This window comes from Hippocampus zosterae, chromosome 20 (assembly GCF_025434085.1).
Source record: "Hippocampus zosterae strain Florida chromosome 20, ASM2543408v3, whole genome shotgun sequence".
In the NCBI taxonomy this organism is placed as follows: domain Eukaryota; kingdom Metazoa; phylum Chordata; class Actinopteri; order Syngnathiformes; family Syngnathidae; genus Hippocampus; species Hippocampus zosterae.
Window position 1 is genome coordinate 5,715,595 of NC_067470.1, and position 141,502 is coordinate 5,857,096.

At 43.9% G+C, this 141,502-nt stretch overlaps 7 protein-coding genes across 16 annotated transcripts; 4 read left to right on the top strand and 3 right to left on the bottom strand.

The window, feature by feature from the left end:
• Positions 1-1,250: 1,250 nt before the first annotated feature.
• mtpap (mitochondrial poly(A) polymerase) lies at positions 1,251-7,619 on the bottom strand. Its single transcript, XM_052054869.1, has 9 exons — positions 7,433-7,619; positions 6,628-6,794; positions 6,315-6,542; positions 5,992-6,216; positions 5,361-5,572; positions 4,337-4,563; positions 3,680-3,772; positions 3,501-3,574; positions 1,251-1,673 (listed from the first exon to the last, which is right to left on the bottom strand). The coding sequence occupies exons 1-9, from the start codon at positions 7,602-7,604 to the stop codon at positions 1,347-1,349; spliced, it is 1,725 nt and encodes a 574-aa protein (XP_051910829.1). The 5' UTR covers positions 7,605-7,619; the 3' UTR covers positions 1,251-1,346.
• A 240-nt stretch (positions 7,620-7,859) lies between these two features.
• map3k8 (mitogen-activated protein kinase kinase kinase 8) lies at positions 7,860-12,798 on the top strand. The gene is made up of 8 exons (XM_052054871.1): positions 7,860-8,085; positions 8,472-8,840; positions 8,956-9,126; positions 9,712-9,973; positions 10,255-10,361; positions 10,828-10,980; positions 11,345-11,591; positions 11,745-12,798. The coding sequence occupies exons 2-8, from the start codon at positions 8,499-8,501 to the stop codon at positions 11,867-11,869; spliced, it is 1,407 nt and encodes a 468-aa protein (XP_051910831.1). The 5' UTR covers positions 7,860-8,085; positions 8,472-8,498; the 3' UTR covers positions 11,870-12,798.
• Positions 12,799-13,994: 1,196 nt separating this feature from the next.
• On the top strand, positions 13,995-36,553 carry LOC127593421 (rho GTPase-activating protein 29-like). Of its 3 annotated transcripts, none has more exons than XM_052054867.1 (23): positions 13,995-14,126; positions 15,081-15,461; positions 25,182-25,325; positions 27,015-27,111; positions 27,196-27,268; positions 27,654-27,714; positions 28,106-28,264; positions 29,116-29,180; positions 29,263-29,373; positions 29,473-29,553; positions 29,720-29,902; positions 29,997-30,134; positions 30,242-30,417; positions 30,819-30,988; positions 31,126-31,239; positions 31,477-31,569; positions 31,654-31,817; positions 32,715-32,903; positions 33,046-33,183; positions 33,314-33,549; positions 33,843-34,158; positions 34,351-34,462; positions 34,842-36,553. In XM_052054867.1, exons 2-23 carry the CDS (start codon positions 15,173-15,175, stop codon positions 35,765-35,767), a joined length of 4,035 nt encoding a protein of 1,344 aa, XP_051910827.1. In that variant the 5' UTR covers positions 13,995-14,126; positions 15,081-15,172; the 3' UTR covers positions 35,768-36,553. The 3 variants fall into 3 exon arrangements, with proteins under 3 accessions (XP_051910827.1, XP_051910826.1, XP_051910828.1); XM_052054866.1 differs by having other exon boundaries at positions 14,010-14,280; XM_052054868.1 differs by lacking the exons at positions 13,995-14,126; positions 15,081-15,461; positions 25,182-25,325 and adding an exon at positions 25,807-26,315.
• Positions 36,554-36,973: 420 nt separating this feature from the next.
• Positions 36,974-59,427, top strand: LOC127593419 (retinal-specific phospholipid-transporting ATPase ABCA4-like). Of its 4 annotated transcripts, XM_052054864.1 has the most exons (51): positions 36,990-37,112; positions 37,371-37,484; positions 38,054-38,147; positions 38,841-38,982; positions 39,133-39,272; positions 40,206-40,333; positions 40,469-40,666; positions 41,646-41,735; positions 42,185-42,419; positions 42,864-43,003; positions 44,668-44,784; positions 45,398-45,595; positions 46,905-47,110; positions 47,193-47,369; positions 47,467-47,689; positions 48,364-48,585; positions 48,665-48,869; positions 48,965-49,042; positions 49,135-49,302; positions 49,549-49,726; positions 49,832-49,963; positions 50,157-50,296; positions 50,382-50,519; positions 50,680-50,876; positions 50,969-51,071; positions 51,175-51,380; positions 51,766-51,820; positions 51,951-52,031; positions 52,410-52,576; positions 52,708-52,832; positions 52,999-53,097; positions 53,310-53,499; positions 53,579-53,673; positions 53,758-53,790; positions 53,957-54,062; positions 54,201-54,275; positions 54,348-54,517; positions 54,610-54,787; positions 54,882-54,997; positions 55,286-55,433; positions 55,513-55,636; positions 55,745-55,874; positions 56,021-56,141; positions 56,271-56,333; positions 56,416-56,522; positions 56,741-56,882; positions 57,341-57,475; positions 57,568-57,671; positions 57,743-57,835; positions 58,088-58,337; positions 58,625-59,427. In XM_052054864.1, the coding sequence occupies exons 2-51, from the start codon at positions 37,419-37,421 to the stop codon at positions 58,742-58,744; spliced, it is 6,948 nt and encodes a 2,315-aa protein (XP_051910824.1). In that variant the 5' UTR covers positions 36,990-37,112; positions 37,371-37,418; the 3' UTR covers positions 58,745-59,427. The 4 variants fall into 4 exon arrangements, with proteins under 4 accessions (XP_051910825.1, XP_051910822.1, XP_051910824.1 ...); XM_052054862.1 differs by having other exon boundaries at positions 36,989-37,484; XM_052054863.1 differs by lacking the exon at positions 51,951-52,031 and having other exon boundaries at positions 36,990-37,484.
• A 7,253-nt stretch (positions 59,428-66,680) lies between these two features.
• Positions 66,681-74,062, bottom strand: olfm3a (olfactomedin 3a). The gene is made up of 6 exons (XM_052053889.1): positions 73,811-74,062; positions 69,156-69,299; positions 68,924-69,079; positions 68,596-68,815; positions 68,051-68,157; positions 66,681-67,365 (listed from the first exon to the last, which is right to left on the bottom strand). Exons 1-6 carry the CDS (start codon positions 73,877-73,879, stop codon positions 66,682-66,684), a joined length of 1,380 nt encoding a protein of 459 aa, XP_051909849.1. The 5' UTR covers positions 73,880-74,062; the 3' UTR covers position 66,681.
• Positions 74,063-78,241: 4,179 nt separating this feature from the next.
• On the bottom strand, positions 78,242-120,727 carry col11a1a (collagen, type XI, alpha 1a). 4 transcript variants are annotated; one of them, XM_052053679.1, is made up of 67 exons: positions 120,338-120,727; positions 116,246-116,410; positions 115,761-115,974; positions 113,945-114,107; positions 106,196-106,321; positions 105,314-105,409; positions 103,945-104,043; positions 102,641-102,928; positions 101,648-101,713; positions 101,436-101,477; positions 101,306-101,368; positions 100,395-100,469; positions 100,183-100,266; positions 99,770-99,826; positions 98,841-98,894; positions 98,696-98,749; positions 98,102-98,155; positions 97,930-97,983; positions 97,687-97,740; positions 97,412-97,456; positions 97,147-97,200; positions 96,985-97,029; positions 96,326-96,379; positions 95,736-95,780; positions 95,538-95,591; positions 94,918-94,962; positions 94,358-94,411; positions 94,235-94,279; positions 93,497-93,550; positions 93,303-93,410; positions 93,173-93,226; positions 92,612-92,665; positions 92,452-92,496; positions 92,252-92,305; positions 92,059-92,103; positions 91,138-91,191; positions 90,746-90,799; positions 89,264-89,317; positions 89,017-89,124; positions 88,127-88,216; positions 87,891-87,944; positions 87,640-87,747; positions 87,449-87,556; positions 87,246-87,299; positions 87,081-87,134; positions 86,868-86,975; positions 86,115-86,168; positions 85,983-86,036; positions 85,790-85,843; positions 85,667-85,720; positions 85,221-85,328; positions 84,952-85,005; positions 84,749-84,802; positions 84,534-84,587; positions 82,725-82,778; positions 82,502-82,609; positions 81,887-81,940; positions 81,673-81,726; positions 81,094-81,201; positions 80,806-80,859; positions 80,696-80,731; positions 80,540-80,593; positions 80,213-80,459; positions 79,875-79,987; positions 79,584-79,652; positions 78,577-78,810; positions 78,242-78,404 (listed from the first exon to the last, which is right to left on the bottom strand). In XM_052053679.1, exons 1-67 carry the CDS (start codon positions 120,450-120,452, stop codon positions 78,258-78,260), a joined length of 5,442 nt encoding a protein of 1,813 aa, XP_051909639.1. In that variant the 5' UTR covers positions 120,453-120,727; the 3' UTR covers positions 78,242-78,257. The 4 variants fall into 4 exon arrangements, with proteins under 4 accessions (XP_051909639.1, XP_051909640.1, XP_051909641.1 ...); XM_052053680.1 differs by lacking the exons at positions 102,641-102,928; positions 103,945-104,043 and adding an exon at positions 104,268-104,453; XM_052053681.1 differs by lacking the exons at positions 102,641-102,928; positions 103,945-104,043 and having other exon boundaries at positions 120,338-120,726.
• A 5,838-nt stretch (positions 120,728-126,565) lies between these two features.
• On the top strand, positions 126,566-134,248 carry rnpc3 (RNA-binding region (RNP1, RRM) containing 3). Of its 2 annotated transcripts, none has more exons than XM_052054975.1 (16): positions 126,566-126,808; positions 127,274-127,430; positions 127,605-127,652; positions 127,744-127,853; positions 127,956-128,045; positions 128,500-128,611; positions 129,195-129,263; positions 129,390-129,532; positions 129,777-129,902; positions 130,241-130,371; positions 131,797-131,976; positions 132,051-132,145; positions 132,281-132,339; positions 133,096-133,228; positions 133,414-133,491; positions 133,920-134,248. In XM_052054975.1, exons 2-15 carry the CDS (start codon positions 127,278-127,280, stop codon positions 133,480-133,482), a joined length of 1,518 nt encoding a protein of 505 aa, XP_051910935.1. In that variant the 5' UTR covers positions 126,566-126,808; positions 127,274-127,277; the 3' UTR covers positions 133,483-133,491; positions 133,920-134,248. The 2 variants fall into 2 exon arrangements, with proteins under 2 accessions (XP_051910935.1, XP_051910936.1); XM_052054976.1 differs by having other exon boundaries at positions 134,193-134,248.
• Positions 134,249-141,502: the final 7,254 nt, after the last annotated feature.

Sequence of the window (141,502 nt, forward strand, 5' to 3'; positions counted from 1 at the left end):
AGCAGTGCCATTTCATCAAATACTCCCGAGGTGTTGATTCTCCACATGCAATGCTTCACTAACCGCGGCATTTCATAATTGCTCTGCTGCTCTACCAGCGCCGGGCCCATCAGTCAGAAAGTCACTCATCGAAATATACAAACTCTGCAAACATCAAAGAATATTCAGAGAGGAGCGAGATGACGGAGACAGATAGCGAGGCAGACTACTTGACTCAACCCCCCCCAAGAAAAAACGAGGTATTGGGACAGTGAGACGAGTTCAAAGCTGGGGGGGGGGGTGTATGGGGGTGGCACGAATGGGCTCCGTCGACCCGAGGGACATTGTCTGCCATCTGTGCTGTGGCCCTGCGGTGCTGTATGGCAAAGGCTGTACGGGTGGTATAGGAGGTTGTTAAAAGTCGATCCCATCGCCCTGTGACCTTGCACAGCAATGAGTGGAAAAACAGCTGTTGTCTGCATGCACAACGCCGTGCCATGGGCCTCAAACATTCACGGGACGCATCCCCGCACTCTTCGGGGCCTTTTCGCTTTCCACTCATATTTCAAGGTTATGCAACCCAAACAATGGATATTCACATCCACTTTGGAATGTGTTCCGTTTTTTTTTTTTTTTTTTTACTATCAAATTTGGGAGTGTCACATTTCAAGCATTTTTTTTAAATTGATGTACTGCAAGAAGAACCAAAAAAAAGATACCAACCCCCCCCCACGGGACAGAAATAATAGTTTAGCCATTCTCGCAACATCACCAGATCACTAACTGATGCAACCAAAACAATTTTGCTAGCATCATTATGTCACTGCATTAGGTCATTTGCTCTTACATAATTCAACTCCAATATAACATTTTCAGCAACTGCAGTCATGTGTTTTTCGTATTATGATGCTTGTTTAAAGGGAGCCCGAGGCCCAAACAGGGTCAACTTGTATCTCTGCTAATAATGAAGGACAGAATAAAATTGGATTTAGAAAAACCTGTTAACGAGCACTATATTAAGTATTACAATTACCGTACATCTTTTTCCGCAGACCTTAGTGCAAAAAAAAATTGCCCTTTAGTCCATTAATTAACTGCAGAGCACCATCTGCAATAGAATTACTGAAAGCAAAAGGAGACGATGCAATGGCCATGAATCAAACCCAGGTCAACTGTTTGGAAGGCAGCTATGCTTTGCTCACGGTTGCAGGACTTGGACTTTCAAGTCTCAGTAGCACCCACCAGTGCTCTTGTAAAGAATTACATCCACATCAAGGTGTCTCTTAGTTTATTGTGGCATAATGGTGTCCTTGAGTCAGACTAATTAAGATAACATGAAGTTCTTTTTCCGGGGATATCAAGAGTCTTTAGCTCTTTGGCTGATTTTTATTTTTCAGGGATTCTAGCAAGCCCTTGATCCGCTCGCTAGCAGGCTCTCTTTTCCTCTTCTTTCGACTTTTGACCCCCGCAACCTGCAAAGGCAAAAGGAGGGTCGCGAGTCCCCAGGGTGTGGGCGTGCGGCCGCCTTTGGGTACGGTGTTGTCGGTCTGCTGGAGGAGCCAGGCGCTCTCCTGACACAAAGCCACAAATCGTTCCAGTTGTGTGCCATTTACGTTCTTGCTGACATTCAGGGCCGTTTCAAACGGGTTCTGGATGTGCAGCGGGGCCACCTCGGGTTTGTTCTGCTCTTTGCCCTGGAGAGAGGGAAAGAGGAAAGGCTGGCGGGTTCAAATATGCCGGTGATCAGTGCTGCATGTACTGTAAGCAACGGTCCATCTATCTTGTTGGTCATGCTTTTTGCCTCCTTGCACCAGTATCCGGGGCACGTAGGGGCCAAATGGACCAAGTCTCCCCAGGATAGCAAAAGGAAGAAATAAATATGGATGAGGCCTCGGAGGACACTCGGACATCCAGATGGAAATAGAAAATTCTCACATCATGTGGTAGAAAACCGATTCAAGCATGGGCTGAGGCTCTCGTCTATAGGTCCTGCCCATCAAACAAATCATCCATATGAGGTTAGGGGGAAGTCAGACAGGCAAAGCCACTTGTCAAAGCACTGGAGTCAACCAGAAAATTGTGGCACGGTAAAGCTGATTTACAGCTGTTCCTCCAGCAGCCAAAGCCGACGGGCTTGGGTCATGGCCACCTTTTACCTGCTAAACTTCCTCCTTTGTGTCAAGACTCATATAATGAATGGACCACGGGGTCTATCTTTCCCGACATGATCAATTCATGAAAACAACAAGCACAAGTGTGTCTTGGCCAGCGTGTGTGGGAGGGGGCCAAACGGGTAAACGGATAACAAATGAATGACCCGGGACAGGAATACAGGAACAAGTCAACGGTGATCATTTTTCATGTCGTGTCAATTGGAAACAGATTCCCAAAGCTTTTGGATTTCATGACAAAACGCACCATTATTAGTTTTCTTGTAGTTGTTGGTTTTGAATTAGCATCGATGACAGCACTGGCTTGTTTACCACTTGGCGATTTACGACACTTCAAAAAAGCAGGGGTTGTCGCAGTGTGACCCCGTTGACAGACAAGGCGATACATCAATGCCAGTAAAAAAATAAAAAAAACACACCCTCCTTGGTCGAGGTAAATAATGCTTTGCAGCCTGATGGAGTTCCTAAATTTGATCTCGGCTCAAGGGCATCGGATCTGACTGGGCCAGCATCAATCAGCCAAGAAAGGTCAACTGTCATCTATCTGCGTGGGCTGACAGCCTCCATGCAAGCGGGCTGCCTTCACTATCATCCCATCTCCTGATAGAACTGAGCACAGAGGATGTAATGAAGGGATGCCGAGAGAAGATTTCTGGGTTGCGGTGGATGCTCACCTCCAGGCAAAAATCTGACCATTCCATCCTACGCTTGGTGAACTTATCATATGTTGTTATTGAATTTAAAAATGTGGTGAGAATTAGAAGATACGAATAACTATTTCCATATTAACTCATTCACTCCCAAAGACGTTTTTAAACGTCTTTTCAGACTTGGTCCAGAATTGGCTGGTACTGAATGAGTTGAGTGGCCTGGTTGTTGATTTCCTCAGCAGAGAGCACAAAGCGTCTACTCAGGAGAAAGGAACTTATATATATATATATATATATTTTTTTTTTTACACATACATGATGATGCAGCAGCACCGTGGTGTAACGGTTACAATATCCGCCGCACAGTCAAGCAGTACTGGATTTGAATCTGGGCCCTTGATAGTCTCCGGGTACTCCTGCTTATTCGAATATTCCACAAACGCGCGTGTGACGTTAATTGAGGTTTGTATGTAAAAATGTGAGTGAACTAATGATGCTCAATCAATGTAACAAAGGAAGTGAAGTCAACCCTTGCATATTTATGTTCCTGCATTTGCAGGTTTAGAGCAGTACTAATTTGGAGCCGTCTGGTGCCAAAGAGCGGCTGAAGTGAGTTGACGGACCTTCGTTTAGTCCTTCACACTTAGATGATGAAGACTCTTTTGTCAAGATTTGGTGACAGCACAGCAGTCATTCTTACCTTTCGGATATTTATGGACTTCTTACTGAATGCAAATGTGGCGTAGAACTCAAAGAATTCACAAAGCAGTTTCTCTGCGACAACAAAAAGTAATATCATGTTAGCGTCAGGGTGGATTAGGGAAAACAACGGCATTCAACTGGATCCACGCAAGCCGGCCTTTGTGCTCACGCTCTCACCGAGTGTTTCTGTGTTGTTCTGGAGCTGGATTCTGTCAAAGTCACTGACAAATGTGCAGTCGTTCCCCTCGATCACGCTCTTGTCCGCGGGACCTTGTGGGATGAAAGCGGGGAGGCAAGGTAAATGGCGGTCTTTAAACATCTATGATGGTTATAAATAAGGGACTGAAGGATGGTGTTTGCGAGGAAAAGAAGTGACAGGAAGGAAAAGTGGCGGGAAAAAAAAACAGAAGAGAGCATGGATCATGTCGTTTCTGGTGATGCCCTTGTTAGCAGTCACCTTCATGAAGCCGATGCTGCGTCGGTGCCGTGTTCATGCAAGTGTATCCTAAGGAGGCCGGGTCATCGACCTTAACCAGAGTGATGGGCCGTTTATTGTCCTGTAAGCACTCTGTGTGATACAGACTCTGCTAAAGGGAGTAAAGGCAGTGAAGCAGGTGGTGGTGGTGCCGGCAAATGTGGGGGAAGTGGGAGAGGGGAGTGAGGGGGCGGGGGGTTGATCTGATTGCTTTTGGAGGGCAATTATCGAGCAGCCAAGGTGAAAGCGAGGGAGAAATATGAAGGAGGTTCAGTTCACTTGCGGCAGTCTGCTATGGTGGCGCTTGGCTATGTTAGCAAAAGATAACTCTGGATGCGGACAAGAATGACGTTTGGTACCTGCAAGGTCTCGTAGGTGGTCCAGAGTGGGGATGATAGAGGGCTGTCTCCCCTGCAGGAAGAACAGCACCATGACGGTGAGAGAGAAGTTGGTGATCCAGGCCCCGGGGATACTGCTGGTCAACCCGTGTGCTCGGGCCCAGCATCGCACGGTAAACACAAGGTGACGCACCCTTGGATCCAGTTGGCCATAAAGATAAAGAAGCTCTGAGCTCTTCATCGCCACCCTGTGGACAACAGGCTGGATGACTACTGTTTTCTGATGATTTGATGCAAGAAAATAATAATTTGTCTTTAACCAATCAAAAACAAAAATCATTTTTACACCTCCAAAATTGGCTGGTGTATGACTATAATTGGATTGCCTGGACCATAAAGTGACCATAGGTATTACATTTTCATCGAAAGACTGATATCCCATCGAATGTACGAATGTAAATATTACGAGAATATTATCAACGTTCCTCTAATTACTCTTATTTTTGTTGTGTATGGATACTGCGATTACAATTTTCACCAACCATTTTAGTGACTGTCACTCTTTTCTTCTTGTTGACACATTTACTTGCACAAGCATAGCCACCGCAGCGCAGACAGGAAGTTGTAATGGCCAAAAGATATCGAAGCAAGAGTTGAGAAAAGTCCCCCCTACACTCTACCCGCGCAAAAAAAAAAAAAAAAAAAAAAAAAAACATGAATCCACCCACAACAGGCACCCTGCAACTATTTCCAGAGTGGTTTCTCTATTAGCTAGCTGGTTGGTTGTGTGGGTACTAAACGTGTAATGTAAGAACAGGATGTCAAAATTCTGAAGTGTAAACGGAAAATAAAAACACAAGCGTAGTTTCAGTTACGCAAGCACTGGACTGAATCACCACCGCCTACCTGCTGTTTTCAGGAGTTTTACTACACCAGTTGCGGTTAGAAGATCACAAGAAAGAATGCGCTTTGACATTTTGAGGCCTGAAGTAGAAATGTGAAAGCTGCCTCTGAAAATGTGCGGAAGAGGGAAGGGGGGGAAGACCTGTTGTTGGCTGTGAGGTCACACTGAAAACCAGACGGCTGGTGGGCAAAACGGACGAGGGGGCATCGGGCGTTCAGGATCTTCTGCACACCAACGCAGCCAGGCCCAAATTGGTCCACGCATTCACCAATGACAGTCAGGATGCTCTGTGTGACACCACGCTCTGAAGTGGCCCGCTTCATCTGGTACTCCAAGGTCAAACCAGATTTTGGCTGCACAATGAAAGAGATTTTGCAAATTTATTTTTCACAGATTAAAAAAAAAACATTTAAAAACTCTTTGAATGTTCTGAACTCCTGTTTCTACTCCTGTATATTTAGTCGAATAATGCTACCTGAAGGAGTTGCCATGGTTACCCTGGTCTACATGGATGCAGCTCAACTTCCCATAGCTGACATTTTTGAAACATGCTGATTCTATCAAAAGCTTCTCTACTGGTTACATTGACTTATCCATTCTTTCATAAAATATTTCAATAACTAAATATAAATGACCCTTTTAACTGCTGATAAAGACCAACATTATCTGCAATTATATGATATGTGATGTAGAAATCATTCAACCAATAAAATTCAGGTGCTGTTCGCGATTATGATGAGTGCATTGTGATCATTGCCCTATTTGTCTTCACCATTTTTAAATTCCTTCCACTGATGCCGTCCAGGTCCAGAAACATGTCCAAATCACAGCCCAGCTTTCCAAAGCCATTCACTGACGATCCAAATGGTTTAATGGAGCATTCTGGAAAATAAGCAGCGGCAATGTCTTTGAGCAGAGAGCAGACGAGGAAACGCAGTCGGCTGTTTTCCTCAGTTAGCTGGTAGGCTTCTGTCAAGGAGATTATTTGTTGGTCTATCTGAGGGGAAAAGAAGAGATGTACCATAGTAAACATTTTTTTAAAAATTAAAGTTACAGATATTACAAACGTAATCACACAAATGGACAGGTACTAACACTCTCCTCTTGAGAAAGTCTCTGAATAAGCTCGTTAATGGGAATAGTGGTTTGTGGGTGGCTCAGTTTATTGGACTGCTGGTTGGTTACTTCCGTTAGACCTCGCAGAGTCATTAGTCTTGATTTATAAGGAACCATAGATTCATGGTTGTTGCTGGGGATGCCGGCCCCATCGAGTAACGACGACACGCTGTCTTGCGAAGCAAACTCAACCACTGCATGCATGCCCTGGGAAAGAATCACACAACAATCAATCTTGGACATCAGTTAGTAGCGCATACTGTATTTTCATAGCATTTAGGAGTTTACTTACATAGCTTTCATAAGTGAAGCACTTGTTAATATCACCATGTGTTGATAAAAACTTGAGAATCTTTTTCTCACTGGTTTTGTGTGGGCAGTTGATGAGAACGGATCTTTCGGCCTGCTCTTGTCTTTGGACTTGGACAGCATAAAAAGACAGACATCCATCCTTTTCATCTGCCAAGAACAGAAGGAACAATTTACCAACTACTTTGCACCAAAATGCATTCTCTTGTTTATTACTGTACTAGGTTTAGACTTTCTATTCTTTTCAGCGACAACAAGGACTTTTGTTGTTTTTGTTGTTTGAAAAGGTGCATATTCATAGGCCCAGTGGTCGACGAGTTAGCATGTCGGCCTCACAGTGCAGAGGTGCAGGGTTCGAGTCCAGCTCCTGTGTGGAGTTTTGCATGTTCGCCCCGTACCTGCGTGGGTTTCCTCCCACATTCAAAAGACATGCGCGGCAGGTTAATGGAAAATTGTCCCTGTGAGCACGGCTTCTATGTGTGCCCTGCGATTGGCTGGCAACCAGTTCAGGGTGTACCCCGAAAACAGCTGAGAAAGGCTCCAGCACGCCTCTGACCATTGTAAGGACAAGCGGATCGGAAAAGAGATGGATGGATATTTCACGAGATGCCGTAAATGGTCACAGCTGCATTCACACAACTTCGCGTGTTCGATTGCTTTTGAAAAATTGACAAGTTAACCGCGGGGGTTACCACGGGCGCGCTAAAATAATTTGAACACCGTTCTACCAAACTCAACCTTTGACGAAAGCTGGCTTATCTGATTGAATGAACTTTAAATTTACTGACTGGTTTCGTCCTTTGTTGGTATGTCGACATGGGCTGGAACAGCTGTAGTTCCGACACCTCTGTGAAAAAAACTGTCCACCTTTTGGAGATATTTCACGAATTTGCTCTTTCCACTCATATGTAACCTGTGCGCAGCAATGGAGGACGCCATTGTTGTTGACCGATGACGCATGCGCAGCTTCCGGCGTTGCCCTTCCTACGGCAAAGGAGAGACACCAAATTTAGGTTTATAGCTATAAAATTTGTACACAACACTTATTAGGTAACGGAGATGAAATACGATATTTGCTTCATAGTTGAGACGTAATTATGTTTTTTAATTGGTATTGTGAAGCAAGTTGTTGACAAAATAATTTTAATTTTTTGAGTAATGCTCATCGTTTAACTGTTTTGCTTGTTTCAATTAGTTAACAAGTAACAATATATCGAAATGCTCGCTGTGAGTGTCAAAAACAAATAAATAAATTTAAAAAACCGAAAGAAGGAAAACGAAAGCCCTCAATGTCACGTCAAAGGCTGAAGCATGCGCAATGACACATTTTCAATTTTCCACTGTGCAGTTCCTCTCAGCAGAAGATTAGTAAACAGAAGCCATTCTCTGAAGCGGACGCAAGTGACGCACTTATGGAGAGAAGTCGCTCTTGATACCAACGGTAATTACAATCTCTCTTATTATCATGATGTTGTTTTTTTTCACTTTGTGTGTAATCTAACGTTATAATAATGTGCTCTCAGCAAATTTTACTAAATAATGGGGGGCGGGAGGGTTTCGTTTGTTTGTTTGTTTGTTTGTTTTTTAACCGAAAGCTTACATTCCATTCAAGCGGACCTCTAACGTCACTTGGTATTTTTGTAGCTGATATATCGGGATTTGCTGTGCGTTATCACATGTTTTGAGGCAGTGATTCGTTGCCATTTTGTTGCCATTTTATTTTTCCATTTGTTTAAAGCAGGGTTAATGCTTGTGTCATTCACATTACTAGTGTACTTATTAACCTATCTACAGTATTTGACACATACTTTTGTTTTTATGTTACAGCGAGCGGGACAATTCCATGCCACCAAAATGGAGTATAACTATGATAACCACATAAAACTGCTGTTGGCACATATGAATATTGAGGACATCATTGACGCTGCAGAGACTCTCTACCAGCTTGAGGAAGCAGAAGAGGAGGAAAGCAGCTTGTTGTCCGAAGGGGAAAGTTTGTCTCCTGTTGCAATGGATGGGAATGAAGAGATTGAAAACTTTGTGAGTCAAGAGTCGCAGGAGGGTTACACAGGTGGGGCAGGTAGTGTCCGGCACGGGACAGTGACAGACCTTCTGTCCTTTGTCAACTTGCTCTCTCACATGCAAGCAGCAGCACTTCAGCACCTGCCTGAGGAGATGGGAGTACTGTTAAATAAAGTGAGTATACTTCTGTCTCTATATCAAGATGATATGGATATTGCAGTTAGTTGTATGAGGGACCAGACCCTTTACCGTTCTTTTTAAATGCCATATGATGTGATTTTATTTGCAGAATGATATGGTTGTAAAGAATGGCCGCTATAAGATCAACAAGGATGTGCTCCTGTTTCCCTGGCAATTGACCTACAAGAATCGTGGCTCTGACCTCGTACCTAAAGGCTCCTTCGGGAAAGTTCACTTAGCTCAGGACATCACGACTCGGAAGAGAATGGCATGCAAACTGGTACGTCCGGCTGGGAGGTATTTGCAAGTATTGTGACCCCTCCCACCCTAAACTAGTGTCAACACATTTTTCTTAAAGCAAAAGAGGAACAGAGTTCTTTGAAAAACCTGCGGTATCACAAAATGAGCAATGGAAATTGCATGAATGGAAATATTGGAACCAATCACACAACTGCACAACTGTGAAACAAAATCTATTTGTTTAACTTTTATTGTAGCACACACACGTGAGCACGTGTATATTCAGTCATCTCACATGGGAAATATTTACAACCTGGGCTTTCCCAGTTAGATAAAGCTATTGACTTGGTACACACACACAGCCAATACGGTGACAACAGCTTATTGGCACCGGTGTGTATTTTAACACTGATATCCCAGCTATCAGCTGACGGTGTTTTGTAATACTGTCATCATTTCAATATGATCTGACGACTGCCATGCTGGTAGTCAACAATATGAAACCTCATGCTTTATGTTGTAATCGGGTAGTTACACTCACGCACACACACTACGGGTGGTGGTGATTTTTAAAACAAAATGTAACATTCCAAATTGAAGGAAATCAACATATTGTGTTTTACAGATTCCCATGGAGAACTTTAGAGGGGCCGAAATCGAGTTCCAGGCTCGCTTTTGCCACGAGAACATTGCTAAACTCTATGGGGCTCTGCTGTGGGAACAGAACGTGCATCTCTTCATGGAGGCTGGCGAGGGCGGGTCAGTCCTGGAGAAGATCGACAGCTGTGGGCCAATGAGAGAGTTTGAGATTATCTGGGTGACCAAGCATATCCTTCGTGCCTTGGAGTACCTACACTCACACAATGTCATCCATCATGACATCAAACGTAAGTGCAAAAATGACTGACCTGTTCACATTTTGAGAAATGTATCATGGTTCTAGAACGCATGAAATGCAAGGTGGTATTTTGTGTTTGTGTTCTTTATTGTTGGCATATGATTATTTATTAAAACAAAATGGCTTTTTTTTGGGGGGGGGTAGCCACTTTTTGTGTCATCTTCATTTAATTACCCAATAACACTACATAGGAACAAGACTGCGGAACGCATTGGTAATAATCCCCTTGAGCACCCCATGTCATATACCTTTGTTTTCTCCTCTCTTTAGCTAGTAACATTGTTCTGATGTCAGACAAGGCTGTTCTAGTGGACTTTGGCCTGACTGTGCAAATGACAGACGACCTCTATATTCCAAGAGACCTGAGAGGAACTGAGGTAAGAAAACAAACCGGTGTGCAATAGAATCCTGTGACTACAGTCCCAGTTTACATTCTGTTTCCCCTTTGCTTGACCCATGTGTGATTCCATGGAAAGGTCCTGTAGTCCATGCACATTTCTTGGTGGAAAGTCCCAAAGCGAGCTCCCAGTAGAAATACAATGAGACAGCATGCTTACAGTCACATTTTTCTGTTCAAGTCAAAATTACACAGCAGGCTGGAATTTCCAACACAGAAAGCGAATCTGCTACCGTGTTTACTTTCCACGCACGATTGCTTTGATGCAGCTTGTGTGGGTCCAAAGGTGCATTCATCTTTTGTCACGGGAAAATACTCACTTTGCACCGCAAGCACGTGTTTTCCTGTTTGCTGTTTAGATTTGAAGACAAATCTTTCACGTTCTTCTGCAGCACGATTCCTGTTCTGGTGTCCTTTACATAAAGCTCCCCTTATTTTTTTTTCAGATGTACATGAGTCCAGAACTGGTTTTGTGTCGTGGACATGACACCAAAACAGATATTTACAGCCTGGGAACAACCATCATTCACATGCAGACTGCAAACCCCCCCTGGGTTCGAAGATATCCACGCACTGCCTACCCATCGTACCTTTACATTGTAGGTATTTTTATTTTATTTCACGATACCACAATGCTAGCCACAAGGAATGTCTTCATGTCACCGTATGTGGGCCGACATCTGTTTTCCATTCCTCACGGTCGGTTTCAAAGAAGATTATCAGATCTTTTGAATGCGACTCGGTTACTCACTTCCTCTTGAAACTGGTGACAGAGAACAAGGAAGCCGTGTGATTCATTGAATTCATTTCATCTCGCTTTTCATCAAGTTTAATAAGTTAAAGGTTAGGGCATCATTGAGAAAACAAAATCTGCGTCACTGCTTTGTTGTATTTTTTTTTTTTTTTTGGTGGGGGGGATTATCATCAGCCTCGAATGTCTTCACTACATATCCCCTCCCCTAGATCCACAAGCAAGCACCCCCCCTGGAGGACATATCAGACGACTGCAGCCTAGCCATGCGGTCTTTCCTGGAACGAGCTCTGGAGAAGAACCCGACACTCAGGAGCTCTGCATCGGAGCTGCTGAAGGATGAGGCCATCAACCCGCCCAAAGAGGACCAGCCCAGATGCTGGAGTCTCGAATCAGCCCTGGAGGAGGCCAACCACGCGATGCTTTACCAGCAAAACCAGCAGGATGACACCGCACAAGGTACTCGGCCACTGAATGGTATCTTGTGACTCTGTTCGGCAAGCAATGTAAATATCACTTGATACCAAGAGCTAAATCCTGATTATTTTTTCCCCGGTTGATCAATTTCTGTACAAATTAATTGGATATGTTTTTTTCACGTTTTCCTTGCAGACTTTTCACTCGATGCTGAAGTCTCTGGCCCCCTGAAAAGGAATGGCTCCTTATACCTCGACCTAGGGGCCTTGACTAGCTATTGCCCGCTAGTGACAGGACCCCCTACTTCAGAATATGGCTAACATTTCCACCATGTCTTTATGTATATGGGCAAGCATTGGTTTAGGCCAGCTAATAATATACGAAAAAATCTTCAATTGTCCATTTTCACTGTTGCGGACCAGTGCCTACTGTCAGAGCAATGGACTGCTCCAGGGGACACCGCTCACTGATGAACTGTTTACGATATTCACAATGGCTTGTCCTTCAAGACGGAGTTGACACATGTGACTCACAACACTGCAGGACAGTTAGATGAGACACATTGATATCTATTTGTGCGTAAATTGTTGCTATCATTTAGGAAGTTTTAGAGGCTTTTATAAGGGTCATGTCTTTAAATATCTTTGCCTGGTCGTCTCTCTGTTGTATTTTTTTCTGTGTGTGCACTCTGGAGTCATGACTCATTTAGTTCTTCATGGACTTCCTCATTTTAATTCCTGTGGAATATCAACAACATCATCATGTGATACCCAATTTGTGTATTGTACATCCTGTGAGATGAGCACTTTTGTGCTTTTTATTACATTCAAGTATTCAAAACAAATGTTTAGTTTTTGTTGCTTCACAATCAGATGGAGATTGTTTTGTGAAGGAGGTTAATTTTACCCTGCACTGGTTGCCAGCCAGTCGCAGGGCACGGACGAACAACCATTCCCGACGTTATTTATAAGGCGTATTTCATACACAAAGTAAGTCAATGTGTATTCCGGTTAATGTATCAGGACCAAAACCATTCAGCAATTTATGGACCAGTAGCAGAATGTCAAAATCTTATCTCCAGCTAATTGGGACCCAGCGTGGAGACTTTAGGAATGGAGTCGTATGTTTTGATCTCTTTTTTTTCTGATCGGAACCCGAGCTGCAACGTTCTGAATGAGTTATCCTTTTTTTTCGCAATTGAGGTATTTTATAACAAGAATCATTAAAAAAAAATCCAAGATGTAAGATACTCTCCCTTGCAAAGTTTGGCTGACTCATCGCTGTGCAGTTTTGTTGAAACTGGAATCAAAAGTTGAGATTCAGCTATAGAGAGCTTTTCAGCTCAACGCACTTAATTCAATCAACGTGTTCAGGCTAGTAAGAACAAATTACAATGTCATAAGAAGGTTCTTTTTATTTTCAAATGCTCAGTTCGTAAGGTGAAACTCATCAGTACAACACAACAAAATACATCTTGAAAACGAATACACAAATTCATTAAACATATTGGGAATGAGAATACAACTCAACTCAACCCTACGGAAAATACTACAGGAAAATACTATTCAGAAGCCCAATTCCTACTTTTATTTTTTCAAGTAAGTACCAAAACCTTTTATAATAGCTTATGAAATTGTTTGTTTGTTTATTGAACATAAAACATATACAGTAATAATTTGACAGAAAATAAGGTAGATAAAAATTAGACGTTTTATGAGGGGGGGGGGATAAATAAAAGCATTGCCTTGTTTTTGATGAAAACGTGTTCCTACGTCCACGTTGATTTATTGTAATGTTGGTCATGATGTTGATATTTGGAGAGCTAATTGTGCTTTGAACTGGAATTTGATGTGTCAGCTTGAGACTGTTCTAATGTATTGAGACGTGTCAGCAAATCAGTGACACGAGGAACCGAAATCCGAACCAAAATCATGCAAATCTTGTCTTGTCCTACATTTACCGTTAGATGGCATGCAAGCGTTGTGGCAAATGGCAAAGCGTTACTGTACTGCGTTTTACCACCTGAACGTTTACGCTGTACTGTACATTTTAAAATTCAAGCTTTTAAAATTTCCATTCTCTGTGTCCAGGAGCAGCGCAGTGCCAAGCTTGGGGACAAGGACACATTTATTTCCAATGTTTGAGTAAGAGAATTTGAACAATGATGTATCCCTAAAAATAAAAAAACTGAAGTAAACGCCCCCCCCCCCTTTCGACACACGCATGCACACGCACACTTATGAATAAATATAAACAATACTTTTACACGGAGACTTCGAATATCCTTCAATATAACTAACGAAAGGAGTAATAAGCATTTCAGGGTCCACACTATGAAAAACAATTCCGACGGATAGTCTTGCAGAGAGGAAAAATATACAGTACAGGACGAGACAGTAGGGACATAGCTGACGGATATATTGTGAAAATCATCACCGGATGTTGTTATTATTTTACGATTGGCTTGACTAGTCATACACGGAGTACCTGTTGTTATTGAAGAAGCACGCGCTCACGTAAACACAGTCACACACATTGACGGTAAAGATAACGTCACTCGTAAAAGGGGAGGCAAAGGCAAGTGCCCTCTGTTTAGACTCGAACAAGGACCGGACTGGGATATGTTCGAATTGCTTAGCTTCCTGTGGACTATGTTTTGTTTCATTCATTACTAACCTTGGACCCTCTTTTCGCGTTTTGGAACTTGCAATGTTTCCGGACTGTGCATCGGGTTCGTATGTGCTCATATGATAAACTTCTAGTACTTCATCCATAAACGCTAAGGAATGTTTTCCAAATGTATCAAGCTCATTTGTTTTTGTATGCGCTATGCACACAAGAGAATCACATACTGTAACACTTTTTTTGTTGCTTTAATTGATAGAATAGTGTGTAACATTGTTGTGACCCCGCGACATTTTGCACGGACGTATAAAAGGATTCAGAATGCAATTCTCTATTTGTACGAACAATTCTCATCGTTCATGCCAAAATGTGACGAACTCTCGTGCAGCATCGACCACCAATACACGGACTAACACGAGACACAGAAGATTCAGGCATTCGCTTTCGCGTTGTTGACAAGCGTATACCTTTATTGGCCAACGCCTCAGCAAATCTTAATTGATCGTTTAAACGTGCTCTGATTTATTTCGTGGTGTCAGACAGTATTCAGCAATGTGTTTTAATGATACATATTTTCCCTAAGGTGTATCAGAAACACGACTGGCAGCAATTTAATCACAGCTTTTAAACCGAATCTAAAAATAACACTACAATACTATGCCTGAAAGCCATTAAATCCAGGTTTTGGCATTGATTTGGAAATGTGTTACATCAGTAACATCACCTCACCCCTCCTAACCTTCATAAGCAGCACTTGTGAACTATTGCAGATGACATTGTTGCTGATAAAAACAATGTGACACCATGCAGGTTCTTTGTTCTGTTATTATACTGGACTTCTTTTGTAAAAACATGCTCCCCCATGGACTATTATAACACTCAGTCTTGTTCACTCTTGCTTTGCAGAACCCTGGATCCTTATGGTACGCCTGTGTTCAGTTTGATTCCTGAGTAGAACCACGGGGGCACAAGCTTAAAGGCCTAAGGGCCAAGAAAGCATGCTTGGGGCCATGCTGCGCCAGAGTAGCGGCGGAGGATCCGGAGGGGGTGGTGGCAGCGGAGGAGGAACCAAACTCCCTCTGGGCATCTCTCGATTTTCCAGCTCCAGTTCGAACACTGTCACTTTGGGCTCCTATGTGTCGGACAAGATGTCCACGGGCCGCCCCATGCATTCGCCCAATCTCGAAAGCTTCACCTCATACTCGAACTACATCATGCAGACGGTCAGCGATGTACGCAAATTTTCTGATGGGTTGATCCAGTTCAGAGGTGTTTTAACCTCCAGAGGTATGTTCGGAAATGATGTCTTTACGAAATGTCTTTGCTTTTGTGTGTTCTTTTTTTTAGTAAATGTTACTATATGCACTTTAAAAGTAAATACAGTGTCAGGCCATAGCCTTGTCTATTATAAAAGTCAAATTTGCCGCCATCTTTTGGCGTAATTATCAACCCAATTATGCAAATGTGTGCGTGGGGGTGGTGGTACATTGACACCTCTCAATGTAGAGAGACTTGGTCAAACAAAACACAACTGCTTAAGCTGACAAATGTGACAAACCCTCTTAGCTTGACAGAAAGAAACCGGTTCATGATCGTTGCTTTGCTCGCTCCAAAATATAATTGCTGTGAAGTAGGAGTGGTAGAAAAAAAGATTGTTTCCCCTCTTAAGCAGTTTGTATAAGTAGGCAGTTCTTAAATGCTGGAAGAAAGAAAAAAGTAACCGGGATGTGTAATGGTCACCTTTAATTTGGTGCACATGCAACACATAACAGAGCACCTTAGTGCGAGTAAGCAATGTTCTACATTCCATGATCATCGCGGCATTTTTTTTTTTCACGCCATACAAGAATGTCTTAAGTATTTGGACGCAAATGAGAATGCATATGGACACACACAAGGGTCTATCACTCATGCACAGCAATCATGCCACAGCGTCTCGAGAGTAGAGCAACGGGAGGAAAAATTGTGACTTAATGCTGCAAAATCTTTTTTTTTTTTTTTTTTTTTTGGCTAAAAGCAGGGAATTCACCTGTCAAGCTTCAAATTGAAATGTCTCGGTTATATAAGGGAACTTGTTCCGTAAACATGGGCTCAGTGACGCAGAGGCGGACACTTATAGTAGATGCCAACATGTGACCGAGTATTCCCGTTAGGGCGTGTTTTAGCTAAATACAGGAAAAGACAAATTTGACGAGCCTGATTTGGGTTTGGTTGTTTTTTTGGGGGTGGGGGGGGGGGTATGTGGCAATATGCCTTGATAATATGACAAAAGTCTCGAAAAAAAAAAGTAAACCAAGAATGCTCATTCTCTAGGCACGGGTATGATATTTGCATAGCGGATTTATTGATTTTTGTTGAGTAATTATCGATGAATCCTGTCTTGAATCAAATCGGGAATGCACTACAGGGTCTGCAAGCATCAGAGGCACTGTTGATTCAGTGCCGTCTGAAGAAGGCCATCAAAAAGTCAGCGACTCTAAAATCAGCTCCATCCGAGCGGATCACGGCAACGGCAGCGTTATTCCGGTCCGTGCGCCACTGGTGTTGAAGCAGGACTTGACACATAAATTGTGCCGCAAGCTAAATGCAGTTGTCAAGGTTTATCACCTTGTCCAAAATAGCATATGGCGTGGCTGTTTAATTGTATTTTGTTTTAGCTGCAGTCATGGAGGAGCAACGTTTCATTTAGTTCTCATTTCAGTGGGAAGACGTACACAATGCGTCATTGTTTAGGTTTAGTATGGATACTCGCAGACAGCTAACAGATCGCTGGGAGTCACTGACTTGCATTGTGATGGAAGTGATTTAAAGCCCTCTTTAATTTATGGCCATATTGTCCGCAGGCCGCATCACTAAAGTTCAAACCTTTCATTGCTGCGGGCACTCACTAAAAGTGAACAAAAAAATCCCTCCCCTTCCTCCTCCATTTACCAATACGTGACGTGAGTTTGACACCCGTTGTCCCCGGTGACATCCCCACACTCGTGCTCTCCTGCAAAGCAGCGGCATTTTGCGCAAAGTGATCCTTTCCCAAGTCCAGAATAGCTGCGGCCTGTTCGAATGATCCCCAAAGGGGTTTCCTCAGCCAAGTTCTCCAAATAAGACATTCGGACTTTGTTTTGATTAGTGGTGCATCCTTAGATGGTTATTACTGCATGCTGGAGCGTGTGGCCACAGCCGGTGACGCACGCATGACTTCTTTCTGTCTTCAGAAGTTGTTTATGTGACTCAACTGGTGTCAGGTCGGAGTCAAAGACTCGCCCTCCACCGTCCGCAACGGGCAGCTGCCGCTGCGTTGTGGATATTTTCATTCTTTTGCAAGGTTGACCTCGTCCGCTGCACACTTGTGAAGGACGTGTCTGTAATTGGAGGAGATTATTATTTCGAGGTTGGTCCTCACCGGGGCTCACTGAGGACATCATGAGACCATATGAGCAGTGGAGGTGGTCTCTCTGGTCCTTTTGTATGTCATGGTGAATAGACACTCGAAAGCACTTTGTCATACTAGAGGAGCAAACCTTTGACCGCAGCTGGGCGTTACCCAACCCAAAGGATATTTATATTTCTTTCAAATCCAGTGCAGATTTGCTGTTGAGGGTGTCAGCCAGGGCGTGTTGACTCCAAGGCTGCTTGTTTTAGTAAGACAGGTGTGTCTTCTGCATTTGCAGCATCGAGCTCTGCCAAGCAGAATGATGGCCAGTTTTTGTGTCAACCGCACAGGCATAAAAAGTGAACCAGCCAGCACTGACAATGGAAAGTAAAGAGCAGGGTGTTGTTTTCAAGTACTTTTCCTCCCCGTTTATCAAACAACAGGCAAATGTGACACAAATCTTTTTTTTTTTTGCTCAAATGTGACCTGTATTATGTATTATTTCCCCAAAAATGACAGTCTGAGCGGCCCAATTGCATTTTTTCCCCCTCCCAAATTCAACCGAGGTCACTTTCATCTCTCGTCCCAGATTGGATACGTGTCAGATATTTCACAAATAGATCCAAGTCAAAATGTTGCTTGAGTGCGTTATAAATGAAGCCTTAAAAAATGTATGCCATTTAAATGCAGTGCATTCATATTGAGCTGAACCTGGATAAGGTTAATTGTTCTTCTCCAGAGGAATCCTGTCAGTGGCACATCAAGTTTTGAATGCTGTGATCAGCTGAGTGTTCTTTAAAAAAATGAACCTTTGATCATGTTGAATGCCATCATTTGTCAAAGTTTCATATGTCAGTGTACAGTATGTGCATGACTCACCCCTTCCCCTATGTCAACTCAACTATTTGCTCGGAGTCATGAGGAATCTTTAGTTAATAATTATCATACTCAGGTGTTGCATCATGAACATGGGAACACACCATAGCTGCATTGTGAGTACCGGTAATAGTTTAGCTAGGTTTGAATTGTCTGGAATACCTTTTGCGTAGTCTTTTTTTGTTTGTATCTTGCAGTTTTTTTGGGGGTGGGGGGGGGGGGGGACGGACTCTGTAATTACAGTTAAGCATTCTGGCAAACTCTGGCGTCGGTCCTCAGCGAAAGCCTAAAAATGTTTTCAGTGATTTGCTTGCAAATTTAGCCCTACTTGGACGTTTCAGCAACCATTCCAGACTTTCTTTAAAGGCTCTAACTCTCCTCTGTTTAGACAGACTATCCCGCTGGGCTTTCTGGGATCAGCTGTAAAGTCCTCCAAGCAGCTTCTTGCCTCCAAAAAGTTCCTTTTATGGTTCTAACGTGCTTGTATTTAAAACCCAGTGTAAACCATCTAAATTGTCCTTTCTTTCCAATGTGGTAAAAAAAATATATATAATAAAAATTATACAGTATATATCATCTCTTATGCATCAAGATACTTGGATTCTCTTGGATGCTCAAAGAATATCGTCTCTATTTAATCATAGTGAATACGAATCTTGCTCACTAAGCTGCCTAAAAGGATTTATTACATTACCTTAATTGCTTCTTGTTTGAATCCACTGCTCGTTATAAACCGATGCTGTGATAGAATTGGATCTCAAGGGGGTGGGTATGGGGCGGGTGGGGGGGGGGGGGATTAATGTCCAATGTTGTGAGACATCTGGCAGTCCTCTTATCCTTTTTGTCTTTTTAAAATGAAACCTGCACGAAGCATCACAGGCTTCAACTCACAATTATTGTGCAATGCACAAGGTGCACAATGGTGGCACCTTGTATTCAGGTGGCAAAGAAATGCTCACTTGTCAAGTTTAATAGCCCTGAAGTGCACCGCACCTGCTTTGTTAGCTGTTTTCAGTTGGGAATCCGACCATCCAGTCCGTGGATTACGTACGTTAACAATTCCTCATTGTGGGTCACTTTGGGCAATGCCTTTTCAAAATAGAAAACTGATAACTAATAAGTCTGCTTCTTGTGCCGCAGGGCAGCCGTAAACAACACCTCCGACCTCGTTGAATTAATTGGACTCACGGTTGGCTGACTCCCAATTCCCGATTAGCTCATGAAGTCATTCACCTCAGGGGTCACATACTTACTTTTTCCACCTTGCACAGTATACGTGTCCAATTAAAACATGACCTCTGATGGCTGTTTGTGCGGCGTTAGTAATGGCAGACTGTATTTGTCATTTGTTGTGAGTAATAGCAGACTGTAATTGTCTATTGTTGTCAGATGGAGCTCATATCAGCATCATGTAAAAATCAAGGTGATCCCACATAATTGACATACGTTTTCTTGCTACTTTATAGAAATATGTAAGCGAATAATTGAACCTTTTTCCCTGTCAGATGATATTCACGGGCATGTTTGCATGTTGCAAGGGCAGCCCGACACTGGTTATGAGATATGAAAAGCCAGTCGACTCGATAGGGAAGGCGAGGAGGGAAGGACAACTGGACACACTCGTCCAGCGCTACTTTGAATTTGTTCAGGAACGTTGTTGTTGTTGTACTACTCTGGGAAGAAGAGAGCCTGGCCAACTGGAGTCCATCATGTCTTGTGAGAGTCAAATGAGGTCTCACTGGACTGTGGAAAGGCAACAGAGGAAATTGGGTCCATTGATGTGTGAATGAACATGCCAAGCCATGCGGCCTGGGAGCAACAATGCCCGCAATCACTCTTGATTTTCTCCGAGGCTTCATGCATTCTTCAGAAAAAGAAGACTCTCAATGAGTAACATTTTACTCCGTAGGTATCTGAGGTTAGAAGGTAGGCTTTCAAGTTCACAAAGCCCATTTACTCATGGTCAGGATGACAGTAAAGCCAAATAGCCTCCCTTTGTGTTGAGATTCAACCCCTCACTTCCTTCTCATGCCCATTGACAGGTGCACTAAAAAAGGGGGCCGTCTTCGCCTCCTGTCCCGCTGATGTTCCTTTGCGTACAATACACATTGTGGAGAACAAACGTAGGCTTTTAGCGCCAACGCTTGACCAGTTTGGCTGGCAGATCAAGGTTCCGCAGTAGGGGGAGGGGGGTGGGGGTGGAGGTGGGGGAGTCTGTGTTTTTCTCTTCAAGAAAAGTGAGAGCGTAGTTGGAATGCCAGCTTTCATGGCTTTGCATCAACAGTTGGTGAGGTGGTAATGTGGGGGAATGTAAAAGCCATATCTGTCCTTCCTCACGGCCCGTGGGCAAAACGGTGCTGTGGGGCAGGGGGGGGGGGGGACATTCTTCACTTGAAACCGAGTGTTACATTTCGATGCGAGCAACGCGAGATGCAAAACAAGAACTACAAACATCAACAAACCGATCCTGGGAGATTAACATCCTTTGGTCACTCTTGGGTGATGTCATATCATTTGCTTTGCTGCTCTAAAAGCCAACAAACTTGAAAATGGGAGTCACCAGCTAAATCTGACTCCTCCGTGTAGGTCGCTGCAGCGCCCTTTAAAAACACTTTTAATTATTGCAAAAGCAAAACAAAACCAAAAAAGTGAAGCAATGAAGTCACAGTCTTTATGTGTGTGATCTACCGACTAGTTTGCAGACAAGAGGAAGAACAGTTAGAGTTACAGATGCACTGGCGGTGACCTTACCTTTGTGTTAAAGGTGAAGTGGCCCTTTTTGAAACACCTCCTTGATAAATATCTCATAATTAGCAAGGATATCCTTTTCTTTCTTCCTGGGTAATTTTTTTGGGGGGGATGTGGTTGTATGTTGAGGCAAATTGCAAAATAACCTATCCATATAGCAAATGGTTTCAAATGTTTGAGTCTTTTGACTTAGGTTCAGCATTGTAATTCGTTATGAGTCCACCTATGCCGCGGTGACACGATAAGTGATTTGACACTGTCTCTGTGGCCAGAAGCACCATGGCCCACTCTCTGTTAGGGTTTGGATGTTTGGACCCCAATAGCACAACAACAGGCAGGTATCGTTGAAGCCAACACTTGGCGTAGTTTATTGAAGAGTCTTTGCAAAGTCCCTCAGGGGGAAGCACGAGGAGTCCACAGGGAAATGTCCACACAAGGAACAAGAAGCTGCAGGACATGGCAACAGAGTCCACTGGCGTGGTGACGGCACAAACTTGCACCGAGGAATGGTCTGTGAGTCAACGTGTACCAGTCCAAATGAGCAGATAGGCAACAGGTGGGTGATGAGCTGACGCGTCTCAGATGTGAGGTGCAGAGCACCCTGGCTGAGGAGGCTGCCTGACTGGCCCCACCCTAACACTCTCAAGTGTCTTGAACCATCAAGAATGCGACTCGTGATTTGCAGTGCAGAATTGAGCAGTGCTCGGGTCTCAACGAATGGAATGTTGCCAAGTCATATTGTCTCAGGCACTCCCGGCTCAATGATGCAGCGTCCCTAATTAGTAATTGCTCGGCTTCTTCATGTGGTTGTGCATTCTACTGTGATTCCCCTGCCATCTTCTTGTGTGGTGGAATGCATGAGACAATGCAGAGAATATTTAGTGAGATGGAGTCATCGACTGCAAAGATCATTTTCGAGTGATCAGATATCAGATATGGCTGATATCTGGAGATGACGGCTTGGTCAAGTATGAGGTTTTGGGAGAGGTTTGACAACTCTTACCATTCCGTGTTTTAAAGCGTACCGCATAATTCCCGACTTTCTATATTTTTTTTTGAGAAAGCCGGCCGGGAAGAGCTTTCGGAATGTTTTATTATTAAGGTGTCGTTTTGATGGTGAATGATCTGAGAATGTTTTCATTATGGCTCCCCGCCCCCCTTGCTGCCACTGCCATCCCCACGACCAAACAAGAGGCTGGAATGTTGGGTTTCCATGACGCTAATGAAGTAAAAGCCTGGCAATGTGTTTCTGGCAGCCTGCGAGGAGCTCCTGATCCGCGGCCTCCTTCTCATCAGGCTCAAGGTCTGATCCCTCTATCGCTTTCATTCACCAGGCCTTATTATGCCCTGGAATGTCTCTCACTCCTTCTCTCATAGCGGGGATATGCTGTGCAGGGGTAGAGTTGGGACACATCCCAATGGAAGAGAACTACCCCAAATCACGTACAACCCCCTTCTCCTTTCATATTTTCCCTCCCGTGCTCTCTACCACTCCTCCCCTGTCATGGCTTACTATCCTCCCATCAAAAACCATCAGACCGTGAACAAAGACATACTGTATATGCATCTAATTTATTGTTCCATAAATGCTTCATGTGGTCAGGTCCATGGGGTGACCTGTCTGACTGTTTGCTATTGGCCCCAGGGACAATACAGTTTTGTTTTGTTTTCTGCTCTCAAACAAGTCTGTTCTTCAAACTCTGGTTTTCCCTGTCGACTGTGGACAGAAGTTTTTTTTCCCCAGAATCTTCTCTTAAAACTGAACGTCCTGTCTTTAAAACAAGAACGCCGCTGCCGAATCTCAATTTGTGTTTATCAGATATGCCTTGAACAGACCCTTCCTGGTGGGAACAGGCTGTCTCCGCATTGTGAGAAGCAGCACTGGGGTTAAATAATCGTTCTTTTTACTCGATGCCGTGCCTCGCTGTGCCGGTCCACACGGCCATAATGTCGTGCTAATTAGCCTCAATTTGGGACGGTCCAGTAGGCTGACACATCTGCTATTGTCGTTTGCAGTGCATGGGACCCTTTTAAAGGATACCTCTCTGTCCTGTGGGCATTCATGGCTGAGGGTCGTCCATAATCAACCTCAAACTTTATGCCTCCTTTCCTGGGGATGCAGTTCAATGAATGAATGGATTCGAAAGCCTGTGCCAAGATGGCGCGAGCTACTTGGTCATTTTTAACCAGAACGTCCGTCTATCTGAACTGACTACAAACAATAAAGGGCACAGAGGTTGAAGCGGCTTGTCAAAGACTTTGAAACGTTGAGCCTACGCACTTTATTTGAATGCGAGGTTGATGCCTAAATAAACGGAACTGGTCTTTTGCCAAAGAATGTTCTAAAAGGTTTCTGTTATTTTAACTAGGCAAATTTTAATGCTAAAATATAAACCTCACCCATTGTGTTTTATGAAGTCCCTCCCCAAGCACCCGGATTGAGAAATGGCTACTGAAATGGTGAGAAACAGTTCTTATAGTGGATCCCCACAACTCAGTCTTTGCAAGTTTTCAGCAATTACCTTCAAATGTACGTGTGATGTACTGTATTTTAGAAAAAAAAACTGCGTGAATTCACTTTGCAGGATCTTTGAATGATGTCTTTAATGCTTTACTTGTTTTTTTTTGGGGTTGCAGCAGCCATCTCTGTGTCGTTTTTCCTGTAAACCTGGGATACCTTGTGGTGGGAACTTGGCACATACTGTCTAGTTGGCTTGATTTTTCGGATCGCCACAGAAAGCATTGTCAATATGTCCACGCCGCCCCAGCTGTATTAGCCCCGCTGGTTGCACTATTTGTCCCACTCCAAAAAGAGAGCTAATGAATAAAAGGAAAAATGGGCGACGGCTAAAGTCTTTCTGATCCCCATCTCCATGAGGAGATAATCCCGGGGTGATCATCAGCGCAAATGTGGCTTTGGGCTGTCAGTGGGATGTGGTTTTGTTGGAGGGGGGGGCAGAAAAGTGGACTGTAAGCAACCCGCCCGTGGTTGTGTAACACCAATGTTGTGGCATTTTAAAAAATATCAAGAAATGCATATCAGTAAACTGCATTTTTTTTGTCCAAACATATATTTTAGAGGAACTCCATTTTGTAGAGTACACGACAGAACAGTACAAAGCTGCCAGTTGTGCCTTTTATACACAGACATGAGCTTTGTTCTTTGAGCTTGCCGACTTGATGGCAGAACATCAATTCCCACGCTTCTCACAGGCTGTGTTTTTGAACTTTCTTACCTCATCATTTCTGTTTAAAAAGGGGCTCCTGATTAACAGACTTGCAAACTTCTGTAGTGTAGTACGATCACAGTAGATTGTGGCTGTTTATGCGCTTGGCTTTCAGGTATGAGTTCGCTTTGTAAATTACCGAGCGGAGTTCAATCCCACTGCCAGCCTTGCTTTATGTCCTTGTTGCCTAGACAGGCCATTGACTGCTTTAGTGTTGACCACAACCGCTGTGAACGGACGGTCGTTGTCTGACGTGGCTGCCATGGCCACCCTTTAAACCAGCAAAGGCGGAATGTTATGTAGTGACAGTTGGCAGTAGGATTTGTTTGTCGGAGGGCTGATTCGTAATTTTCTGTACTCTTGATCAATTTCTCAGAGGAAATCCCCAATCGTCACTGTCTTGTCATAAGATAAGATAAGATATCCTTTATTTGTCCCACAATGGGGAAATTTACAATACTTCCTAGTTAAGATTTTTTTTTTGTCCAGGCTTTTGCCGAGCAACATTTAATTTGTTTTATGACTGCCAGAGTGGCCCCTAGCCAGTGTACCCGCATATTACGTTCAACCCTGTATAATAAATCCATCGTACTTTTACTTCAAAAAGGGATGAATGTTGACTCATGAGTCAAATCGTGCTGTCTTTCAATTGCTCTTCACATTTCCTACACCACGGTCAAGATATTCAGGTCACACGTAGGACTAGTTGGTCAGATGAATTCAAGCGGTCAGCCTGCAGGATCACCAGAAAGCTTCTTGAACCCTCCCAACTTTGTGACCTCACAGAGCACCAAGCTTGCCTGCACAAAGCGATCCACGAACGTCTCGGGGAGATGCTGGCATCCCTGATGACTTTCATCAGCAAACACCAGACCCTCAACTCGGTTGATATTCTCAATTCAGTTGGGACTGTCATCACTTCAGTGAAAGGTGAGATGTGATGTCTTGGTAACCCCACCAAGTCTTTTTAACAATCCAAACCAGAAATGTTGTTGTTTTTTCTATGTTGGTAATTGTATTTCTTAATTCATTAAAGAAGAAAATGTTCTGCCATTTTGCTTATTTGCAATGTGATACTGGTCTGCATGCATATATTCTGCCACTAGGGGGCTGAGATAGTTTACTTATCTCTGAAAAGAAATGAAATGCCAACTAAAAAGAACATACAGACGCAAATCCAATCACGCAAAAAGTTGTTGAAGGGTATGATCACCCTTATGTTCTTGAGAATAGGCTAGATATAAGTCATGTGCCGTTTGATAATAATCCTCAATTTCCAAATACATTTAACATTTTTTAATCACCTCAAGGTACAGAGCAATTTGGCATATTTGTTGCAATTTGTGGTACCCGATAGAGAAACAACAAGGCATTATTTGGTTGCCTCCCCTTTCATGTTTTTGGTCAAAATCCTACCCAGATACCCGAATTCAATCTGAGTTGTGTGTGCGAGAGTGTTGTGCTTTTCCACTCAAACAATACCATTTTTTCTCAATGATGTAACTTCCGCATTTGGACCACTGGTTTGGGCCTATGCGAGCCCTGGCATTGTATTCCAACAAGGCTCAGGATGTCCTGTTGAGGGGTTAGGGGTTGGACAGAAGCAGAGACGATGCGAGCGACTTAGTGAGTTGCGTGCGTTCACTGGTGACGACAACACGGCTCATAGGACATTCCAAGAGAATTGTTGGACGAATCTACAAGGCAGACCAAACTTTCTGGCCCTTTTATTTATTTTTATTTTTTGATACTCTACACAATTTTTCTTGCTGCGGATTATACGACCAGAACCATTTTGGAGGAATGTATAAGTGATCGAATTCAGTGATCGTCATAATATATCAAAATAGGATTGTCCGTTGAACAGGGCCAAGATTTAGGCGGGTGGGGGCAAAAAAAAAAAAAAATACTACATTCCAGGTATGTATAGCTTTTCAGGGCACAGATGTCTTTGACATCTATTTGTTCCAAAACGTGTCTTGGCATTTGGTGCGATCGATAGATGTCATGGTGTCTGAAGCTTCCTTCACAGGTTACAGAAAAGCATTTGGTTTTCGTTTGTCACCAAACTAGCATCGTTTTCCTGCTTTCTTGGAGCAAATTTCAGGAGAAATGGGTTAGTTTGAGTTTTGAACTCTAGAAATATCCACTGTTCCAAAGGAAGGAAAGACGAGTTTCCTCAAGCAAGTGGTGGAACAGCCAGTTACATCACTGATTTATTAGGCTTGCATTCTGAGCATCTAGTTTTGTTTTTTTTCCTGCACGGTCAGGACAGGAAGGTTATTGTGAAGACTGATTACCACCATATTTACATTGGTGTTTTTCCCCCATTCTGTCTTCAGTCATCACCGTGTTTTGACTTGCTGCAGGAAACTACTGGATTTCCAGATTACAGCCCATTTATATACACTTGCAATCTCGGTTTACCCTTTCTGTGCCGACACACAAAGTTGCCTGTGGCGGACTTTGCAGCGAGTTTTATGTTTACGCGGTTCTGTTATTTTGAGACAGCAACGTTCAGCGTAGTCTATTTTGTGCACGCAAAAACGGTGATTCTTCATTGAATTTGCTGAATGTATGTTACGGCCGGTAGCTTGACTTCTCATTTCCATTTGACAGGAGTGAATTTTGAGCAGGTGAACGAAGAGAACAAGCAGAGTCTTTTGAGAGACATCTACTCTGCAATCGACAAATTGGCATTCACGGTTGGCGATGTGTAGGTATCATGATGATGAGTCCACATTACGAGACGATGTAGATGATTGTAATCTTAAGATGTACCATTTTTTTTTCTTTCCAGAGTGTCTGACGTCCTTATGGGAGATGTAGAGAATGGATCAGTGTTAGGGCTCCCCCTAACTAAGACGCGCGGGGTAAGTGGTGTACAGATTGACATGGTTAGCAGTGAACGTCACCCGCAATAAGATGCTTGGAATTACTTCTGCACAATAGGCATCAAAGGGGACGAGTGAAATTAGATTGGGTTATTTGCACAAAGTTCATGCATCCACAGGCCCATTAAAACCAGGATGTGCCCTACTGGCCTGAATTGTCAAGCTCAATGGTCTGAAGAATCGGGGGCAGAGTTGAGTTCATTGGGGTCGCATAAGTAACTTGGATGTTGTTCTCGACAAGGCAAAATTATATATCGATAGCATGTTTCCTTGCAACCCCGCTGTGCCTACGTACAACTGGTGCCATTTGGTTGGCCATTATGTTGTTATTGTCTTTTTATTTTTCATTTTCATCTGGTTTCAGTCTTTTGACAACCTGCCTGTGGAATCTGGAGGATCCGGCTCTGAGAAAGATGATCCGCCAGGTAAGATAGCGCTCCTCACAGAATGCATTTTGCTTTTGCACGAAAACAAGCGGGTATCCGAGAATATCTCATGTTCGTCGGAGGGGGGCGGGGGGTGATTATTATGATTGGGCAGAGTAATTCTCGCTGATCAGATTTTCTACTTAATATCCATCTGAGTGGCTTCGCCTCTTGAGTTTTGGATGACCACTTCTTAATCCATGCATCACTCAGTTGGCCGTAATTATTTTCCAATGGCATTAGCCTGTATCGCTCTCACTCACGGTCACTGTGGGCTCCGTACGTTGCTTCACAGGCACAGATATCGGCAAACACATGTCATGCGCCGAAGCGTTGAGAGAAATCTTGCCATCCATGCCTCAGTCCATATTTGACAATCTCCCTCTTTCAGTTCCCGTGCTTGTAACAGGACCGCCATTTCGGGTCGAAGAAGTGGATAGGACGCTGCAGCAGCACGTCAACGGGGTGGAGTCGGCACTTGGCTACGCCAAAGCTTGGTCCAAATACACCAAAGAAGTGCTGGGGTGGGTGGAGAAACGTCTTAATATGGGTGAGTCAAGGAAGGCTTGTGGCTTGGACGGGTAATTGTGAGTGTTTCATGTTGCCGCCGTGCCACAGAAGCCCAAATGTGCCGCTATTATCGTAGGAGGTGGCATGATAGGCGCTGAACATAGCTGGCCGAGTTGGACTCTCGATCTATCATTTTTTTCCTTACCTTCTTAAGTTCCTATTCTGCAAATTGTATGTCCTCAAATGCAATATTAGCTCAAAGTGCAAGTTCTAAAAATAATCACCGGTGCTTATTACAGCTTAATTTCTTCAGTAATAAATCTTGCATATTCTTAAAAACAAAATTGATAAGTAGATGCATTATACTTTTTAATTCCCCATAAGGAAATTACTTTTTTTTTTAAAGCCCTATTTGTAAATTGGAAGAGGAATTTGAGGTCAATTTGTTGGTATGTTTTTCCATTGTGGCCTCGCCTAAGCTGTGCTCAAAAGTGTTGCATGTTCAAGGCTGAGAATGCAGCGTGTGACTTTTATTTTGCGGGGTGGTAAATGAATGGTTTCTCTGTCACACCTTGTCATTATTCCAGTCAGCACGGTGACACAGGGCCCTCTGTAAAGTGGTACAATGTACGCATTATCCGGCACACCGACAAAGTGTTTATTTTACGCATCCTCTGTGGCTAATGATTTATTAGACGATGAATGACTCAAGGTCATTGCTTGACTTTATTTCAAGTAAATAAATGCCTCTGTGGGCTTTCCTGTTATTCTTTGCAATTTAAAAAAAAAAAAAACATGTTTTAATTTTACAATCAAGCCCAATGAAGGGCAAGTTGTTCTCTCTATATTGCCACATTATGTTAATACGCAGCATATCGGATGTATTTGCAGATATCGAGTTGGCCAAGAGCTATAACAAAATGGCTGAATCGGCAAAGACCCTTGCAAGTCAGCAGGTGAGTCAAGAACGTGCAGTTTATATTCAGACGCACCATGTTTGTTTTGACCATCTCCTGTTATCCGGTCTTTCCGGTCAAGGATTTCATGCCTTTCCGTGACATCTACATGGCTGCTTTCAAAAATGACGTTGAATACAGCAAGCTCATACTGAACACCACGACGGTGCTCCAAAGCAACAAATTTATGCAGGTAATTGCACAAAGCCCATTGCCTTCTCAGACTTTTGGTGACTAATGGACGCAACCGCGCTAATGTGGTCTAAGTTGTTTTTTTTTTTCTCTGATCTAGCCGCTGATGACACGAAAAAATGAATTGGACAAATTACGAAAAGAGATGAAGGAGCAGTGGCAGAGACAGCAAAAGAAAATGGTAATTTATCAACGGTGTGTCCAAAAAAATTTTACAACGGTTGTTTGGTCCTTTGGAAATTGTGAAAATATCTGCAGCCGTTAAACAAACACACATTACGGTGCACTTTGTGCTGGTACAGTTTTCGCTCATTCCGCTTTGCGCCAAATGTCCTTTGCGTTGCAAGCACGAGGCCGACAGCGCTCTGAAAAAGGCCCGGATGCTGCAGGATCAGCGTCAAGAGGAGTATGAAAAGGCCAAGGTATCTACCAGCCGCTTGGAAGGGGAGCAGCTGGGAGGAGTCGGAGGAGCAACGGCTGTCAAACAACTAGAAAAGCGGCGCCGGTTGGAAGAAGAGGCCTTGCAGAAGGTTGGTTGACCACACGAACGTGTCAACACACGATGAGCAGCACGGCATTATTTTGAGGCCGACTCGAGAATCCTTCGTCTTACTTGCGCTTCAGGCTGACGAAGCGAGGGCACACCGCGAAGCTTGTCAGAATGACGTGGTGGAAAAAAGAGTCGATCTGGCTAACACCAAGAGTAACATCATCACTCAGCTCCGAAAGATGGTCTTCCAATGCGACCTCACCCTGAAAGCGGTACGTCCAAATTATTTGTTGGGTCAAGTTCATCTTGAAGTGTTGGTAACGTCCGGCACGTGACGTCCGTCGTATGCGGAATATGATACGATCGTTGTCTGTTCAAGGTCACGGTCAATTGGTTCCAGCTCCAGCAGGCCCAGCTTGTGTCACTTCCTGCCAGGCACCAGAGTCTTTGTGAAAATGCCAAACTGTACGAGCCTGGGCATCGCTATGTTGAGTTCGTCCGGAGGTTGCCCGCCGAGTCCCACTTTTTGGATTCCTCTTTTTCATCAAGCACAGGGTGAGACATTGCATGCATCACGTCGTCCGTTGCTAGAGCTCTCTTGTGTCGGGCCCAAACCCGAATCATTTGTAAGACTGAGCCAGGAAAGGACATCTGGCCTACAAACTGTCAAAACAAATGGTGTGAATGACTTATGTATGACTTATGAATGGCTTATATGTCACTTGAAAGCTGCACTATTTGACAATCAGCGAAAGTTTGGACCGCTCACAAAAGTAATTTATCGGTTGGGGTGAAGTCCCTTTATTGTGAAAAGTCATAAAATATGAGAAGCCCTTCTTTATACTTCCCCGGTACTGCCTGAGCATCTTCTTTTTTTTTGGAACGAAACATATTCTTCTTGCTCCTTTCGTATGAGAGACATGGTATCATTTTCAATGCGTCATCTCCTCTGCCAGAATGCCTCTCAGCCAGCACACAATAAGCGGCAGTCACTCGTCCCACATCAACCTGTCACAAGGATCCGTGACATCCGACCTCCTTGGCAAAGACGATCATGACGGGTCCAACAGCACCCAGCAAGCCAAGATTGCGGAGCGGCGCTCCAACAGCACGACTGACATCCAAGGTATTTCCGATCCTGTTGATTAGGTTTTATTGTGATTTTGGGTTGAGTGAGAAAAAACAAAACAAAAACACGACACTGCCATTGACCACTGATCACTGATGTCGGAATGATCTTTTTTTTTTTTTTTTGATGACCAGCACTTCGGATTCGTACCTGGAATTCCAGTCAGGGTGGAGGAATGTGTAGCGACTCTGAAAGTGTAGGAGGTAGCAGCGAGTCCCGATCTATGGACTCACCCACTGCGAGCCCAGGTGAAGACATGCCGGCATCTCCGTCGTCATCAAAAGATAGCAAATACTCATTTTGGAATAGACAGCCTTCATTTCACTTGGCAACCTCCGTTTGAAGTTCGACCGCAGCGTGACTTGAATGACGCCTGTTGGATGTCATTCGTTGTTGTATGGAAGTGCCAAAGAAAGTTGGCTTGAATCGGCTTAAATTGACTGCAGAAATGTGGACTGACTGCTGTGTCCTGTCACACTGTTCAGGAGACTTTAAGAGGAGATTACCCAGGTCCCCCTCGACCGGCACCATGTCGTCTGCTGATGACCTGGATGAGCCCAACTCTCCTTCCGACAACGGTGCGGTAAAGCTAAACAGTCGCAAATGTCGATTGAGCATTTTGAACATGCACAGTACTCAGTTGTATGTTGCACACGTTTCAGGTTTAGGTGATCTTTTAATCGAGACGGCCAGCTCGCCGCGTCCTTTTAGAAACACGCAGATGTCCAAAGCTGCTCAAACGCACAAGCTGAGAAAACTTCGAGCGTTCTCCAAGTGTCGAGAATGTGATGGGCTGGTCGTGTTTCAAGGAGCAGAGTGTGAGGAGGTAACCATGGTTTTCTTTTATGTATTGATTTTTATTTACACCCTCCACCAATTGAATTTGGTGCAAAAGGAAATCCAATCACGAGTGGCTTTGGGACTCTTTGAGTATGAAGAATGTTTCAGATGACCATTGCCAAAGCTTCACAATCACTCCTTTTCACTTTTGATGACCCACAAAAAAAAAAGAGAGAATGACCACCCCTGCACTCATCAGAATATCCCAAAAGGGAAAAGTTGAAACGTGCCACACATTCCCCTTTGGGTTTGAATAAACCAACTTGACTTTGTCAGGGGAAAAAGCCAATGGAAACTAAAGACCTTTTGTCCAACTTAAAAAGAGCTCATCACCCCCGTGTGGCCCCCCTCCCCCCCACCCTGGTGCTTTTTTTCGGTCAAGTTTCTTTCCATATTTATAAGATACTGTATACAAACAAAGGGGAACGAAAAGGATTAACGGATTTTTTTTCTCCCCTGAAATGTGGGTTATGTTGCTTGGGTGTGTTGACAAGTGAGTGATTCAAGAAGGCAAGCGCTTCAGTTCTTTGAAAGGCTCCATGAAATGCGTTCAAGATGTGAGGAAACGGGAAGCCCTTTTTTTTTTTTTTTTTTTTAAATTCAAGAATGACCAGAAAAGGTTGCTGGGCGGGGTGGATATTTTGTCGTGCAAGCTGGAACCGGCTACATTTAATGATTTGAATTAATTTAGCTTGTAGAAATGTAAAACGGTGGGTTGCATGTTTATAAAGTATATGGGCTTTAATAAGCTTATGAAATGAATTGACGTGTGTGTGTGTTTGGCTTGTCTTCCTGTCCCATGTTGTGTGGATCTGCGCTTTATTCTCGATAACTACAGTATACTGTTGCAATAATGACGTGAAACGTCTCAATGCGTCTGCAGTGCTCATTAGCCTGCCATAAGAAGTGCCTGGAGAGTTTGGCCATCCAGTGTGGCCATAAGAAGCTCCAGAGGAAGCTTCACCTCTTCGGCGTGGACTTCATGCAGACCGCCAAGAACAGCCAGGACGGCATCCCGTTCATCATCCGCAAATGTACGTCGGAGATCGAGACCAGGGCGCTTAACGTGAAGGTATTTACAGATTTTGTGCATTTGAACCTTTGCTAGTTTTTTCGGTTCTATTTTTTTGGACAACGCTCTCTGTATGATTCAAAAGAATGCGTTGCGTGTGAACTGCATTTCATTTGACTTAAACTGGTTTTGGACCGCGAAGGGTATCTACCGCCTGAACGGTGCCAAGTCACGCGTTGAAAAACTGTGCCAAGCATTTGAGAATGGCAAGGACTTGGTTGAGATGTCTGACCTTTACCCCCACGACATCAGCAACGTGCTCAAACTTTACCTGAGACAGGTAGGCCTGCCTTGACCATCTATTATACTTTGACGTATCATTTGCAAATCTCTCTGAATAAGCTCTGTAACACAAAGGTTGTTTTTACATTGACCTTCTCGTTTACTTGTGATCCTTTGCCCATTTTCAGCTTCCAGAGCCACTCATCCTTTTCCGCTACTACAATGAGCTGATCGGTTTGGCCAAAGAAAGCCAAAGTGGAATTGTGGAGGATTTGGAGGCGTTTCGCCTCAGCTCCTCCCCAGTGCCGCCGGCTCAGGTCGGCGTGGAGCTCAACCGCATCCTCTTCAAGCTCAAGGACCTCCTGAGGCAACTGCCGCTCGCTCACTACAAGACACTACAGTTCCTCATACAGCATCTTCACCGGTAGGCTGCTCCCAGCTGAAAAATGTTTTGCTGCTCAATAAATAATGATCATATTGGTCAGCATAACAAAGGAGATATATATATAACATTTATATAACACTTTATAACATATAAGGATATAAAGAAAAATTACTTTTTGACTGGTTACTGAGGACACAAGACCATTTGATCAGGAAAAGTGTCTTTTTTTTTAACTCATTCAGTACCAGCCAATTCTAGACCAAGTCTGAAAACACGTTTAAACACGTCTTTGGGAGTGAATGAGTTAAATGAGTTGTATACCTTTCCATCAGGGTTACGGAACGATCTGAGGAAAACAAGATGCCTGCAAGAAACCTCGGGATCATTTTTGGCCCAACGCTCATCAAGCCGAGGGAGACAGATGCCGAAGTGTCCCTTTCCTCGATTGTGGATTACCCCTATCAGGCGCTCATCGTAGAGCTCCTCATCAGACACTACCAGATGATCTTCGACACCCCTCTCAGTCCACTAGCGGACAACTCAGCCACAGAGGTCGGGGCTCGACCCTTACTCGACGTGGGCCCCCCTGACCTGGAAAAGGAGCAGGTTCTTAGCAGGCACTCAAAGTCCGTGGGCGACATCCAGGAGGTAAAGCCGGAGTTCTGAATACAAATCAATTATTGATGTGTGTTTCCAAGTCTCCCTGTTGCAACACACCTGATTCAAAGCCTGACATTGCATCCGTTCATTTGAATCAGGTGTGTTGCGACAGGGAGACTTGGAAAACATGCAGCGCATGCGGTGCATTGATGCTCTGTATTTTCTACTACCCCATTACAGTTGAGCTCCGGGGATTTTAAGAGACATTCCTCCACTCCTCTGTATAACTTGATGCACGAGTACTCAGTACCGCTTGCTTCAACTGGCCGCGAAGGAAAAGAATTTGAACCCGGTTCGTATTTTTATGTTTCTCATCTGTTTCTCTGCAAGTGCATCTCATTGAATTTGAATTTCATTGGAAAGTAGCTCAAGTTGGAACGAGAAACTCCTCCGTATGTTGATTTAAAAATAAGGGAAAATAAACAGTGCTGGCCATTATGTACTCCACAACATTCAAATGTATTCACGATATAGAGAGACACACAGCTGCATTTTGAGCGTTATTGTATATGATAGGCAGTGTTTTATATTTGATATATTTTTGTCATTTGAGCCGCCTCGCTAATTATGTTGGCTGCAAAAGTTAAGGAAAAGGATTCTGCCAAATCTGCGGGTTGATTTGGATGCATCGTTCATTTTGTTGAGCATACTTTGTCCATCTCTTTTTGAAGGCGACCAAGTGGATTCAAAGTCCTGCAACGGTGTCATCGAGGTCCCGAAACCAAGCGAACGAAGCCTCATCCGCTCTCCACACGTCACACCCACGACCAGGGTGCATCTACGACCGCACCGGAACAAAGCCCCCTCCCGGCCGGCTAGCATGCCGGTCGAACGGAACCACGGCCGGGAAAAAGCCGACGAGAATCCCAGATGGACGAGCTTGCATGAAGATGACAGAAAAGGAGACCGCGGCATCCAGTCCATCGAAGAGGTGGATGAAACCGACATGACCAAATTGCGAGCCGCCACGCACTACCGGCGCACGTGCATCGACACCCAGACCTTGCGCAGGACTTGGGACAAACAATACAAGCACCATGATGTTGCTTCGAGAACGGCCAAAAATGTTTTCAGTACGGACAGTTCAGCGGATGATGCCAGCGGGATTCCCCCGTCTGTGTCAGTATCATCCTCGAGCTTGTCCCTCGAAGACTCCAACAAGAGCACTGTTAGCACCTACTCGAATGGACCTTACAGCATGTCAACGCAATCGTCTTTGCGACCGGAGAGGACATTAAGAAGGGAGGAAAATGTAACCAAGTACAACATAGTGGCAATGGGTTTCCGGCCCTCCAGGACCCTCCAACCGCCACCCGGAACTTTCTATAAGCCTCCGTCGGGGAGTCAAGCTAAATCGCTCCACGCATCAGCTAACAGTGCCGAAAACGAACGGGGGGAGGATGAGGACGAAGAGGAGCTCGAGGTCTCTGTGGATGAGCCTCTTGCCGAGGATGCGGAGGCAGAGCAGGAAACCGCCTCGCCGTCCCACAGTCCAAGTCTAGAGGACGGGGGCCTAAACCAGGCGAGATCATTGTACCAGAGACTGAGATCCAGGCACCTTCAAGAGGTGGAACATCGAGAAGCTCATTTTGTATGATACTGAGGCCGCCAGATCACAGCGCGTTGAGACACACCTGCTTTGACTCGACACTATAAAAGACAAATGGACGGTCGTGTGTGGACAAGGAAAAGCCGTTGCATCCCCCAAATGCATACGGAACGCACTCAAAAGTGTGCATATTTTTAGAGACAAAGTCACCAATGGATTACTCCGCGAGCGCTACACTGGCGCCGGGACTATTTATAATCCTCCTTTAACTGTGCAATTGCATTTTTTATGTGGACATTTTTGCAATCTTCTTCCAGATTCCACGTTTGTGTACCAAAAAGTATGTATTTGACTTGTTAAAATCGACCATGCAGCCACCACAAACAAAATGGTGCACCGCATCAGTGCAGGAGTCAGGAAGATGTGTTCCCGTCATTTGTTTAGACTGTTACACAGAGAAAAAAAGAAACTTAAGCTTTCTCTTCCAAGCATTAAAAATATACTTGCTCTGTCTGGCAACTGTATATTGGGAATGTCATGAACAAACACCGTCTTATACAGGTGAACGTGTGATCCTAAGAATCTTTTCCAAACAAAAATCTTGATTTTTATCACTGAAATCAGTCTAAACCTTACTGTTTTGGGGCAGGGGGGGGGGGAGTAATTAACAGGATCCATGACAACTGTTGAAATCCTAAATGTTTTTTTTTTTTTTTTTTTTTTTTATGGTGACTTGCAAATTTGGTGCAATCTTGAAATGGTTCCTTGTAAAAAGACAGGTACATCCGGACAGCATACTTTGTAAGTTATTAAAATATATCTCACAACTTTCAACCTCAATGGTTTTGTGCCTTTTTTTTTGTTCGTTTGTTTTTTGGATCAAAACGTGCTCTTCATTCGCTCTTTGTTAAAAATTCTCAGAGCTCATTTCCATTTAGTATTCCCTATCACCGGGCAGCTGCTGATTTCTCAATGGTGCGTCATATAGCCCGATTATGGCTAGGCACTGATACGGATATAAATGTTTTCATTTAAGAACCACCATTGAACACACCCGACACAAACGCGGTGTGATTAAAAACTTCCAATGTGAACATATTGCATTATTTGACATGACATATCTCACCCTGCACTGCACATCATTTGTCCCAAGTAGGCTCGTAACAGTGGCAGGATTAGCGAGCCAGGTGGTTGGGTCATGACGGCATCCACACATGGATGTGAGGTGATGGCCGTCTCCCTGCGCCTCGAAAGGAGATTAAATCAATCTGCTTAACGATTCACAAGGTCTGCAAATTAGCTGCGTGAGCAATCCCGCAGCCCCTCCGGCGGAATATGTGGTGTTCTGCTGCATTCATGAGATATCAATCACCGGGGCAAGTGTTCGGCTGAGGTAGGTGTTTGAATTTGATTTGTACCCATGATTATTTTAGCGTGACATGGCGGTGTGGTTTGATGTACTTGACATGAAGCGTGACCGTTCAATGGCAGCGCTGAGAACCAAGATCGATGATTTATTCAACTGGCCCACTCACCATAAGTGCTTGGGGATCATTAACTCTTGATGTCGATAGATGGAGTGTCAGTTTGACATTTTTTTTTGTATTTGATGATATGTGCGATGCAATGGCGTACGTTTGATTGGATGCAGGCCTGTGTGCATTTGTCCGAGCCCCTTTCCGGGGGTGAAACGGGAGTCATGGGGCCAGGAACGCAGGTCAAACTCCTGCTGTGGAAGAACTGGACCATCCGCAGGAGGCAGAGGGTAAATTCCTTTCATCTATCATTTGCACACTGCCTTTAATCGCTTAGCATGCTGGGAGCCTTCATGCTTTGCTGATATAAGCGACTCTTAAGGGTTTTGTCTGAGTCATAAGATCCTTCAGTTGTGCACGACGCGCATTGTCGGAATAACATTCCATCAACTCGATCAATGTTTAGATTCTCATTTGTGGAGGAAAAGCAAAATGTGCAGGCAGACATCAAACTGTACTGTATAGCCTAAAAATGTCCGGATGGGCACTTGATGTTTTTTTTTCAAAGGTCTTTATTTGGGGTGTGGTGTTTTGCTCAAGTATGTGAAACCGAGCAAAATATCGGGGCGTCAATTTAAGTGGCTGCCGTAACGGCGGAATTATGATATGCTCTCTTGTGGCTGCAATTAGTACAGGAATGATCTCAACAATCGTTTTGGATGATCGGAAAGTGTTCCCCGCCTACGGAAAATGCCTCATCATTGCCATTTTGTCCCATTCCTCACCCAGTGCAGCTCCAAAATTTCCAGACCAAGCAATCAATGCTATTTTCTTTTTCTCGCTTGAACTTTTCAACCAGGTGCGCTTCCTCATGGAAATCATGTGGCCAATTATTTTGTTCATGGGGCTGGTGTGGCTTCGAAGGGTGAATCCACTCTACCGTCAGCATGAATGTAAGCTGATTTGCTGAGGTTTTGTACTTCAACACAAGCGTTCTGTCTTGCACGTATGGTGCTGTTAAAAAGTAAAAGCTCACTTTGTCATTTCTGTCTTCTTTGCATATTTATCACATGTAAAGCTTTCAGTTCCCCACATGGAAATCCAAAACGCAGTTTCTAAATGCCAATTTAATTTATTAAACAACCTGGTTAGAACAACCTGTCCGTATGTGAAAAAGTAATTGCCCCTCCTCGTTAAATCACAAAGTAATTGTAACAAATGACGGTTTTGGCAAAGCTGAGCTCAATTTCAGAGGCAACACCCCAGCATCACATTTGTTGAATCAAAAAAAAAATCACTTTAATAGAATCTGGCATACAACAGCTCAAGAAACAAATGCCCTGATTGAGACCTATCAGTCTGGAAAAGGTGACAAAGCCATTTCCAAGACTGCGAACCCCCGTCAAAGCCGTTATCCACAAAGGAATCAAACTGGGAATAGTGGCAAACATTCCCAGGTGCAGTCGACCGGCTAAGTATAGTGTACTCCAAAAGAGTGTGAGGATGACTCATCCAGGAAGTCGCAAAAGAACCTGGATGAACTGAAACCTTTGTGTGTGATAAATATGTAAAGGAGAGAAAAATCAGGAAGGTGGCAAATGCTTTTCCCGGCACCCGACGTTATGATTCTATCCGGTCTTCCTCAGGCCACTTCCCCAACAAGGCCATGCCATCTGCGGGGATCTTACCGTGGATTCAGGGAATCTTCTGTAATGCCAACAACCCTTGTTTCCAGTACCCCACTCGTGGTGAATCACCTGGCTTGGTGTCCAACTACAACAACTCAATGTGAGCTTTATCCTGATGCGTGTGCTGAACTTGGGAGCCAATCCTCAAACAAACCATCATTTGTGTTTTTATAGAAAGAAAAAAAGAAAAAGAAAAATCCATGCATCAGTTATAAATGATAAAACTATGTGAGGGAAACGTGTTTTGCAGATTGGCCCGCTTCTACTCGGATGCCCAGGAGCTTCTTTTCAGTGATCCAAAGCTTCTACCCGTGGGACGTCTTTGGTCCGAAGTGAGAGCCATGACCAACTTCATGGACACGTTACGTAGCCGTCCCGATAAAGTCTCAGGTCAGTTCTTCAAATCCATTCGATGAAAAGTTAGCGGGGTCGCTCTGGTTTAGATGCATGCAAGTCATGTCTCAAAATCTTCCAATCTGGATGACAAGATCTAATATGGCAATCTGTCTTGAGATGCTGAGAATGAATTGTTACGTCACACGAGTTACCTCGTAGCGACTGACTTTGGGTCGCGCTCCTACTCTTTTAATAGTCACTTTTTCTAACCACCAGAACTTTTGCAGATCTTTGCGCCTTAAAAGGCTTACATCACATGGCTTCAAGAGAGATGCGTATTGTAAGCAGCTTACTTTCACTGGCGGCAGAGTGTTTATGTGGTGGGAAAGCGAATCACGTGGCCTCGACCAGTTTTTCTCATGAGGCACAAGAAAACCACAGTTCCCATCTCACGGGGCACTCTGCCAACGATATCGTTTTTGGATAAACATGGACACGATACGTGACGCCGCGTGTATTTTTAGTCCAAATCTTTACGATGGGATTGGGAAGAGACGACGGGCTTTCCGTCTTGCTAAGTCACTCCGCTCTCTTGGCGTTAACGTTCAACAGGCTTGACAGAAAAGACCAGGCCGCATTCCACCAGCGGTTCGGCTCCCATGAGCACCACAGGAGAGAACATTAGATCATACCAGGAAGCAAGTTATGTTCGTGTGGATATACTCAACTTTATTTTATCTCGCGCTTTCATAATAAAGCACTTTTTAATGCCCTCAGGGCCACTTTTCGGATTCACTGCTTTGTGTGTAAGGGCGCGAAACGCTGGAAGAGATGTTGATCAAAGGGCCAAATGTGAGATTAGGTGGACGGCCCGCTCTTACCTCAAATAGGAGGGTCGTTCATGAGAAGCCCCTTGCAGGGAATTTTCAAGCCGAGTAAGCACTCATCGGTCAGCATACGCAAACACATTTGTCCCCTCCCTTGCAGGACGAGGAGTGCAGGTTGAGGCGATCCTTAAGGATGACGAGATGCTGACATCATTCCTTCTGAGAGACGTTGCGCTCACTGAATCTGTGGTCAATCAACTTGTCACTGCCCAAGTCAGGCCCGAACAGGTTATTACACATATTCATGGGAAAATTTTTATTTTTATGTTATTTTTTTGAGCAATTACACAATTAATCACAATCACAATTAAGAATTTTGGGGTGTTTTTTTTTTTCATTTCCCACCCTGTGCCCTTTCCTCAGTTTGCCTTTGGGGTTCCAAACATGCATTTAAAGGACGTGGCCTGCAGTTTGAACCTCTTGGAGCGATTCCTCATTTTCCCCACCCGCAGTGGGCTTCTCGCTGTCCGCAACGCCATGTGTGCCCTCAGCGCGCAGCGGCTGCAGATCATCGAGGACAAGTTCTATGCCAACGTTGACTTTTTCAAGCTCTTCCGAGTGGTCAGTGCAGATTTTAACTTTCTTTGTTTTTACCCGATGGCCACTTCGTTAGGCACGCCTGCACAATGAGATGGGATGCAATACAAACGCTTGACTTGACACCTGACCTCATCCGAGCATGGAATTTTACATCGGCATCTAGTCGCACTCCCAGATTGGTGACCGAGATTCAAGTACTGCCACGTTGTCGCGTTTGTTTGCAGGAGAACACACAGAAATCCAAGCGTGTGCGCAAAATGCTTTGTTGAATTTCTCCTCTCGGGATCAACGTTCAGCTGATGTTCACCGTAAAATATTTTGTCGGCTGGTGACTACTGTAGTTGAGGTGAAACGTTGCCCTCTTTTTCCTGACAATTCACCACACTTGAAGCCGGCCGTGAAAGGCGAGATGAAAAGTGAGTTGTTGCGGGGCGAAGATGCTTTAGATGCTTCGGCATGTGTTCAAAACCTGTGAAACGGCATTAGCAGAGCTGTCAGACTCGCCCTCCTTCAGTAATTAGCTGAGCTGAAACACTCCCTTAATGATTAAAGGCCATGGCTCGGAAACAAAAGCGGCAGACGGAGGGCGACTGGCTTCCTCTTCATTCGTCCACGTGAGATACATCACATTCCGTTCAAGACTTTTTTTTTCCCTTGACTTCCGCATATGCGCATGCACACACGCGTTGAACTCGAGAGATATTTCACAAAGGAAGGATGTCACCTCTGGTCTTTGTCTCGGCCTCGTCCTGCTTCCTGTACCTTTAGCCTATTGTATGCAAGATCTCAAGCATGTCGTTCCCAAAGTTGAGGTCTGGAACCAAAACGGATCCTCCCGGGTCCGCTTTTTGTAATAAAACGAGTTATTACTGGCTACTTTTGTGACCTTGTGATCTTTTAGTCAGGAGATACGGTTTCAATATCTGCCCTATAAAATGCTGAGGAGGATACACGATATTATGTGTCCCCATGCCAATTTTCTTTCTGTCTCTTCTTCAAGCTTCCTCGCGTTTTGGACAGTAACTCGGAAGGCATCGACATTCACTTTTGGGTCCAGGTGCTGTCCGCCGCCTCGGACAAACTACGAGAGGTAACGCTGCACTCGTGCAATTCTGTTCCGTCCATTCAAAAAGTTCACTTTTCTATTTTGAGTGAGACAGGAAAGGCTTGCTTCCGTTTGCCTCAGTTTGTGTGGGTGGGGGTTGGCGGCGGGTGGGGGTTGGCGGCGGGTGGGGGAGGGGGCTGAGAGGTCACGGTGAATATAAGGAAGGTGAATGAATACTGTACCTGCACTCGTAATACGAGTACATTTAGTATTCGTGACTATGATGATGCTTCCTTTTATTATTCACGTATTATATAAGGTACTGTAGTTTATTTGATTCACTTTATGAAAGCGTTTGGCGATGTTCCACTTGTGCCTTTTTTTGTATGAAAATGTGTATATTACAACAAATAAAATTTGAAATCATGTAAAATGTCACATTCCGGGACATGCCGCTCTGACCATTCCCTTTTTTTTCCCGAACCTCCTTCCAGTTATTTCAGAGAAGCAGCACACGGGAGCTCTTCCAGGTCCTGGCCCCTCTCTTCCAGAGCGATCCGTCCTTCAGGCGGGTGATGGCCGCCGCTTCCAGCCTCGTGTGCGGCTACACTGAGGGGGCTTTCTCAAGAGTGGCTTCCTTTAACTGGTACGAGGACAACAACTACAAAGCTTTTCTTGGCATCAGCAGTAGCAGACGGCAGAGCCAGCACACTTACGACAATGGCACCAGTGAGTACATCATGTCAAACTTGCCGTTTTGGAAGGAATGCACGTTTTCACTTTGAGAAGATAAAACTTGCGCAGGAAGGCCAAAGTCAAGATTCTTTCGCCGGTGAGGAAGACTTGCTCACCAATTTTTCACAGTCCTGCCATCACAGATTAAATGTTTTCCACAAAAGACACTAAAGAGTTTCATTTGATCTAGTGCGGGTATTGTGCACCTTCATGGCAGCCCTCAAGGTACAATATCATACAATATCACATAATAACTTCAGGATGCTAGGTGGCAAGTAATGTGGTGGTTGTCTAAGATATATTTCGTGCTCCCGTTATTTGCGTCCTCTTATTTCGAGGAACTAATTCTTGCATGGCATGAAAAGTGAGATCTACACCCGGTTTGATCATCACTTCAGAATGCACAGTCCATATAATGCACACTTTTACCCCCCCCAGCTCCTTTCTGCAACGCTATAATGAGAGAACTGGAATCCGACCCTGCCACCAGGATCGTATGGAACTCCCTTAAGCCCATGTTGATGGGAAAGATCCTCTACGCCCCGGACTCACCTGCTGTCAGAATGATCATAAGAAATGTAAGTCGCTGTTTTTATTGTTGCCTGTATACTAATGCAGGCATATGACGGAAGCTTTCAAGTTAAAAGACCCCCTTCCCCCACGCCCCCGCCCGCCCATGCACTACTTGACTAACTTCTTTGATTTTCAGGGAACAATGCCTTTCCCCCCCATCAAAAGGGGATCAGCTTTCCTGATGTTTTGTCCCAGCCTTTGTATCGAGATGTAGATACTTGTTGGTCAAAGCCCCTCAGGGGGTGGCAGTGGTCATGGATGGTCTGGTTGCAATGGAGGAAGCCACACACGAGCCGATCGGCCGCCGATGACTGGCGCCATGGCTTTTCTCGTGTTGTGTCAGTCCTTAAAAAAAAACAAAAAAAAACATGCCAACCTTTCGGTCACGTCTCAAAATTTATTTTTTGAAATCTAACCAAGACCATTACTTTCACTCATCATCAATCAAGGAAATTCAGTCAATTGTCCCAAATCTTGATGCCACTTTTTAAAAGGGGTTTGACCGCCACAGTATTTGAATCCACATATCCAAATATGGTCCCTTAGCAGGGTCAAAGGGAGTGTACTATTTTTGTCCTGGCAGATTCAGGAGGAAAAACACACTGGAGCAAAATAATACAAAAGACCATTTGAATCGTGGCGATACAAATCCACATCCATACTGTTACGCAACATCTTACCAAGTACACCCGATGAATGGTTTCCTCTTACGTAAATGGTATCAGAGAGGAATTTACTTTGAATCGGATTATATCAGTGGCCGTCAGCCAAAGCTCACTCATTTGCCTCAATATCAAGCTTCATAGAGGTTGGCAACGGCATACCTGTACAGTATAGGTACCTACTGGACAGGATGCGCCGAATAGCAATGTTTACTCAAGCCTTTGCTGGGAACGACGGCACTGCGCTGTGCTTTGCCAAACACTTGATGTGTTTCATGAACACACTTAAACACAAATGCGTATTTGCTTCAAAGGTGGACCATGTGAACATGCAGTCAGGCCACACTTGGTTGCGGAATTAGATTCACTGTAACTCAATGCAAGTATGTAAGGAGCCGACCTCGAGTGACCTCGGGGAACCCCTCCACTCCATTCGCTGCTAGTGTCTGCTGCTTGACACTACCGCGGGAATGTGGGAACCTGACTACGATTCACTCGTCTGGGTGAAAGCATTGGACCAACGGCCTCCATTGTCACCCCCGGACCCATTGTCCCTATTGTCGCCCAAAATCAGACACACAGAAGAGGAAGGCGTTTAATTGGGTGTACTCTTGAGCACGTTCACCCCCCACTGCACATGAGTGAATGCTAAAATAGCAAGCGGCGTTTGCTGTTCACACGCGCGCACACAAAGCACTGTAGTGACACATATTCAGGATTTTAACGATAAGCTTGCGGTAAATATTTGACATTTTGGCACTGGCTGTGTTTGTCGCACACTCGCTGGTTATCTGAAGCGCATGGCTTACAGAAATTCTTTGTGTGAGAGCGTGTGTGTTGTCTTTGCAAAGCCTGTTTGGGGAGAGAGTTTGGTGTGGGAAAGTCATGTAGCAGAAGATGAAGAGGATAGCGTGCACGATTGGCGGTGTTTCACGCACGTATGGATGCGTTTGCATCAGCGCACCAATTGTTAAGTGCCTACTGTATGTACTTGCGCTCTCTTGTAGGCCAACAGTACATTTGAAGAACTGCAAAGGCTGAAGACGATGGGGAAGGCCTGGGAGGAGGTGGCGCCGCAGCTCTGGGCTTTCTTCCAAGATGGAGTGCAAGTCAAAATGATACGGGTACGGCGACGGTACACCATCGCGGCAATCCAAACGCTTGCGTGACATTCGCCTGGCATCCTGTGCTAGCCATGACCAAAATAATTAGGTGTTTTTTTTTCTTCCATCCATCCTGGCTGACAACTCAAAACACATTTTAGCAAAAGTAGCTGATTAGTGATAACAAAATATAGGACTTTTTTTTCCATTTCATGTCACTTAGTTTTTGAAAAAGGCACAATGCACAATTAATCAACATTTTTTAAATGCACCCGGGAAGATTTTTAAAGCTAACCTAAAATGAAAAGCCTGAAAATCATACATTCATGAGGAGCTCATGGAGTTTGTGTTTGAAGTTTTAAATATCCAAGATGTTGCGTGACATTTGCACTTTTTTTGGAGGGGGGGGGGTCAATTTGTATATGTATTGTATTATCATTGTTATTTATTTTATTTGTTTCAACTGAATAATGTCCCAACCACAATCAGTTCGCCCACAACCCTAATTACAAGTAACATGATAGCAAAGGATTCACCAATGTCAATTAAAAAAATAAAATTAAATAAAAAATGAACTTCTATGCGATTAAGACCGTGCAATCCTTCAATTGTAAGCTTTCCTTTTATGTTACAGGACACGTTCCGAAATCCTTCCGTTATGGATTTCATTGACCGCACTCTTGAGGAGCCTCTGTTCTCCACCAAGCACATCCTCAACTTCCTGCACAACGGTCCGCCACAGGAGAGGCCTGACAGCATGCCTGATTTTGACTGGCGGGATGTTTTCAACCTCACTGACCGTGTCATTCGCATGCTCAACCAATATGGAGATGTGAGTGGAGTCTGAAATTTTTTCGTACTGTCGCCCAGAAACCTTTGTTGCATCTGTGATTTCAGCCTTCCCACAGGTACAAAAAAGACCCCGCTACATTTGAGAACTTAAGGGGACGCGTGGGTTAAGCCGGGTTTCCAAATGAAAATACGATGTCAGGATCATTTGTTGTGGTAGCCACCCACCTTTTTGAACTGTTGACGCTACAATTCACCTGAGCTGTCACATTCTTGGAATGGCCCATTCATGTAATAATCCGAGAGAACACAGCCCCCGTCCGTCACTTGTTGATTTCATTAGCCTGCTTGAAAGACCACTGTTGTGCTCCATCTTTGACACGGTGCGAGCATTTGGCTATGTTGTCTTTTCATTTGGCAATTTGTCCTCCATCGACAAAACTTGGCAACCCCCAGGTGGGACGAGAGCCAGAGGAACAGACGAGCTGTCGGCTGGCTTCTGTTGACTGCTGATGGAGTGGAAGCCTTTCAAAAAAAATCAAAGCCTCACAGACTTTCAATGGTGAGGGTCCTCCATAGCTAAGTGGGGCCAATATATTTAAAACAAAGTCCAAATCGGTCCTTTCCCCCCCTTCTCCTAAAGGGGCCGACTGGGATGAGGGGGTCTGTCCCACTCCAGGGTGACACGGGAAGCACTGTTGGGTGGACGGCTAGCGCTCTTTGTTTTTGTCCGACTTAAAGCTTACAGAACTAGAGTGTGACATCGAGAGTGGGAACGCCTCAGGCTGATTAGACACAGCTGTCACTTTACCCGCCATCTTTTATGGAGCGCCGACAATGGCTGTACGTTTGAAGGCCGAGCGGTTGGCTGTTTGCGCGGCGCTGGAATGCATGCGAATCACGCCGCATACTGGGCCGATAGTGCGGATGTGGAGGATACTACGACAGATTAAGGACGGCGTTTGCAGCCGGAATTTCTTGGAACTTTGTCAATTGACAGTGTGTCTTTAGTTGAGAGCAAATCGCACGGGTGTGTCTTATGTGTTTTGGAGGTTTTGGCCTGTTTGCACGACATCTAAGTGGGTCCCTTTTATGGGTCAAGATAGCAAGTGTTTGTTTTTAAAAAATTTTTAATTGTATGAAACGTGTGTTGTTCTCGAACATTCTTTTTGTCCATTTTTGATCCCAGTCGTTCTAATTAGGGTTGTGGGTGAGATGACTTTTGGGGGAGAGGCAGACTACACCCTGGGGACTGACCACCAATCAATCATAGGGCGCATATAGACAACCAAGCCTTCATGCTTGACTCGCATTCAATTGTTTTGTCCTCCATCTCATCCTTTCCTCTGCAGTGTGTGATCCTGGATAAATTTGTGGCCCTGCCCAACGAGGACACCGTAACTTATCGGGCCTTGGACTTATTGGAGGATGGCAAGTTTTGGGCGGGTCTCATCTTTGTGAACATGCAGTCTTGGACCGCCAAAGTCCCGCCTCATGTGAAGTTCAAGATCCGGATGGATATTGATGCTGTGGAGCGCACCAATAAAGTCAAAGACAGGTTAGCGTGAAGGTCATCGGGAAGTGTGGCAATCCTTTTCTTTCATGTATCGATTTAGAGAATAATAACATATCTCTTTCAGGTATTGGGATCCAGGCCCCAGAGCAGATCCTATGGATGACCTGCGTTATGTTTGGGGAGGGTTCGCTTACCTTCAGGACATAATCGAACAGGGGATCATTCGCACTCAGACGGGGAAAGAGTGGCCATTGGGCGTTTACCTGCAACAGATGCCCTACCCTTGTTATGTGGATGATCTGTTAGTAGACGCGCACACACGCATCGCAACAAAACACACACAGCAACACCACTCAAATGTTTGTGGTCGTTTTGTCTCGAATTGCTCATCTGCCCAGGTTTATGCTGACCCTGAACCGCTGCTTTCCAATCTTCATGGTTCTGGCCTGGGTCTACTCTGTGTCCATGATAGTCAAAAGTATTGTTCTGGAAAAGGAACTTCGTCTCAAGGAGACCCTCAAGGTGATGGGGGTCTCCAATAGCGTCATCTGGTCCACTTGGTTTATTGACAGCTTCCTCGTGATGGGTACCAGCACTGCTCTCCTTACAGTCATCATCATGGTGCGTAAGCTCAGTCTCCCAAGATTGTGTTTAGGCTTGATAACGATGTGTCATCGTGTTAACTGCCATGGATTTCATGACAAATGACGGCTACGATAACCTTCGCCTCTCGTGCCTTCCTTAATGACTCACAGAGTGGCACAGTGATTGTGGACATAATGTAGAAATCATTAACAAAATGACAACAAAGTCCATGACATCATGGGAATAATGTCAACTTTGACGGTTTGCAAGAATGGCCAATGATTAAAACTGGACGTCATTGTGGTTAACCAAGTTAACACGCTGTGTGCTGTAGTGCCCCCTAGTGGCAATGTTCTGAAAAACAATATTTTTTCTTTTCACTCAAATTTTTGCCCTGCTTGAAATCTTAGCCTGGGCCAGAGTAGTTATTTTTCCTCACATTTCATTCCAAAAACTGTTAAAAGTTTGATTGAAGCTGACTTTTATAATGGAACCTGAAGTTCAAGCCACCATTCATGGTAGATTTACAAGTGCAAGATGCCTCTTGGGATATTATGGCTATCGATGAGCTTTTTTCTTATCTGAGGAATGTGACGTCACTTTTCGAGATCAGTTTGAGCGACACCTTACATACAAAATGTGCTGCCCACGACATTGCGAAATACAGATGCGATTCACATCCCTTGCTTGTTTATGACTCTTGCTTGCAGGGAGGAAGGGTACTCAACTACAGCAACCCCCTCATCCTCTTTCTGTTTCTGCTCACCTTCACCACGGCCACCATCATGCAATGCTTTCTCCTCAGCGTCTTCTTCAACCAGGCCAACCTGGCAGCAGCCTGCAGCGGAATCATTTATTTTGCCCTCTACCTGCCTCACCTCTTCTGCTTCGCTTGGCAAGATCGCATCACCAAAGACATGAAGATCCTGGTGGTAGGCGGAGCGGCTGATCACCTTTAAATTCACCGGATATTTAAAACAGTGATGTTGATATACTGATCTTGTCCCTCAGAGTCTACTGTCCCAAGTTGCCTTTGGTTTTGGGACAGAGTATCTATCCCGGTATGAGGAGCAAGGTCAGGGTCTGCAGTGGGACAACATTCAGACCAGTCCTCTGGAGGGGGATGAGTTCTCCTTTCTCACCTCCATCTGCATGATGGGCCTGGACACCTTGCTTTATGCTGTACTTGCCTGGTACCTGGACAACATCTTCCCCGGTCTGTTTGATCGACAAACATTTATTTTTATATAGAAGAAAAATAACCAGTGTGAACTTGAATTGTATTCTTGCTCTCTTTGTTATGCGACATAGGCCAATATGGAATTGGCCGCCCAGTTTACTTCCCCTTCATGCCCTGTTATTGGCTCAACACAGTCACTCCAGTTTCAGGTCAGCCTTTTCATTCAAGCATTTCCACTTTCCATATCCATGTACCGGTACATAAACATAAACAGTACATACGTTGTCTCATGTTTTTTTAGACAATAAACCTGAGCTGCCTAAACAAGGTTTTGATAATGTAACATTCAAGGATAAAGGGGAGCCACAGAAAAAAGAGGAGCAACAAAACCAGGAGAAACCAAAGACTGTAGAAGAAACTAGCACGTGTGAACACAGAGACCAGCGAGATCAGAACCAGGAGGCAAATGGTACTGGATCCATTTGGCTCTTTGACTTATATGCCGTTCAACTAGATGACCTAAAATGTGTGCAGACGTGCTTCTCATATATCATATCCCGGATATAAAAGCATTGTTTCATCTTGTCCTCCTTCATATTTTTCCATGGCAAAATCTGTGCGAATGTGACATTTCTCGTGTTAGTATTCTACCTTTTCCCTCCTCTCGGTGTTGTTGTACTGTCATAGCATTGTTGCCACTGTCAACACCTTTTAGGGCAGGCATTCTTTGAGGCAGAACCAGCTGACCTGGTGAGGGGCGTTTGTATCCAGAACCTGGTCAAAGTGTTTGGCAGTCGCTCCAAGCCTGCCGTGAACGGCCTCAGCCTGAGCTTCTACGAGAACCAGATCACTGCCTTTCTTGGGCACAATGGGGCTGGCAAGACTACCACTATGTATGTGTCGCACCAAGATATATTATGCATCCAAAATTAACACGTCGGTCGGGGATCATATTTCATCGCCCAACCCCCTTTTTTTTTTTGTTCTCTATCTTCTAGGTCCATCTTAACTGGTATGTTCCCTCCCACCTCAGGCACCGCTTCCATTTACGGCAAAGACATCCGCACGGACATGGACACCATTCGTCTGTCTCTGGGAATGTGCCCACAGCACAACACTCTTTTTCAGTAGTATGTCATTTGCCAACTAATTCGGGGGGGTCGTTTTCATCACGGGCTACCTTGTTGTTCTGCTTTCCCTCAGAGGGCCATTGTGAATCATGTCCATATATAAAAATGCTTTTCATATCTGCACAAACTGAAGAAAACAGCTCAGCATGATTTAATATTGCAATATATGTGTTTGCCCGCTGTGACGCAACAGTATGACTGTTGCCGAACATATCCTGTTCCACTCGCTGCTGAAAGGCCGCCCAATAGCCGAGGCCGAGGAGGAGGTAGAAAATATGCTCCAGGATCTTGGCCTTCCACACAAGAGAGATGAACTGACACAAAATTTGTCAGGTCGGTTCAGATACTTGAACTACGTTCATCGGCCCGAGTATGCAATGTACACACGTACGGGCAATATGACGTTGTTTTCATTCAGGCGGCATGCAGAGGAAACTGTCTGTGGCATTGGCATTTGTTGGTGGTGCAAAGGTGGTGATCCTGGATGAACCCACTTCCGGGGTGGATCCTTATTCCAGACGCTCCATATGGGATCTGTTGCTCAAATACCGTGCAGGTAACCATCGGTTCAAATTATGCAGTATTGCTGACGTGTATGATGCGCTCCCCTACCATGACCACTTTTTCTAACTGATAGAAGCTGGATGCACTACATTAATTCACAATGTCCATACCATAACCCGTTGTCCTTTCCCCTCCTCTGCCCCTTTTTTCAGGTTGTACAGTGATCATGTCCACCCACCACATGGATGAGGCCGACCTGCTTAGTGACAGGGTCGCTATCATCTCCCAGGGGCGTCTCTACTGCTGCGGATCCCCAATCTTTCTCAAGAATTGCTTTGGTGCCGGCTTCTACCTCACTCTTGTGCGGAGAATGAAATATGGCACTTCGAAGACGGGCGAATCAGAAACTGTACGTTTATTTTATGCGGATTACACTTGGAGAATAATGCATTTTTTTCCCCATCCAAACCATTCTATCTCTTCTTCCACCTTCTACTCTAGGCTGGTGATGTCTGTACCAAAAACTGCTCCTGCAAGTGCTCCAAGTGCCTGAAGTTTAAAGTAAATCAAGAGGACGGTCTAGCTCCACACAGACTAATGGACGGTAAGGTCTGCATTAAACTCGGACTGCAGTCATACCGGAAACACGTTCCCTTCAATACAGCCATAAAACTACAACAACACAATTAAACATTTTGCATCTCCAGGTAACATCGACCGCATCACGGCCCTGGTGCATCATCACGTGCCTCGGGCTCATCTGATTGAGGCCATTGGCCAAGAGATGACTTATCTGCTTCCCGCTCACGACTTCCAACCGAGGGCCTACGCAAGCCTCTTCAGGGAACTGGAGGAAACACTGGAGGACATCGGCCTCAGCAGCTTCGGCGTGTCTGACGCGTCGTTGGAAGAGGTACATGAAAGGGATCCGCTAGGCTTCATGAGGCTATCTTGATTGTGTCGTGCTCTTGGGGACGAATGCGCGTGCCTTCACACTCGTGTTGATGTGCATGAAAAATATGATTGCGTGAAAGCTTCGAGGAAAGCATTGTTGACATGTTAGTGTCTGTGTTTGGAATTTTTTGAGCTGGGAAAGAAATACAATGAAGGTAGAATGTTATGTCATTGCCCCAAAACGATTTAAGCGCACATCTAATCAAATTGTACTAAAATCCAATCTGATGTAATCTACTCCAGCAGTCAACACAATTTCCAAAACAAATTGAATATCTTCTTTCATTAAATGGTTCTATCTATCTTATGCATTCAGAATATATTTGATGTTTGTTTTTTTGTAGATTTTCTTAAAAGTCACTGCTGATGGATATGCAAGCAACAAGAAATGCATTCAAGGTAAGAATCAGAATCAGAATCATCTTTATTGGCCAAGTATGTAGAACACACAAGGAATACAAGGAAGGCATTGTTTTCTTATATCTCTCAACCCCTTTCCCTTTTATAACCCGTTGTGTGCCTCTCTCAGACACTAAATCAGTGCAGCAGATTTCTCGAGCTAGCCTCTGTGGATTCAACAGAGTGGCGATTGCTATGGAGCCACCTGAAGGTGACAGTAGAATTTGGCTTACAGCTTCTGAAGAGATGCCGCGTCTGCTTTTGGGGCGAAGCGCAAACTGCGCACCTCATACAAAAGAGGAATGTCAGCCTTGTTGTGCGAATGTATTGGCTGCAAATGAATGCACGCAACAGGGAAAACATTGTGCTGCATATACTGTGTTTCTTTTTAAAAGTGGTACGTTGCGTATGTGTGCTGAGCCTGCTGCAGGTTAGGCACTCCTATCAGTGCAACACTGGTCAAAATGTAACGTATTTAGCTCCCCGATTGAGCAAAAGTCACCAAACCTCTGCTGCTTGTCGACAAGCCTGCTGTAGTCCATCACAAATGCAACATGTGCAGATGTGTTACCTGTGTTCTACGTTCCAGGCTCAGAGGACCCTTTGGACACCGGCCCATGTGATGGTCCTGAAGGCAACGCAGGTCGCGGGTCATATCAGGTCAAAGGTCTGTGTCTGGCTGTTAAGCAGTTCTGTGCGCTGTTGATTAAGAGGTTGCACCACACCACCCGCTCCTGCAAAGACTTCTTTGCTCAGGTAACCTCGCTGGATTCCATCCAGTTTCACCATTTGTATTTTGCCTCTAATGCAGAGTAGCAGTTCAGAAGTGAAGTCGTGTGTAAAGAGCATGCTGTTTTGAGTGACTTTGAATTATCTCTGTCTGTCAGATTGTTTTACCCGCCAGTTTTGTTTTCCTGGCACTGACATTCACGCTGATTGTTCCACCATTTGGGGAGTATCCGAGTGTGACTCTAAGTCCTTGGATGTATGGCCGACAGTACACTTTCTTCAGGTGAGACCAATGCTCGTCGGACAGGGAACAAAGTCATGGTTTGGTCCAAAGCTCATAGGACTCATCATCAATTCATTTAAAAGCACACTATTTCAGTTACATTTCTAAATCCGAGCATCTAAATTGATCATTCCTTTTGGTTATGTTGTCACTTTCTCTACTGCAGTAATGAACGTCCTTTGGATGCTCAGATGAGAAATTTGGGTGAAGTTTTGCTGGACAAGCCGGGTTTTGGGACACGCTGCATGGCGGATGAGCCGCTCGAGTAAGTAAATGTCACACTTTTATAGTGGACGCATGATATTTAAAGACCTTTGGAGGACCATTGTGACTTAATAGCCTCCCCCCTGCCTGCCTCGGTGGTGACACAACAACAAAAACTTAATTAATTCCGTCTATAAATCCCACTTGATCTTATAAACGTCAGGCTCTTTGCTCTTTTGTTTAACCGCATGGGTCAATTTGTGTCCCCGCTAGAGATTTCCCATGTAATAACATCACCACCGAGTGGGAGATGCTCCCGGTTAACCCCTCAGTGATCGAGAGGCTGGCTGACCCAGAGCGGAAATCCGTCAGACCGTCTCCAGACTGCCAGTGCAGCACCGACAAGAAACTCACCATGCTGCCCACATGCCCCGAAGGCGCTGGAGGTCTTCCGCCCCCACAGGTCGGCGTCGCAGAGAACTCTGAATAGTCGTTGGTCCGGAAGCTTTCGCTTGACGTGTCATTCTGTCTTTGTGCATCAGAGAATTCAGTCAACAGGAGATGTTCTCTTGGATTTAACTGGTAGGAACATCTCAGACTACCTGGTGAAAACGTACCCCGGTCTCATCAGGACCAGGTGTTTACCCAAAAAGTCTATAACTGCTTTGGAAAATCCTGAACAGAGATTTAAGAATCTAAATGTTGTTGGTTTTTTTTTCAGCTTAAAGAGCAAATATTGGGTGAACGAACAAAGGTAATAGACTTCATACATGTTGACATTTAAATGAAACGGCGTTACTTTGAGTACTGTACCATGTTTCACTTTGCATTAGGGGCATTAGTGGAGTGTTCAGTGCAGTTTGGATCTGCAAGCAGGCTGAAGTGACGATGAAGCTGAGCATTCTCTCTGTGGTTTCCAGATATGGAGGAATATCCGTCGGAGGGCAGCTTCCCGTTTTAGAGCTCCAGCCAAAGGACATCCAGGATTCAGCCGCCCAACTGGGACAAATGCTCAATATTACTGGGGTGATGTCTTGAAATAGTCTGATTATTTATGAAATCATATGGTGTAACACCTAGATTCTAAACACCCGCATATCAAATATACACAAATGGAATGATGCTGCTGATTCAGCTTTATTTGTATTTGATTTAATTTTGCAGGGTGACCACTGTAAACAAACTCTGAGGGAAATAGGCACGTTCCTCAGGTACATGGAGACGAGGGACAATGTGAAGGCAAGTAATCGGCGTGATATTTCTCGTGGTTTTTCTGTATATCTTCTGGAGCTGGAGTCAATCCTTGCCCAGGTATGGTACAACAACAAGGGCTGGCACGCCATGGTGTCCTTCATGAACGTGGCCAACAACGCTATCCTGCGCGCAAACCTGCCAAAAGGAGCTAAACTGGATCAATACGGAATCACGGCCATCAACCACCCTCTCAACCTCACCAAAGAGCAGCTAACTGAAATCACGGTGTAAGTGGGCACTTTGCATCCGGTATCCAAGAATGTGTGAGTTTTGATGTTTTGCCGTCTTTTCTTTCTTTTATGTTTCTGTGTTTGCCTAGCTTGAACACGTCGGTGGATGCAGTGGTAGCCATCTGTGTCATCTTCGCCATGTCTTTTGTTCCAGCTAGTTTTGTCCTCTATCTCATCCAGGAAAGGGTTACCCAGGCCAAACATCTCCAGTTCGTCAGTGGTGTCAGCCCGCTCATCTACTGGATGGCCAACTTTCTCTGGGACATGGTACCGATTAGAAAGTGATCACTCATCAAGACGGTTGTCCTTATACTGTACGTTCACGAAATAAACCGTAAATGTATCGTCTGTGTGTTTACAGGTGAATTACTCTGTCAGTGCTCTGATGGTCGTGCAAATTTTCATCTTTTTTGATAAGAAGTGCTACACTTCACCAAGCAATCTGCAGCCACTCGTTGCACTACTTATGTTATATGGGTATGTGCACAAAATACTTATGTTATATGGGTATGTGTGATTTGTTGTTCAGATCAAAAGAAACGTTTACTACTTGAGACAGGAAGATGAGGATGCAGCATGAATGAAAGATGAATTCATCTGTAACTGTTTCAGTGTCCAAACTGGCCATTGATGTCTGTCAGATTGTTATATCGACTGTATTAGATCCCTCTGTAATTACTTGCTTAGTCCGTGCACTTATAAAAAAAAATAAGATGGTTGCGTAATTGAATTTGAATTCAAATGTATTTTCTCTGTTTTTCTCAGGTGGTCTGTAACCCCCATGATGTACCCAATGTCCTACATGTTCAGCGTCCCCAGCACGGCCTATGTGTCCTTGTCATGTATAAACCTCTTCATAGGCATCAACAGCAGTGCCATCACCTTCATCCTGGACCTTTTTGAAGGCACCACGGTAAGAACCAACAAGCTAAATTCAGTGAAATCTGTCTTCTCTGCGTTCTGTCACTTTAACGTGTTGGGCTGTTGTCAAGGCTTTGTACAAGTTCAACCAGCTGTTGAAGAGCGTGCTGCTCATCTTTCCTCATTACTGCCTGGGCAGAGGCCTCATAGACATGGCCATCAACCAGGCCGTGACTGATATCTTTACTCGTTTTGGTAATGCCTGATTCCACATCCAACCCCCCCTTCACCCACCCCCACAGGTAGTCTTTCCTGTGCATTTCCTGTGCATTCGAGTGGCACTGACCTGCAATATGTCCTTAGGTGAGGATCACAGCCCAGACCCCTATGACTGGGACTTCATTGGGAAGAACTTAGTCTGCATGGCAGTTGAGGGATTCGTCTATTTCACCTTGAACGTGCTGTGTCAGTATCGCGTCTTCCTTGATCACTGGTAAGATTAAAGGACCCCAAACTAATATTAAACATGTTTTTTGTGGTTTTTTTGAGCAAGGTGCCGTCTCACGGCCTCCGAACACGACACGCCGGCATAGTTGTCATGCAGTCTCATTGAGTTTTGTCTACATGATTCATCGGCAGGATACCAGATGGCCCAAAGCCTCCCATTCAGGATGAAGACTTGGATGTGGCTGAGGAAAGGGAGAGAATCTATAAAAGCAAGAAAACAAATGACATTCTGCACGTATGCAACCTTTCTAAGGTGAGATCTTTTTTATTCTTTGAGTTAATTAGCTCATTTTCTCATCTCTTGGTCACTCTCTTGCTAATTTATTTATTTTTCTTCACACTGTAGTAATATAAAAACATATCTTTCCTCGCTCCTCCCTAGATATACACAGGAACCATTACGCCCGCGGTGGATCAGATCTGTATTGGTGTGTCACCGGGAGAGGTTGGTATCGTCAATGACACAATGAATAAAGGAAAGAATCAATGCACACCATGTCATTTGTTTTATTTCTCTTGATTGCCAGTGTTTTGGTCTCCTGGGGGTGAATGGCGCCGGGAAGACCACCACATTTAAGATGTTGACTGGAGACATTGATGTCACCACAGGAGATGCCTCAATCGCTGGTCACAGGTTTGTTGTGTGCATACATATCATAAGAGCTGAATATTTATTTTATTAATTTTTTGCTCTGAGGTTCCACTCTCAGGTCTTCATTGTTTGCGATTTAATTGCATGTTCTGTAGCTGTAATTGCACAATCAGTGTCTTACAAAGTCAATGGGGTTGAGCCAAACATCAGTAACTTTGAGTAGTGTCTTATTTATTTATTTATTTTTGTTTGCCCATCAGCATTTTGACCAACATCCTGGATGTACACCAGAACATGGGATACTGCCCACAGTTTGACGCCATCGATGAACTTCTCACAGGAAGGGAACACCTTCATCTTTATGCCCGCCTCCGCGGGGTACCAGAAGCTGAGATCAGTAGGGTGAGAGGTGTTCCTGGACTTAAAACCTACATGCAAAACTGCGGTTCATCATTTAAAGGAGGCATATTAGGAAGTTACGGTCTTCAGGATGTGGGGCAAGTAACTGACATCCACCCAAAAATGATTTTAATTGCATAGACATGCCGCAAGATTGCGGCGAAGCCCCTTTTTTCTAGCATGACTAAATGAAGCTATTCCCCTCACATCAACATAGTAGCTTCGCAGCATTTTACTTTAGACATGGCTTTGGCTTTGGCACCAAAACAGCAAAATTCACTGTAATCCATCTAATCTCTCGAATATGTCAAGAGAGCAGCATGTGGGGGGGAGGGAAAAAGTCAGTGACCATCAAAACAATAAAAGCACATTTACACTTTGACATCATGTGCCCTGTGATGTAAAAGAGTCATTACTCACGTTGCCCGTTCATCTTGAATGATTGAAGTCTGATTGTATAGATTGCTGAGTGGGCCATTCAACAGCTGGGCCTGTCTGAGTATGCGGGCCAAAGTGCCGGAACCTACAGCGGAGGGAATCGTAGGAAACTATCCACAGCCATCGCCATGATTGGTTGCCCAGCCCTGGTGTTGCTGGTGAGCCCCAAAAAAACATGGCCGTCTGACATACTTGAGCAAACTTGGCTGTATTGTTTGCTGATTGTGTGCGTTCCTTCATGCACCACAAGGACGAGCCCACCACTGGGATGGACCCACTCTCCAGACGCTTCCTCTGGAGCTCCATCGTAAGTGTGATCCGGGACAGACGAGCTGTTGTTCTCACCTCGCACAGGTAAATGCCAACGTGTGTATTGATCAACTTTGGTGTGCACCGATTTCTTCATGGTTGTTGTCCCATTGCAGCATGGAGGAATGCGAGGCCTTGTGCACACGTTTGGCCATCATGGTTAATGGATCTTTCAAATGTCTGGGAACCATTCAACAGCTCAAATACAAGTAGGTCTTTAAAAAAAACCAAAACTATTATTAGTATTAGCATTGTTGTTACATTCTTTTTAACTGTTGTAAATATTAGTTTGGCCCTCACAAAGCTAAATAGTATCATCTGATAATGTTACAATCCAACCTGAGACTGTTTTTCTATTGTCACTGGATTATGCGAGCAGTCCGGACATATTGAATCATTTCAGTTATCCTTCAGTCAGCAATCTTTGAATGACTTGATTTACCTGAATGTTAAAAACACAGATTTGGCGATGGATATGTGGTGACCATGAAGATCAGGGCCCCAAAGGCAGGCGGTGCACCGGATCTGAACCCGGCCGAAGCCTTCATGGAGAGCACCTTCCCTGGCTGCATCCAGAGAGAAAAACACTACAACACTCTGCAGTACAAGATCGCCTCCTCCTCCTTGGCAAGGATCTTTCAGATGGTCCTTGCTAACAAAGACAAGCTCAACATCGAGGACTACTCTGTGTCACAGACAACTCTCGATCAGGTAAAACACGGTTGGAAAATAAAAACAAATATATCTATTTATATATGTATATGTGTGTGTTGCGGGGGTGTCGTTCCACAAAAGACGATTCGATATTATTCTCGAGGTATTATACGATATTCAAGGGTGTCAGTGGGATTACGATTTACGATTAGTTTCGATATGGTACGGTTCTAGCCTTTGTCGTGTTTATTCATGTGCCAAACCCAATATCCAAGTTCATTTAATTCAAAGAAACTTTCACATGTTTTTTTTTCAATCAAACACAAGTCTGTGTTTCTTTCTAGGTGTTTGTGAATTTTGCCAAGCAGCAGTCGAGAGAGGATGACGCAATTGTGTTGCATCCAAAAGCTGCTGGGGCCCAGCGAGGTGATCATGGCACCCCAATTAAGAGATTAAGGAAATAAATGTTCATTGGTCTGTTACTTTCTGCCGGAGTGAACGACCTTTGCTCTGGTGATTTGAAAAATGCCATTGTTTTTTTCGGCAGAGCCTCAGGACTCTTTCTGTCTTCTTTCGGTTTGCATTTCAACCGTCATAACTCACTTTTGCTGGATTGACTGAACTGTTAATCGTGTAAACTTGGTCTTGCAATTAAGTGCAGAGGGCAGCATTGATGTGCCTACAATTAGACGCTCTTTTGCTCACCTTTAGGCCTTGCGAGCTAAAAATACCTCTAGATTCAGGACTGAGTAATGACATGTCGCTGAGTGGAAGCTTTTCCAAGGCTGCATTGCTCCTGTGTAGACTGTATCTCAAATTTCGATGCCATGCCTGATTTTTATTTTCATTTTTTTGCCTTCTTGGTATAAGCACTTACAGAGTCATAGAAATTTTTGCATTTTATTTATGCAGCATTAATAGATGATTTTTCTCAAGCAGAAACTTGTGCAGAAACAAAGTGTGTCAATAATCTTGCTGCTAATCAGTGCTTCTCAGCATGAGGTAATTACATCAGGCTCTCCGGATTCTATTTCAGTTCTTTATTTCGTTATATTTTTTTTTTGTGCATTATCATTCGCGTGACGCTGGTAAGCAGTCACTAAGAGAAAGCTTTTTGCAAAGATGAATAAAGATATTTTCCTCAAAACATTTGTATGATACTATTCATTACCCCTTAAAGAAAAAAAAAACTTCTAATGCAGCAATCACATCCATAATTTTAAACCCTAGTTTATGGGCAACACTATATTTGTTTGGATATATAAGTCATTGTTAGAGTGCTCCAATTACTGTACTTGTGCAGAAGTGCTTTCCAACGTCTCATGCTTCCGTCTCCTCCATATGCAATAATACTGCTCTCTGCTGGAGAGGAGTGCTGGTGCCTCTTGAGCACGTTGGAGTGGGTTGAAGTTCCACTAGGACACTGAAGATGTGTCCGAACACTCCCATGATAGCGTGTGCATGATTTTTTATTTTCCTTTCCCACCATCAATATGAACACAACGGCTACAGCATTTGCCCTCGTGATGCAAAACAGTTTTCCCCCACAGCAAACTACAATCGCAATCATTGTTATGCGTTTCTGATAATGTCAATCAAACTGAACACGTTTTACCTGCGGTGTATTTGATACAGCTCTCGTATTGGCTATCATGAAATAGTTGGTGACCACGTGGCTCTTTGATCTACATTATAAAGTATACTGCACATTTGAATTGAAGGCATTATTCATTCTGTAAAGCGCATTTTGTTAGACACTTTAGCACATCGCCCCCACACCCCTGCATTTGCTTCAAGGTTGCTAAATAATTAATCGAGCATTATATTGCTTGAATTAATTTGTGCCCAAATGCAGTCTTCCTGTATGGGCACGCATCAATCTGTTTTTTTTATTTTGTGCCCCTTCTTGATGTGTACAACCAAAACAGATAAAGTCAATCTGTAGCATAATGAAGTACAATAAAAAATCTCATCATATCCCAGTGCTGTTGAACAACATCACTAATTAAATGCTGTAAAAGGACAATTCGGATAAACCATCCTCTCTCGAAACAGTCAAATTAGCATCGCGGAGACAATTGGATGAAATATAAAAAGGAACAAAAGGGAATTTAGTCAGCTCCAAAAAATGTGGGCGAAAGGACGAGGGGTTCTGGTTACTGGAAGCCTATGAGGGCTGACTTCAAGTGAGATGTGTTCCTACTTCATTCAACTATTCAAACTCCAGAGAGGAATGTCCTGAAGTTCTGCCGATTGGCTAGCAACTAGTTCAGGGTGTACCCCGCCTACGGCATGAAGATATGTGGGGTAGCCTCCAGCACGCCCGCGTCCCTCGTGAGAACTGCAGTTATGGACACGCTGATGCCAGTTCAGTGTCCAAGAAAACATTTCACAGTCTATCGTGGCGGTTTAAGGAGGAATAAAATCCCAAACCCAGTTTGGATGAGGTCCTGCTGTGATTACTTTGTGAACAGAATTGAGAGGAAATGACTGAAGAAGAGGCTACAAGTCAAAAGAAGGAAATGGAAATGACCTTTCGAGCAACGACCACATGTTGTAAATGTCAGATGAGGTAGAGGAAGAGCAGCAATAGGACACACTTTGGGAAATGTGAAAGCTGCTCTTTTATGATTTTCCGAAGCGTACGGAAAGAAGAGAAGAAAATACATGTGGTGCCACGCATTGGGTGAAGAACATGTGAAGTGTTGGATTTAGCTCGGATGATAAGAACCTCTAAAACATTTTCAGCCTTGAATGACTTTGAAAAAGGATGAAGGAAAAGGGCAAAGTCGTCTAAAAAAAAGTCGCGAATAATTCTACAAAGAAAAGTTCAAAGTCGGCTGAAAGGAAGGCTGTTAAGAAAGAATGAGGAGACATTATTTCAGCATTTCTCAGAATGTGTTTTTTTTCCCTTTCTGTTCAGCTCAGACATTAAAAGTCACAAGGCTCAATTTTAGTCTATAACATGAACTCAAAGAGCCGCTGCTGCCAGGAGAAAAATGGAACGTTCCAACTACAGTACTGTACTGCTACTTTACGATCAAGATTTTAGTGCAAGTACTGAATCCTCATAGAGAGTCCAGCTGTAGAGGACCAGGCATTCTTGAGTCAGGGGACTCCATTTTTTTTTTGTTTGTTTACGTGTTGAGGATTTCAAGTAGGCCTCTTTTCGATGAAATAAGGTGGTACGATTTAGCCGAAACACTCTTTAGACCTTTCATGGAGGTTCACTGATGTCATTTGTTGCAGTGTTTCACCATCTCACTTTTGGTATTTTGCAACTTGGCTTTACTCGGATCTCTCATTTGAATGGGTTCCCTTCATTCAGTGTCTTCATTAAAAACATGTTAAAAAACTGACTACGGCAGCGTAACATCTTGCTTGAAACGGTCCTTTTCATTGCCGGGAATTTCATCACACTGTCCCAAAAAAAGTCGATGTGCACTACCGACTTTGATATCATTGGAGCTCATGATTACAGAACACGATAAACATACTGGCTTGAATAGTCGTGCACAGTCAGAAACATGGTATAGAATGCTAACGGCGTTCATCTTGAGAGACTAGCATCCGTTACAAATAGGTTTGACAGTTAGAGATCCCTGCAACATTGCCTGAGGCTGCTAGGAGTACGTGTGTGTGTGAGTGTGTGTGCTGTATGTCGTACCTTCCGCACATTGAGAGCGAGCCGGTCACAGCACACTGTTGATGAAAGGGCAACAGTGGTTCAGTGAGGTGTCAGGGTTCGTCACGGACGCGTCTTATGTTTGACACGCCGTCAAAAAATTTGACATTGCTGTGATGTCAGGTGGTTTCTTTTCCCGGCTATGGTGCCTTGTCATTTGCACCGGCAGCACCCAGGAAAGGCTGAAGACAGCACATTTTTGGGCTATGTACTCTAAGATATGTGCAGTCAGGCTGATCCCGAAGCGTGATGTAAAATCAAATGACCTCTGACATCTCCGTGCCTTCTGTGCTTGCGTGCACCGCACTGCTCCCATGAGACCGATGGGCAGACCATTAGGGGGGGCGTCTGGAAAATCGAGGGCCAAGGGCTACTGTCTGTGTTAGCCTGATGCTAAGGCTGCCCTTGTCTACGATATGAAGTGACGGTCAAGGTGACCTGAGTGATTGTGACCGAGCCTGAGGCTAAACGATTGCTATCCACCAGAACTCTCAGGAAATAACTTTGACTCCACATCCGCACTCCAACGAGGCTCCATAAACGGCATAAAAAATGAGCACACTTCCCCCGGTGTTTTGCTACAAATACCTGCAGCTCTACGTGCGGTTAATGAGAGCAATACAGTGAGAAATGGCTTTCCGTGAGCGTTCGGATATTTTTTTTTCAGAGGTGCCAACTCTGAGAAATGAACAGCCGAATCCATACTGAGACGACAACATGGTGGCGGGTGCTTTTATGACTAGATATTTTTATATTTAATCAAAAGTTGAGAACTAGCCTGCTGTTCTCACGCGGTTAGTAGAATGTGAGTGTACCTGAGAGACTGAAGCAAAGAAATAGGATCTCCATTCAATCAGTTTCTTACTTTTCACGCACACCAAGCAAGCAACACAGCATGGCCCAAAGGCAAAGAATGATGGAAAATGCTTTTTTCTTATTATTCACCAGCTCACATGGTGACAGGCTGGACACGGCCGCCTTTTTGTGATTTATTAGCCAGAGAGAGAATTTCCATGCCATACTATTATTCACGGTGAGATGTGTATTAAGATGGAGCCTAATGCCTGCTTGTAAATTGAATGCCGATTCACTACTCAATATTCATTTGCTCTCAGATTCTCATTGAAAAGAGATTGTACCAATAGCCCAAGCGACATTGTTGTTTGTAGGCCACGAAGAATATCACGTTTCATTTCATGAGACTCACATGATGAAAAATGAAGCCAAATGAAGCTCAAAGAGCAGAAATTTGGGGGTGGAGGATTTTAGGTGACACGGGTGAGAGTGAACAGGAAGCCGAAACGATGCCTGATTGGCGGACGCCAATACACCACTAATCATAAAATAAAAAAGAAGCCAACAAATGAAAAAAAACAAATGTGTGCAACTATGAGCCGAGATCAATGGGGTGGCAGCAGCAAGGCGGGAACCCGAAGACTCAAAAGCTGGAGAACAGAGGCAAAGTGACTGCCCGAGGCACCACATACCGGAACACTTATGGGCCGGTAGTTTTCAGCCTCATCAGGTCAAGCATTTTATCCGATCATAAAGTTCATCGTCATGTTTCAACCAGTGTTAAGTTGGCAACAGTATGTGTGACTTTTTGCAACAGTTATTGGTCATTTTACTGGCTGTAATAGCATTTATTCCAAAAACATGACACGGTGTACGTGCGGGTATGCACGGAATACCGAATACGCTCGAGTAAATATAGAGTCACATTTAATTAACGGAGGAATTACTCAACCCCTGTTAATTTAAATACTCAAAGCACCTGTCACATAGGCTGGGATATTTGGGTGTTTATCCCAAAATATCTTTCCTCATTCTGAAGCATCAAAACACAGCAACTCGGTTGTCATGAAAGCAAAACAGATGATTTTTCGAACCCAATCGGAGCGTGCAATTTTATATCATGGGCATCCTATGAACTCAAAATGAATTTGAAATAAGACTTAAATTGCTTTCTATGAACAAACAGTGCGATGATGTGCGTATTCAAATGCAGTCACTGCATTGATAAAAATGTGTGTGTTGCGTTTCACAGTCTTCATGACGTACTTGCAAAAGTTCAGTGACAGTGATGTTTCTCGTGTCTTCCATGAATCAGAAACAGAAATCAATGTAACATCGTTTTTCAGCTGAGACAGCACATTAAGTCAAAAAAATGCTGTCAGGGCGTCCGTGTATGTGAAACATATTGACGTCCTGTGGCGGCTTGCCGGAAAAAGGAAAAAAAAAAAACACCGGCTCTAAAACAGTAATACACATGTGGGCACCCATCAATATTTGCAATGACGGGCACTTTTTATATTGGATTGAATCTCAAGGAAAAATGACTGTGTTTTCAATCCTTTCATTTGGCCTTGCTTGCATTCTGAGGAGATTGCAAATACTTCTGCGGGAGGACCTTAAAAATTAAGTGTATGATGAATCTTCTATTCATTTGAATGTTTTGTTCATTCCTTCTCCTTCTGAGTCAACCTTCCATTATGCCTTGTACTCGACCTCCCTGTGTCTCATCGTGGCAACCAGACAGCCTATTAAGTTCCTCCAGTTTGAATGCTATAAATTGTTTTTTTTTTCCAAAATAAAACATCAATACGGTATGCTGGACAGTGCCGCTTCTGTGTAAAATCTCAGCCAACCCCACAATGTCTGATTGTTGTATCTTCAGCATTTCCTTCGATTTTTCGTAACACTCTACATGTTGAATCCTTGTTTGATATCGGCGGGATGCAAGACAGAGAGACCAGGCAATTACGACTTTGGTAACATTGGCGTTAGCCATCAAGGTAACATCAAATGTTAATGTTGTGTAATTACAGGCTAGCTAAGAATAGACAAACTTGAACTTGAAACCTTCCTTTCACAATTCCATAACAAAAAAGTTGAAGTCTTTGTTGTTCCTGGCATCTGACATTGGTGCATTTTATTTTAATGATACAGTTATAGTTGTAATTAATGATATATATATATATATATATATATATATATATATATATATATATATATATATATAATTACATATTTACATGTTTTTTTTTTAGTATATCAGTGGTCTTGTGAGAGAGAAGTCATTTTGCTTGAGAGACGGGGTGGCTGTCTGAGTTCGTACAATGAAAGTGCTTATGAGGCAGGCAATTTAAACTTGCCTCAAGGTGAATAAGTACTCCACTTTTTTTTTTTTTTTTGTGCGGCCCCATGTTGTTCAACTGCTTGCGGTTGATCAAAATCTCCACTTCTGCACAACATAATAATCAGCTATGCGGGTGTGAGCAGGCATGCATTCGATGGCGCCTGCAAAGGGTACTTGCCACACCCTTGGCTTGATTGAAGTGCCACTTGAGTCAGCCCCATCCAAAAATCCACTTCTTCTCAGAAAAAGGCTGATTCTGCGACCATCATAATCAGTGGCTGTCATATTCTTCCTTGTTTTAAGAGTTGAGAATTTGGAAGCCTAAATACTGCACCTAATCACCATTAGTACATTTTGATAAAAGGGAATATTCTTGACTTTTGTCCAGTTTTGCTTGATGCTGTTCTGGATGCACCATCATGAATCATGCTGTATGTAGATAGTGCTCTTCCATCACAGATCAACCACGATGCCTCCCTTCATCTGTTCCATCCTTTCTGTGCTCTCTCTTCTTCACCTGTCATCCGCGCTCTTTGTTGCTCTGAATAGCCGATCACGTTTACCTGAACTGCTGCGCCTTCTCCTCTTCTACTCCATGTCATCCTTTCGTTCCACTGGCCCAAATTGCATTCACACAAGTACTCAATCTTGCAGTGAGTGTCCTTCATTCCTTGTCTCTCACGGCGTACCTCTGCGTAGTAGGTGGTCTCCCACCTGCTCTCTACTCTCAGTGCAGATCGCAATGACAACTGCAATCCTCACAGTCTACAGAGACTGCTGTCCAACCTCATCTGTCAAGCACCATTTAGTAAGTGAGAAAGGGTTCAGAGTGGCATAAAACGCTTGGGAAATTTTAGAAATACATTTATTATATACATCATATAAGACATGACAGAATTCAAACACCACCACTGTATTCATTTCGTGACTGCACACCTGCATATAAATTCACCTTAGTTTACATCAGATGTCATACTTACCATTTTCATCCGTGGAGGACCTGCAGAGACATTTTTATTCAAATAGGTGGAACGAACAGTTCTTTAATTAGGGGGAAATAAAAGGTTAGATTGATTTCAGCAAGCATGAGAAGCATACCAGGGCAACACGTATACAATGCACAGTAGACATGCATACACAAAATAAGAGGCCGGGCGTTGGCTATATATACAATACAAAGCAACGCAATATACTCGCGTGTGATCATCGGTTGTGGAAAAAAGTGCGAAAATGTTTTGCTCGAGTCACTGATGGTCCAGAGGTTCACTCGCCTGACTTCCGTGAAGGCAACACACCTGTGTGTTCGGTTCCCACTCAGAGATGCTGTGAATGTTTGACTGTACTGAAAGCGCCCTGTGATGTGACGGGCCACCAGTCCAAGATAACAATTGCCCAAAAGTCAGCTGGGAAAGACTGCAGCTCCAATTCCTGACCCTAAACAGCATGAGCAGTCTAGAAAATGGTTGGTTGGACAGATGGATGTGTTCACATGATGGTACTAAGACATGTTTTTCCATGCTTCATTCCAGAATCTTGAAATGAAAATCAGAACAATCAGCACGCGTTTGTGTCACTGCTCACTTTTTAGCGCCATCATCTGTTTCTATGACATGGAACAGGGTGATGTTGAATATGACCTGGTGTCCATTATTCCAGGCAAACAGCACTCTCTCTCTGGCATTGTAGTCAAGCATGGAGATATGGAAGTACTGGTTGAGAAATGGAATGTCGACGTACTCGTATGTTGAAGTCTTTGTGGAGTATGCGTAGTAAACCTTTGCTCCCGATAGGTGAGAGTTGGTTATGTAGAGCGTCCCGCAGATCATGAATGACTCCCCGGCATTCCTTTTGGAGTATTCGGTGTTCCAAGTGTTCAGGACCTGCAAGGTGTCCGGATCGATCTGGGCAATGACAACATTCCCGGCATTTTGGTTGGTGGCGTATGCGACCCACATGCCGAGTTCATCCGCCATGACGTCGATGTCCGAGTACCCTCCCCACGTGTACGGGTATATGTTATGGAACCCGGCAAACTCCAATTCTCGCTGGGCCAGCACGGTGCCTGTCTCAAAGCTGTACTTGACAATAATGTTGCTCTGGTACTTGTTGTAATAAAGTGAGCCATTGTAGACCACGTGATTGGTTCCCTCCCATTTGAAAGGAAGGCTGTAAGTGCGAGCGACCACTCCTGCCGTGAAGTCCTCCATTGTCTTGAACTCTCGGACGATCTTACTGTTGGTATAACCTTCCATGTACCAAACCTACACGTCAAATAAATAGAAGAGGTGGATGTAGAGATAGGAGGGTTGGAGCGATTGATGGTGAGGTTGGGGAGAAGGAAGGTTGATTGATTGATTGATAGATGATTTGGTGTTTTTTGGGTTGGTTGAGGATCGGTGATTGAGGTTGGACGGATGAGAGGATAGGTTTGACAGATGGGTGGAGAGTTATTTGCATAAATAGGTTAGATAGGTGGACATTGTTGAACTTTTCAGTGAAATGACTGGACAGAAGTAATATTCAACACGATATGTATCATCATAAAAATGCAGAAATAATATTCTTTAATTTATTGTATGTAATGTCTACCTGTCATGTACGCCGTTACGCAGTCAACCAATTATGACACAATAAAGCAAATAAATCCAAAGGAAATGGCGGATGAGAGGATAGGTTTGACAGATGGGTGGAGAGTTATTTGCATAAATAGGTTAGATAGGTGGACATTGTTGAACTTTTCAGTGAAATGACTGGACAGAAGTAATATTCAACACGATATGTATCATCATAAAAATGCAGAAATAATATTCTTTAATTTATTGTATGTAATGTCTACCTGTCATGTACGCCGTTACGCAGTCAACCAATTATGACACAATAAAGCAAATAAATCCAAAGGAAATGGCCTCCATTGTGCAACTGTCATAAAGAGAAGCTTTAACTCACTCTGTTGTGTCTTGTAGATACAAGTGAATCAGTCATCCACGCCCCAAAGCGGGCTCCAGAGGTCTTTATCGTAACAGGCCCATTGATTTTCATCAACTTTCCGCAGGCTGTTAATAAAAAAATACAGCAGTCAAAGGATCGTGCCGGATGGGGTGAGGTCAGATTTTTCAAGTCCGTGTCTCAGAAGGCTTCCGCTGCAGGAGAGTGTGTGTTCTCGCGGCATATCAAGTTTGCACCGTCGCGGAGATGTAATGACCTTTCCCAAGAATATAAATTTGATATACTGTATATTGACCAACTTAAAATAAGGAGACCTGGCAGAATAAATATGTAACAAATATTGTTTGTTGGGGAACCTGAGCGGACTCCTGAATAGCCCAAAATAAATAAATTCCATTATTAAAAATAACATGCTGAAGAATCCCATGATCCCGTTGTGCTTATAATGCCTGGTTAACGTTGGGGTTAGCAGCATGATATTGCAGACCGTTTTGAACACTAGACATGTCTTACGTACAGTAAAATTCTAATTGTGTGTCACTTACTTAATTTGCCCATACAGCCGCGGAGCCTGTTGTCCAGTCGCAGGAGCCGCCGATAGAGCTCATCATAGTCATAGACTCCGATTTCCTCCTGAATGCTTGTTAACACTGCTGACAGGTTCCTGATCTCCTCTTTGAATTGAGAGATGAGTGTAGCGTCCATCTTGTACTGCTCCAACACCGGGATCAATGGCTTCAGCTGGTCCATCTTGTCTTGGAGCTCCTAAACAGGAGACGGCAACGGGGAGGTGGCAGCAACAAATGAAGTACAGTACAGTTTTGGATCGAGTGATTGGAAATGATTAGCCACAAATTAATGAATTAGTTGAACCTGATAGTTTCTGGCCATGACAGATTTCCTGTTGTCTTCAAACTGTCTGAATTTGGTCCTCAGGCCATTCATCTGGTTCTCCATCTTCATCACATACTGAAAATCCCTCTGGGTTCGCAGGTTCAGCACCTCGATGGACTGAGACATGTTCTGCACCTACAAGCCATCAAGTTGCAACAAAACTACGATGGCAAAATGGGCGCCAAGAAGAGTTTTAAAGCATTGGCCCTACCTTCTCCAGGAGATGGCGGAGCTGCTTGCTCTTGGCATCTCTGGAGCACAAATTTTGTTCTGGGGCCACGACAGTGCAGATACAGCGCCCATCGGCATCCTGGGCCGAGCTGTACACCTGCCAGCCCTCTTTTGGCCCAATGGTCTACAAGCACAAAACCAACACTAACATTTACACTGGACTGATACCTGAAGAGTCAAATGTTCATAATATTCTTTCCATTTAATGCATATGACAATGAAGTACATCCTACAAATGATTGTGTTTTGAACGTGTTTTGTGTCTTCACAGAAATCTACGACAACATTCTTGCTCCGGTACACGCTGTTGATTGCGGAAACTGCAACTGGTCCTGAGGTTGTCGGGCAAAGATATTCAAATATGCCCCCATCAAACTGTTTCTTCTTCTTTTGTTCCCGGTTTAACCTTGGTCGAGGTCTGTGCTCTACTGAGTGCTATTCTAGTTTCTTTATAATCAGTCCATGTACAGCCAAGGTCAGAGTTTCTTTTCCTCCCTATTATTGCCTTTTTTTTTCACAAGGTGACTTCAACAAACAGAATGTTTCACTCACGTATTTAAAAAAATAAATAAATTTAAAAAAAATCAATCTCCTTGACTCAACAAACAAGCCACAGTTACAGAAGATACCACATGTGCCTATGCCACCTGGAAACATATTTTTCTACAAATCCCACTTGTTCATTCAGTTGAGGTTCAATAGTGATAAGAGACAAAACCCACTGTCCAGAAAAATATACTGCAGGGCTCAGCCGCGACGAATATTTTATTTCGGCAATCTAGTGTGTCTCCTGACATCTTTTTGTACACGACTTAACCTTCAGACAGATCCTAAGAACCCTCACTCCATATCGATTCAGCTGAATTTTTGAATTAGATTTCAAGGAATGATGACTATACAGATGATATCTGCATCGGCGTTGATTGCAAGCAAAGTGAATTAACGGGAGAATGTGAATACAGCCCGTTTTGGAACGCTTCCACGGTGTTCTCATTAGTGTTTACATGAGCCGCTGTACAATTTATGCTGCGGGCGAACTTTCCTTTCTGCCCGTTTTGCATGCCGTTTATGTCCTTTCCAGTAATTCCGCCTTTGTGCCCAAACTTGAATTGTAAAACAAGAGAAGAGCTTCCACTTTTAGCCGGTCTCCAAGGTGGTCTGTCTTTGTTTGCTCACAGTCAACACACTGCACAAAGGAAGGCGGACCGATGTGCTGACGGTATGCAAAACGCCTTGCGCGATCTTGCAGCCAAATACCGATGAGCTCGGTGTAACCTTTCGAGGACAACGCGTGGAGAATGCTGCGATCCACTTGTAATTGACCACACTTTTTGTTTGCGCCAACACTTTGGCGTAACTCCTCATTGTCTCTCCAACTCTCTGTTGTCGGACATCTGCAACAAGTCTCCAAAGGCTCTTCTGCTGGCCAAGAATGCTGCTGCGCAAGGACTGAAAGAAAAGACATTCACTACTAGCTTTGTGAGCAAAGGTGGGATTTAACATGACTTAGCTCTTCTCCAAATCTTCATGATTCAGCTTCAAGAATACACTCCATAAATTTAGTCAAACACCATACAATGCAGGATGAACATAACTAACCTACACAGAGAAAGGAGCATTTCCAACCTTCAAGCTGTCAGGCAAACGTGCTATCAGATCAAAAGACAGAGCACAAACCTGCAAACTGAAAGACAGAGACCGAAGCGGATGCTATTTATCTCCTTGCCCATTAGCCCATCCAAACAAGCCACGACGGTGTAATGTAGCCAGACTCTTATGGATTATCTCACAGCCCAAACGAGTGAACACTTTCGGCTGTGATGGCAGAGGAAGATGAACTCGAATATGCAGCCAGTTCTGTAATCAGACTGAGGCGGACATCGGAGACGGCAGAGACGAATGGCAACACCCGAAAGACTCGCGACCATCCAACTGGTTGCAGGAAGACGCTGACAAAGGTATGGAGAACAAAAAGACAAGATGCTTCCTCTCACACAGACCCCGATGAAACCAATGCGGTGAGATTAGTTTCCTCGAGGTGTGCCGCACACTTTGACCCCCGGTCAAGATGAAAATGTGTAAGTCTGAAGGAAATCGGTGCATTCGGAGAAGCTCCGAGTGAGCTCCGGCAAACAAATTGCATTTTGACTTAAACATCGGTAACCGTATGAACATGATGATTGGAGCTCTTGAGTTAAAATCAGTATTCACGTGTGCGGCCGACATGATGGACCCATGAAGGCTGAAGTAGGTTGAGCAAATGGCTCCTGGAGTTTTGGATGTGACAACGAGCGGTACATTTTCAGCTTGCAGATCAGATTGGAACCTGAAGTGGTTTCACTACTTGATGTGGGTTGCCTGCGCCGTCATTATCCTCCCTCACAGTGTTTATGAGTGCATAACAGACACATTCACTGAGAGTGGGCGCCGAAATGACACCTTTGACGATGGGAGAGCATGGGTGAAAAGACGTATTTTCTTAAAAGTTCATTTCAGTACCCGCTTTCCAATGTGCATCAAGTTTAAGAGCCCCAAAACAATCCGCCCGACAACAATCATCAATCTTGCAATAACAGACATCAGAAACACAGCAAACATGCCACTTGGAAACAAATCCTCCCCCCCTCACCCCAAGTTTAAATTCATTTGCGCACGTCATCTCTCATGGCTGTTGTTGTCGTCGCTGTTTGTGTGCTGATTTTTGTGCACAATGACAATGCACAAGTTAGAACGGTATTATAAAGAGCGGTGCAGGGGGAGCGTCTCCATTATACTTCCTCTATGCGCTTTTCGATTCTTATCAGAGCAGTATAATACGTTCTTGCTCGGCACATCTGCCATCCCATCGCCACGTTGAATTAAAAAAAAACTTGATGACGTAGTCACAGTGTAGTCATTCAAAATAACTAGCACAACACCTCTCACCTGTGTGCTGTGTTTGCTGCTAAAATACGGAAAACTGAGGACAGCCTCACACTGTCCAAAAATAGTTCAACATTATCAGTCCATTACTGCGTTTGCTTCCACTTATCCGTGGGCAGCAGTCGAAACACAGATGTCCAGACTCCCACTCTCTTGGTTCCCCCTGGGTCACACCAAGCCGTAAGAGTTTCCCAACCATATACTGTAAGTTGAAAGCACAACACTTCGCACAACACGAAATTTACTGCATGTTCACACCGTGCAATGGTGCTTGTATTAAAACTCGGCTGCGATGGCGTGGATATCCAGCTTCCGCGTTTATACTCGTCCCTTGACGAAACGTGAAATAAACAAGGCCTCTGTCGCCATCACTAAACCGTCGTCGTCTCACAAATTCAGTCCGAGATTGAAATGTTGTGCTTGCATTTCCTCTCTCTCTCTCCTTTTCAGGGAAGCACGCTTTGAGATGATTTCTTTCAATTTGGGAAACGACTTGGCATTGATCACAACACGTCTTTTGGTCTCATAACGGTGATTTTTCATTTTTCACCCTGCCACAATTTTGCCACGATTTTCCTACAATTGTGAATGTTTCATCTGAGAAAGCCAAAATTGTAGAGAATAGCTTGGTTCTAGTGTTGACCATCGGTGTACACCTCCACGTTGCTAAGGTCGGTTGTCTGTGACTCACGTTCATAACAGCATCAGCTGGTCAACAAAAACAAAACTTTCTCTCCAATTATTAAACTGAGCATGCGGTTAAGCACGATTCTGACACGTACATTTATATGCCAAAGGTGGAGGCAAGCAAATTGCTTCATTCAATATGCCGAGGAACAAAGCTATGTTGCGCAAATAGTCTGGCTGCCTGTGACTGACAGCTTAATACTTTGCGGCTTAGAGTAATTCCATAAAAGGTTTGCATTTTCAAGACATCTTCTAGCACTGAAGCATTGACTTTAAGGCAACCCAGCAATTAGCATGCCCTTTGTGCGCCAGTAATAATGGGATATTGATTTGATTTAAAACCGAATCATGGGTGATTATTTTTACGCTTCAAACTTCTATTCTATGGTCAACCTATTCAAACAGGATCAATTGTCTTCAATGGAGGTCTAATGGGGGGGGGGGGGGGGGGCACGATTGCTGCTCGGATGTTTTTAGCCTTTCAGCACCATGGACAGGGACAGCTCCTCATTTGCCACGGGTGGGGGGAACGTGCTTGTCGGTCTTCATCAAACCACACCTTTGGAGGGTTGCGTGCATACGGCCACAGTCGTTCACGTTTTATTTGGTAACTAGAACAGATTTTAGATCAATAGTGCAGTGTTAAAGTCAGTCACTAGTGTCAGAAGTGGCAAGTAAGTTGTGTGTTGCTATAATTATTTTGGACACAATCCTCGTAGTGGATCTAAAACAGCAACAGGTGTCTATTTTAACATGACGACAAACACAGCTGCCTCAAATTTAACCTGCAATTATTACAATTTGATTAGAATTATTACAGCCACAACACTATCGGCATCACAACTGGATGTATCCTCCTAATGCTTAGTTTCACTTGTCACGTGTCATTTTAATGCCATGTAAGTCTATACTATTTGGGTGATGCTCAAAAATTATATCCTAGTTGGAGGAAGGAGCAATCATGAACAAGAAACATGCGGCAAGAGTAAAGAAGCGATCAAGTGAAAATTGTGTCACAAAACTCACCATGGATGGATACAATCCAAAGATGGTCAGGGACAGGTAGGAGTACAATATACTCAACAGGAGCCGCATGCTGACTGCCGTGTGCTGCCGCTTTTCTCCCAGCTGTATTTCCTACTTCACTATGAGCCGCCCGCCCCACAGTGGCTGGTGGGGGTTTTTAAGGCTCTTGGAGTGCACGGAGAGCTGGGAGAGAGCTCTGCTCTCAAATAAATGGCTGTTCGCTCACTAGCATCACACCCAGCTCTCCTTGGTCGTCAGTGAGAGCCAAGTAAAGGACGATGGGGGTGAGGGTGAGAGAGAGAGGGAGGGAGAGAGAGAGAGAGAGAGAGAGAGAGAGAGAGAGAGAGAGAGAGAGAGAGAGAGAGAGAGAGAGAGAGTTGTCGGGTCCATTTGATTGATCGATAGATAATATTTATCATTCAATCAGTCAACAGAATAATGTATTCTATCCTGGCAGTTAGCAAATATGCATCGGTCACAATTCTCATATATTCATTCATTCATTCATTCATTCATTCATCTTCTGTACCGCTTGATCCTCACTAGGGTCGCGGGGGGTGCTGGAGCCCATCCCAGCCGTCTCCGGGCAGTAGGCGGGGGACACCCTGAATCGGTTGCCAGCCAATCGCAGGGCGCACATAGACGAACAACCATCCACGCTCACACTCACACCTAGGGACAATTTAGAGTGTTCAATCAGCCTGCCATGCATATTTTTGGAATGTGGGAGGAAACCGGAGCACCCGGAGAAAACCCACGCAGGCCCGGGGAGAACATGCAAACTCCACACAGGGAGGCCGGAGCTGGAATCAAACCCGGTACCTCTGCACTGTGAAGCCGACGTGCTAACCACTGGACTACCGGGCCGCACAATTCTCATTCATATAACTGTTCCAAATTGTCTGCAGGTATGGACGCGAAGGATGAAAGTGCCGCATGCAGCTCTGGAGCCATAGGTTGCAGACCCTCGATTTCAACAGTTAACAGATTGCTGTTATCCTTTAATCAGTCTACTGGCGTTGCTATCAATTTAATCAGTCATAAATCAAAACCAGACTAATTGAGTTTGCATTATTGATGATGTCATGCATTATTATTGATGAATCTGGTTGTACTTTTCAATAGGACAAAGAGTGGTGAGTGTTTTGCATCAAAAATGGTGACTTTGATATAACAGTAGGAAGGAAGAAGGCGTGCTGGTATTTTCACATTTCCGTGCAAGGTAGCACAGTGTAACCCATTTTTTAAAAATGGGCGGGGCGTTTGTCATGTTCTTGCTTGTGTTTGAGCACCAGTTGGAGTGAAGGGCGTTTCCCTCCAGCAGGCACACCTGTGCCCCGTTTTCCAATCTAGCCTTGCCATGTATTTAAGGACGGCCAAGCTGCGTGGTCATTGTTGGACTTTGCTCACTGTTGTGCTTCATGTGTTGTGTTCCCTCTCATAGTCGCTCTCATTTTGTCATAGAGCTTTGTATTTTCATTATTCCTTGGTTTGGTGTTATTGGACTTGATATTTCATTTGTCTATTCTCAGTGATCTATTGTGTTTGTTATTGCGTTGTTTTTTTCCTGGCTTTTTGTGACTAGCCATTTCAGTTTGTACTTTGTCAGTGCGATGCCTTTATTTTTGTAATAAATGTTTTTGTTATTGCACTTGTTGTAAGCCTGTATTGTTGGAATCCCAAAACATTATTTGGTTCAGACATGGCCGACTTCATTCCCCCACAAATAGCTTCAATGCTGCACTGTTAATCCTCCATGGACAGATGATATAAATTTTGCTGGGGAGATCTGTGAAGTGGGCAATTGAAGACCAGGTTTCATCCCGGTCGTTCGTGTCTGTATGTGAAAACCAAGATGCACCAATATTTACGCTTGTGCGCAACTGCGTTGTCTATGAATATGGAACCGATTACATACTTGCACCAACCTTCTTTTGTCCGGATCATGTTTCTACATCACGAGTCAATTGTCTCATCAATACAGCAGACTATTCTATTTCTTATCAACAGTATTCAGACCCGTTTTTATCTCTCTGCCGTGTAGATTGTGTGCAGGATTTATAGATTCATAGTTGGTTTTTGCTTAAGTGGCTGAAAAGAGAATAAATAACCCAATATCTGTGAAATATAGAAGGCGATCAACAGGAGCGGGCATCACTTTCCCCCCAGGCAGCGCATATTGAAGAACATTCATAAACAGCTCATCTTTGAACATCTAATATAATGTCTTTCATAGTAATCGTTTTACACGGTTTGGGGAAATCATAACTGCCATATTTGCCAACAACAACATTAACAGATAATCAAAAAGTAGTAGGGAGAGGTCCTATACCACCACTCATGCTAAAAGGTATATGTAGTTTTTGGAACCTGGTTTTACTAACCACGAGAACATCTTTAGGCCAACCATGTATAAAATTCAAGGCAGTTTATTTATTTTATTTATTTTTTAACAGGATTACCAAATAACACGTTTAACCCAATTTATCGGGGAAGCAGCATAACTGGTAATGACTTTGTCACGCATTGGTTAGGTTTGCTCATCTTCAGTAACAGATGTTAGTTTGTAAAAGGATGTGAAGCTTTGCGATAAGTACCATTCAGCGTTTTGCTTGTCCAACAACCTGGACTTCCACTTGAGCATTCTCTTCCGTTGCTCCCCACGAGGACGGCCGCACCAAAGCAGGAGACGAGATAAAACGAAAATGACAAGTCAAGTTCATTTACTGCTCAGAGCAGACCTGTCACTTGGCATTAGCTGCATGGACATTTGCTTACAATGGACAAGAACAAAGTTCAAGCCGAAGCCGTAGAAAAGGGATTTGTCCTTCCGTAAGCCATTTACTTTCGATTGAAAATACATTGAATTCAATTAGACTTGGAAAAACACATTGCTTAAAATGCATTTGGGCTACTGGTGTCTTGTGGTATATATTCACTGTCATTTGAAATAGGCGTTTTGGAAATTGATGCTAATGTTACAAAATGAGCATCGGGAAGCTGGTCTGCCAAGACTATCATGCCCATAATTTCACCTTTTTTGCACCAATGGCTGTTCTATACTGGCAATCGTCTTTGACCAATACGAGGTGACATTTATTTTTCCCCATGTGTCAAGAACGAAAGGAAAATATGGTAAGATGGAACTTTATTGGTTTGAAGAGAGATGGGATTGCACCAGCCCAAAATCTTGAGTTTACGTAACACATCCTCGATAAAAAAGCATTTGACATGTACAGTAAGTAGGTGGACTACGATTGCAGTCATTTCACACAAACCACTGAGACATGCAGTTCACTGTTGTTTCCAATCCAGTTTTAATATTTAATTGAACTATAAAAAGCAACAATAAAACATTTTCTCTTGAAGGGCTTCTCATTGCATTCACAGAAGGGTTTGAACAGTGGATGTCTAGCAGTTGTGGAATTCTCTCTTTCAAAAAAATAATCCCCATCCAAAATATATAAACTTAATTGTTTAACCAAGGTATATACAGGGTATAACATCCTTGCATCCTAAAAGGTTATCAAGAAAGTCTGAGGTATACAACCAAAATTAAAAGTCTGTCAGAAAACAAAACAGAAAAGAAAATTAAAACAACAAATAGAATTAAATTAATTAAATGAATGCCATGATTGCTACTAGCACAGGATCACAACATTAGTGGGAGATGTCGCTGTGTTGTTGTTTCACCAACGGTCACCAGGGCATAGAACCTCAAACTATGGAGGGTCAGTATATACAAAGGGCAGAGTCTAAATTTAGTACTGAACAATTGTTTGGATGCTCACTTTATTTGCCTCGTGAAAGGTACACAGTATTTGGTCATCGGAACAATCGCAGAATTCAAACATATAATGAGTCCTTTGCTGAAATAAAGGAGCCGGAAGCAGAATGGAACACATGCAAGTTTTGAAGGTGGATTCGGAAATAACAGTAATGTACACAATACTTTTTAAAAATTATTATTATTATCAAAATAGACCTTCTTTCTTTTCTTAGCACCTCTTTATTCATTTGGAGTGTGTTCTTGAAGTAGCACCATTGGTTTACGTACAGCACCTGGAGGATCCAGAGAGGAGGTCCGTGTCCACCCATGTCGCCTGACCGCGGTCTCTCGGCTCACTCGGATTTGCCTTCCTCTATCGCACTCTCAAATGTCCTTCACCTTTTGCTCCATGTTGGGGTTAAGCGATGTGGTTCGAGCCCTACAAGGGCAACAAGTACTCTCCTGGTTTATGCATACATACACGGAAAGGACATGTTTGCAACACCATCTCTTATTCAGAACTTGCATGTGGCAAAGAAAAAGCCTGGGGGTGGTGAGGGGAGTAGTCGGGGAGGGGCGGGGCTCGGGAGGCTTCAGATTGACTTTTTCTGCTGACCCCATCAAGTCCGTTTTTATTTTTTTATTTTTTCTTGTCTTTAAAAAAAAATAAAAATAAAATTAGCCAAGGAAGCAGACCGGCCCAACTTCAAACCCGAACTTCTGATTTGGGTCCCCAAAGTCAGTCAACATGACATCGATGATTGGAACCTGATCGATTTTGGGAGTATTAATCTCCATCACAGTCTTTCCATAGCCCTTCCTCGTCTGCAACAGAGAAACAGAAAAACTGCTTTGAGACCCCCAAAAAAATCAACATTTCCAAAGAGAAACATCTTGTCAACTGATATAAAAGCATCCTGACGTCAATGAAACCCAAAGTTCTCCATATATTCATGAGCAGTTGACTTGCAAAACGTTGAAAAAGTGGGGGCCGTACCGCACATCCGTCTGAGAGGGCCGTAATGTAAGGGTTGTTGCCGTAGGACATCTCCTCGTCATTGGCACCCAGGAAGCGCAGCGACTTGTCATAGCTGTCACTGGTGGCGTCATGCCATGCCACCGACTGGTGGCAGCTGTAGGTGAAGTTTTGCCTTGCCGAGGCCGTCAGTAGTCTGAGGAAGGTCATCTGCACCATGTTAATGGAGTTGCCATCCGAGTCAACGTAGGAAAGCTGTGGAGGGGAGCAAAGTCCACGTGTAAGCGCTTGAGCTCCCTCTGCCTAATTTCAACCTTGCAAAGCCTTTCTGAAAGTAAATTTGATTCTACAAGCTTACATGTGCTTACTGTCACTTGACATTTAGCTGCATAAAAAGAGCTTTGTGCGAGATGGAGCCGATAGGAGATTTGGAACGTCACCCGAGAAGGCCATCGAGAACAATACAAAGTACGTAACAAACGGCAACGTTTTAGTCGCACAAACGCGTCATGCGTAAGTCGGCATCTAAGCATTATTTATGGTGTAAAATGGTATCAATGCATCTTACCTCCCTGAATTGAATTTTTGGAATAATGATAATAAACAAGACACAAACAACAACAGCGGAACAAATGATCTACTTTTCAAAGACAAAGCGATGGGCTGTGTGTGGAACAGTCTTACAAAGTTTGTCCTCTTCCCACTCGTAGGGCAGCGGTTTGATTGAACAGGACATGCGCTGTTTACAACTGGGAATTTTTACGTGTTCAAGGGCAAGGAAAGGCCGATGGTCGCGTTATATCGTTTTCATTGGAGCTCTAGTTCAGTAAAACATGAGTGTTTTTATTTCCAAAAGTTAGTTTCATTTTTTCATGAGTATCAGCTACAGCCTCCATAGTACAGTACATGTAGTTGGATCTATGATGAAATTGTCTCTTTTTAATAGTCTGCAGCCTTTTTTGTTGCGTGCACAGCGTGAGGATTATGATGAATCACGAGAGAGAGAGAGAGAGAGAGAAAACACTTACTATTTTACCACGCTTAAATTCACTGAACCATGACCCAGGAACTTCTTTAGGCCATGAAGATATTCTGACCTGTGGCAAAAGAAAGACACTGTATTTTTATGTGACTACTATGCCCCCTTTTCATGTTACTTCCAAGAAACAATTTTCAATTGTACACGAGTCTTGCTTGCTATGGAGTTCCGCAAGTAGATGTTTTAAGGTTTTTCATGTGTGACACGGCCTGCTCATGGAACCTACCACGATATGATTTCACCCCAAAACATTTTGGGTATAAAGGCAAAGGCCACTCACCCCATTGGACTTCTTATCTGGGTAGATGCACGTTTCTCCTCCAGCAGTAAAGTTACAGTAGACTTTGAAAGAATCCCCTGAGCAACCTTGGTTTGGATCAATCCAGTATTCACCTGAGAAGAATTAAAAATATATATCAAATGCCATCCATGTGAAAACATAATTGTGCACCTCTGATAAAAGTCGGAAGACATGACAGGTGGACAAATCTGCTTGAATCCTCCCCAGCATTGAAAACTCTTAAGATGCTATTAGGTATGATGTCATGTGACACCTTGTAAAGATGATCAACATGAGTATGGTTTCGTTTTCTTTTGGGCATTCCTTTTTGGACCTACCATCAGGGAACTCCGGGTGGCAGAGTTGCAGGTCTTTGCATGTTCTGGCTGGGTTGTTCTGTGTCCCCATGGGGTATTTCATGCGCTCAATATCCTGTTTAAGGTTGTTGAGCGAGCTAAAGATGCCCTCCATGCCCTCGCCGTAATCCATGAAGGTACCGGCCGCGTCGGACTGCATATCGCTGGAACGTTTGGTCTTCTTGGGGGAACGGACGGGCAGTGGCTGGATGACCTCACCCGGTGGGCCCTACGGGGTGTGTCATATATGTCCAAAATGGGAATTCTTACTCGAAACACTGCGCAACTGTACAATCCTTATTGACTCACGGGAGGACCTGGAGGTCCAATGGCACCATTATCTCCTTTAGCACCGGCTGGACCCTGAGAGACAGATGTTAACCATGCTCAAAACTTGCTGCATCACCACAGTGAGTGCCGGTTCGTTATTGCCAACCATATTTAAAAAAAAAAAAATCTACTCACAGTTGAACCTTTAGCTCCCTTTGGACCTTGAGGACCCTGAATGAGATGGCACATCAGTTTGGCATTCCCTCCACAGAAATCGAAAAGATCCAATCAGTGAATAGACTTACAGGTAGACCAGGGGGGCCGGGGGGACCGAGAGGACCTGCTGATCCACTGATACCCTAATAAAAAGATGAGATAGAGGTGGCCATACATCAGCGATTGGCTGACACCCTGAACTGGGAGCCAGCCAATCGCAGAGCACACAAAAGACCAAAAATCATCCGCGCTCACACTCACATCTGGGGACAATTTTGAGCGTTCCATTGACCTGACACTTTTGTCTTTTGTCCTAACGGACAGTTAACAAATTGATGAAAAGTGATGCCTTGTGACTGTGGTCGAAAACTACTTACACCGTCTCCTTTGTTGCCAGATGACCCTTGAGGTCCAGGCAAACCTCGGTCTCCCTTTTCTCCTTGTTCACCAGGAGGCCCGATCAAACCGATTAAACCCGGATGTCCCTGAAAAAGGAATGTGCACATTTTAAAGTGCAATGGCAAACATGTGCTCCTTTAAACGGTACAGGCTTGCCAATTTCATGATTGTTTTCCGTCCACAAAAATATATGAAAAGTGGGCATAGGCGAATGGAGGCTGACATTTCATTAGAAGTCAAAATCCCCGTACGTTGTTGTATAGACACACAGACCAGTTTGAAGCACAACCGTAATGGTTTTGAAAAAGGGATGCTCTAACCGGACACGATGCATTTAAAGCATTGCAAAACACAACACTCTTCCTCACACGCTACTTTTAAATTGCTCTTTCTCGGGCCATCATATCAGTGTGTGGGAGGCCGTTTTGATGCAGTCATGTGGGCTGGCACCATTTCCTCCGTATTTGTATTTTACCAGCAAATTCAACAGAGGCATCAGGGATACAAAGTCTCTGAAGTCTTTGTTTCCAAATGTTCTCATAAAGGGCAACAATCACCTTTTCACCCTTGGAGCCTGGGTCACCTTTCAGACCAGGAAGTCCAGGAGGACCCTGAGCAAAAGTAGAAATGAAAATGAAAAACCTCTTGGTCTCGAATAAATTATAAAAGTGGAAAAAACGAAGAGAAGTGAGTCGAAAGACAGAAATGATGAAGACTGCAGCCCAAAAACAAACTTAAGGATGTCCTCTTTCCAAGGTGAGATGCACTCACCATTGGTCCAGGTGGGCCATCTTGTCCCGAGGCACCGGGAAGTCCTTGTTCACCCTGTGAAAAACGTGACAACACTCCAGCTTTTGTATTTCCTCAATTTCTGTGTTCATAAGCGAAATGGCTATTTCACTGAAATCTAGTTAATATCTTATCGTATTTTTAATTGGAAGGCAAGTCACTGAATGAGCTCCTGTTTTCAAGCCAGTATTCAAGTCAAGTCAAGTCAACAGTATTTATAGAGCACTTTCAAACAGCCATCGCTGCATACAAAGTGCTGTACATGGAGCGATTTAACATATACAATAAACAGTAAGACGAATCAGTAATAAGTAATAAGTAATAAGGCGGTAGAAAGCACCAAGCAGTAAAACCAATAGCAAATCTAAGTCATGCTGAGTCAAACGCCAAAGAATACAAGTGAGTTTTGAGGAGGGATTTAAAGATGGGCAGCGAGGAATAGAATTTGCAGTATTGTATTGATCCGCCTTAATTCTGCGTGAAGGGAGTTGTATCCGTTAAAATTCTTCCTGAATGGCGGAACTTGATTATCATGATGCGCTGGTGGGGGCAAAGTATGAAAGCACTTCAGGGATACTTTTTGGAATTTAGACTTACAACAGGGCCAGGTATTCCACGGAGACCTTCTGGACCAGGCTTTCCGGCAGGTCCCTGAGGCCCAACAGGTCCGGTTTTACCCGCTGGACCTTCGGAGCCAGCCTCACCCTGTGAAGAGAGAAGCAGGAAGTTGCTGCAAATGTGGGAAAGTTGTACAAGTTGGTAAAAGTCACCATGTAACATTATCACTTGAAGCCAAGAAATCGAATTCAGTTTTTGTTACCTTGGCGCCCTTCTCTCCTTGTCTGCCTTCAGCACCAGCAGCTCCCGGAGGCCCCTGGGAAAGGAGGGCAGCATTGTTAGCATGTCAACATATAATTGACGTTATTATGCAGCCATTGTTTGCAGACAAGTGGCCGATCGTCTGTGACACATTTCAGAGTTTGCCCATAACAAAAGATAGCTATTTCTTTTATTCAATTCAGAATGTAAATGTACGGCATTGGCATTTTTGTTTTTCCTTTTATACAGGGCGTGTTTTATTTTCTCTGTGACAATTCCCCGTATTTTCCACACTTTAAGAGCAATGGTTTTATTGCATAACTAGTAATCATTGAAGTCAAGTAAAGTAATCCATGTTGATCTATTATGGCGTTGTCTTATTGGCCAAACATCCCACCTAGCACCCAGCGGCCAGGCAAAGACATCTCTCCAGCCATTGCAGAAAACTGATCATCACCTATTTTTGTTCAGAGTTCAGACATTTCACCAGGACAAACATGAGTACACAACTTCAAATGTCTTTAACACTACTTCAGTTGTGTCAAGATCAATTGGAGTGACTTTGTTTTGTCTGCTTGAAGTTCCATCAAAAGACAGCGGTGTACCCGTGTCCACATTTGCAGGCTCGTCCTCCTTTCTCTCCTCATTCCACCACCAACTTGCTCGACTCATGTGGCCAGCTAAAGGCGCGGCGTGCTTATTGATCGAAAGCCCAAATTGAACACCCCCATCCAGCTTCTCCTGCCTTGAAGCTTTCATTAGCTTGACATGTTCACTTCTAACTGGTGCTCCAGTGTCTATTCATCAGCGCAAAGACATTTCAGTTAAAGCAAAATACACCAGGTTCACAGAGTAGGTGTGTTTTCTGAACAAATTTGCTCTAATATGGAATTCAAATCGAACCAAAATGAAAAATCCGAAACCATCATAGCCATGGTACAGTTCAGTTGTATTTAACTTATAAGTGCAGTTATTTCAACGAGAGAGTGACTGGACTACCACTTCCAACGAAAGTCCACCATAATCCATTTTGTGACTTTTCAAATGGAGAAAATGCCACCTCATTTTCCTTCAGCATGAAGGCTCACATCCGAAAAAGCAGCTTAGTTTCACGCAGATATCAAATTCGTAATATATAGAGCTTGTAGTCCAGCTGAATGTCTTAATTTGACAAGGAAAAGACTGCTTTTAATAATCCAATAAGCGGAATCAAAAAATGACCTAATCGCGTTCTGTTTATCATTCCATGATGCAACTCAAAAATCCTACTAGCAATGGTTCCACATCCATGTTATGAATCCGCTTTGCAGCAGCTGTCAGACGGCAGCATGGAATCAATAATTTGTCACACTTGCGGTGGCTCTCATTTTGAAGATTTAAAGGAATCAAGGATCAATTACTTGATACGCCTTTTTTCCATTTCTTGTGCGTAGAGGGAGGGGGGGAAAAAGGATTCCCAATTTTAAAATCTCGCTGCTCGTTTCCCATCAGACTGCAGAGCGTCTTTGGCTCACAGCATGTTCGCTTGAAATCTCCACCTCTTGTTATCCCTGCTTTATTTTTTAATGAAAAAGAATCACTCGGGGTGGAGTGCGGGCGACAAGACCGAGCTGTTGAGGAGGACAGGCACTGTGTCATTTATTTCAAGACAATGTGTGACAATCGCATTGGCTCACGGACGACAACTGTCAGACATTGAGAGAATTGATATGGGGTCACTGCAGAACTATACATTTTAAAATGCGACTTGTCGCGTTGCCTGGATCATATGGAAAGGCAATCGCAATCACCATAGTAACAATAAACTTACTCTTTTGCCAGGAGGTCCAGGTGGGCCAGCTTCCCCTGATGGACCTGGGGGTCCCTTGAGGTCAGCAAAGAAACACAATGGTATGTTATTTCACAAAAAAACATACGGTGAATTAAAATGTTTGCTTAAAATCTGCGATACAGCGGTGACGGGAACGCTAAGAACATTGTCAACATGCAGATTCAAACCCCGCAGTATAGATGTGAACAACTTACTGCCTGGCCAGTTTCACCATCGTCTCCCTTCTCTCCTGGTTCTCCATCTGTGCCCTAATGAATACAAATATGGATGTTGGCCAAAAAATAATAATAATTTCAATGATTGGCCCTACTAAATGTAAATCAACCAACATTTTAATCATAATTCAAAATAATTGTTGAACGGCAAGTAAATTTTGCCGGAGGATTTCAATACTCACAGCAACACCTGGCTCTCCGGGAGGACCAGTGTCTCCAGGGAATCCGACGGGACCCTTTTGAAAGGAAACAAATTGTCATTGAAGGAAAAGAGATGAGATGCATTGCTGCTGAAGCAAACTACATGGCGATGCTGCTTTGAATGACAATGTAGCCACAGCAATACATTCCATGAGCAAGCGATCATAAATTAAACACTAAAATACATTTTAAAGACTTTGAGATCGATATAGCAGGTCTCATGTCAAGCGGCAGATTTGACAACACTTACGGGGTTACCCTTTGGACCATCATCTCCGGGGGGACCTTTGGCACCAGCGGGTCCAGCAGCACCAGGAGGTCCTGCTTCTCCCTTCTCTCCTCTCTCGCCTTTGGGTCCCTGTCATAATTGGGTCAATAAAGGGTAAATGTCGTTAAAATTTTCTTGCAAAGTTCGCATCATTCACAAAACTGGAATACCAACTCATGTTTTCCAAAAACGTGAATTCTTGCAGAACACAAATTAATCGCGACAAAAACAGCTGTCTGTGGTTGTCTGAATGGACGCAAAAACCAAAGCTTCACTGTCACGCCTGAATTCCTAAAATATCTAACAATTATTTGCAAATGTGTAAACCTGACAACATGTTGGTCCGAGGTTATGATGGGAGTCTAAAAAGCCAGATGACTTCACTATTAAAATGCCACTGTGCTGTCAACAAAATACAGATAACGTACCCCGGTGCCGGGCTCTCCAGGTGGTCCGGGGTTCCCGGCCTCACCTTGTTCACCCTTGCAGAAAGACAAACCTCAGTGACTGAAATAATTGTTGAGGACAGCACACCATGTTTTGACTCATACCTTTTCTCCCACTGAGCCAACGGGACCCACGCCGCCTGGAGGACCTTGTGAGCCCTGCAATTCAGACAAATGACTTGCAGTACAACTGTTGATGACTGGAAAGCTCGTAAATCCACAGGCAATCCATTTACTGTCGCAGCTGTCGAGCGCAGCCACTAGTCAGTCTAAGTGCATCAAATTTAATCATACGTACATCAGCTCCACTGGGACCCTGAGGACCTCGAGGACCAGGGGGGCCAGGAGGACCCTAGAGACAGAAAAGAATACAGTTGGGTATCAACTGCACGCATCTTAACTGTGTCAAAGTAGAGGTTGCGTTTCTTACCATGGGGCCAACATCACCGTTTTCTCCCTTTTCACCAGGAGGCCCAGGAAGCCCCTGAGAATATAAAAAACAGGCCCATGAATAGAAAACCGGAAAGGGATAGGCAATTTCAAGTGAGTTTCCAGGAATATTTGATGGAAATTTGTCAAATATATTGCATTTGTCTCGCTGCAAAATTGTGCATCGAGTTTTGTACTTTTTCTTTTCCAAGCTTTTCTCTTTGTCCTTCCCACAAAACACTGCTCACAAACGCTATTGATTGTATCTATCCACCAACAACTAGACCCCACCTAGCTACTTCAACTACCTGCTTGACCTAAGCCACGTTTGTTGCCCTAAAATTGAGTGCGTGCTCCTCGAAAGTCAATTCGGTATGACAAAACCTCTGTGCGATGCATGATAATTCCTCCATGCCGAGATCTCATCTCATCTGTGTCAAATTATCCGCTGAGATTAAATCGTTAGTGGCCTAATTATGCAGAATTCTAAATGTGCTAAACAGAAGGAGGCGAGTGGAGAAGGTTGGTCTGTGCAATTAATGGAAAGTCGGTGGCAAGTGATTGAATTCTATTTAAAAGTCAATTACATGCAACCCGGTGCAGAGTAACTATAATACATTTGACCAATGTTTCTAAAGTCAAAAATGTTATGCGCTACGACTGCCTTTTGTAAATCATATGAAATGATGCTTCAAGGTAAAAAAAAAATCGATGGCAGGACAGCGACCGAGGGAAATGAGTCAACAGCTCTAACCTGCAGGCCGATGGGACCAGGTGGTCCGGGGAAACCTCTGGCTCCTTCATCACCTTTCTGTCCAAACATACCCTGCTGACCTCTGGGACCAGGCTCTCCATCAGCTCCCTGGGAACCGACAGTTTTGAATATGACACCAAAACAACACAAGTTTAATAGCATAGTACAGTAATGTCGTGACAGGTTCGTTCATGACAAAACAAGGACACTTACAGCAGGACCTGGGGCACCAATGGGACCTTGAAGACCTGCTGGTCCGGGCGGACCCTAACAAACGTTACAAAATAAAAAACAAAAAAAACCCAACATATAAGTGGTTCTGCATGTAAAATGCCAAATGACATTTGTAAATGTGAGAGGAGTTCCTCTGGAACCCACCTGTTCTCCCTTATCAGCTTTGCTTCCTTTCTGGCCCGGCTCGCCAACCTCTCCCTGGGAAATACACAGAAAGGTAAATTAACTGTCTCGAAGAAAGGTCGTCACCCTTGACAGTCATCAAAGCGATCTAAATTTTAGAGCTCAGTTAAGAGGCCGACGAAGGAGTTCAGCAGCGCTTAAACACTGGGATATGGCTGACTGACCTTATCACCATCCTCTCCGGGTGGACCTTGTGGTCCGGCAGGTCCTGGCAAACCCACGGGACCCTGGACGCCATCACGGCCAGCTGGACCTTGAGGACCTTTCTCACCCTAATTCAAAGACATTTGTTTGCATCCTTTTTGATAAATAAGGAAAGAAACTGTCGTATGAACAGATGTTCCCCAATACGTACAGGTGCACCTTTCTCGCCAGCGGGACCTGGGGGACCTTGAGGGCCAGGTCTGCCAGACAGGCCGATTGGACCTGCTGAACCAGCGGGCCCTCTCTCACCAGGAGAACCCTTAATGAAGAGACGAAGAGATTCAAAGAAGTCAATAATAAAGGCAAAATATATCCACATAGTGCCTTCGATTAGAACTTTAATGATATACACATACAGTATCTGTTATAAAAGTTGACAGTACATTGACCGACAGTACTTACAACAGGACCAGGTGGACCCTGGGGCCCCTCTCCACCCTTCAGACCTGCAGGACCCTAACGATGAAAACAAAAGAAGTACATAGGTTATTTCCTTCAGCAATACAATACTGCACTACCTCTGACAACATTTCACATCAAATCAAAGCGCGAGACTGGTAGACACACTGTATTTGACATTTCAGTTTTTAAAAAAGAACAATTAAACTGAAAAGAACCACTTCAGATAGTGCCCTTACCGTGGCACCAGGTAGGCCTCTCTCCCCTGGAAAACCTCTGAGGCCGGGGGGACCATCCTTGCCGGAGGAACCCTGCGGCCCGGGGTCTCCCTGAACGCAAAATCAAACGGACCGCTGTAGGTCGGATGCATTTGTCGATCAAAACAACTTCATTGCAACATAGACAACGATCAATTCAATGCGAGGGGGGGCATTCAATGGCTTGGCTATTGTTTCAAACTTTGAATCTCTGTGAACTTCATTTAAAAGTTCACATAGCAAGTTTTAGGCCCATTGCAACAGTACAGTGACTGTTTTCAAACACAATACATTGCTACCGCATTGTGATACTATATGGGGAAAACTGCAGTGATGAGAATGACATTTTCCTTTTTTTTTTTTTTAAAGCAGGAAAGTTTTGTTCTAGCTTTGTTCTTCCCATTGGGCACACTGCAAACAGGGAGGCGCAGCCGCAGGAGAGCCGGTGGGGCTTATAAAAGGATTCAGACTCTGCTGCGTGGACTTCAGCAAAGTGTCCCTAGCATACTAAAACTGAGGCCTGAGTGAAAACGAGGGAGGGAAATGGCTCTGGGAGTAGTAAAGTGTTTAGAGTTAGCTGACAGACTTGATTAGATTGTCTGTTTTAGGGAAGATGGGGGTGGAAATGAAAGCACAAGACTGGAGAGAGGAGGGATGCAATGCAGGTTAAGTGTGACAGGGAGCTGTCTCCACAAAATGTCTTCTGACTATCCGTAATGGGCTCTCAAATGTTGACCGAGGGAAAAATGTAACCGTAGCAATTCCAATCATATGGATTGTATCATAAAAATTGTATGTTCATTGTCCGATGACAGCGACATAACACCAATTATATGTGTTATGACAATTACCACCATCATTTCTTGACATACCTTTGCTCCTTCTTTTCCAGCAGCTCCAGGGAGACCTTGCTCTCCGGGTGGACCAGGAGGTCCAGGGTGGCCTCTCTCACCAACAGGACCAGTCTCTCCAGTGGGTCCCTAAAGTCAAATGTATTTCAGCAGAAGCCCATGGAGTAGATGTGACTTTATACACAGTCTAATATCGACATTTTTTTTCATTTTTATTTTTTAGAAATCCTTTTCTTTCTGGGGTTTTTTGTTTGTTTGTTTTATTTACCTGGGGCCCGACAACACCTCCTGGGCCCGGCGGACCAGTTTTTCCTTGAAAACCCTGCAAGAAAATAGACACATTGATTAAAGATAAATACACACTCCCAACAGTTACATAAAAAAAAAATAAAATGAACTAAGAGAAATGCATTTCAGGTAAGAGTGCAGTGTTAGCATTACTGTGAATAATCATGGGGTTTTCCTAAGCAGCATCACTTCATCACCTACATCTCAATTTAAAAAAAAAAATCTTTTTCACGTGACAGAATCTCAGGAGGATGTCAGACTGCTGTCTCAAGAACAGTGTGAATGTCACCATTTGTGAAGACACACATGCACGCACACAAAGGTCTCTGGGGAGTTGGGTGGAAAATAATGAACAATTTGTTGTGAAAAAAGCTGCAGAATAAATTCACAGTTGTGCTTGATTGGTTTATGCGCTGTATTCCCTTTGGATGTGCGTTAATATTCTTTACCCTTCAGAGGTTACGCTACACTTTTGTGAATTTCCCACAGAAAAAAAAATCTATATATACTGTTGTTGCGAAATCTATTTCGATAGCACTTGTCCTCATTTGAGAAGGTGGAGTCTCTCCCTGCTGACTTTGGGCTGTGAGTGGCTGCGTAAACTCGGGTCGCCAGTCAGCACCAGGATGCGTAGAAAATCATACATTCACATTTAAACCAAAAGACAATCAAGATTTTTCATATTAATTCAAGAAGAGATTCTGAGTGAAAGGGGCACACAAAAAGCAGTGGGAGTGGGGCGGTGCCTCGCTCAAGGACACCTTGACACCAATCACTGCACACACTAGCATCTCTCCGACAGCTATTTGCCATGTTTACAAATTTGCCACCTCGGGACTCGAACGAATGGCCCTACGGCTACAAATCTAAGTCCTTACCGGTGAGCTAGTGCTGCCCCAAATTACTTATTATTTAGTGGAAAGGGAGCTCCTTCTTGACGCTCTGAAAAAATCTTTATATGCAATTCCTGCAATGCAACATGCTGGTGGGCCTGGGAGCCCCTGAGCATGTTTATGACTGAGATCCATTCACATATTGGACGCCTGCAAAGCGTGCGCTTCAGCAATAAATCCAGGACCATAAACATTCTAATGACGAGTATGTCTACGTTCGCATAGCAGAAACGGAAGATATCGTATAAGGCGTTGATGTGCGAGTTTTTAGAAGAACCTCGAGCCCTCTGAGACTTGTCCAAAGTGGTGATGCATTTCAAGTATGGAATAAAATTAACGAGAGGCTCATTCAAATCAATGCGGGGACCAACTTTGCTCTTTTTTTTGTTTGTTTCTTTATTGTTGGATTAATCTCATGTCGGTCGGAATATCGCCTCGTGTGTGTAGATAAAATGTCACTATTTCTTGTCATACCAGGAACTCACTCGTAGGAATACGAAACAAATGATACTGTTTGTCTGATGACATACGGTATTTAATACCAAATAATATATAATGGGAGTACTTACTGTCTCGCCACGTTGGCCTGGGTGTCCAGGCAGTCCATCCTTTCCAGGTGGTCCCTATTTGGAGGAAATGAACACTCTTATTCATGAGGTGGACACTGGTCGTCATCAGTAAAATAAATAAATATGAAGTTCCAATTGCAGCGTTTTATAAGCAATCCATATGGTGCAACAAAAGAAGAAATATCTGTCTCGACACATCTAATGACCCACATAACTATTGCAGGGCTGAAAGAAGTAATGGGGATGTTCCTGTGTCCCAACCATCTTCTTTGGAGTTAGATTATTTCATTTATACGGCATTATACAGATGTCCCGGTACCACAAAGGTGGATGAACTTCTCATATCATCTGATTTTCATATATTGTATCGCCTTCAAGTAGAAGCTACTTACAGGTGGTCCCTTTGGTCCAGAGAAGCCCACAGGCCCCTGAGGTCCTTGAGGTCCCTATAATGAATATATCAACTGTCAGACCAATGACACAGGGGTGGAAATATTGTCTCCTTCATGCAAATCAAAGATAACAAAATCGTTTCAACAAGATTGTTGATAGTCGCAGGAAAAAGTGCCGTTTGAACAAATTAATGAATACTGTATAAGGTTTTGAGGTTCCTAATAATCCCCAGTGAATAAAAAGAACATTGCAATGACCACCATGAGGGGCTTTATTAGAAAGTTCAGTCTATTTAGTTTTAATAGAGTCATAAAAAAAGTCCTCGATTTAATAAGCGGTTGAAAATTGCACAATTATACAGAGGTAGTCAAGGGATGAAATAAAATAGATTGGAGAGAGAGCAATGTGAGAAATAAGGGGTCAAACATGAGCAGGGTTAACGTCTAAAAGGTAGATTTAATATTAATAACCTTCAATTCAAAGTACTTTTGAAATCAACTGTTCATTCTGAGCAAGAAGCTGGATCCCAGCGATGTTCAGCCACCACACTCCATTAGACTTCATTTTAACGACACATAAAGTGTATGTGGATCAGGTCTTGCAGCATTCCTTAATTAACTTTTTTCTTTTTTTTTTTGGAAGAGGGGGCGGGAGCGTCCTTTTTTTTACCCAGCAAAAGTGTCAAATAGTTATTTTATCAAGCACTGTAGCCATCTCGATCAACAGAAAGCAAAGGCATAAAAAGGGAACGTGCGTCACAGCAGCATTATCCAGATGGTAAATCAAATGAGCAGGTATTTTCCTACCTGCTCAAACATTGTTTTTAAGGAGGAATAGTGGTTGCCTAATCAACAAATCTAAAATTAAAAGAACAGTACTGCTGAACCGTGTTGGATCAGACTTATGCATGATGGACTTACTCTCTCACCAGGCGGGCCTGGAGGACCGTCATTCCCGGATGTGCCCTGTAAGGCGCAGCAACAATCATCATCAGTCCATCTTTCCAAAGCATTCAAAAATCTTTCCGTTGATCAGATATTGCTCAAAGTCGTCATTTGTCTGACTACTATTCCTTTCTTGTATGTTCTGACCATCCATCACTGAATCATCTACCTTGGGGCCTGGCTTTCCTGTTGGGCCTCGAGCTCCTCGAGCCCCACGAGGACCCTGATAGAGAGAAAGAGAGAGAGAGAGAGAGAAAAAAAACAACATTTTATCATGACACAACCAAAGTAGATACAACCAAATATTATATTTCAAGGCTGAGGAGCATTCATGTAACCTGGAAATGATGTATTGAGATTGTTACATACCGTTGGCCCTCTTTGTCCTCTTGGACCAGGTTTGCCTGCAACACCCTATTAGAGAGCGCAACGATTACTAAAACATGAGATTAAAAGGTTCATCTGTCACGACCCAGCATTGTTATTTTATGTTAGATTTGATGCTGTAATGATTTCTTGCATTTCTTACCCTGGCACCTTTCTCTCCGTTGGCTCCTGGGAATCCAGGGAAACCGCTAGAGCCCTGTCAAAAGTGGGAGCAAAAGGATCCTATGACATAGAGCCCTTGTCCTGTGTTCATCACAACCCTTGGCTGTTACGTTTCATCAAGCTCAAATGTTTCATGATGTAGATTAGATTAGGCTATTAAAATGAGGAACGCATCTTAAAGGAACACATGACCATCACGTGCACTCATACACCAAGGAGCACGTGTCCATGGAAAGACAAACGAGCCAAATTGCATTTCAGGAGCAGGTGATGAAAGACCATCTTACCAATATGTGATGCCCAGTCAAGTTGCATTGGAAACATCAAACAAGTGCAAATTTGTTGAGTCACACAACCTTTGATCATTTCATGTCATTTCAGTGAATTATTAAAACGCCATACTTACACGGATTGTATGCAATTACTTGCACGTCGTGGTTGATTGGCTCATTTTCACATTTTAAAATTTTAGTAGGTAGTTCTGGGTCAATCGTTCAGGTTTAAATTAGTTTTACCTTGGATGGTAAAATGAGTAATTTACCTTCGGTCCTTGTCTTCCTGGATATCCTGGCAATCCCGGTACTCCCAGTTTACCCTGGGGAATATAAAATCATGAAACCACAATAACAAATATTTTTCAGAAAGGTCTAGACTAACACTTGCCGTATTACCTTCTCTCCAGCAGGACCTATGGGACCTGACTCTCCATTGGGCCCTGATCTTCCCTTGGGACCCTCAGGACCATCCTCTCCACGAGGCCCCAACATGCCAACCTCACCCTGATGCCATATTAAGAATAAACAAATGAAATGATGACCTATTGTGACTGGAAAAAAATCTATGAGATGGTTTGAGTCTTCCTCACCCGGTCTCCTTTGATTCCCATGTCACCTTTGAAACCTGGGAAACCATCTTCACCCTAGAACCAAACAAGAACAACCTACAGCATGTTTCTAGAATTGCTCATTGCTTCTTTGCAAGCGATCAGTCATTTCAAACCTTTTCTTTATCATTCGATGTGATGGATAGTTGAGCTCTGCTTGCATCACACTCTCATACGCTCATACACACCAGGTCAATCCCCTTATTCATGACAAAACCTTTACCCCGCAAGGCTCAGGAGTTTAAATCACCTGCGTTCATGATTCAGGAACTATACGCATGAACGCCTGTCACTATGGTAACAACAATATGACACAGTCAGATGGTGTACTTGAGCCAATAGAAGTCGTATCTCAAGTGACCGGCCATCTCTGGCACTTCAAAGAGTGATTCGTTGAAATTCTGCGTGGTGACACCGCGCATAAAACTTCAAACGGCTCGAGATGAAGTAAATTGTTCTTTGAAAATGAGACGCCTTGGGCACGACAGCTTCACGTTCACACAAGTCTTTGTATCCACCGGTGGAAACCATCTTCTGACCTCGCGAGGCACGAGCTCAAAGGATTCAGATGGACGTGAAGAGGGCCAAGACAGGCCCGAGTTACAGAAGCTGAAGCTTGAATACAGGCGGCTTCCTCAAACTTTGTTTCACAAACATTGAGAATTCACGTCCCTCACTCAGGTTACATGGGATTGAAAGCGCTTAGTATCTTGGGCTTACCTTTTCTCCCTTTGAACCTTTCAACCCTCTCACACCATCAGCACCCTGTTGGACAAGAAAAACTCATCAAATGAGGATACAATTCCGCTATTATTATACTATTATATTGCCAAAAGAGTTTACCTTGACACCGCGAGGCCCAGGGTAGCCGATCGGACCCTGCGGGCCCACTGGACCCTGAAAGAAGAATAACGGTTCATCAAAGCCTTTGCATACAAATATTTATATGACGATCCGTTTATCGAAGTTGCTTTTGATTCCTAAATCGTATCACTTTCTTTTCTTGGCCAATTATAATATTCTGTTCAACCAAGAAGATAATCATAATGTTGATTAACACATCCTAAATAATTATATGAGATAGAGCCAATGCATTGATTCAGAGGTGGAGAAATAAAATAATACTAACTGCTGCGGTGTTTCCAAATGTGATGAATGTTTCTTCACATGAACATGTGCTTACATTAAGCACATGCATTTTCTCATAATTTAACTTCATTCATTACCGTTGATTATCTTTAGGACATATCATGAATACAACACAAAGTAATTATTCAGGGTGGACTAGTAAAGCAAAGCAATGAGCCAAGTTTAATTGTGTCATAAATCATCATTTTGGTTAATTTAGTTATTTCAGATTCATCCTGGTAAAAAGACAAGATTGGTCTCCAAAAGGCACCTACTTGGGCTCCTTTTTCTCCAGCTGGACCCTCCTTGCCAGGATGACCCTTTAAAAACAAAATCAGATTAGGCAGATCACATGAAAAGCGACACAAGGAGATTTGAAATGCTCTGTCAAGATGTGTTGCTTTGTCGACATGGAATGAGAGCAAATGAATCAGTCTGAAAAATGGCAACATTGAAGCATTTCAGCCCTTTGCTGTATAATTTGATTGTGCACCAGACTTATGAACATGAGTGATATTTAGCTCTTCAGCAATCTCAAACGGCTCCACTCAAAGAGCTGACAATTGAGTAAGAGATACGTACAGCTCTGCACCGAATACAAAGTGGGTGATTTTTTTTTCCAGATAGACAGTTCTAATGAAATTATATTCCATCTTCAGAGACATATGTAACATCACGGTTGTTGAAATTTAAATCAGGCAGACCAGTTGCTGATCAGTGGACCGCCGTGCCGTGCCATGAAACATAAATGGCAAAAATTGAAGACCGCAGACACAAGTCTCCACTAGGTTTCAATTGGCCAGTACAATCAAAATTGAGCAAGTTTCTTCTCCAGAGTATGTGTACGGAATATTGGTTTTCGGGATGCATGAATACAGGTATGAAGAGCACGTACAGGGGGTCCATCTGCACCAGGTAGTCCAGGCAACCCTGACCTGCCCTGGGGACCCTGCAGATGAGAAAAAAAAATGGGGAGGGATTACAATACAGTATGTTATCAATGATCTTAAAAAAAAAAAAACATTTCCGTCTCAATGTATGCACCTAAAACTAGATGCTTGCAATTAAAAAGAAAAATAAATTGAATCCATACTTTTTCACCAGGAGGTCCAATAGGGCCTTGGGGACCAGGAAGACCCTACGAAGTAAACACGTACAAAGAAGTAAATGAGCCTTGGTTACTATGACAACAGAAACACAATCAGCTGAGGAGTACTGTCAAGAGTTGAGCTGCTGGAAGAATGTTAAGCTCATGCGTACGTGCGTATGTGTTAAATGAGGAGTGTTCGGTGGACACATTAGCATTTTGCACTCATGTGAGACTGCTTGATTAAACATTTAATGTGTGCAATGATGTGTAGTAAAGATTTTTTGTGTGTGCTAACGAGTGCATGCGCACACCATTTGAGGTACTTCAGCTTGAAGCAACAGGTGTGACACCCTTGTCGGAATGCCAGTAACAGGAGTAGGATGCTATCACGTGAACTACAAAAACACCCGTTAAATGCTGCAAAAAAAAACCCAGCAGGTGCGGCAGAGAAGGTTGCGTTCACTTATTGTGTCTTCAAGTGAGAAGGCTTTCAATTTTACTTTGGAATATAATACAGAATGGCAGTTTTTCAACAAGCCCCACTCTTTGTTTTGACATAAGATTGCAAGACAGAGTGTGATTAATGACTTTACCTGAGTGCCTGAAATTCCCTGTTGGCCCGGTGGTCCTGGTTCTCCTTGTGGTCCCTAAACAAAATGAAGAATAGCGGTCAAAGCAAACAAAACACAACGTCGGCATTAAACTCCAAAATGTCACTTGGATTGTATACGTTAATATGATCAGGCAAGGAGGTGCCATCCTTTAACTAGCATCATGAGTGAAGCATGGAATGTAAATCCGAAAATAGGGGGAATTATTCAAATTCAATATACGGACGAGAGCAGTATCGTCCCCAAAGTGAAAATCATCCCTCAACTTTATTAGTCTCTTTTATAGGGAATTTGCCCTTCTCTCCTGTCCTTCTAACGGATCCGCTTGTCAAAATGACTCGATGATGAGAAACAGCGCAAAATGCAAAGTATCCTTCAGACCTTTATTTATGGCAAATGCCATAACAAATATAATATCACGCCAGGATCACATGGTTCAGTGTGAGCAAATGACGGTTCTCCTCCGTAGGTCCTTTGAGGCATGGGGATGACCTCTGACCTCATGGCCGTGAATACCAAAGGAATGTTAACAGCCCAAAGTTGCAGAAACGGTTCGGCACAACTCCCGTCACAAATGATGGAGCCTTAAGAGCTGAGAGGAAACATTTGAACGATAAACAGAGACAGCGTTATCTTCTTACCATGTTTCCTTTTGAACCTGGAGGCCCATCCACTCCAGCAATACCCTGTGATGGACATTTAAGTAAAAAAACAAAAGAAAGAAAATGAGGAAAAGTACAAACCTCTGACTGATATAATTCAGTGATCAAATAAAGTATTGTAAAAATGATGGTGGTACATACAGGTGATCCAGGAGGGCCAGGGGAACCGCGAGGTCCCAGGAGACCTCTGGGACCCTACAAAGAATGAGAAGAAATCAATCATTAATCATACAAAAAAAAAAGAAAAAAAGAAAATACTGATTGATGCTACATTGGAAAAACATGTGACCCTGGTGGACACTTTTGGTAAAGCATGATGAAACACATTACCGGACATGTATTCATTTTAAATACAATATAAACATTTGGGATGCTCAGTTAAAAATAAAAATCAAGTCAAACGTACACTCTCCCCAGCCAACCCTCTGGGTCCGATCTCTCCATCCTCACCCTGTACATAGAAATAGACATCATTTTTTTTCATGAAGTCAAGATTTAATAACAACATAACAAAATAGAATCAAAACAATACAAGACCCCCCCACCTCATACAAAATAGAACACGTGATCCGTGACACTCAGCATTTCAAACTCAATTTCTGTTTTTGTCGAGCAAAGTGGTAGTGAACCAAAGATGGTCGAACTCAGCCAGGATCTGTATTAAAAATAAGAAGTACTTACTCTCTGTCCATCCTCTCCAGGAGAACCTGGCGGTCCCATTGGTCCTGGCTCACCCTGACAAAAAGAAGAAGTTTCATGCTGAGAACACGTCACCGTATGTCACCTTATCTTACTTCATTAACATTAAGGGGAAAAGGAAAGTGTCTGGACAAGTTCTGATTCAACCAATCGATATATCCTCCTATTATTATTTGTATGACTTTATTTGTAGTACAGTATTGTAGGAAATGTTACTGTACTTACCCTGTGTCCTTTTTCACCAGGTAGTCCGGGAAGCCCATCAAAGCCTCGGTCACCCTGTTTCAGAACGATAAGACTGTCAACTCACAGCACCATAAGAGTGCTATTGCACCATTTTTTTTTTGAACCACAAATGTAAATATATTGCACAATAACTGCTAATGGTATTTGGTACTTTGCTGCCTGGCTCTCCGGGCATTCCACGTGCTCCGTCGGCTCCGGCACGACCCTAGAAACAAAAGTTACTTTGAGCATATACTGTACGTACTGCACAAAGTGGAGCAATTTTACCCTCGGGTAGTTAGTTGGATTTTTGAACAAATTAAATAAAACAAATGCATTGTCTTTTGGTTAAATCTAATTGTCATTTCAAAGTAAAATATGTTTTTTTTATTGTGTTCCAAAACATCACCTAATGTCTCCAACTTGAGTCACTCATTCTTATTAGGCTATTTTTATATTTGCATATAACTGTTTTCTGTTTATTAGTAATCGATTACGCTTGGCCCGTGACACAAATTGGACCCGCACGTTCCCGATTCGCTTACTGACTCGCTTTGACATTTTCAGACAGATTAAAAAGGGCGGCAATTGATCCGATGATTGGAAGCTGCACGGGCCTCTAAGCACTTATCAAGCGATTGTTTGTTGGGTTGTAAATAAGCCTCTCATTGTGTGAGCAGCAGGTACAAACAAATCCACACACAACAAACACGGAGATTCGAACAAGCACCTCAGTGAAAGTACCGGGGTCATTGAGTTCACTCACCCTCTTGCCAGCTTTTCCGGTTTGTCCTGGTGGCCCTTGGATGCCACGGGGCCCCTTGGAGACACATGAGAACCCCCTCAGTCACAAACAGTGGCCTGGAGTTGCTTCCAGTTCCCATTTGCTTGTTGAAACACAAGTTTCTCACCTGAGGACCAGGATCTCCACTTTCGCCTTTCAGTCCAGTTGAACCAGGTAGACCCTTGACAAGAGACAGAATAAATTCAACAAACTGGCTCTCACATTGTCACCCAGGCAGTTTTCTCCAACAACGGGAGGGTTTGTTGGAATCGAACCACTAGGGGGAAGTGTTTAGCTACATTAAATCCCTTTGGAATGGGCCTCAACAAGATTGACATGTGCTTGAAGACTGTTACCAACCACGTCCTGTAAATACGAATACAATCTTCAAACTATTTCGCCTAATTCAAATCTGTCTACATACGTGGTTGTTGCATGCGTATTCGATACAGCCCCATGAAGCCTTAGAAGTAACAAATTCAGGGCACGCAACAATGTTTTGTATGCTAAATAATCCAAAGGTGACTCCAAACACGATATAAAGAAAGATGCTTTTGGAGATGATTACACTTGGACTGCAACCAGTGAAAGGCAGATTTCACAGAGGCATTGTGGGTGTGCTTTTGGCAGCAGATAATGAGTGGATCGTGTATCAACAAGCCCAAATGAGAGGTGAAGAGAAGTGCATTTCCAAGGCAGCTTTTAGCACCTAGATAGTAACAAGCAGGGTGGTATGTACACTGACACTGAGCACCAAAATGCTGATGCGACAACATTTTCATACAAACGATCCGGTTGGAACTTTGAAGCCATGCAATGATGCACCTCACGCAATTGCTTAATTTAAATAAGTGGAATGGAAATCGTGCCATAAAACGTTATCACCTTGTCAAGCCACAGTAAAGTAAAACATGTTGAGCAAAGGACCTCAATTCTGAACATGTTTCATTGCAATTATTATTGTTGCATGTACCTTGGCGAAGTTTCACGGTTCCGGGATGATATTTGTGGAAAAAAAAAAGTCATCGAGGTGAGTTGTTGAGATAAATTACTCACCACTGGCCCCGATCTTCCTGTCAACCCCATCGGCCCTGGGGGGCCCCTCATAGCCAGCTGCAAGATAAATATGAAATTAATCATCCTGAAGATGATTCATATGCTGTATCTATCTAGAAGCTTTTAACACAAATCTCTATCTAGCTATCAAATTTTACCCCAGAAAAAAAGATAATATGCTTTTATGCATTTGTAATTATCATTTTCATTATACTGATATAGCTGTATACGTAATTTCATCATCATCATGTTTCGTTAAAACCTTATCATGAAACCTTTCGACAAAATATGCATGTTGTAAAAGTTGTGTATTTGTTTTGAGCTTGAGTTTTCGGGATATTTTGCTATTTTTACTCAATGCAAAAAGCACGTCATGTTTTCCAATCTTTCACTTCATATCCTTGTCCGCTTACTCTGGCCTGGGAAAGGATGGCCTGAGCTTGGGCTTCTTGGGCCGACACCACCGGACCTTTCTCACCATCGCCGCCGAAGCGGAACTGTTACACACAAATATACGTGCACAAAGGCCAAGAAAAGGTTCATCGGTGCGTTAGTAATTGTCCCTCATTATACGAGGGGACAAAAATGACTCTGGTTGAAGTGTTTAAATGTTGGTCGAACCTACCGGCAGCATCAGCATGGTACCAGGGGGCCCAGGCAGGCCGTCAGCACCGGGCAAACCAGCACGACCGGGAGGACCCTAAAGTGCATATCAAGATGGCATATAAAGAATAATCAATGAGTCACTGTCCAACGTCAAGGTAGGGGAAAATAAAGAGTTGAATTGTGGCGCTTTGAGTAAACGAGAGTGAACTCTAATTGTTATTAACTGTGTCAGCAAATGCAAACACAGCACTGAATGGCGAGGAACGTCTTCAAGCATATCTTGCTTTAATTTAAATTCATACTGTGAAGTCTTGAGCAGGCCCCCATACAAGGACGGCAGGCCCCTTGATAGAACGCCGCAATAGTGCATCGATAAGCCCACAGAGTGGCTGAAGCCAATGTCATGTCGGCCACTTCAACACAATGCCAAGCACTCAAACGAGGTAAATAGCTGTCGATTTGATACAGCAGCTAGCGAGACTTTTCACTGTACACCGATTTAATTTGACGTGACAAAGACATTTTTGAGGTATTGTGCAAACACAGCAGTTTTGACCTCCGGGTCTCCTAACCGATTAAGTGATTAGTATGCACACACACTGAAATCCTGCGCGAGATGTAATTAACTTTAGCAGTTGCTGAGATCATAATTAACTTAAAACAACATGCAAGTCAGAAATGCGTTTCAGGGCAACAATCGGCTAATTGCTGACCGTGTCAGCAGCGTCAGAATTTTGGCATCCACATTTTCGCGACACAGTGGTACAGTTTTGGTGGGCACGATATGCACTTGTACAACATTCAACATACAAGACCATAGGCTGCTATAAAGTCCCCAAAGATAACTTTCTGGCCAAGAGGAGTCTTTTTGCAAAAATCACCCCTCCCACAACGCTCAATAAAAAAAATAGAATAGATCAATAAACTCACTCTGTCACCAGGATCTCCAGCAGCACCAGGTGGCCCTTGTAGGCCTGAGGGACCAGGAAGACCCTTTTCGAAGACAACAGAAAGTTAGCTGACAAATAGCATATTTCTTTCTATATTCATATATACTCACAGCTGGACCAGGGGGTCCTGGTGGTCCTTCAATCAGCATGCCCTTGAAAAAACAAATATTGTTTCACCACCACAAACACTAGCAGTAGAAAAACAGAGCATAAAAGCAAAACGGGTTGACTCCGAGTCATTGGATTTGACACGACAGCAAATCTTTCCAGAAAGATTTCCTTGGCATCGCGAGTCCCCGATCACCAAATTTGGGGGTCTTACAGGTTCAATCACAGCGGGTTCGCCCTTCTCTCCCTTTTGGCCATAGGTTCCTCCAGCTCCAGCAACCTGAGGTTAGAAAGACAGCAAGGAGGTAGACATTTTGCTCGGTTTGTCATGACTGTATACTGGGTGTCATGTACTGTTTATACGTGGGCGCCAGAGGGAGGATTTAAGTGCAACACTCGGGAGTGAAATGACTAAACAGGCATATGTTAGTGATATGTGGAGCTGGGTGGGGGGTTGTTGGCGGTGGTGACCCCTGACCGAGTGCGTTTGATGTGGAGCAATACAGTGACTGCATTGGCATTGTGCAGGGTGGCGAAGAGTGATCAACGTGAGCAATATCTGATGCGAGCAAGCTATTGCAGACGTGCAAACCCCCAAGGCGGAAAAATAAGGGGAAATGCATTCACATTCGTATTTGTGCACAAACCAATTTGGATTCCATTGTTGGTGATGTTGTTTCTGGATCACAGTTGTCTGAATCTAGAATTAGAGGTCGTTGACCCACTTAATGTGGAATTAATAGCCGAATTGTTATGTATTGGTAGGGCGTATGTCACAGAGAGTCTGCTTGGTGAGCCAAAACAGATCTTAATGATAGATTAATTATCTATCGCCAAGATCCTGGAGGTGCGCCTGGTTTGTTAAGAGGTTCTACTTAGACCGAGTGGCGGTTCGGTGCGGAGAGATGTCAAAACAAACAAGATTTTCATTCATTTGGAATGCTACGCTTTCAAGGTCAGAATCTACAAAGTGAAACATTCTGTTATGACAAACCCAAACAATGAGATGCACGTGTCACGTGTCACTCTTAGAATGTCAATCAAATCACCAGCAAACCATCAGTAGGATCGACGCCACACGCAGCATGCCAGTAATTCATTACTCATGCCCACTAGGAAAGATGATAACCGGAAGATAGTATAAGCCCCTATAACGTGCACACATGCACACACCCCTCGGCCTTCGAGTCCGGGTGCGAATACTTACGGCGCTCTCGGAAACGTCCGTTTCAGCAGCCACCCCAGGCCCCAATTCCTCGTCATAGGCGGCAGTAGATTTAGAGGGGGTGGGGCCGTACTCATCATATGCCCCATAATCATACAACCTGTTGTCAACCTCTCCCAAGTCATACTCCTTTAGGTCATCATATTCCTTCAAGTCATATGCTTCCGCGCCAGCGTCCACGTTTTGCGCCGTTTCTGGGACAACGGCGGGCTCCGGCGTAACGGGAGGGGCTTCGGCGGCATAGACACCGACAACATCCTCCTCCACAGCCTTGGGTTGTTACAAAAGCGAAGAAGAAAGGAAGCAATGGCCAGCAGAATGTTAGTTGAGCAAATCTTGTACCTTTTTCTGTTTTTTGAAGAAGTTATCAGAGCATTTGCAAATGGATTGGCATCATTAACAATGGTAACACCTTGAGTATTCAACGGAAAACAGCAATTGTTTTGGAAAGATTTATTTTGGTTTTCTTGTCATTATTGTCAACCTTTCGATATCAAATGTCAAAATACCACCGAATACAAAAGGTGTTATCATGATCGCTTCAAATACAGTCACTAGAGTGTTAATGCTCAATCATTCAGGATTGACGGCAGATTCACACATTTGGATATCACCGCTAAACCACAATCACTTGGCACACTCATTTCCGTCATTCCAACTTGTCGATTCAATTTGAGTGAGCATCAAAAAAAGAATGCGATCACACAGATTTAGCTGGCACGAATCCGTGCAGCCAAATGATAGTTTTCAAGGCGCCTGTGTCATCGCATCTAAATCATCAGACGCTGCGGTAGGTAAAGCAAGTCGATAGCTGGCTGTGGCAAAGCTTTGGTTTGTGCTGATCGTTGGTCATGCAAAACCAAGCTTCTTGGATGACGGGAAACGCAGCATATGTTGTTCAATGGGACCTTATCAATCGCCGTTCAGACTTAAAACCACACATTTCCCTTGGACATTTTTCAATGTGTTTTTTTTTCTCGGTTTTAGGCAAATAGATGTCCGTCCACACAGCCTATAAAGTCACACAGTTTGAAGAAAGATTTTAATAGCAACCAACCAAAGATAAATAAGAGTTGGTTTCAGTCTTTAGACCTCAGGCTTGTTTTTTTTTTTTTTTTTATCCTATGCAGGGCACCACCCAAAAGACGCAGCGATTTCACTGAAATAGTTGTGTCTTTTCATACCAGATACCTGCTTTTGGGCAAAGTCCTCCCGGACCAAATTTCCCTGACGCAATTTTGCACGACCGGTAATTTAGATGAAATAAGAATGAAGAACAAAGTTACCTCACTGGGTCCATGCGTGGCAAAGGGAGACTGAGTCTGAGAATCATCTACAGTTCCGTAGTCAAAGCCTGTATTGTAATCTCCTTCTACATTGTTTATCTGAGGCATGTTGAAAAAAAAAAACAAAACAGGAAAGAAGAATAAAGCAAGGGTTAACACAAAGGTTTGAACCGGGGGTTATTTGCTCTAGGGGTCCTCCCAAGCTGACTAGAGTCTCTGCTCGAGCTATACGGAAGAGGTTAGGGAGCTCGCGGGCGACCATCACAGATTTTCTTTTTGAAATCTTGATGGGTTTTGTTGCTTTTCTCATCTTGATCGTTTACCCTAAAACTGCCTCTGTGTCGTGCCGGCGCAGTGGCTTGGTAGCCAGGCATCGGTCGCTTCTTCTTAGCGGCAAACTTTTTAGCCGATGATTTTTTGGCAGCCAAGAACTTTAACGGCTTGGCCTTAGTTTTACTGAGGGACTTTCGGGTCCTCTTCTTTTTCATGGAGACACTACGTTTGGTTCTCTGGAAGAGGGGGCGGCGACAAAACAAACACCAAGACAAACATTCAAGGGTGGAAATGATTTCAAGGCACAATCTGTGAATGGTGTCTAAATATTGAAGCCCAATAACAACCCATGACTGCTGCAACCATATATACCACCAAGAAAAAAACAAAACAATTTGGACTACCATTGCAATGATATGCGCACGATAATGCGGAGAAGATACAACAATCACAGATGGTGCCTTTCATGAAACACACACTCCATATTGGGACATATGTACGATTTTTTTGGGTCAGATGCACATTTGAATATTTGCTTTTCAGCAGCCCTTGAAAGCTATTGCGGCACAAGAAAAAACCTGAAAGTGGTTTTCGCTGCCACTGCTGCTGCAGTTTTTTTTTTAAGCATTCAGAGTGATAAAGACATGTTGGAATGCAAAGACGGGATTCAGTGGCTGGAGCCTCATAATAAAGACAGAGGTGTTTGACACACTGAGTATGTTTACATGCACATTATCAAGTCAAGTTCAACCATACCAAAACAACTGGACAAATACAATCGCTGCAAGATTAAAAGGGCTCCACAAGTGCTGGTTTACTAGGTAAACAATGTTCAGTTTTGATTGACACCGCAATATATAACATACATGCCGTTATTGTTGTTGAAAAGATCCAGTGGCTACGGTAACTAAACTGTCATCAAAACAGAGCTTTCGAAACTGGAACCCTTCTCGACGTATCATGAGCCTTATTCAAATCAATAGTCGGAATTTCAATGCGCATATAAACATAACATGGACATACAGACAAGACCAAAAAGAGAGGGGATTGTAAACAAAGACAGACGACAAGTGGCTTATCCTTTTTTTTCATTTACCTGCGGCTCAGAATACTCATCATCGGTCGGAACGATGTCAGTGGGGCCCTCAGCATAATCATAGAACTGAGAGTATTCTAAATCATCGGTAGTGTACTATAGATATTGACATAGAGAAAGAACAGGGAGAAAGGAAGGAACATGTTAATATTTGCAGCAAGAATGCAGAGGGAGATGATGTTGTTAAACGCGTCATTTGTTATTATGTTATTCAAAAAATGAATAAATACAGTCAGTTTATATATATATTTTTTTTTTCATTTTGGATGACATTATGCATCCACATAATATGCGTAACAGAAGGATGCAGTAGCAGCTTGGATGTGGCGGGCAGATGAGTGGGATACGGAAACAAGCTGAGCTGGTATTAGCCTCCATACATGCTAACAGATGGGATGTCAAAGCGCTCGTAAACTGAAGGAATACAAAAGGCAAACTTCAAAGCCCTATATACCAGCTGCATTTCTGAGCACACTGTAATGGAACTTTCTCATTGCAAGCACGTAATGACACGCTTCGGGGCATCCAAGGTCAACTAAATGGAAGACGAGTTCCAAGCGAAGCGCGCACATCCTCATTGAGACAACATACAAAAAGATTCAATTCGCTCATTTATCTGTTGAAGCCATGACGTCCGAACAGCAGTTAACATTTCATAAGCTATATTTGACCCTTGCTTTATCGATGGCCAAACTATAACTCGGACGAGCAGATCAGTGATTTTGCTTCAATCCAATATATAGATCTGGGGTCTTAAACTCACTTCATCTATAGGTATAAAGATTATAATTGGCATCTTTGGTTAATTACTTATTTCCATGCTGAAAAGGGTATTAAACCGCGACTTTGCAGAACCTCTCCCACCCTCCCTGGTTGGCTGACCTCTTCCTGAGGTTGCTGGGCCTGCAGGGATTCGCCATGGGGGGTGTCACAGTCCGGGCTGTAATGTTCACAGTAGTCGTATGCCGCTTTGGAATCATCAACGATCAGAAGTTGTTGGATGTCGCCCTGTGGAAGGCAGAGGAGAAAAAAAAATATATAAATATATACGTATATCCTCAGGTTAGCTCATGTGAGTGTTTGCTTAGCGGATTAGAGTATAGCACTTTGCAGACAAGACAAGACAAGGCTTCGAGCATGACGATGTGATCTGTGATCTCACGTCTTATCTTAGCCCAATGGACTCCAACGTTTTGAGTTGGCCGATGTAATGTCAAATTCTCAGTGAAATCTCTCCGGAGTCTGGCAGTACTGCCATTAAGTGTCTTTCATGACTAGTAACTACGATTACTCGACGGCCACATTTGTCTGTGTGTGCAGAAAGTGTTCAGTAAACGAGGCCCTTCGAGTCATCGGGGCAACTAGGTGATCGGCAGTCAAACGTGAGAGGAGAGATGCAGGCTGTAACTTGTCGGGAGAATGTGAGCATATATTCGCCCTTGCATAAAAATGTGATCTATGGATTCTGAGCATGTAACTTCGAATAGACATCCATTTGCTATGACTTGCAGAGTTTCTTGCTAATCTCTTTGTACAACTGTCCGTCAACATCTTGCAGCGATTCAGTTCAACACTCAAGATTCCTCCATGTTCCTCCACATTGTTTTTTGTTGTTGTTTTTTGTTCCGTTGCATCGTCCGGTTTATGTTCTAAAGGATGGGCACTTATCTGTACATCCATTTGCCACACACAAACGGCAAATTTACAAGGACACACACTAAGTCAAATCATGACAAACGATTGGTGATATATTTAATGAGGAAAATGCATATCATCCAGTGACTGAAAAGCTCTGATTAGTGGGATGGGATGTTTGCCTGAAGGTTCTGAACTCCAAATCCCTTAAAAGGCGAAACTATCCTTCAAACAGAGGCATGACTGTATTGTGGTGAAAACTCAATGGCAAGTCTGACAAGGTCTTGACATTTTGACATGTGTGTATGAGTTTGTGGAAACCGGACAGGAAAGGACAGATCAAGCTTTGCCTTGACTCAAGCTGACATGTATTACCTCATGTGTCACCCTAAGACCAACAGTGAATGCTTGAACCCGGCCTAGAGTCAGTTCTAATTAGCCCACGTCTGTGAGCCGCTCCATTTGCACACAAATGCATTGCGGCAGCTTGGTGTATCATTACACTGCAAAAAGTCATAGAACTATTTTCCAGAATTATGTTCCACATGGCAGTGACAGTCAAGTCACGGCGACGAGAAGAAACAATTCATTGACACGATCATCAAATCTACTCGCTTCTTCGAAACCCATGTGCCACATTGACCTTTCTTTCCAGGGAAAAACATTGTAGCCGTGCCATTTGGCAACGACGAGACAATTCACAAGCTCAAGTACAGGCACGCCTAAAACTGCCAACACTTGAGAGGGAACACCAAGAGGAACCTGGACACTGGCAGTCAGGCAGCTGCCACAGGAAAAGATGTTTTGTGCAAGGTAACACCTGGGGAGCGTTATGCCGAGGCTTCGAGTCTGTCTTCCGTGGCGGACTGCTGAGATAAAAGCCTTGGCCAACCTGGAGTAAAGCCAGAAAACTCTAACGTATGCCCCTCCCGACTACAGCATTGCAAAATACTGCTCACAAACCATCCCATGGGGTTGTGCTGTTAATGACTGCGGTACAAGAGGTCAATTAGAAAAGGGAGGAAACAGGGTCGAGCACAACAGTGAAGACTTGTGAACCCCGTTTGCAACTCCTTATTAATGCACTGTTTTCATACACAGTAAGGTACTCTTTGTAGAATTCACTCTGAGAGCCCTGTGGATATGTCGTCAGTATACTTATAAGTGTGTAGCGGTAATATTAGAAAACCGAAATTCTCTAGCCAAATCAAAACACAAGCATTCATCAACAGGTAGGTTCTTTGAGGTACTTCTCCCTTGACTACATGAAATGTCAATCATGGGCAACCTTCCTTTTGTCTGATCCGAGCCAGCTATCATCAGACATCTCCACACAACAATTAGCTGACCCCCTCGAAAGGTCATACACAAACACACCCGCACAACCAAAAAATACAAAAAAATGGTTAGCCTTTTCCGACTGGATATAGTCGGACTTGCCTCCACACACAGCTTGGGTTCTGGTACCAGTTCTCTCGAGAGGGGTTGGACTCTCTTCCACTCTGGAGTTGCTCACGGTGAGAGGCGCAGAGCAGGTGTGGGCATACTCATTGCCCCCCGGCTCAGTGCCTGTACATTGGGGTTCACACCGGTAGACGAGAGGGTTGCCTCCCTCCGCCTTCGGGTGGGTGGACGGTTACTGACTGTTGTTTGTGCATATGCACCAAACAGCAGCTCAGCATACCCACCCTTTTTGGAGTCCTTGGAGGGTGTGCTGGAGAGTACTCCTGCTGGGGACTCCCTTGTTCTGCTGGGGGACTTCAATGCTCACGTGGGCAATGACAGTGAGACTTGGAGGGGCGTGATTGGGAGGAACGGCCCCCCCGATCAGAACTCGAGTGGTGTTTTGTTATTGGACTTCTGTGCTCGCCACGGATTGTCCATAACGAACACCTTGTTCAAACATAAGGGTGTCCATATGTGCACTTGGCACCAGGACACCCTAGGCCGCAGTTCGATGATCGACTTTGTAGTTGTATCATCGGATTTGCGGCCGCATGTTCTGGACACTCGGGTGAAGAGAGGGGCGGAGCTGTCAACTGATCACCACCTGGTGGTGAGTAGGCTCCGATGGTGGGGGAAGATGCCGGTCCGTCCTGGCAGACCCAAACGTATAGTGAGGGTTTGTTGGGAGCGTCTGGCGGAATCCCCTGTCAGAAGGAGTTTCAACTCCCACCTTCGACAGAGCTTTTCCCATGTTCCGGGGGAGGCGGGGGACATTGAGCCCGAGTGGACCATGTTCCGTGCCTCTATTGTTGAGGCGGCCAATCTGAGTTGTGGCCGTAAGGTGGTTGGTGCCTGTCGTGGCGGCAATCCCCGTACTCGCTGGTGGACACCAGCAGTAAGGGATGCCGTCAAGCTGAAGAAGGAGTCCTATCGAGCCTTTATGGCCTGTGGGACCCCAGAGGCAGCTGACGGGTATCGACTGGCCAAGCGGACCGCGGCTTCGGTGGTCGCCGAGGCAAAAACCCGAGCATGGGAAGAGTTCGGTGAGGCCATGGAAGCCGACTTCCGGACGGCTTCGAGGAAATTCTGGTCCACCATCCGACGTCTCAGGAGGGGGAAGCAGTGCACCACTAACACTGTGTACAGTGGGGATGGGGCGCTGCTGACTTCGACTCGGGACGTTGTGAACCGGTGGGCAGAGTACTTCGAAGACCTCCTCAACTCCACCAACACGCCTTCCTTGGAGGAAGCAGAGCCAGAGGACTCTGAGGTGGGCTCTCCTATCTCTGTGGTTGAAGTCACCGATGTGGTTAAAAAGCTCCTCGGTGGCAAGGCCCCAGGGGTGGATGAGATCCGCCCGGAGTTCCTCAAGGTTCTGGATGTTGTGGGGCTGTCCTGGTTGACACGCCTCTGCAACATCGCGTGGTCAACAGGGAGAGTGCCCCTGGATTGGCAGACCGGGGTGGTAGTCCCTCTTTTTAAAAAGGGGGACCGGAGGGTGTGTTCCAACTACAGAGGGATCACACTCCTCAGCCTCCCTGGTAAGGTCTATTCAGGGGTGCTGGAGAGGAGGGTCCGTCGGGAAGTCGAGTCTCAGATTGAGGAGGAGCAGTGTGGTTTTCGTCCCGGCCGTGGAACAGTGGACCAGCTCTACACCCTTAGCAGGGTCCTTGAGGGTATGTGGGAATTCGCCCAACCAGTCTACATGTGTTTTGTGGACTTGGAGAAGGCGTTTGACCGTGTCCCTCGGGGAGTTCTGTGGGGGGTGCTTCGTGGGTATGGGGTACCGAACCCCCTGATACGGGCTGTTCGGTCACTATACCACCGATGTCAGAGTTTGGTTCGCATTGCCGGCAGTAAGTCGGAATCGTTCCCAGTGAGGGTAGGACTCCGCCAAGGCTGCCCTTTGTCACCGATTCTGTTCATAACCTTTATGGACAGAATTTCTAGGCGCAGCCGAAGCGTTGAGGGAGTCCGTTTTGGGGGCCTCAGTATTACATCCCTGCTTTTTGCAGATGATGTGGTGCTGTTGGCTCCTTCAAACGGGGCTCTACAACTCTCACTGGAGCGTTTCGCAGCCGAGTGTGAAGCGGTTGGGATGAAAATCAGCACCTCCAAATCTGAAACCATGGTCCTCAGTCGGAAAAGGGTGGAGTGCCCCCTCCGGGTCGGGGGGGAGATCTTGCCCCAAGTGGAGGAGTTTAAGTATCTTGGGGTCTTGTTCACGAGTGAGGGCAGGAGGGAGCGAGAGATCGACAGGCGGATCGGTGCAGCGTCTGCTGTGATGCGGACGTTGTATCGGTCTGTCGTGGTGAAGAAGGAGCTGAGCCAAAGGGCGAAGCTCTCAATTTACCGGTCGATCTACGTCCCAACCCTCATCTATGGCCACGAGCTATGGGTCGTGACCGAAAGAACGAGATCCCGGATACAAGCGGCCGAAATGAGTTTTCTCCGCAGGGTGTCTGGGCTCTCCCTTAGAGATAAGGTGAGGAGCTCGGTCATCCGGGAGGGGCTCAGAGTCGAGCCGCTTCTCCTCCACATCGAGAGGAGCCAGATGAGGTGGCTTGGGCATCTGATTCGGATGCCTCCTGAGCGCCTCCCTGGTGAGGTGTTCCGGGCATGTCCCACCGGGAGGAGACCCCGAGGAAGACCCAGGACACGCTGGAGAGACTACGTCACCCAGCTGGCCTGGGAACGCCTCGGGATCCCCCGGGGAGAGCTGGAAGAAGTAGCTAGGGAGAGGGAAGTCTGGGCTTCCCTGCTAAAGCTGTTGCCCCCGCGACCCGGCCCCGGATAAGCGGTAGATAATGGATGGATGGATGGATGGATGGTTAGCCTTGGTCACTGAAATGCCTGAAACTATGAGCATGATATTTGGGCAGGCAGAATTACATATTCACGCAACTTGAAAAGATTTGAGTTTTAAAGTACGCTAGGTTTGTCTGCCCTCAGAATACCAATGTACACGAATGTAACTAAAGTGACTGATCCCACAGCGGCCAAGTCACCGGAGTTAATGCAGGTGACACAGTGAAACGGAACACCGGCAGTATTTGACATCTACTTCTGCCGATGAGCGCAAGGATCAGCGTGTTCTAACCAGGAAACGAAGGCACAGGCAGCTATGTACACGAAAGTCTTCCGTTCAGCCAAGTAATGTCACCCTTGCATGAATAGGTGGTCTCATTGCTTTGGCACGGTGGGGAGGCCTCAAGGTGGGGGAGAGAGGTGAAGGAGGGGGAGGTGGTGGCGGGAAGGGCAGAACACACGGGGAGGAAGTGATGGGGGGTGGGGAATGAAAGACTTCCATTCATCTGAAGCAGGTTCCTTTCCAAAGTCGGTCGCTTCAAACCTGCGCCCGATATGGCATGAATAGACGCTTATGCAAAATAAAGGTCACTTTGCAAAAAACGATGCCCGTTTCAATATGAAACGCATGCGAGATTTTCATATTTTGTGAATCACTGTACAAACCAATGAGTAACCCGCAACAGATGTTATCGATTAAAATACCACAAACTACCGAAAGGCCGTTGGACTCTTGAAATGATTTTTTTTTAGGCCATTTACCATGCACTTGTCATTTACACCACTTAAAGACATCGGCGTGCCTCGGACCCCAATCCTTGTGACGAACAAAAATGTTTTGAGCGAGCTGCTTTCACTGTTTATTTTCTCATTGTAAGCGTGTGTAGGCTTAAGACTTCGGTATTTCCTTCCCCTTTACATCCCAGCATGCAATGGGCCCTGTGGATTTGAGCAGAGTGCGGCGACAGAGAACAGACAGGAAACCTGTTCCAAAAACCACACAGCAAAGACCCTGTCGGAGGACTTATGGCTCCTATTTTCAGCGCGTCCACTTTGTCGGCCTCTGACTGCGCACACTGTTTCATACAGATGCTGCCGTCCGTGCCCTCTCATAAAGGTAATCCAAACTGACGGGGTATGCAACTACGGTATATCTTTCGAAAAAACAGGTTTTAAAATTAAGTGTGCCTGGATCGCCTTCAACGACTGGGAAAGAAGCAAACACAGCATATTTAGGGCCCTTTGGGTCCCTTTGGCAATGAGGAGGCACTCTGAAAATACGAGCAATTCTTTTGCGTCCTAATAATGGCTTCCCATAAACAAACCAGCCCTCTCTTCGAAGCAAACATAGCCTCTCTACGACCTTTCCTTCCCACCAGAGATGACCAAGGGTGTCACTTCCATTATTGGATTGTTCTTCACCCCTCTATCCTCACATAACCTCGAAAGAGTTACCAAGTCTGCAGTGGCGTATTCAACCATTAAAAGCACTCCCATACTGTGCATAATACTTGCCAAATTAATGCATTCTGTAAGTGTTTCATGTGAGCAGGCAAGAATGTTTAGAGATGCAATAAAACATGGACAGTAGAACGCTAAGCTGTTTGTCAAACAGTTTAAAGCAAAACTTAGACAAAACGGACAGTTATTTTTGTTACACTTCCATGTTACATTTAGACAGTGTTGTTTATTGCTTTTAGCCTGCCCAATTCTTGTCAGGTTATGCTTACATACGGTCCTTCGCACAATGCCCCAGGATGGAAGCAAGCATTAGTTCCAACTCCACCGAGTTCTCATGGGTCAAATGCTGCATTATGGAGGAAGTGCAATAGAAATATACTACGTCCCAAGTTACACGTTTCAATTTGAAGTAATATTTTTGTTTCGACGTGCTACTTTCCATAGCAACATGTGTGGCAGAATGATGACTATTACCGCGAGCCGAATGTAACAGTAAGTCTTTCTTCTCTCAGAGATGTGATGATAAGAATTACAAGACAGCATTCAATTACAGTTTGGATTGAACATTTCTGACAGTTGCAGACGCAGTGGTTTCTGCCATGTTCATCTTCACCAACAAAATCTGCATGAAATGTAAGAAGCTACAAATTAAGCTAATACCAGTGCAACATTGGTTGGTCACTTCATCCAATTTGCTTCCAAGTGATGCAATTTCACAGATTGACAAAAATACCACCCAAACAAAATATAACAAGCGACAATGCAATTATAAGTGGGCGCATATAAGAACCCTGCAGTACTTAAGTGTTTCTAACGATAAGGTAGAGAGTACCAGTGACAAAGGCTCTTAGAAGTTTCCCAAGAGTCCACGTCGGCATCACAAAACAGATAAAACAAACGGGCCAGCACAAATATGGTTATTGCGGCCACTGAAATATAAGCAGATAGCACATCATGCATTCAAAAGTAAACAAGCCAACCAAAGCGCTACTACTCTAGTAAACTGTAAATATGAACAGGGACTCTTAAGACCGTAAACAAACACCGGTCTCCCTAATTCTATGCAATGCAGAAAAGAGTAGAAGCTAACTGCTCGAACCTTCTCGGCCCTTTTCGCACATGTACCATCAAACAGAAATGTGCAAAATTCCTATCGTTGATGGATTTATCCGCTGATGAGGACAACCTGCTACGCAATTGAAGCCACAGTCCATCTACCAAATCTACTTGTCAAGAGAGTGAATGTAAATCGATCAGTGAAAGCAAGGCATTAAATGGTACCTGGAAAAACTCCTCATCGAGGATCCTGGTGCCAAAGACAGTAATGCCATTTGTGCTGATGGAGGCCTGGTCACTTCTGAGGAGAGGCTTGGTGATCTTCTTCTTGCAGTCCACAATGATGGTGACTGTCTTTTTCTCCACACTAATCGCAACGCGATGCCACCTGTTCAAAAGCAAAACCACAACAAGGAATGGCCGATCAGTATGAACATACCTCGGAGCGAAACATTGATTCCCCGTTGCGCTCTCGTTCAATGGACGGGGATCATTTCGTTCGGAAAGTGACATCTCGAGATAGAACGGGCTAACTGGGGTCACACGTGAGTATGACACCTCCTTCCACTTTGGAGCATTTACTGCCGCACTTAAGAACTACTGCATACCAGGCAGCGGTGGACCACATTCTTGCCCCCACACTTTGGCCCTGTTTAACACAGGATTACACTCATTAAACTCCAAACTTAATCCTCCTTCTGGGTTACTCGGCATGACAGACATGGTGAACATTGTGGAAAGTGTGTGTCAGAATCCAGGAAGACCTGCCTCACCAGAGCAGGAGGCCTACAGTCAAAACATTGTTCCGAGGTGGAAGATGAGACTTGGCACCAATGAAAGCTTCAAATGGAGTACACAAGGCTTGAATCGCAGATACAGATCCATATCTGATCATGTAGGGGTTGATTTCCTCTCATCAATCGTCTTTTGAACAAAAACATTCCAGCAACACAGCTTCGAGGAAAATAAACGTGCTGCACCGCACTCTCCGAGCCTAGCTGTGCGGCCGGAAGGATTACCTGTCACATTATATGGTAGAAAAGTAAAAGCTAACTTTGGTGGGTCCGAATCCACTTATACAAATGGCCGCATTTTATATTGCAATGAAAATAACTATTGAAGAAGCATGAACTGGCTTTTTGTGTTTTGTTGGGGGCTTGCTGTCACAAATGAGGATCCTATTCCACTGAAAATACCTAATTAGGAAGCGGGCAAGGATGTCTGTATCACTGTTTCCAAAAGTCTGGGTTTCCATGCCACTTGAACTAAAATGTCACTTTCAAACCAGGATGAGTCAAGCAGAGTTTCAATGCTTCTATTGAACAGTGACCATACGAGAGCCTGAAAATGTATTAATTTCTCCCCAGCCCTTTTGTTTATTTATTCCCACTTATCCCTGCACAAGGGTTCATGTCAGCTAAGGCAAAGCTCTTTGTGAGAACTCGAGGATTTCTGAACCCGGGAGCATATAATCAGTTTTATGCGAAAAGGTTACAAGCACTGTTCCTGGTTGGGTGAGGTAATCCAAGAGGTAAAAGGGGGGAGGTTGCAGATGGGGGGAGGGGGGGGTGGAGTTTAGCACTGCCTCCTCCAGCACTCCCTCTAAAATAACAGAGGCAGTGAGTTCATGGATGGGGTCAGGTTGCCCACCGCAGTCCCCGCTGTGCCCCTGTAATCCTGCGTCCCTCGCCTGTCTCTGTGCCCAAAACCCCCCGATGAGATAGATAATCCAGTGATGGGCACCTATGGAGCATCAATGGGAAGACTTGCATTGGTTTCTTGCTTTTATCTAAAAGAGCAAACCACTGGGGATCAGAAAGTGTTTCACACTCTCTACATGACAACACATAGCTGGCAATAGCACAAAATATTCTTCTGAATAGTTTTTTGTCAGCGTGAGTGAATTGTCAGTATACGTGAATTATGACTCATGTTGCACCATAACTGGACTCTCTACCTGTGCAGTGCGTATACTTTGCTGAAGAGGCTCTGTAAGTGCATTTTTGTGTATGATGATGGAAACGTTCAGGACTTGACATACTTTCCATCTGCAAGGTTCAGTGTACGGAACAGAGGGTAGTCCTCCGGCGCTGGCTTGCCGTTCTGATCCTCATACAGGAAGACAGGTGAGCGTCCAACTTCTATCCCAAGCTGCTGGACCCCCTGCTCATTGTAAATAGACAGAAGGAAGGACTGGAGGCCAGACTTGGGGCGCACTGTCGTCAAGATGGAGAAGTCCTCAGGGAAATCACCTTCTGTAAAGGGAGACCAGTTATTGTGACTTTTGGATAGTCGTGCACTTGCCTCCCATGCAAATCTTCAGGTTGTAATGCAATGACTGCTATCAAAAGATGTATTGAAAAAGCAAAAACATGTGATAGCTTCAGTCTTTTACGTAATACAGAAGACAACAATGGGGTAATGTCGCATTCCAAGATCAACTGCAACACCTCTAACTGTAATTTATGAATTTTTCAATTTTCAAATTAGCTGACAGAGGTGAAAGGATGAGTTGGCGTATCTTACCAGGGAATAGCTGCGTGGTGGGCGCACTGATCTGGACCTGCTTGCCAACTCTGTAAGCAGCGTCCGGCTTTGATGCTCTTCGGTTTGTGCAAAATCCTGATGTTTTTGTCACTCCTTCGGGGTAATTTTGAAAATCTAATACTTTGAGCACATCCACTTGCTGTGCTGTTAAGAGATGCAAATGAAACATCAGTTAGGTCTTATCACTGCTATTATGTTGAGTGAAACCATTATGGGTCCATAATGAAATTACATTTGATTCATATTGATGTTGTACGAGAAGTGATGAAAATGGAGTGTCATGAAAAAATACTCTTCAGCACCAAAGGAAGAATCAGCAAGAAATCATTTTTGTCATGAATAAAAACTGTATTTTAACGACAAAAACTTCAACATAAAAACCAGACGGACTCCCACTGGGTCAATATCAAAGACACTAACATAAGCCTTCACTTAAAATGTGTTTTTGCAGAGTATATATGGACTAAGACACGTCTCAGACGACAAAACAACCCGAAACATGTCACTCTTGTTTCCCTGGAAAACTGCAAGGGGACCCATTGGGCAAAATAAACAATGTGCCAACTGAGCTCCATTCTTGCTCAAGTGTAGGTTTACCTGGATAAGAGTCTCCTCGAGTTTTCCATTCTCTACCATCTGATGCCCTGCACATAAGGGAGCACTGTGTGGCACAGCCATACCCACTGAGCCCCATGTGAAAGCACGATGACTTTGCTTCTTCTTCAAAACGACCTCTCTGTGTCAACAACGTCGATAGACCGACCTATATACAAAGCACTCTTGTCCGATTCAGTTTTCCTATTTGTACGCAGCCAATTCAAAAGTCAAATTAGATGATAAAACCGATAATCGGAAGCCCCCCAAGCCAAAAAGAACAATGTTTAAAAAAAAAGCAGTACAAGGAGGGAAAGCAAAGCAGCTCCACCACCTTATTTGGTTGGTTGGCATGTGCATGTTTAATCCCTGGGTTTCTTTAACTGCCGAATGCAAGGAGATCTTTGCAATTCTCTTCACAAAAGCATGTGGTTAGGGCGCAAGTCCCTGTTTCAATATGAAGCTAATCCCAGTGTACAATACGACGAGTGCCACCAGCACTTCTCAGAGAGCGCCGCGGGATCACGTGACGTCGATGCATATTAGCCTTATTTGAAATTTTGCAGTTCTGAGTTTACTTGCGGTACACTGCAAACACTTTGAATGAAATTGGCCTCTAACTGTGTTCAAGCTAACAACGTCCCCGGACGTATATTTCACATTGGAATTGTAGTGGTTCACACAGTAAAACTGACTGTCATACAACTGCTGTGGAATCAATTCCCACTCACTGCTTTCCTTCATAATCATCCTATGATTGAGATGCGACTGCTGCAGAATGCCCCCGAACAATGCATATCGTACAGAAAAATGAATGAATGACCCATTCAAAACAGACAAAATTTCAAGTTTAAAACAACCTTTCGCAAAGGTCATTCTCATATGCTGTGAATAACAAACAAGGAAGTTTCACTCCCAAGCCAACAAAATGATGAGGCAGCCAAGACATGTTTTTTTTAATCATGTCATAACAGAGTTTTAGAGTAATATGCTGTAAGAACTTGTATGAACACACTTTGATGATGCCATGGGAATTATTACATACTTTTGCGATTGGGTCCCAAGGAAATGTATAGAGAACAAATGCAGAAGACACCAGCTCAAAGCAAAAGGAAGGATCTCATCACGCAAGATTGTAACTGAGGATGGACCGTTTACTTACTTTGGAGAGCGAACTGAGGAAGTTACTGTGAGCTCCTGCAGAGGTGCTCTTTGTTCGAACTCCACTGCTCGCTCGGTCCAGATGCATCCTAGTGTGCAGCCCTCACACTAGGATGCTGAGAAAATGTCAATAATGGCTACAGTATTCAGGTGGCACAAGGAGTGTGCTGAAATTTCAAGAGTGCATCTGATGCACTGGTGTGAGTTTGCACTGGACGGCGAGTTGGGGAGCTAAGCAAACAGGGCCACGTCGCGACCACCAGAGCTGAGGTGGCATTTAAGGGGAGGCTCACTGAATAGGCTGGAGGAGAGAGACAAATGGCAAGACGTCTTCTATTGCTCAGACATCCTTATGCAAATCTTCGACACGTTGAGAAGGGGAGGAGTTATGACGCATCATTGTTGGACGGATTTGATGTCATGCCCATTACAGGTGTAATCGCTGCTATTGACAGTCTCATGACAGGACAAACACAAAACACCTCAGCATATTAAAAATAATAATAATAATAATAATAAAAAACATGGGTGGACCGCTGTCATTTTTAGGCTGTACATTTTTTACAGAAATTGGCTAGTAAATAATGTAGGACCTTATCACCTGCAGCTCCCTGAGACTCGAATAATATCTTCTACAAGAATGTCTCTATGTCCATACCAGCCCCCCCCCACTCCCCGCTTTCTCCTCACCCACTTTCCCGCTTAGCCTCTGTCAACTTCCAAACCACCCTCCCGACTGTTCAAACAAGACAGCTTTATGCGGATGTCATACCAACGGAATTTCTACCTTTCCTTCAGTTTTGCTTCATTAAAACCCTTCAGAGACGTCTTGATGTTCATGTAAACACATGTCATACGTCAACATATTTCAATAAAAGATCATTACTGCTCTTCTTGAAAATTCCAAACGATCGAATCTTCCTCACTTTAGATAACACCTCCAGGAAAGGTAAAACAAGGAGCTGATTAGCGGCTGTTTCCTGCTTGAGCATATTATGTGCGGAGGACTCTGAAAATGCTAGCTTTGTCTTGTGGAATGCACATCTGAACCTGCGCCCCGGGGGCTGAGAAAACGTGTCAGTACACTGCTAGATGGGGAGAGTACCCTGCCGAAACAGCTTCAACTGTCATGACCCCTAAAGGTAGAGAGCCCTGACCATACTTGATTAAAAAAAAAAGGGGGGTGGGGGGATAGACATTAGACAATAGACATTATTGAAAGGAGGTGGTGAAGTCAAGTGTAAAATTCTGTTCTTTTCACACCTATGGAGTCAATATGAAGTCCAAGAGCTAAAACTAAGGTAAACTAATTGATCACTTCTCCAAAAAGGAGCCGGTGGAGAAAGCCAACTATAATTCAGAAGCCTGTTACTTGTGTGGCCGTGCCGGCTGTCAACCCAGCCAGTATACATAGATAGCTGCCCTTTGAAGGCTTTGAAATCATAGGGGAGTGCAACAAGTACCATCACCAAATAACTGCACACTACTTAGAAGGGAAGCATTCCCACACAAGACACGCATCGTCCAGTAGGCTGAGTGAAAAAAAACGTCTCAGTGCAAAGTCGAGAGGAAAAAGGGCTGGGCACTGATGTGGGGGGGAGGGGGGGGGGTTATTTGGTAGTGGTGGTTGTCTGTGTGGGGGTGGGGGGTGGGGGGGTGTTGAGCCAGCTCTTGGCCTTCAGTGTGGACCAGGCCAGTGTGGTGATAGGGTGAACCTGCCTGGCCAATGCAGACATTGTTGAGCTTTCTACTCTTATCATAACAGGTTACAATATTAAAGAAGGACTCCCTATATGTGACGTCACACCTCCAGATGATCAATAGATCGCATAAAAAAAAACACACACACACTGCATTCAATGAGCAACATGCTGTCCGCCACTGGCCAGTCTAAGGATGACAAATGCCCACAAAACCAACAACAGTTGCGATTAGAGAGGGAGCTCAGTTGACCGTCTGAAGTCGATGTTATTAAACTTCCGGACACTCTTTGAGCATGGCACATCCAAGTGCTTTGAGAATGACTTTGAATTCGGTGAGGTGTTCCCGCGTTGGCCGAGCGCTTTCCAGACACGCGTCTAGTGGCCCTTGATTCCTCCAACGAACGAAACGCGCACAAGTCAGCACTACGCACCCATCTCGAAAGTGTGTTTGAAACGGGCGCAACTCGCATGCCTCAAGTGGGATTCTTCCATAATGCACACGAGTGCGCACGCAGTGTCCGGATAACTCCGATCCTGCCCAATTTCCATCTCGATCGCGGAGCTGTGTTTATTTATTGCTGTATTTGTTGTTGAAAGTTTCCGGTATTCTTACCTGCTGAGACACCGGTTGTCTGCAGAACCAGGGTTAACGTAACAAATGCAGCTACAGAGGAATCCATAAGCCACCTTTTCGTTTTCCACCTTGTGGACCACCTCTGCATCTCCATAGCGGTCAATGAAACTTTGGGGCGACTTCAAGGTGCTTTCAAAGTGGCGTCCCTTCCACGATCCCAAGTGATGATGGAAACGGTGCTACAAAGAAGCCATATGTGATGAGTTCTTTGCCTCTTCTCTCAGCCACCGCGAGGCCCCCCGATCCTCCTTGCCAGTGCCCAGCTTCCCAGTGAGGGTAGTCGGGCTTTAACCGAGGCGCACCGACTGCAGTCGCTACACTTGGTGAGCACACGGGCAGGAGGGCTGGGCAAAATCCACAAAAACCAGAGCTGCATTTACCGAGGGGGGGAAATGACAAGGCAACCAGCCCCCGATTAGCAAATCACGGGGCTGGAAATTCTCCTGTGGGTCCACCCATCAGCCTCGCAACGCGCCCCGGCTCTCGGCGCGGTGCGCTTGAGGAAAGAGGAAAGACAAACATGGACCGACCAAGGGGGTCAAGGAGCTGTAAAGCGGAGCATCGTGATGGCTGATCAATGCATTTCTAAAATATTAATTGACGCAACCATCAGAAGGTGGGGTCGTATTAGAAAGAAGAGAAAGAATAAATGTATGCCTGAAGATGTGAAGATGTGCCTAATTTCCCTTAATTCATCAAGTTTGTAGCATATTGATTGCCATGTCTGCATCCATTATCCCACAGTAATGCGGAATAGTCCAATACAAAATATTGAGGCGCTTGAATGGTTTTTCTGTGGGTATTTTCTCTAGTCTGTGTCTTGCTACTGGCAGGCAACCAGTCCAAGGCGTACCCAGCCTCTCACCCAAAGTCATCTGGGGTATGCTCCAGTTCACCCGTCACCTCATGATGACAAACAATACCAAAAAGAAAGGATATCTTAATTAAAAAGAAATGTCAGCTACATTACCCCAAGCATTGCGATAATTACAACATGCATAATGCTGATACGGCTCCGTTGTTGGATTTCGATTGAGTCTTCGATCGAGCCTTTGATTATAACTATGGGTGGATGGGGGGGCAGTGAGTCCACCAATGAGGACATTGAAAGCATTTTCATGTATTTAGTCAGTGCCACATCACCAAGCTGCTGAACTGCCTTTGTCAACTAGCGTGCGGATCTGTGCCAAACACAAATATTCCCGAGCTCCGCTTCACAGTGCAATCAAGCGTCTGCCAGTTATCAGAAGTTGACACTCTTAGCCTAAGATTATCCATGCATCCAACAGAACTCAATGAATGTTTTCTCACCTTTATTCAGTGCGGTACAGTACCTCGATCCATTGCTTGAAAATGGCTCTGGATAGTCACACAGCCAAGGCATGGGTGGGAAAACTAGTTCTGGAATAGTTATTAATCATTATATTTTATGTAAAAAAAAAACAATACAGTGTTGGGTAAATCACACACAATTTATGTTGTTTAATTTCAGATTTAACAAGCGGGTTAAATCCTTTATTTCCACCATGTAGCCAGTTCCATTAAACGAGGTGATGAGGCATGTTTATCACCGATCTCAATGTTCAGTTGCTGTGACTCAAATACTTTTTTTTGTGCATTTAATAATTCAAAAACACTTTCAATGTGTGGCACAGTAGGAGGACTAATACTGCTATTTGTCGTTTTTTAATTTATTCCCATTTCTCCATAAAGTTGTTAAAGTTCGCCATTTGACCTATTTAAGAGAGTCCACTCACGGGGTTCCATGAGTCTCCATGTCAAGCCACATCCCAAAAAATTCAAATCAAACTTATTTTTACTGAACAGCAAACTGATGCTCAATCATTTTTTCCCCCCACTTTACTCTTTTATTAATAACCATACATTCAGAGGACAAGCACTTTTCACAGGCATGCCAGTCACCGGTCACTGTCGACACACTGCCCATGGGAGAGTATAAAGAGCCCTTTCTCTACTCTCACTTCAATCCACGGTCTCATAGCAGCAAGAGATGGTTTGCTAATATTATTTTTGGGCATGCGCATATTTCATCGGCATTAACCCTTTTGGAACCCGAGTTTTTTTTGTTTGCTTTTTTTTCAACCAAATATTCAGTTTTGACATTCATTCGGTAGAGTCAACTACTGGACTGCAGCTCCCGCTCATATCAGCCATCCTTTTTTTTTTTTTTTAACTTTGACCCTGAGTCACTGCTCTGCAAATCTTCCGATGTTATCATTTTATGGTGGATGGTCAGTAGTGTACAGTCGTGCAGGTAACATTCCTCGCATTCTGCTACATCCCTGGACTGCTGACCTGACTTCACTCCTTGTGCTGCGGGGGACACGTTGTTTGATTCCTGTTCAATTTTCGGGGGCCAGTTCACTTCTCACATATTTGGCCAGAAAGAAGAACAAGAAAAGTACATGTGAACTGGTTTAAACTTGTCCAATAAGAAAGGTGTTTGTAATAGCTGTGGCCCCTCATTGCCATTAATCATAGCGAACCGCTCCAGGCGCAATTGTGTGCACTGGGCAAAAGTGAATGATCTCTACTGACATCTGTTTACATCCATCCATTCATCCATTCAATGCTTGAAACTATTTTATTGGCTCTTTTTTTCATTTGTTCTGAATTTGTAGAACATGCTGTCACACTGAGACAAAAGTAAAACCTCGACAAAATTCATTGGGGGAAAAAAGAAAGTTCTCATTTATTCATTCATTCATTCATCTTCCGAGCCGCTTGATCCTCACTAGGGTCGCGGGGGGGTGCTGGAGCCTATCCCAGCTGTCTTCGGGCAGTAGGCGGAGGACACCCTGAATCGGTTGCCAGCCAATCGCAGGGCACACAGAAACGAACAACCATTCGCACTCACACTCACACCTAGGGACAATTTAGAGTGTTCAATCAGCCTGCCACGCATGTTTTTGGAATGTGGGAGGAAACCGGAGCACCCGGAGAAAACCCACGCAGGCACAGGGAGAACATGCAAACTCCACACAGGGAGGCCGGAGCTGGAATCGAACCCGATACCTCTGCACTGTGAAGCCGATGTGCTAACCACTGGGCTACTGGGCCACCCTAGTTCTGATTTAGTTTTAATTTATTTGTTGCTAAATACATTAACTGTATTGCGTTCACATTCATTTTGATTGAAAGAGCTTCTGACCCTGAGGCACACTTGGCACATTTTTATTCTGCTGATTAAACAGGCAGTAAACATTTATTTATTTAGCTTTTTTTTGGTTCTTATTCTGTACTGAATTTACTGAAAATCCAAAGTCCTTCAGTAGCAGTTAATTAACAATTTCTCACGTCTACGTTATTCGGTTTTAGCTTTGATCTCCTCCTTTCCTCTTTTGCAGAACAGGACTGAGAGCTTTTATTCCCTCCGGTGTTTCTGAGTCATTCTGTCTGGCAAAGAGCACAAGCACAAACTTGCATAAAGGGGATGTGAATATGCAATAAACCTTTTAACTAGGACGGAACCTGACAATGTGATTATAATAAAATGATAATTGTCAATCTGGAACATCTGTAGTCCCGATGAGGCTCAGATGCCCTCACATGTTTTTCAGTACGATAACTCAGACGTTTTATGGCACGAATCAAGCTGGATTACATTCTCACGAGCATGTAATATTGCAGTTCCGTTTCAACATGTCTGAGTGTTTTATTTGCAAAAGTTTTCTGGGGAATGGTCTGACTAAAGAAATTGCAGGCAAAGGCTTAAAGTGTCTCATGTTTAGCGCTGAAAGACCCAACTTCCTTGTTTTTGCAAACATCTCACCTCTCCAAACAATTAGCTCAACTTGGATGCTTCCGCTTCACAACTGCTGGCGTTTGAGGATCACAGCTGCTCAGTGAGGGCGGAAAGTGGAGACTTGTGACCCGAGTACCTTTTGGCATTCCACACCAATCTGACACATCGACTTTGTCAAACACACACACATGCACGGGGTCAAGAAGACAGGCGGGGAGAGGATGGGATGTTGCCGCCTCCTTGGAATGCATTTATTTCGAAAGGGTTAAATGTGGCTCCAGTTGCATTTTAAAACATATTGGCGAATGGATATTACATTCATACATCACACACTATTGATAAAATTCGGATGTCTTGAGCTGGATATGATAAAAGCTGAAAATGCATGGTCCGCTCAAAGCAACGCAGCTTCCTTCCAGGACAGCGATTTCTCTGTAGTAAATGTGCAGATTCATTCAAGACCAGAGAGTTTCCATGAAAGCTGCTGGAAATACCAAGCGCATTCATCGCTCCAAATGGTGAAAGAGCCCATTTAAAGGCTTGGAGGTTGGACACAAGTTGAGTTGACCGTCTGGGGGGTCGTCGCCTTCCCTCTGTACACGCCAGAAGAAACAGACTGCAGGGCCCTGTTGAAGGAGGAGGAGGAGGAGGAGATGCTCCAAAACTATGAAAGACGACACATTTGCTTCTATAAACATTTAATATTTGTGTTTCCAGATATAAAGTATTATGGACCAGAATGAATGTTGTTTTTGCTGTCCTTTGACATCAGACTCACACTCTATCCACACAGTACATACATTTGAAAATGAACGAAGTAAAATTGAACAGAAATTACGAGAACGTTTGACTTATTAGCATCATGTAAACAGTTATGTGTGTTTTTGGTTTTTGGGAGTCTTTTTTTTTTTTTTAAATCACTGCGCGCGCGTGTAGGTGTGTGTGTGTGCATGTGTGTGAGGCAGGCAGAGTGAGAGGTTGCTTTTTCAACGTTTGCCAATACAGTGCCTTACTTGTTACTTTTAGGTACTCCACTTGGCACACGTAAGACATCCCGTGTCACATGTCAAAATGTGAAAGTAAACGGTTTTGAAAAGATTCATAAGATCCTTCTCTAATGTACCAACCAAGTGCTGAAAGACAGTAGTGCACCATTGTCTAATATACACATTTCGTAAAAATGTTTTTGGTTTTTACCATAATGTAAGTAATGTAATTGTTACTGTATAATTCATTACAACTTTTCTGGCTGCATGTGTCCTTTGTCACCATCTGGTCTGTCATTCAAGGTTCTGTATTCGCCTCATCTGGCTTTGCGTCTGCAGCTGTATTCTCAGATAAATATGTATTGATTTCCTGAAATTCCTACCACTCTAGAGATCTCCAATTGACTCATTTTACTCTCTCTCTCTCTCTCTCTCTCTCTCTCTCTCTCTCTCTCTCTCTCTCTCTCTCTCTCTCTCTCTCTCTCTCTCTCTCAGACAGCCACTCCCCTTCTTCAGCATCTCACCACTTCCCATCCCTTCAATGCGTTATGCTGGGATAGAAGGAGGATCAAGTGTCCATGGATCCTCCCATCACCTGTGAAATTTCTGAGTCAGTTCACGGTGAAAGGGGGCATTGTGTCCCCCTGGTGAGGAATGCCCTTGCGTCGCTCCTCAAAGAAATGGCTTCGTTTGGCCAGGAATTTGGAGGCGCCTTGAGAAGTGTTGCAGTCTTTTTCTCTGGGCTTGGTGATAGGAAGCAGAAGACTTCAGGCTGCGCGGATTGGCCTGCTACTCTCATTAAGTGTTAGGCCTACTTCCAAATCAAAATTTGCCCGGAAGACGATTGCAATATGTATCCGAAAATAGTACATAATAATAAATCAAACGGATGTACAGTGACCTACATCTTTACATATGTAGCGTTGCGTATTGTTAACAGTTGAGTACATGAACGAGATTAACATGGTCGAGTTTATTTAGATTTTATTTTGCACCCATTAACTTGGAAGTCTCACTGGAGCATGGTGTGTGCTGCTACTGCTGATTTCATGTGCTGGGGTTGACACCTGGTGGTTAAAAACAACATGAAAGTGCATAAAATACCAATTTACAGGACCACATAGAATAGTTTTATATTAAACATGCATAACATAGGTTTCACTTTTTGAATTGAAATGTTGAAATAAATGAATGAATATGATGTACATTACTGTATTGTAGGAAGGATGTATTTTACTATTGTTATGGGTTCAACAAAATATAGTTGAAAATTTTGTTGTATTTATGTATTTATTAACTCTGAATCTATTTGAAATTATTTCTTATCATACTTTAATGGCTGTCTACTGCCCATAAAGATTTGTGTATTAAAATAAGGGACAACAGTGATGATGTTCCATACTTGAACAAAAGGGGGCGATGGCATCCGTTTGTTGCTTAAGGACCACATGTACTGTGTCAAAGGAAGAGCGCTCCGCTCCGGAAGTTAATTTCATGCTGGTGTATTTCTGCAACGGACTAATTGTATACGATTGTAGAAATCAATCATGCATGATGTATGAAAATCAAATTCAACGATCTTAAAAATTGGCCGCCGTGGACTTCACTTCTTGCGACGGCAGATAAGCGGCATTGTTTGTCGTCCATTCATTATAACCCGTGGCTACTCTGGCCAGCTAGCAAAGCGACCAGATAAAGGTGAGTTTTAATAACCTTAATGTTTTTTGTTGGATTTATAAAAGAACCTACGCGTCACGGAATTTAAAGATAGTGTCAGCAAAGTGGTTGACGAGCTTGAGTTAATTCGTGAACGTGCATATTGTTTCACATAAGCACAATTGATTCAACATCGCTGATTTCTATTGAAAGTAAACCAAGCAAATAACAAACAACACATTTAAGATAAGATATAATTTATGTGTACGTCTTGACATAAATGTTTAACACTTTAATGTTTCCAGGTTTTATGGAGACATGGTTGGTACATGGCACTCACCTCCTTGCGATCTAATTACATGACATTAGTTGCTGCACCACAATTCCCGAGAGAAGGGACGCATCCAAAATAAGTTTTGCACGATATACAATCTGCAGTCACACGAGCTGTTTCTAAAATGATTGAAATATTACACTGTTAAGTAAAGCTTCTATGCTGACCTGCAGAGAAATGGACCTGTCTGAGGAATCTCCCAAGAAGCGTGGAAGTAAGACACTGTTGGTGCGCCATTTACCAGCTGAGCTGAGCGAGGATGAGAAGGAGGATCTGCTCAAGTATTTTGGCGCTCAATCCGTCCGAGTTTTCTCCAACTTTGGCCGCATGGTTGGTTCAGTGCAATGCAATAGTCAATTTCATTCTCATGAATTTCAAAATATGCACAAAGTTAGAAACATGGATATAATCTCAGGTGGCTGTGCATCTCTGGCCTTTTTTTTTAATCCTCATGCTCGGATTTTTCTTTTTCAATAATTCTATGCCGATCTTTTCTCTCCACAGAAACACACAGCATTTGCAACGTTTCACAATGAAAAAGTTGCAGAAAAGGTGAGCCTCTAATAACAAATACTGGCACTTGTACCATGCTTGTTTTATATTACACTCAAATAAGTTGTTTACTTGCAAACATCTGTTCTAGGCTCTTAGCCGGCTCCATCAGCTAGAGATTCTCAATCGAAAGCTTATTGTGGAATTTGCAAAAGGCCAAGATAACGTCACAGTATTAAAGGATCCACCTGTGTCAGATAGGTAGGCGACTGCATTGCCTCTCAGAATTCCCATGACATATACTGATTAATGGTTAGAAATTCATTTAATGATTCGAGCTATTTGTTTGTGTTTTTCAAACAGTAATAAGACTAACAAGGAAGCGCAGAATAAACCAGACACGAAGCAGCCTAAAGTTCCTCTCATAGAGACGGGAATTGCTCCAAGTCTTGGGTGAGTGTTGGAACATTTTTGCTGATTTAATGATGTGGTCATTTTAAATTCATAGTCAAGGTAGCTGCACTTACCCAAGGAGCTATAACTTTCCACAGTGTCTTTTTTTTTCTTTCTTTTTTTTTTTCTCGGGTAAGTGTGCCAATTATTTCACAATCTGGGCTGATGTGCATCATTGTGTTGAAGTGGGACACACGGGCTGGATTTCCGGTGCCCTGCAGGGCTTCAACTAGTGCATATTTTTAGAATTGAGCATTCTGTTTCTGTTGCTTGATAGTTATTTGAGAACCTTACAATAGATAAAAGTTTGTCAGTTACATCGCTGCATGACATAATTGTCTTTTTATTGTGTTAATTTTCAACTCTTTCACTGACTATCAGTAAGTTGCCGTTGTTTGTATTCTCCTCTTGTAAAATGTGCATTTTTGTAATCATACGTTTCTGTCAATTACAGGTTGAAATACCACTCGAATCCCTCTTTGAAGTATTTGTACCCACCCCCTTCCAATAGCGTTCTGACGAATATAACACACGCCCTCTTGTGCGTGCCCAAGTTTTACGTTCAAGTGAGTACATTTTTTCCTTTTGTATATCTTTTTATTTTCTCAGTCTGTAATTTTGTGATATGCAAATGATCTTTTTTTCTGAACTGTATACATTTGAAGCTAAAAGTGGTAATTTGTAACAAAATCCATCTCTGCATTTTTAGCCTTGGGAGACGAGCTATTCTAAACTGAAAGTGGTCTTTGAACTGCATCCATTGCCTTGAAAGATCATTTGGCAAACATTTATCTTTTGAAATTCCAATTTGCTCGTGTTAATAATAAACCATAAGTGGGAAGCATGAGTTATGGGTTTAACATTTCCCTGGGAGGCGAGCCGCCTGGATTTTCAACGCTGCTGTTTGCAGCTGTTGCTTCTTGGTGGCGCTCTTGTGTTGAAGCGGCAGCAGCAGCACCCCCCCGAACCCCCTCCTCACCTCTCTCACACTTCTCACCTCAATCTCTCTTTGATCCGTGCATTTCCAATGAAAAGCACAAAAGCTATGTGCAATCTGTTTGTTGGCGCTGTTTGGTTTTTATTTGCAGGTATTGTATGAACCGAACCATAGCTCCAAAAGGTTGTCCATTTTTTTTTCCAATTTAACAGGTTCTGCATCTGATGAACAAGATGAATTTACCCTGTCCGTTTGGACCTGTTACTCCGAGACCCCCCGTGGTGAGCTTGTTATTTTTTTTTTTTCAGGCCTTTGGATGTAAATGACTTCTTCTCAAAAAGTCATTAGTTATGTCATAGAGAGCCAGTTAAAAATAAGCTCAGTCGTTTCTCAAACTTGTCTCTTAGTTTGGGCATCTGCCTACTGCCCCACCCATGCCCATGCCTCCCCCATTGCCTCCTGATCTCCCGCCGACACCGGCGGAGGAAATGGAAATGTCCTCTGATGAAGAGTCTGAGTATGAGAGTGGAGATGATGAAGACAAGGAGAGGTGAGAAGTCGGATCTTCACATCCGAGACCACCTTCAAGAAAAGATGCCACACCCAAGATATTTGGTCATTTTGGCGTTATCATGCTGTGGAGACCACCCGATTAGTTTGTCGTTTTGATCATAGAGACAGACCTGTTTGTGCATATAAAACTTCCCCGGTTTTGAAAGTCACAACACTCTGCACAACTGTTTTTGCGTTTCCTACAAAGGCAGGATCAAAAATCCATGCTGGTTTGGTTTCAGGATTGTTCGTCTGATGGGTCTGGTCAACCAAGCATGCAAGCGACCCCTGAGACCAAAAACAGCTTTGAAAAGGAAGAAGCCCAAGATCAAGGATCTCCTCTATGCGCCCAAACCAAACTCTCAGAGGTACAACAGAAGCACTCGCGCGTGTCCTCACGCATCCATTCAGGCTCACAATCTGCTTTTTAGAGGAAGGTCTCTGAGGTACAATGTTTTTGTCACAAATGCAACTTGTTGCTGGTTGAGGACGGTACCGCCCGTGCACTCGCTCCCTTAACGACACACCACAAATTCTCCCAAACTTGATGTGCTCGGTGTCTGTTGGCGGCTTGTGGGCGGACTGGGAACCGTTGACCGGACGTCCGCGGGCCCCTTTTGCCATATAGGAGCCAGGTTTTATTGCGGCTTCTTTTTAAAGAGCGCCTGCTCAGGAATGTGGCGGATTTTTTTTCTGCTTTCTTCAGCGCTCCGGTCGTACAGCCATCAGATGTGTTTGAGCAGCCCAACCCCACCGGACCGAAGAAAATAGAATTCCACATTTCGGTTTCAGAGGTGGCAGCCAGGGTGGAAGGAAGTAGGACGCAGTGTGATGACGGTATGCTTCCCTTTTCAGACCTTGGATAGCCACTTTTAATTTATCCATCACAAATGGATTTTATCGATATACATCGATTTTATCGACATACATTTATCTACAATCACAACATTATTAAAAATGTTTTTGTCATTCATTTCATTGGAATGGCCAAGTTGGCCCGATGTTGGCGAGTGAGTGTTTATAATCCTCTAGGAAATTACGATTAGATCAATGTTGTGGCGTTTGTTAAGAATGTGCTATGGGGATTAGATTTCATGTAAAGATGTTTCCTACCATCAGCTCAAACCAAGAGTGTTTTGATGCATGTGCTATCTGTGGAGGAAGTCAGAGCAGCAATACTGTATATCACACCGAACAGCCAGCTTGCACTGAAAAGGTGTTGCCATTATCAGTGTGAAGAAATGTCATTTGCGGGGAGGGAGGGTCGGCGGCTGTGTTACGTGACGGCTGTGCGCTTTCCTTTTTTTTCCTTCTATATTTATCTCTCGCTACAACTTGACTCTCCAGCAAACTCCAGAGAAGTAAAATAGATCTCAAAGTCAAGCGCGGCAGATTTCCTTAAGGCATGGAGGGAAGATAAACGGCGACAGGTGGCTTTTTGGATTACCGGTAGTCTTGTTTTGTCTGATAAACAGGCCATTTCTATGAAAAGGAAAGAGGGGCAGATAAGTCGGAGTAAATATTGAAGAAGGGGGAAAAAAAAGCCTTGCTCAGGTGCACTCACACTTAATGGCTAATAACTGTTTCTCCCGTGCGGGTTTACTTATTTTAATTCTGTGTCGCACATCATGTGCTTGTGTGGCCGCCTCTGGTCTATTCTTTCTCCCTACAATGTGGAAAAAAAGGAGCAAACGATTGAGAGACACTCCCAGAGCATTGTTACTCCTTGCTCCGACATTTATGGCCGCTGCCTCATATCTGTTGCATCTAACTGTTGCTTCATGCAACTGCGACCCGTCCTTGCTGATAGTATTCACAGGCTCTTCATCTTCACCCGTTTCTCCCCCTGCTCATCCATCTCCATGGCCACCGGGCGACAATTCCCTGTACGGCCGCATCTCCGTCTCGGGTGGCGCTGAAATACGCTAATGATAAGATGGCCAGTCAACTTGCAGCCAGCGGTGGCAGCTGACATTCGCAGTAGCACTTTGACTCGCAATGATTCACTGCCACTGCTGCAGCAGCTCACATACATCTCCAAAACCTTGCAGTTTTCCATTTTGAGGTTCCATTCATGTTCACAACGGGTCCATTTACTTTGTTATGGGAAGGAAGAACCCCCCCAAAAAAAACATAAATAATAAAGCATTCTAATTCGATTCCAGTCGCTCGTAGTCCATGCCAAGCTAGTGACTTTTTGGGGGGGGGGGGGGGGGGTGGCGGGGGAAGAGGCTGTTCCAACAGCTCCAGTTTGTCTTTCAGAAATGGATAACACAGAGGTTACCCTCAACAACCAAACAGAGGCCGCAGATGGATTTGGGAAGATCTACCCCAACGTCCAGTCGCCCAAGCCATGCGATGAGCAGAGTGACGAAGAGCAGGATCTCCCTTCGGATGTCATCTCAATCAAAGAGCTTGAGAAAGGACGTCTCTCACGAGATGGTAAACAAGGAGATGACAAAATGTGTACACTGTGTACGCACGCATACTCCAATATCTTTCCTCCCCTAAAACAGAGATAAAAAGGATGTCGGTGTTTAAGAATTATGAGCCCGGTGAGCCGACCTGCAGACTGTATGTGAAGAATATCGCAAAGCAAGTGGAAGAGAAAGTAGGTTCTTTTCCGGTACTTGTGTTCTCATGTTTATTGCTGAAGTCATCCGATTGCTTCATCGTTGAATGTCAAAGTAAAACAATCCCATCTTTATTTAGTCTCTTATTTATTTTCTTTCTGTTCATCATTCAGGACTTAAAGTACATCTACGGGAGATACATCGATCCCTCGTCAGAAACGGAAAGAAACATGTAAGTCTTCCTTTTTTTCCTGTATGGGACAAATGACTTGCGTGTTGAGGACTGATTTGATAAAATGTCAGCTGAAGAAACAAGTCTTGTCAACATCATATTGACACCATCTTGAATTCATCGGCTGTTTTTAACTCGAGCAATTTGTCTCTCGAGATTCTAGTAATGCATGCTCACTGTGATACATTCTTGAAAATAAGCATCATACTCCAATGTCTTTTCTTATAGTTTGGTTGACTTACTTGGAAACATGAAGGGCCGACATATTGGAACCACCCATGCAATGTAAATCAGCACAACAATTGACGGTGTTCAGATTCCAGTGTGTGTCCGTGACTCAGTGTTGACATTTTGTAAAACGGGGAGGATTAAACATGCGGCACCAGGAGCCGAGACCACAAGCTTTATAGCGTCATTCGCTTTGCAATTGAAAGTATCACTCCAGAGTCGCAGGGCTCTCCCCAGAGTGTCGTTTAGGCTCCAGCAAGCTGTTTTTTAATAGAAGAAAATGTAAAGCTCTTCCATTTGCTGCATCCATATTTTCAGACCTGATTGGAGTGCCATAAAAGACCTGTAGTTAAAGAGCAAACACGCTTCTTTTTTTCACTTTTTTCATTTCCCCAGGCGTCTATTGCTTCTCTAATGCGTGCTTTTTTTGTGTTGCGGGCTAAGCAGATGCATTTTTTTCCCTTCCCTAAGCGCGCACAGCAACCATGAGTGCTAATGATGGTCCCCTGCTTTCCGTTCCTCCGCCAGGTTTGACGTGGTGTTAATGAAGGAGGGACGGATGAAAGGACAGGCCTTTGTCGGACTTTCCAGTGAGCAACGTGCCGAGAAAGCCCTGCGGGAAACCAACGGCTTTATTCTCTTCGACAAACCCCTCGTGGTGGTATCCTTTTTGTAACTTGCTCCGTTGCGGCAGCTCATGATGTCATTTGAACACAACGTGGTCAGCGTGTCGGCTAATGGACAAAATTGGTGGTCATCGTCAAAGACGATGGGGCGTGTTGTTTAGGATGTGTGTGTAAACATTGACCTTTTTTAATGTTTAATGGCCTTAACTGTGATTTGCAGCAATTTGCTCGATCGGCCAGGCCAAAGCAAGACAATAACGATGCCAAGAAAAGAGCAAAACAACGATAACATTTACAGGTGAGTATTGTTTAAAAAAATATATGTCGTAATTTATATGTTATATATATTTAACAAGATTCCTCCTAAAACCAAACTAAAAAAAAAGGAAATGGCATCATTAAGAGGCCAAATATAAATAGCTGAAGTGTTGAGTTTTTACATTTGAGTTCTGCATATTATCATCCAAATATCATCAAAATTCAAGACCTTTTCATATGATTGCATGTGGTCCTCTCTTTACGCACTGACATGTTTCAAGGTTACCAACATCGCGCAATAACCAAAGTCGTAGAGCAGCGTGCGAATACGTTGTATGGCAGGGCGGACCAACTGTGTAAAAAAATAAAAGGAAGGAACTGCAGTCGTGATTTCTTTTCCTGGATTGTGACAGAGTTCACATTGTCATGCTTTCTTTTCAATTTGTGTTTACACCTCATTCATCCAAGATGCCAAGGCTTGAATTTGTGGGCCAGCAGAACCTTTTGTATCCTTATGTGAACATATCCTTTGGAGAAAGAAAAAAAAAACAATCTCAACAATTGAGGGCGCTTCTATTTGTGGCAACAATGGAACATGTAGTATTGACCTTTTAAGCACATTGATCTACATTTACAAGGACAGAGCGCTAGTTTTTCCTGCATTCAGTGACTTGGGTCGGAAGTAAATGCAACTTAAATGTTGTTTGACAGTGTTTTCTACCTCGTCTGGCTGAATTTCAGGTGATGATCATCAGAGGCCGTCTTCTATGATTTAATAAAATATGTTTTTCTTAAAATGAGGTCATGTCATGTGTTCAGCACACAAACGCGCATATCTACACATTACAGGGACGTTTTATTCCGAAGCATCTAATGTTCAAGGGGTATGAAATCAAGATGGTCGCCTCTTGGCAGACATAGGTTTAAAAAACAAATTGACTGCAAACAAAGCAAATAGAGTGAAGTCAGTGGGAAATTGCTCCAGCCGCTTTAGCTTCCCTTTGCAATCCCAGCTAGCCCCACCTGCGTTATTACTGAGAGTAAACCTCAGAGAGTGAACGTTCTCCCTCAGCAGCTGTCATATCAGAGGATTTAGAAATCGAATTGTTTTTGTCCTCTGGGGGGCGAGTAATACTCCAAGTGTATTGGGTAGATTTTGTCAGTCAAAGTTGAATTCAACTTGGAGATGTCTTCTTTTGAGATAAGGTGGCTTAGCACTTCCGTTGTTGCTGACCACTGGAAGCATTTGGATGTTAGAAGGGTAGTTTTGTTGTCCTGCCTCTCAAAGCATTCCCTTCAAGAAAAAATCTTGGACAAATGTCGCACTCTTCAAAAAGCAGCACACACTTTGTGGTGGGCTTCATTGAATTTTAATGTTGCGATGTCTATGTGTGAAGTGCTTGAATTATAAAAGGGATTCTTAGTGTTTATTTCACAACAGCTCACCGTTGAGTAGAGTCTCCCCTCAGCTTTTTTTTTGGATTATCAACTCAGACAGAATAAGTGTTCATCCCCTTCAAGTAATTTACATGTGATCAAGCACTGTAAATGCGTAGTTTTTCTTTCTACATTTTTGCTATCGCTCGAAGAGCTTGAAAAGATGACCGTGCTTGAATTTGTCTGAGAATTGTTTTCATTAGATGTCAAAAACTAAATGCCGGCAATACCTCAAAAGCATTTCAGAAGCACATTACTGCAACAGAAAACACTTTCCTGTGAGCTACAAGGTCATGTCACTTTGCCTCACCACCCACATCATTACATAAGTAATAAATCCACTGAGAATTTTAAGATTTTCATTTCTTCACCACTGAAAACAGCCATGTGCCAATAATATCTATCGGTCAATCAAACGTGTGCCCTGTTGACTCCATGAAAGCCCCTTGCACTTGGGTCTTAATAAACCGGGCCGTGATTTTTATTGATTTATTTTTTTAATTGGACCGGCAAATTGGTGCTGTTCTCAAATCCATCTTTCATCTGAGGCAACTGGCCAAAGTAAAGCTTCTCTTTTCTCATGAGCACTTTGAAACAGTAATTCATACCTTTGTCACATCTGGGCTTGTTACTGTAATGGACTTTGCTTTGGAATCAGCCGATCCTCTATTAAGCGTCTCCAGTTGGTCCCGAATGCTGCTGCTCATGTCTTGACTGGTACTTGTAAGAGGGAGCACATACTGTAACTCTACCTCTGTGTGTGTGTGTGTGTGAGTGTGTGTTCAGGCGTTTACATTTATGTTCTAAAAGCTTAGGCCATGAACTAGTTGTTCGTGCCAAAGAAGACTGACTTCACACCTGGCAAGTCGAAGTGAACTTAACATATTCCAGTTCATGCGGCTATTCTTTTTAATTTCAACGCAAAGGCAATTCTGCTGCAGCTTTCCTGTCCCGTGCAAAAATATTAGCACATTACATTTCTGTGGTTAAGGTCCAAGCAAACAGGGTCATCCATCACATGCGCTCATCTGGTCTGACCTGCAGCCTATATCTCCCGCTTGGGGAGGAGAGGGGCGGAGGTCCCATCTGTGGCCGCCTCTCTACGCCTTGCCAACGATGACAAATGCGCTCCCCCGCCGTAGAAATATTGAGTTACTAAGGCATTTATCAGGTAAGATTTGAGCAAGATGAACGCTAACCTTTTGTAAGTAGACTCCGATGAAGATAAATGCCGTGCGCCAGCTCTGTCTGTTTCATACTGGCGCTGCATATGCGCGCTTATCATTAGAATATTTGACTTGTTTGGCATCCATTGAACAAGAGAGTTTGCTGTGGTCTCTCGGTCACCGAATCTTCTCAACTCATGGAAATTGTGGCATCACTCTACAGCAGGGGTCTCTAACTCAACTCCAGTTAAAAAGAAAAACAAAGTCAGTCTTGTTTTATGCTTTATGGCAAAATAACCAGCAACTATAAGAATATCTCTTCAGCTTTTTGAGTAAGTGTACATTTGGTGCGTCATTCCTAATGCTCTTTGACTCTCATTGAATTGCCTTCGAGAGTCGGAGGACCGACGCTAAGTTGTCACTTGACTTGTGCTGTCTTTGTTCAAGACTTGACGCAAACAGCAGAAGACACACATGCTTGGTCATCTCGTCGCCAGCTTCAGTCCTATGAGTCAAAGTCACTTGGAGAGCAAAAGTGTCAATTCGGAGGTACGCTTATTCATTATGAAGAGAGCGATGGCTTCACTATGCATATTTCATTTGCCGAAAGCTTGCAAATTTAATGAAGTTGTCTGAATGAGCAGCATATAAAGCCGAAGGAAAGTAACGTGCTTCAAAAATGTATCCTCAATGTCTTTGGTAAAAATGAAGTCCAAGGTCATTCAATTCATTTAGAGCTGAGTTTTATTTAACCACTAAATTGGCATATTTTGCATCCACCCCCAACCCCCAGTACAACCTACTTGTCTTTTTTTGCTTATTTTGAGTGTTAGCTGTTGTGTGTTATAACTGTTAGCAGATATGCAGAGAGACATTCTGCAAAACTGTTCTCACAATGTCAAGCTGCCTCGGCATTGAGATTAGACGTTCATCCCCGTGCAAGTCGCCACTTCCGTTTTGTGACTTTGTTCGAGGGGCCTACAAATTCTCAGCCTCGCCCGCATCCGCAGCAACCTTGTTTATTCCCCACAGAGACATTAGCAAAGCTGTAAAAGTATTTATGGTGGTACAAATGTGGGACAGCCAATCTAAGACAAATCTATAAATCCTGGCTGTTGATTTCTCAGGGCCGGGAGGTGCAGGCCAGTGATCAGTGGAGGTAGAAAGTATTCCCCCGGTGACTCTGTGTGAGTAACGCGCAGACGCTGAGCAGCATGCCAAACAGTGTTACAGCGACGCTGTTGTGCTTTTAAAATGGCCAAGCTGGCCTTCGCCTCTAAAGTGAGACGCAGACCAGCTATCCATCTAGCATGCGCTGCTATCATTAGCTCGCACCCAACCGGGATCCGACTCAGCAGTCGGTGCGTGTGCTACAATTTGCACCTTGTTCTTCAACTGGTATACAATGATGACATCACATGGAAAATGTTCCATGATCGCTTCCATGCATTCTCTCGGGTGCGCACAGCATTCCAGTTGCAATCATTATAATAATACGGGGTTTTATTTTTGTTTTTTTATACTTTGTGCTCTCAAAATAAGTTGAAGATTTCTTCTCAGTGTCTTTGCCTCGATGAACTTCCTTCTTTGATGAGATTTGCACAATGTGTAGGAGAGAGCGCAGGGCAGTATGTCGTGGGAGCGCTCCCCCTCGGTATTAACAAAGGAAATCAATGATGTAAGTAAACATACCGGTACGATTTGCTATCACATGCTAGGCCAAAAGTAATCTATGAATCGGAATGGTCCGGGAGGAATTTGTACATCCTGTCGGAAAGTTAATAACAAGAGTCATCCGGGCCTGGGATTGGAATTGGATATTAATCCTTGAATCAAGAATGATCACCACCGAAGGTTCCGAAAGTGAAATGGCCGAGTGAGCCTCTGTGCTGGATTCATTCAGCAGGCGTCCTGGCGGGTTTACGACGCGTTTGTTGAGGTTGAGCAGAAACTCGCATCTAAGTTTTTGAAATTTTAATTCATGGGTTTTCTCTCACATTCCAAAAACATGCGCGACAGGCTGATTGAACACTCCAAATTGCCCCTCGGTGTGAGTGTGAGCTCGGATGGTTGTTCGTCTCTGTGTGCCCTGCGATTGTCTGGCAACCGGTTCGGGGTGTCCCCCGCTTACTGCCCGAAGACAGCTGGCTTAGGCTCCAGCACGCCCGGCGCCCCTTGTGAGGATAAAACAGTTAAAAAAATGGATGGATGGATGAAAAATGCAGACCTTATGGGTTGTAAAGTACCGGCGGTAATCTGCACCGTAGCAGTCAAATCCAGGCGGCCACTGTTGTATTTAACATTAATGCAAGCAGACTGTAACCTTGAAAAGTGAAGATGTGCCCCTCGCCCGCATCCGTCACGATATGCACCAAAATTGAATGGGTTTCTCCATTGCTCCTGCGACACGTAATCGAATCCAAACAATACTGTAGTTGGTGCACTTTAGTCAGGCAGGCGTAGTTCTCAGGACCTGAATCGTCACGCTCATGAACATGTTGCCACTGACTTTCAGGCGGAATCCTTCCCTCCTCATAATCCATCAAATAATCAGCCGCCGTATTACCTTTTAGTGTGAGTAAAACGAAGCTGTCAGCGCGTCGTTGTGAAAGCAACGATTTTGATCTCCTCATGGCGCGGTTTGTCATGCTGAAAAATACAGCCGTCAACCTTGAAGGTGAAAACTGTCTGCTGTGTAGATGGAGACCTGTTGTCTGGAGGATTGTCAAGGGTTGATGCAACAGGCTACAGTGAACCGAGGCCAACACACACATTAAAACGAAAACTAAATAAATAAATCACTTTTCCTTCACCGCCACCACCTTCATCCCCAGAGAGGCTATTTTTCATACTTTCAACCACCCAGCAGTGACAAGTCTTTGACATCTCTGCTTACTGCGTCACCTCTCTAAGGCCTCTTGAGGTCTCTGCCAAAAGTCCTTCCATGGGTATTGTGAGAGAAATATTACGCAGCTTGAAGGAAGATTTGTAAAAAAAAACAAACAAAAAAAAACGCGGCTGTTTAGGTAACCCTGGTAAGATGTGTGATTTTTGATTTTGCTCAAAATACATTGCAAGAGTGCAGTTGGTATTAACTTTCTGTTGCATTTAATGCTCCTTGTTGCCCCGGTGACATGGAGAAAAGATATTCATTTTTAATTTGCAAGCGTTTTAAAATTATGGATACCACAAAGTGGTGGAAAAACAATCTCGTTGTCTAAATGAAACTCCTCACCTCACTTCAATATAATTCCCCAGCACCAAGATGCCACAACAAAGCAGTATGTTTGTCAAAATGAAGCTCCTCAATTAGCTTTAACCCCATTCCTTGGCATTTAATACTTATATATGTGTATTTGTGCTGCTAGATTCAGTTTGTGTTTTTGGACATACTGATCACCGTCAGTCACGCTCATGTTGAATTTTCTTCAGTAGTTCTCCAGCTTTCTGTATTTTGCCCCTCATTTTTCAGTGCCCTTTCCGTTGAGCCGTTTAACTGTCGTCATGTCCACTGAGATGCACGAGGCTGTACACCGCCGTGCCGCTGTGTGTGTCAAAGGGCAGGGTCTCGCCTGCATTAAGATGCCACGTCTGTTTCAAATGACTGCCACGGCGGCACCCGCCATGTGTGGCTTCAGTGCTTCACATCATCTCTCTCTCTCTCTCTCTTGCTCACTCTGTGACTGAAACCATCCATCCCTCTCCCTGAGCAGCATTGAGAATAGCCTCCCCCAAGGTCAGACCACACCTAAGACCACCTCCTTCTCTGCCGTTTTTCTTTCCCAATATTCGGTGATTGACAATCTTTTTTTTTTTGTGAAACTGTGCCTTGGCATTGCTAACAAGTAGCCATTGACATTAGGTAAGGCAAGCTGGAAATGCCAGAATCTGATTTGTTGTCATGGTAACATGGTGACTTGCAAACTCGTTGGCAAAAAAAATGCAGCCAGCATCATAAAGCGCAGACCTCCCGTCAACGTTTCCGAATGTGCTCCAAGGTGAAGACTAATTTCTCTCTCTACTGTGGCACATTTGGGGACAATCAATAAAGCCGTTTTCTTTGTGTGTATGTGACTGCATGAACCAGTAGACAATGACAAAATAACTCCCCTGCCAGAAGTGATAACAAAAATGCATTACGGGTTAGTAATGTTTGTATTCTCCTTGATATACGGTGCTGACAACATCGCCTCATTGACGGTGGTCCAAAGTATTAGGAAACAGAGTGGCAGCATCTAATAGATCTGCGTGTGTGTGTGTGTCAGGGCTCCTTTGGGGATCGAGGTGGAAGGTAGCTGTTTTTTTTTTTAAACCAGTAGATGTGAGCCAAGTGCTTTGACATTTTCACCAAATCCACATTTGATGGCCGTTACCGCAAGCAGAGAACATTGCAGACATGATTTTGGAGAATCCACATCCACCTGCGCTCCTCGTTTTCTCCCGCCGAGCCGCCACCTCACCGTTCCTCAACATATTGCTCCTTGTTCAATTATTTAGTTGTTAGCCTGAGCTGCAGGGAAAGCTTTACCCGGCGATTAGAACACAGCTTGTCACTGGTGGCGGCCTGATATCTGTTGTTGTCAGGGCTGGAGGAAGATGACTTTTTGCCACATTATGCAGGTGGAAATGTCATTACCTCATTGCGGGCTTGTCATTTGCAGCCTTTGGTCTCCCGGGGGCGGCCAGGATTTGGATGTGTCTGAAGGTGTGTTTGTGTGGGATATGAAGATGTGCTTGTGCTGTCGCTCAACACAAACCAGAAAAGCCCGCACAATAGACAGAGAAACAGTTCAGTCTAGCAAGTTTCGTGGTCATCCACAAAGATGGCCATTTCTGGATAAATCCTCCCGAAGCGTTTATGGGTGTGATGTGTATTTATAAGACTTTCGCGGAAGTGCATTTGTCGAAGTTAAGTCAACTATCGTCAACGTGATATTGACCACCCGAACGACAAACATTCGATCAAAATAAATCTATTCTTTGATTTTGGTTGTCGGCCTGAACTGAGAGTTAGACCAGGCTCGACTGTGAAGCAAAATCATAATTCATATTACATGTAACACTCATACACAGTAATAATCTATCCTGTCTACATTGTTGATTCATTATCTTACATAGAATAAATGCAATTTATTTGCTAGGGTCGAACTAATGCTTATCCGCTTGCCTCCATAGCAATTAAAAACACCCAATTGACTGCCTTTATTGATCCACTGAATGAAATTGAATGGGAAATTGATGAAGTCATGATCCCATTTGCACCCACTAGGGGTCACTGTTGATGCAATTACATTTTCTTCCAATTTCTTTGAAATCAAAGCATTACTTTGACTTATTTATACCTTATGGAGAAAACACACTCAGCAGCACTGTAATTAATCAGATAATATTCACTAAATCAGATAGTACTCAATTAAAAAAACTCCATCTCCATTCATCTTATAATTT

Coding starts and splice junctions, on each gene's coding strand:
- mtpap (XM_052054869.1), bottom strand. CDS start 7,604: ATGCGTCATCGGTCAACAACAATGGCGTCCTCCATTGCTGCGCACAGG. Junction 6,543..6,627: donor GCTTCACTTATGAAAGCTAT/GTAAGTAAACTC, acceptor ATTCTTTCCCAG/GGCATGCATGCAGTGGTTGA. Junction 6,217..6,314: donor GACTTTCTCAAGAGGAGAGT/GTTAGTACCTGT, acceptor TTTTCCCCTCAG/ATAGACCAACAAATAATCTC.
- map3k8 (XM_052054871.1), top strand. CDS start 8,499: ATGGAGTATAACTATGATAACCACATAAAACTGCTGTTGGCACATATG. Junction 9,974..10,254: donor CATCCATCATGACATCAAAC/GTAAGTGCAAAA, acceptor TCCTCTCTTTAG/CTAGTAACATTGTTCTGATG. Junction 11,592..11,744: donor GCAGGATGACACCGCACAAG/GTACTCGGCCAC, acceptor TTTTCCTTGCAG/ACTTTTCACTCGATGCTGAA.
- LOC127593421 (XM_052054867.1), top strand. CDS start 15,173: ATGCTTGGGGCCATGCTGCGCCAGAGTAGCGGCGGAGGATCCGGAGGG. Junction 32,904..33,045: donor CCAGGGCGCTTAACGTGAAG/GTATTTACAGAT, acceptor TGGACCGCGAAG/GGTATCTACCGCCTGAACGG. Junction 34,463..34,841: donor AGGAAAAGAATTTGAACCCG/GTTCGTATTTTT, acceptor CTCTTTTTGAAG/GCGACCAAGTGGATTCAAAG.
- LOC127593419 (XM_052054862.1), top strand. CDS start 37,329: ATGATATGTGCGATGCAATGGCGTACGTTTGATTGGATGCAGGCCTGT. Junction 40,667..41,645: donor TTTTCAAGCTCTTCCGAGTG/GTCAGTGCAGAT, acceptor CTCTTCTTCAAG/CTTCCTCGCGTTTTGGACAG. Junction 53,674..53,757: donor CCCGGTCTCATCAGGACCAG/GTGTTTACCCAA, acceptor TTTTTTTTTCAG/CTTAAAGAGCAAATATTGGG.
- olfm3a (XM_052053889.1), bottom strand. CDS start 73,879: ATGCGGCTCCTGTTGAGTATATTGTACTCCTACCTGTCCCTGACCATC. Junction 69,300..73,810: donor TTGGATTGTATCCATCCATG/GTGAGTTTTGTG, acceptor TTGTGCTTGTAG/ACCATTGGGCCAAAAGAGGG. Junction 68,816..68,923: donor TCATGGCCAGAAACTATCAG/GTTCAACTAATT, acceptor TCTCCTGTTTAG/GAGCTCCAAGACAAGATGGA.
- col11a1a (XM_052053679.1), bottom strand. CDS start 120,452: ATGGAGATGCAGAGGTGGTCCACAAGGTGGAAAACGAAAAGGTGGCTT. Junction 114,108..115,760: donor CTGAACCTTGCAGATGGAAA/GTATGTCAAGTC, acceptor GCTTTTGAACAG/GTGGCATCGCGTTGCGATTA. Junction 82,610..82,724: donor AAGGAGAGAAGGGCGCCAAG/GTAACAAAAACT, acceptor CTCTCTTCACAG/GGTGAGGCTGGCTCCGAAGG.
- rnpc3 (XM_052054975.1), top strand. CDS start 127,278: ATGGACCTGTCTGAGGAATCTCCCAAGAAGCGTGGAAGTAAGACACTG. Junction 127,653..127,743: donor ATGAAAAAGTTGCAGAAAAG/GTGAGCCTCTAA, acceptor CATCTGTTCTAG/GCTCTTAGCCGGCTCCATCA. Junction 133,229..133,413: donor TCGACAAACCCCTCGTGGTG/GTATCCTTTTTG, acceptor TGTGATTTGCAG/CAATTTGCTCGATCGGCCAG.